Raw genomic sequence first — 143,038 nt, forward strand, 5'->3', positions numbered from 1 at the left:
TCTCCTGTAGCTGCTGGATAGAGAGAGATCCCATGAATGCCGTTGATTGGTCTAGCTTCAGCTTCTCTTCAACTTTCTCCACTGGTGGCTCCTCTTCTTCGTCGTCTTCTTTCTTTAATAGGCCAATATTTGGGTCGACTTTCACGTCGGGCAGCGCATCTAGTTGGTTGACAAGTGCGGCAATCTGCAAGTCCTTCTCTTCCACAGTCCGTGTGAGCTTTGCGATTGCTTCATTCATCTGAGCTAGTTGCTCCTCGATTGAAGTTGCTCCAGTGGTCATGACTTGCATGGTTGTACTACCGCTCGAATCAGCGTCGGAGAGTAGGGACTCTGAGTATTTCCTCGGGCTTTCCCCCCTTGATGCCTTTAGCAAGGCCAGGGTGATCACAGGCTCGTACTTCAGGTGCTCTTGTTCCTTTGACAGAGTCAATGCAGGGGCAGAAGCCGCGGCAAAAAGAGCTCTTGCCTTACTTCGGGTTATGATGCCCGAAATATCACCACTTGCGGCGATGATGTTCTTGTTCTTTGCTTTGATTGCAGGAACAGCTTGATCCTTTCTTGATGCCATTTGCGTTTTTCGATGATTTGAGGATAGAGATGAGAGGTAGAGAGGTCCCACCGGGCGTGCCAAATTTGTAAACACGAAAAATTCCTGAAACAAGAAACAAGAATACGTGTACAAAATATATTTTATGTTTAATGATTTTGGGGTTACAATCTCTTTGTAATTTGGTCCTCTGATTCTATCTTCGTAGGGTGTAGGTTTGTGGATGAGTTGTTGATCCAAAGGGCCGTCGGGGCTTGATCTAGGGATGAACAGTTGATGAACGGATCTTCGAGGGCTTTTGAGCTTGATCTTGAAGACTGGGTGTATGGATTTCTTCAAGGGGGCCGTCGAGGCTTGATCTTGAGGGTTGATGGATGAGCGGATCTTCAAGGGCTTTTGGGCCTAATCTTGAAGACTGAGTGTATGGATTTCTTCAAGAGGCTGTCGGGGCTTGATCTTGAGGGTTGATGGACGAGCGGATCTTCAAGGGCTTTTGGGCCTAATCTTGAAGACTGATTGGATGTGTGGATTTGTTGAAGTTGTTGATCCAAAGGGCCGTTGGGGCTTGATCTTAGGACGAACGGATGATGAACACTTTCTTCAAGGGGCCGTCGGGGCTTGATCTTGAGTCGGCGGAAGTTCTTCATGGGCCGTTGGGGCTTGACCTTGAAGGAGGGTTTGACGAAGAACGAAGAGTGTTTTCTTGATCCTTCGGGATTTTGCTTGAGAGCTTTAGAGTTTCAAGGCTTCAAGGTTTTGGTGTGATGTAAATTCCCTTCTTTCTTTCTCTTCTTCTTTTTTTCTTCCTCCCTCAAATGAATGCCTTGGCTTCCTATTTATAGAATTCCAAAACTTGATTTTTGGATTTAAATAATCAGATGAAATAAATCATTTCTGCCAGGTATTGACACGTGTCCTATTTGATGACTTTTCCAATTTATTTCGATTTTTCGTTGAGTCACACGCTACATGTAAAATTTATGTGACACGTGAGTGTTGAAATTTTAATTATTGGTCAGCATTCATTTCACCGAAATTTTGATGTCTACAAGCTCATACTACTTTCTGAATTCTCGTACTATATAATTTCTGGTTATTTCTGTAGACAAGGGTTGCAACTCGTTGGTTGGTGCCGTGTCCATTTTAGCCTCCAGTTTTGTACTTGCTTGCATATAATTGAAGGGTGGGAAAACAAGATATAATGTTCATAAACTACGGGAGGTAATACATCTGTTGTTATGCATTACAATTGTTTCTTTCCATTTTGTATCTAATCTTGTTGTTCTTATTGTAATGTTCATAAACTACGGAAGCACCTTATATATCGCTGGCAAGTGGTTGAAGAGAACGAAAGTACCTTCCCCTAATAGCGTGTGGAACTAGGGAGGGACGCAGTTTCATCTTGGGAGTATGACAAGAAAAAGACGGATTTTTGGGAGAGTTTTGCCCTTCCAAATTCATCTGTCCAAGAAAAGCAGGTTTGCGAGATTATGGGCGTTCGAACTGAAAATGGAGAATTAAAATAAAGAACGAGTACAGGAGGACATTGATGTGCGTCACTAATGTTCAGGGGTGACATTGATCGATATGTTTTGACCCTACATTCTGATTTCATCGCATTGACACCGGGCGTATCTCTGGCCAGCGTGACATTCCTGTTTTAACCCTTTTCGCTAAATTTATTAGCATGTTTGGATTACGAGAAATCGTTAAATCCTTTTCGCTAAAGTTCTAATCCTCTGTTTGTTTACACCCATTTGAAATTGCAGAATCTAAAGTTGAACTGGGTGAACCGGGAATAGGGATAGCAACGGTTCGGTTTGAGGATGGAAATACTGTATTCATCTTCATAACCACGAAACTTAACCATATCAATAACCACAAATTAACCATCGCGTGTTATCCATAACCATACTCATCAGATAACGGATTCTCCATCGGTTAACGGTAATATCCGTCTTTGTCAATACAATTAACGCATGATAATTTAGTAAATATTAATTTCGTCATTAAATATTTGATGTATAAAATAATTTAATGAATGGATCTTGTGGAACATAAAAATTAAAGTTAAACATTGATAATGTTGGCTGATTTTTTATATCTCCCAATAGTACCATTGAATTCTCAAAGATTTTGATTCTTATCAAAACTTATTAACTTTCCCATAAAATGCAACTCATGTAATGCAATTTTTGTATTTACACTCAAAGTAAAGGATTTGGCGAATAATGAATATACATATGTGTGTGTCTATTTTAATACTTTAATATTATGAATAATTATATTATATATTATTCGATTCGGATTCGGAGACGGATCGGATACGGATTGGGGACCCTATAACCATATATAAAACCATAACCGAATAATATTAACGGTTTTTCCCCATACCCAAAATATACCTAAATTTTCATATCGAGCGGTTATCCACGGTTATCGAGTTTAACGATTAAAATTGTCATCCCTACCCCGGAAATAACTTCATGGGTATGTTTAAATTTTGATTTGGTGAAATTGGTATGTTTTGAATTGTTATTTTCGTGTTTGATTGCTGTTTTTTTTTCAGTGTTTTATGCATTTTGCTTGTTGGATTTTTGGTAGTTGATGAATTGGGTGTTGGGAAATCGAAACCGAAATGTGTTTGCCAATCTCTCCGAGAATTGCTTATATTTAGCTTTGCATCTCGATTTTTCGATTGAATTCTACGAAGATTGTCAATTTTGTGTAGAATTTTAGTTTTCTTGAATTCTATGGTTTTGGGTGCTTTTGATTTGGGTTGAGTTCTTTGGCATCTAATTATATACGTATTTTAACCGAGTGTCTATTTTTGTAAATTAGTAGTGGCTAAGTGGTACGAACGAGTGGCGGGTGATTTAGCGTCGTTGAAATTGTTTGTCTATGAATCTGCAATGTCAATAGTCCGGTGCACTGGGCTGCACAGTTTGTTTAATATCAATAATAATTAGGTGTCCTACGAGAAAAGTAAAATGATAATTGAGGTGGAAATTTTGATTAGAAAAGTAGCATAAGGGCAAAGAATTGTGTGCCCAGCATGTGATGCTCTGTCTATTTCCTATCAAGTCTACTTCCTAATGTTATTACTTTGTGAAATGATCGAAAGAGGTTACTTCCTAATCTTATTACTTTTAATACACTTATAAGTGGTCTTTGCAAAGAAGGAAAATTAGAGGCTTGCTACATCCATGAAACTACTTCAAAAATGAGTTACCCCAAATCAAATTTCATACAAAATAATTATTCAGGGCCTGTGTATTGAAGGAGATGGTTTCAGAGCCAACAAGTTTCTTCTCCGTATGTTAGAGAAGTCAATGGTGCCTGAGCCTCTGCTTTGGAATTGTATTATCCATTGTTATGGAAGATATGGGGATCTTAGTACTGCACTCTCTGTAAAAGGATCATATGTTCGCTTCTGGTGTTCATCCAAATGTGTATACTTACAGTGAGTTGATCCACGCACAAGTAAAAGGAGGAAACATTGATCTTGCTCTTGCTCTCAAAAAGAAAAGGGAATTGTTATTGGCACTCCAAATTTCTCATTCTACACTCCAAACTTTCTATATTTAGAAAGAAAAATACACTTGTGAGGAGTGTAGAATGTGATTTTTGAAGTGCCAATAACACTTCCAAAGAAAATGGTTGTCTGATCTTTGTCCTGATGTGATCACGTATAATTTGTTCATAGGTGCTGCTTTTACGTTATGGCTCCGGTTATATGATGAAATGCAGAGAATCGGGTTCATAGGTGCTGCTTTTAAGTTATGGCTCCGGTTATATGCTTTGAAGTTATGCTTTTAAGTATGTTGCAGATTATTGTAACTAACATATATTGTAGTTATTTATGTTACAAAATATTGCATTTTCTGTTATTACGCTACTCTTGATCACGATATATTCTTTTGTGCCAAGAAATTTGGTCTGTCTTTTTATTGAGTTTCACTTTATCCAATAATATTAATTTTGATTGCATCTGTAATAGAAGAAATTACAATTGAACATGAATTTAGTCTATGTCCAAGCAAAAACCAAATTGAGTACAACACTATTTTCATTATCCTGCTTTTTAGTCCGACATTGCACTTCACTAAGTTAGTCCAGCTTAGTCTATTCTAAGCCGGTCCAGCTTAATCCTCGAAGCTAGTCCAGTCCGAGATAGTCCAGTACAACAAACGCACCCTTAAGGATTTCACTAATGGTTCTCTGCCTGTGTTAACACAGGCAAACATATACATGTACAATCCATTTAAACCAAATGATGGGAAAAAATGGTAAAGAGAATATTATAACTTCATCACATAGCATACAAATATTTGCTTACCCCAGCTATAATGGTCACAAAGTCAAAGCAGAAACCGTTGTTGGCACTCGAAGTACTTGTTGCAGCAACCGTGCTGCAAGACGTTGGGTGATTCCGCCTACAACACGCCCCCCCAGGTTCCGTGCCTCAGGTTGTTGAAGGACCTGGTCGAGTGAGATATCATTCAAAACATGTTTATAAATAAGTTGAGTCTTTTAGGTCTACTTCAATGACAATGTGCAATGTGAATGCATTTGAAAGAGTGCAAAAGGCTAATTCATGAAGGCAGAAAATGACATGGTGTGAAGTGTGATGACAAATATAATCAAGGATCAAACAGAGAATCTGAATGGCAAAAAAGAATGGAACATATCGTGTGAATTATTTGAGGTTTCTTCGTTTGTTATATTGGACAAACAAATGCACTAATGATAGAATAAACTCTAAGATGATGAAGCAATATAAACCAACACAACAGCCTTTCGACCCAGAACTAGAAAGAACGTATACAATGCACTAGTGCAGAAAACAAACATGGTTCTTACTTGTAAAATGGGCTGCAAAAGCGCTGGATCAAAATTTTCTGAGGACTGTAGAAGTCCCCAAATCCGGAGCACTTGATCTCGGAGCTCAATCATGCTTTCTTGTTCAGCAATGCTCATTACAAGTGGTCCATTAGCATTGCCATTAGCAATTGCAGCTCTCATAAAATTGGGCATATAATTGTAGGTATCAATAAACGTACCCCAAACAAAAGCTTCAGTGACACGAACAGCCTCCTTAATAACTAAAGTTCGGAGTTCTTCACCATCTGACCCCAATATTAACTTCAATACAGGTTGTAAAGCATCTTTTGCAGAGAAATCTTTATCTTTTCTTCCCTGAACCAGCAGGTTTTCAAGTCGGTTCCACCTGCAGTCAACAGAAGTAACAAATTGTCAAGTAGTTCAGTACACCAAATCATATCAATTACCATCCAATATAAGTATAAAGATGGCAACAGAATCCATGCCTAAGCTTCCCATCCTTAAAAAGCAACTCAATCAGAGCATCTCTGAGATATGGGTTTGGATCCGTGAGAAGTCTTTTAGCGAAATACGGGTATGAAGCAGCCAGCACCTTGAAATTAGGATCAGCATTAAGGGCTAGACCTTCTAGTACAGTAAGTGACCTTAATATCAATGCATAATAAGCTGGGACTGCAAGAATAATAGAAAAGCAAAATCATCAGACTCAATCAGAGAATAAGGTAGAAAACTATATCATTTTTACGTTTATATGAATACACAGTTTGTATATTGACAATAATGAAAAGTGAGAAATTTAGAAGGGCTCAACCTCTTTCTATTTCTCTTTACAGTTAAAATATATGTAAAATTTATAATGAGGAAGTTTGTTAATAATTAAACTAAATACGCTAACCCAAAAGGCAAATTTGAAAACAGGCCAATGAGCTTTCTTGGATAAGAAGAAAAATGGATAAATCAAATACACCAGAAGCATAAGTCCTAACCCATGACACTCCTTTAGAACTTCGAAATAAAATAAACAAATTCCCAGCCCATCAGGTCAGCTTGCTTTAATTATAATGTGTAGTGCCAAAATTCAAGAGTTGGGCTTGAAGGTCACAAAACAAGGTTAAAGCATCAACTCACCATTGAATGGATATTGATACAAGACAGCACCTAAACCATCCACCAGTGTCTTGAAATTAAGTTCACTCACAGTTAAATTAAGCACATCATCAAAGAAGTTACGAAGTGCCGGTACAATTGGAGAAACGTCTACATCAGGTGACAAGAAATCTAGAGCATAGTAGTCACGGGCCATAGCTTCATAATCCCGATTAACCAAGTGAACAACATGACCGATGATAGCAAATCTAGCTTCTTCTGGCGTCTCACTCATCATTCCAAAATCAAGAAATGCAAGCTTTCCATCAGTTGTTGCCAACAGATTACCAGGATGAGGATCTGCATGAAAATATCCATACTCAAGTAGTTGTCTGAGGCTGCACTGTATGCCAGTGTTCACGAGATCCAATACTTTCAACCCTTGTCTCTCAATTGCAGCCTGCTCGTTTAATTTAACTCCATCTACCCACTCCATTGTCAACACTTTTTTGCTGGTATAATCCCAGAAAATGTCTGGGACCAGAACCTCTGCCTTGTCAGCATACAATTTCTTAAACCTCCTCGCATTTTGTCCCTCCTGCAGGCACCTGTTAAAATTAACATGGAAACCCAAAAGAATCTTATACAAACTATGAAGCTGCAGAAAATGTGTGCAGTTACATCATGCATTGTCGAGTCAGGATAAAAACATTCACACTCTCATAGCAGTTAATGACCGGTAACAAAGGCAAGCATGCCAGCGATTGTCGAGGATGGGAAGACTGACCTGAACATAGTTCAGCTCTTGATAGACTCTGCGTGCAAATTCATCAATAAGTGCTATAACATCAGTGGTTATGACGTCAACATATTTATTTATGAAAAATCCTAGACCTCTTATGAGATAGAAGTCAAGTCCTATCGCTTCTTCAATGCCCGGACGTTGCACCTTTACAGCAACAACCTGCCCAGAGTACTTGAGATGAGCTTTGTAGACTTGACCTAAACTAGCTGCCGCAATTGGGGATGGAGATATGCATGAGAAAACGGAGTCGAGTGGCAATTCCAATTCCCTTTCGATGCAGGAAAATGCTTCTGCATCTGGAAATGTGGGCAAAGCATCCTGAAGCTCAGAGAGCTCCTCCAGATACTCAGGTGGGCAAATGTCAGGCCTGGTGGACAAGGCCTGACCTAATTTGACAAACGTAGGTCCCAAACGAGTGAAAATTGTCCTGAGCTCGGCAGCACGCAGTCGTTTGTTCTGATCGATCACGCCATTCCTTTGGTCCACCAACAGCTTTAACCCAAATGAACCCAGCGATATCAAAATTTCAAGAGTCCTCCGAATTACCTGATTTGATTTACCACCAAACGACCCAAACAACATAACGTTATACACTAATTCAATCAAAAGACCAAACAAACAATAACAACACAACGTTATACTAATTCAATAAAAAACCAGCAACCAAGGAATAACAACATAATAATTCAATCTTTAACAGAAAAAACCATAATAATTTAATGAAAAAAAAAAAAAGCAAGAAAAATGAAAAGCCAGCAGAAGAAGAAAGCGAAATTGAATAAAAACCTTGACTGGGCGAGAGCCGTACTTGCCGACAAGCAGTTCGGGGCTGTAAATGGAGGCATTTGCAGCACGTGCAAGGGCCCTTGCCTCCGCCTGAAGGTCGTCCATTCGATCCCCGCCTCCCCGATAGATCTGCACTTTCAGCGCAGGTGTTGCTGGTCTCGCCTCAGCCTCTGCCAGAACTGACCGCGCTGATCTTACTCTAACTCTCATGCTACTTCTCCTTTGGTAAACAGATGCGCTATCCTTTTCCCTTGACGCCGCTCTACAGCCACAAGACCGCCACAAAGTTAACGGCTGACCAACGGCGACGGAGACAATCATAGCTCCTCCTTTGCTCTGCTCTACTGTACTAGCGCAACCACCAGTCTAGATTCCCTCAGCTCAGATTAACCGCGCCTTGCAATTAATATTGTTTCGGTTCGTGGCTGGCCAAATATCTATCATTTGTCTGGTGTAGAAATAGCAGCCACACTCGTCGTGGACTGGCGTGGCGTGTTCTACTGTTGTATAAAATAGTAGCCCAACTCTGACCCAAACATCCTACCACACAATTCACCGTGCAATTAGCGCATCAGTATCACTGGCCTTTTGCGTGTGCCAATTTTTATTTATTCATTTAAAAAGAAAAATAACAGTTAACTAAAGATTAGATTACTACTAGTATTACGGTTGAGTGTTGTGATTTTCTATTTGCAAGAGTATTGTAGAAAACGTATTTGACCAGAATAATTATTTCATTGATACAATACAAAATATATACAAAAGTTTTCCTTGTACAACAAGAAGACCTCTACAATCTAGGAATACATCAATGGAAAGTATAAAAAACAAATCAATCATATAATTCCTTCCTATCTAATTACATTGACTTTCTAACACTCCCCCTCAAGTTAGAGAGCGAATGTCAAGAACTCCCAACTTGCGCAACATTGATGAGGATTTTTCCTTGCCTTAGGCCTTTGTAAATTTGTCAGCCAATTGTTGAGAAGAACTGACATATCCAGCATTTATAGACAATGCTGATTGGTAGCGAAGAACTGTCTCTCATGAAAGACAGGGTTGGCAGCAATGTACAATGCTGATTGGTTATCACAAAACATAACGACAAGCCTTGAAATGGGTATATGCAAATCTGTTAGTAAATACCGCAACCAAATGAGCTCGCAACATGTCCCAGCCATGGCCCTATACTCGGCTTCAACTCTAGAGAGCAAAACAAATTTCTGCCTCTTAGTCTTCCATGAAATCAACGAATTTCCCAAGAATACATAATACCCAATTGTAGAACGATGAGTTATTGGACAACCGGCCCAATCCGAATCACAAAAAGCTGTCACAGTTGACTTATTATCTAGACTAGAAAAATAAACCCTGAATTGTGTGGACTTCAAGTATCTCACAATCCGAAGTGCTGCATCCATATGTGGCTAATGCGGTTGATGCATAAAATAGTTGAGTACATGCACGGAGTATGTGACGTTCAGTCTAGTAATGGTAAGATAAATCAAGCGTCCCACCAATCTTCGAAACGGAGATGGTTCTTTTGTTGGCTATCCTACACTGGTAGGGGAAAGAAAAAATAATGGGTTTAAATATGATTATCTCACTCTAACTAATATTGGGGCCTTTTGTGATAAAACTCATACCTGACGGATTAGGCAGGTGGAAATTACCAAGTTGGGGATAGTATCGGTATCATTAGAGTGGGGCCCCATGGGCCCGTCGATCTAAAATTTCAACATGGTAACAGAGCCAAGTTACGGGCCTGTGCAAGTCAAAGTGCTTGTCACCAGGAAGTGTGGAATAGGAAACAAGTCTGGACTCTTAACATAGAGTGGCCTCCATTTCCTAAAAGGGTTGAAAACAAGTCTGGACTCCATTGGAGTCGACCTCTAAGTTTCAATTGCTGATGTGTGGATCTCCATTTGTGAACCACTAAATGGGGTTCCACGTGTGGGGGTGTGTTGGCTATCGCACATCGATGGGGGAAAAGAAAAAAAATAAGGGTTTAAATATGATTACCCCACTCTAACTAATACCGAGACCTTTTATGATAAAATTTCACACCTGACGGATTTAACAGGTAGTAATTTCAAGTTGAGGACAATATCATTGTCTTTAGAGTGGACCCCCTAGCTCGTCAATCTAAAATTCCAACATCTTTGAGTAGTTTGCCTTTATCGGAAAGTTTGCTTTCCTCCATTGAAAATTCCACAGGTTTTGCACCCAAAAGGCCGCAATCCTTGATTATTTCAAGGGCATACTTCCTTTGTGAAATATACAATCCTTTCTTTAATGAGAAACTTCAATACCCAGAAAATATTTCAAATTGCCAAGGTACTTAATACGAAAGTGGGTATGAAGAATCCTTTTTAGGGCATTAATGGCATCTAAATTGTTCCCTGTAATAATAATATCATCAACATAAATCAACAAAGTTGTGAAGGATGTACCGTTCTTTTGGGTGAAGAGTGAATAATCCGCTTTGGACTGAATAAAGCCAACGGCAAGTATAGCTTCTGTAAATTTCACAAACCATTGTCAGGAGACTTGCTTAAGGTCATCTAAGGATTTGTTAAGGCAACATATAAGGTTCTCCTCCTGGCACCGAAGACCAGAAGGAGACATGTAAGTTTCTTCTTAAAGATTGCCATGAAGAAATGCATTATGAACATCTAATTGTTGGAGAGACCACCCTTGGCCACTGGCAATGGCAAGAGGACAATGGATGGTGATCATTTGGGCAGTGGGAGAGAAAGTGTCATGATAATCAATCCCCTTTGCCTGGGTGAATCTTTTGGCCATTAAACAAGCTTAGTAACGCTCGATAGAACCGTCAGTATTATGCTTGATTTCGTAGACCCACTTGCAATCAATTGGACTTTTTCCGGGAGGAAGCGGAGTAAGGTTCCATGTATTGTTTGAAGAGAGTGCTTCAAGTTTTGAATCCTTGGCTTTGCGCTAGTTAAGGTCTTGAACAGCCTCTTGAAAAAATGAAGGTTCTTTACACTTCGACTAAGGTGAACATCAAAAGAAAGATGCAATGGTGAATATCTGTGATATGAAATAAAATTACAAATGGGATAACGAGTACCTCTGGTGGAATCAGATGACGAAGGCGATAAAGATTGGAGTAGAGGCAGCATCATATGTGAATGTAGTCCCGGAGACGGACATTGGGCTCCTTGTGGCATGTGGAAAAACAAGTTCGTTACAGCAATGAGTGGAGTTTCAGGTATGGGTTCCGTGAAAGGGTATGATGCTGAAGGTGTGTGGCTGCTAAAGGTAGTGTCATGGGATGATGATGTGTCGGTAGGGTGTGAAATATTTGTGGAAGGTGAAGTGCTATGAGATGGAAGATTAGGCGGTATGGGTAAGATGCTGGTGGATAGTGAAGTATGAATTTGGGAGGACATTGTTTGTTAGTGTGGTGAAATCAGATGGTGGGATATCAACGGTTGTTGTGGCAAATGAAAAGGGTAAAGGTATTGAGTAATTCTGATCATGTAAGGTGGGAGATGATGTAGCAGTAGTAGATGGATCAAAAGGAAAATTGTGTGTTTCAATATCATAAAGTTTATAAGCTTTTTGACCATGGGGGATAACCAAGAAAAACACATCAATAAGCCCAGGGAGAGCTTAAAAGGAGGGTGGACTAAGGTGGCATAGGCAAGACAACCAAATACACGCATAAGGAATAAGAGGATGGTTTGTTGTGTATTATCTCAAAAGGTGATTTTTTTGAAAGCAATGGTGTAGGGAGATGGTTGATGAGATAAGCGGTGGTGAGAACACACTCCCCCCAAAATTTATTATGTAAATGAGATTGAAAACATAAAGCTTAGGCAATTTCTAATATATGGCAATGCTTTTTTTCTACAATGCCATTTTGTTGTGGTGTATAAACACAAGACTGTTGATAAATGATCCCATTTTCAAAGAAGAAATCCCACAAGGAATAAAATTCGCCCCCATTATCTACACTAATTTGTTGGATTTTGGTGTGAAATTGAGTTTCAACATAAGCAAAAATGGTTTTGAAGGTATTTTAGGCTTCGTATTTGTGCCTCATTAAGAAAACCCATGTGAAACGAGAATCAACTATAATTAAGCAATAGTGAGGACCAGTAAGGGAGGCGGTATTATGAGGACCCCAAATGTCAAATGCAAAAGACCAAAACACGTGGAAGTTGAAATGGAACTACAACTAAAAGGTTAGCGAGTTTGTTTCGCCAATGGACAAACATTGCAACTATGACTTGAATTAAAATGGAAATTTAAGGTTTTATTAGCTAAATATTGCAAACCCCAGAAGAAAGGTGCCCAGACAGCTGTGCCAAATATCAGCAAAAATGGTGATAAGGTGGCATGAGGGTCTGGTTTGCGGAGAAGAAGTGGAAGCCAACGCCATAAGGCAATATAGATCACCCCCATTGCTTACCAACATCAATCATCACCTTTGAAATCAGGTCTTATAAAATGCACCAAGAGGGAAAAAAAGTTACAGAACAGTGTAACCCATATGTATTTTTTTCCAACAAATAACAAATCAACTTTGAAAGAAATCACCTAATTGAATATTTCCAATCAAAGTAATATAAGCCTTCTTTCCGCTAGGCAGTGAGACAAGTGGCAAAGATGCATCTTTGATTGAATTTGTCAATAAATTAGGCGAGCAAGTGATGTGATCTATTGCTCCACTATCGATTTTCCATGACGGGGAACAAGCGGTGACAAACCTGAAGGTGGTTGAGAGGTAAAAGTGGCATGTGTTTGTGGTCCATCATTCTTAGGATCCCATACATAAAAAATTTCTTGATATTGTTTTTTGGACAAGTTAGGCATAAAAGCTTGGAGGTCCTTGATGGTAGGTGTAGAATTAACGTGATTAGCAGAAGAATTGCCATGAGAGGAGCCGTTACCACCACCACTTTGAAATTATGAGTCTTGTTAAGATTGTGACAAGGATGACCTGGTGGGTAACCATTTTCCTTCCAACAAGTCTCAACTGTGTGATGTTAGTATTGCAATAGAAGCAGTGAAGAGGAGGTTGACTCTTGCTACTATTTTGCGATAACTGTTGTTGTTGCTTGTCGCTACTGCGATGGGAGATTGCCATGGCTGCTGGTTTAGTCAGGTTGCGGGTAGTGCCTAACTCCCGCTGTTTTTCTTCTTGAATGATTGAGGAGTACACTTGTCTGATAGAATGAAGCGGATTCATCAGCAAGATACATCCACGAACAGCGCTGTAAGACTTATTCAATCCCATGAGGAATTGCATAAGTCTGTTGGTTTCGTTTTATGCTCCACAAGTGTAGATTGTTGAAAACAGTGGCATAACTAGGATTTTCAAATAATAAGGTCGTAATATTAGTGAAAAAAAGTTTCATTGGGCTATTTCGTCGAGCACCTAATACGCACCTGCCAATTCCTATTAATATATGTCAAAATTCCAGCATACATCGACAACTACTATTATTTGTAGAGGCTTGTCAAGGGTTGATGCAAGATATTATCGAGTAATGTTGAAAGGCTTTTCAACTAAAGTATTTCATCGAGTAAATGATGCGTACAATAGAGTCGCACACAAGAAAAGAGAAAATGAAGACAAATATGATAAAAGAAAATAAAAGAAGTAGAAGAATGAGGTTGTAATTTAATTTGCCTTAGTTGTTTATAAGGGCTAAATACAATACATAAACAAATATACATGGACAACGAAATGAAAATGAAGATCACTTTGACACACTGGTTGATAGTCAGAGTACCTTTGGCATGCAAATTCTAAATGAGCAAGTCCAAGATGACCAAAATGTTGCACATGATTCTCCCTGTCCAACTATTGAAAATGAAGAAAGAAATGCGAACATCATAGACATGGATGCGACTGAAATTGATAGGGTGATTAGTAATGTGATTAATTTCCAAATAGAATAGGCAATACAAAAAGAGGCTCCAACCACATCAATTGAATAATCAATTCCTCTAGTGCAAGAAGTGGCAGTGCAAAAAGAGCCTCCAAGTACTCCAATCCAGCTTGGATCATAAGTATAATTGTGTATTTTGATTGTTTTAATTGAATTACTGTTCTTGGTTACTTATTTAAGCTTCAACTAGTTTTTGCAATGAATAAGATAGTAAAATGATTCTGACTAAGTATTAATGTTATTGAAATTCTTAAAATTTGTTGATTATGAATAAATATTCAATGATAAAATGATTGTACACCAATCATTAGATTCCCATATAAAATACTGATTCTGCATACTGAATAAGTCTACTATAACTGATGTTGCATACTGAAGATGTATACTTAGTATACTTTAACTGATGTTGCATGCTAATTCTATTATTCAATAACTGATTCTGTATCAATGTGCTTTAACTAACACCGCATCAATCTACTTTAACTGATGCTGAATAATAATTATGCAAACTTATTTTACAGAGATGATTGTGGTGTATTTGTGCTATACTACATCTACACAATAGCAAACAACAGAAAAATGAAAAAGTCCTTAACCAAGCCGGAAGTCAACTATGTGCGCTGTGATATTGCATATCAAATAATACATCATAAATTGAGCTGGAGCATGAAGTTTGAGGAGCAAAAACAAGCAGTTGAAGTAAAGGACAAACAAAAACCATCTTGAACCAAAAAAATAAAAAATAAATAAAAATAAATAAAAATAAATAAATAAATAAAAATTAAAAAAAAAGCTAGATTTCTAACATTTCAATTGAACTTTCATTTCTTTTTTGATCCATTCATTTTAAATGTTACATAGCTTTTTCAATCTGTTTATTAGTTTTCTCCATGATAGAAACTTTGCAAAATTGGGAACAGCAAGCTTCTTCCAATAACTGCTTGTTATAAAAACATGAACTCAGTAGCTAAAAATTGATTCTTCATAAATTGGGGAACTAAAAATTGCAAAATACAAAAAACTGATGCTGCAAACAAACGTATAACCAGATTCTGCATAAAAACAAAAACTTATTCTAAATGAAAAATAACAAAAAATTGATCTGATAACAAACTTCCATAATACAAAAATATCCAACACTCACGAAAAAATAAAAATAAAAAATCAAATGAAAGCCTGACTTGTGTGAAATCTGATGCCAACGACTACATCATACACCTCTTGTCTCATTTTTAGACTTGTAACGATGAGTACGTGGTCTACCACCTTGTCTCCTTGTAAGAAGGGGCTTGACAGGAGCATTTAGTAGATCAAAAGTGGGCTTGTTCAAGTTAGAAACTGATAGCTTAGCTTATAAGAAGAAACTCTCTAGTAGTCATCCACAATATCCTCAATATCACGATAATCACGCAAAATAACATGCAAAGCATGAGCACAAGGAAATCCTTTATGCTTCCATTGAACACATGAACACTGGTGTTGATCCAACATAATAACAAAAGAGTTCATATCCCCCTGAACCTCAAACACATCATCAGATGACTTAGTAACAATCCAATGACTATCTTCTTCAACAAAACCTGTAAGATCATGACTTAGTAACAATCCAATGACTATCTTCTTCAACAAAACCTGTAAGATCATCTTTTTTTTTTTTGACATAACAAAGAAAACCACTTTTCTGAAACACGTCTCCTGTTGAACATCATGACCATCAACCTCCCCCTAATTAATTCAATCAAATCTATAATAGGCATTTGACGCTCTTCAAAAATCATTTCGTTAAATGATTCTGCAGTTGCACTACTCATTTCGCCCCACCGATTTCCTCGAAAATGTATAATAGAATAATGCTCTTTTGGAAGATCATCTAAAAATGAATCGGAAATATCTCAACCAACACTTCTCATTTTCTCAATATTCCTATCAAAATCTTCAACACTACATGCATATACACAATTTTTTAAATACTCACACAACTAATCCTTCAAAAACTTATTACTTGCGCATCGCCTCTCTAAATTTTCCCTCAAATGTATAATGCAAAAATCATGAGAAGCAGTAGTGAAGTACTTTCAAATAGCATTCAAAAGCCCATGATGTCGGTCGGTAATAAATGTGATCTTCCTTCTTTGGTAATTTAATATTCGAGCGAAATGTTTAACAAACCACGTCCAATTGTCTTCATTTTCTATGTCAACAATATCATAACACACAGGAAAAATCTCTATATAGAAAAAAAAATTAATAATTATATCAACAAACAGGTTACATAACATTACTGATGCTGCACATTAATAACTGATGTTGAACAGTTTTGTAAAAACTGATGCTGCATAGAAAAGAATAAACTCAGTCATTAATCAGTTTTGTAAAAGCTAATGTTGCCCGTACTAATCAAAGTTCAAATCCTTAGATGTATATTTGGGGGGTTGGGGGGGGGGGGGGGGGAAGGGCAACCACCCATCCCATAACTTGATTCATAAACCATTTACTGCTTCCTAATCCATTCCACATTAATAAACATATTTTGCACATTATTAAACTAATGCTGCACTTTAATAAAAAATCTACACAAAAAAGAATAACCTGATTCTCCAAAATATATAAATATTGAAGTTCAATATGATATCACAAATTTGTAATTTATAACAATTAAAAAAACTTACCATTTTTTGCATTTTTAGCACAACAACCAAAGAAGAGTACCGGTTTATCTTCCCTTCAAAAACGTACCATCAAGGAACAACGTTGGTCTACACCATCAAAATCCTTTAACACAAGCTCCAAAGGATATGAATAACCTTTCAAACTAATTACTATCATTATCAAGTTCTAGCACACAAAAGGATCCATCATTGGCACGCACAAACTCATCAAGGTACCAAGGCAAATATCCAAAGGAGAGAGCCTCATCACCATTAACCTCATTATATGCAATCTCTTTGCTAAGCCAAGCTGCATGGTATTTAACATCAAGACCATAACTCTCCTTCATTTCTCTCATAACATCATTTGCCTTAATAAATGGATTCGAACGAACCTTGGCAGCCAACAACGAGGACAAAACAGAAGTGTCAAACCTTTTATTCTCCTTTTGACGAGTACGTCCAGTGAAAGTATGAATATTATTTAATTTTTAATGATAAAACAACCACTAGGCTCTTGCATAACAGCATGAACACGCCATTGACACCCCTTCGATAGTTTCTTTGAACAAACAGCAATAACACACTTCCAATCATTCCTAGTGAACTTGAAATCAAAACCAACCTCAATAGAGTATTGTATAAGTTTTCTATGAAACTCAACTGCATCATCTTCATAACTTAGACCCTCATAAGAAATATAACTCTACCACTCATTTGTTACATAATGGTGAGGTCCATAAGAGCCATACTTACCCAAATATTGATTTTCATCTCCTATACTATTAGCTTCACTTAGGCAACAAGATGACAAACTACTAGTAGGAACAATAGATATCTCCTTCTTAGCATGAACATAAACATCAACAGCTGGAGTTGAAATCAAATTATTCACCAATAGAAGGGTCTGAATATCCTCATTGCATTCTAATAAACAGTTTGGTTCGCCTCCGTATAATGAGTATTTCAACAAAAAGCCTCCTGATGACAAATTTGGAAACCTAAAAGTTAATTACACACACAAATCCTCATAACTAGTATGCGGATAAAGCAGCACAACTACTGCACAATTTTCATATACACATTTTAACAACGGACATGATCTAATCCCCAAAAAAAAAAAAAAAAAAAAACATAAAGTTAAATTGATTGTGCACATAAATAATTAGATATATGTATATATGCATTTTAAAATGTAAACCTAATAATCAATAAAAACTGATGTTGCATAAAATACTTTCAAAAAATGATGAAGCTCTTACAATATTATGTAAAATTGATGCTGCACAAATGACAATAAAAAAAATGTATAAACACGGATGCTGCATAAATATCTGTAACACAAATGCTACACAAAATGCCAAAAATGATTAAATAACCCATTAACTGGTTGCTAATCCATTGTCCTTTAAATAAACCAATCCCAAAGGATTCTTTGTGATTATATAAAACTGTTGCTGCACAAGTATTAAGTTGAAAATTATTAAATATTTATAGGGGTTCTCCCACCCCCCCTTCACACCAAAACTTATGCCAACTAATTCTGCAAGATTACATGAGTTGATGATGCACAAGTATTATGTTGAAAAACAAAAACAATCCAAAAAAACTCAATGCGACCAATAAAAAACTGAAAAATCAGAGACTCTTTCAAAATCTAAACTGAAATAAATTCAAAAACACACAACACTTCAAAAATTCTAAATTGGAACACATAAAATTCAGAGAGATAAACATGAGAGAAACACTTACCTTTGAAGAAAAATGGAATGATTCAAGTAGAAATTATGGCGAGAGATAATTGAGGGAGATGACGAGAGATAAATCGGAACAGATAAACTTTAGAGAGAAAGAAAAACAGAAAAGAAACGAAAATATAATTTGAATGATTTGAATCACCGCCGATCTTGTTTAACATAATACGTAACTCCGTTTCTAATGGAAAAATAGGACATGATGTCATCTTATTAGAGATAGCACTCCCCGAGACGAAACCACTCTGATGTTGAGAAATAATCTGAACCATCAGAGGCTTGAGTCTATTGGTTAAGACATTTGAAACCAATTTGTAAACCACATTGAAAAGGCTTATGGTACGTAACTGGTTCATTTCACGAGGCTGAGACTTTTTTGGGGTAAGTGCCACATACATGTAATTTATCTTCTTAACATGTGGCATGAAGTTAGAATAGATAACACCGTGTTGGCCACATCGGTTCTGACAATGTGCCAGTACTACTGAAAGAATAAAAAAGGCATGTCATCAGGTCTGGGGACTTCGACGAATATATTTGAAATAATGCCACTCTGACTTCCTCAGCAATGAAGGCCATATTGAGGAGATAATACATATCATTAGTAACCTTGCAATCAATAGCCCCAATCAGATTATTGTCGAGGCTTGGTGGACGATATTGAGACCGGAAGATGGAATTGAAATAATTTCTACATTTTCAATGCCCAAATCGTTAAACTTCCAATCTTCATTTTGGTCAACAAGACCCCAATTTGATTTTTTTTCGTTGTCAGACATTTGCTCTTTGATGGAAAAAGTGAATACTACAGTCTCCCAACTTCATCCATTAAACCTTCGAGCGCTGTTTCCAGTAAGGTTCATCTACAAGGAGAAGGGAGTCCAGTTTTTGCATCAATCATTATGTTCCCTCACAAAAGTATCAGAGTAATGATGAGCATCAATCAAGGAAATTTGATCCTTAACAATTTCAATTTCAGCCTGCCTAGCCTTGAAAGTCACCTACTGCCATTTAAGAAGGGCTAATCTAGTAGCCTTAATTTTGCTAGAAACTTGGAACATAGGATAACTGTCAACTCGGGTACCCCGAGCCTCCTTAATTACCTCCTCACAACCATCATATTAAGACCACAATTCTTCAAAGTAGAATAGTCGATGATTAAGTTTCAGTGGAGCATGGTACAAATAAAAAAAAGATTGGAACGTGGTCAAATTTGCTAGACTTAAGATGAATGACTTTAAAGGTACAAAATAGTTCCTTCCATGATGACGTCGCACAAGGGCGATTGAGTCGTTCTTTAATACCTACAACCTGGGTGGTTTTCCAAGTAAAAGCATTGCCCACAATCCCTAAGTCTATTAATCAGCAGTGAGCAATGGCCTTTTGGAAGGCGAACATTTGCCCCTAAGAACAAGCAGGACCACCATCATTTTTTGAAGAATGAAGGATCTCATTATAGTCTCTGGCACCAACCTAAGGTAGGGAGCTAACAACGGCCAAACTTCGAAGTAAAGACCACGATTGCCCACGATTTGTTGTGACAAGTGAGCCGTAAAACTCTGTAAAACGTCAATGATTCTGGCCGCCGATGCCACCAATCTTCGCATCAATATGGTGCCTTGACAAAGACATAATCCTCATACTAACTTCATCATTCCATAGTAAGTTCAATCCTCTAGACTTGCCGCATGCATCCACACCCCAACAATTCAAAAAACCTCGTCTCAATTGCACCATCTTGAGATTATTCATGTCACATTTGGTTTCACAGAGAAAAACCATAGTGGGAGCTTGCTACTTAATAAAATTAAACAGATCCTGAACTTTCTGAGGGTTCCCAAGTCTTCGAAAAATCCAACCTATTATTTTCATTGCTTTCAATAGGGCTAGTACTCGTCAGCCTCCACCGATTGAAACTGATTCATATCACTGACATTTTTCCTTCCAAGTCAACCTTGAACTTCTGACTCCCGGAGTTCCTCGGAGGGGCTCACAGGTACATCACTGAGATTATCATTGACTCCCTTAGTAGTGCATCTCCTAAAGCTCTGGGATTTTGCTTCTCGTGTTGTACATTAAAACACTGCATGCATAGAATCACATACATCTAATGACATACATACATAAACATGATGGACTTACTTGAAGAAGAAGAGCTCGACATTGCTGCAATGAATGACAAAAGGTCTTCTACACTTAGCAGCCAATAATCCAGCTAGAATAGGGTTCACTTAAAAAGGGTAGCGCTGTGAGTGCAAGGACCTCCCTATATATATCTATACTCCCTTGATATCAGGCCTATTAACTGATACCTCGGATATTCCAAACAGATTAGTGTTTCAATATAGTCTTAGTAAGTATTGAACTCTTGTCAAGTCTTGATAAGGTTACGAGAATATGATTGCATGTTATTAGGACTCTTAATCTTAACCGAGTAGGATCAGAATTTCCTCAACATGATAACTCATACACTGAGCTATCAGTTTGTCGAGAACAAGAACTCATTCTCCTTGACACTCACATCTTACATTCTCCCACTTGAGTGTCCAAGAAGAATGAGATTACATAGGCCAGGACTAAGGTGATCACAAGTCCTCTAAAGCTACAATTAAACCTTTAACAACTTGTCACTTATAGCTTCGAATACTAAATAAAAAATGCAGTATGTAATCTCTTCTACATGTGCACTTTATGATTACAATTAAACCTTTAACAACATGTCACTTATAGCATCCTATGTTTTTTTTTTTTTTTAATGAAAACAACAAATAGTAACTTGATGCTAGTTGTCTAAACATGATTGGACGAAATTAAAAAATAAATCAAATGGGAAAGTTTGAGGGTGGTCACATGGGAATGAAAAGATGAGAGAGAAACTCATTTTCTCATCTTCTTCCTCCTTTCGTCTTCGCAAGAACATAACCACAAACCCATAAATTACAGAACACACTGCACAGACCTCGTGTTCAAGTACAAGGGGTCCTCGAAAAAATTCTAGCAATGATTTAGGGTCGCCGAAAAGTCTTGGGACCTCCCAGGTCCCTATGTAGATCCACTACTGGTTGAGAAAAAGGAAAAAGAAGACAATAATAATTCAACCAATTGTTCAGCTGATCGGATATATTTTTGACAAGCAACGATAGATTGGTATTTCATTAATCATTTTAAACAATACATAGGTGTCAATTGCGTACAATATTCCAGAGACCAAGAAAATGATCTGGATGTGAATTTGCTCAAACAAGACAACAATAGTAAACCCTCAACTGCTGCCACATGTACGAAAACTTCACATGCCACCCATACAAAAATGTCACAAAACAATAGATATAATAGACTTGTATCGACAACTACAAAATGTCACCGCCGAATAGAAAAGGCACATAAAGTCATCGTAAAAGCGAGAACACATAAAATCATCGAAGGTAGATGAGTCGCTCAATGTGAAAACCATATACAACCATTGTTGCAGCACGGCCACAACACTCGCTAGGCGAGATAACATAACTAAATTGAGCCAAACTAAATTAAACTAAGCTAAACCAAACTAAACCAAACCAAGGTTCTAAAAGACACTAAGTGCTAGTCAGGCGACAGGTTAAGGCCTAGCGTCTAAGCGGATTAGGTAAAAGACACTAAGTGCTAGTCAGGCAACAGGTTAAGGCCTAGCGTCTAAGCGGATTAGGTAGACTTAAGTAAATTTATTATATATCATATAAATAAGTGTCTGCTTATACTTAAAAAATACATAATTGCATTGAGCTATATAAATTGAAAAATAGGATGACATATAGATTATAAAATATTAGAACATAATGAAAACATGGGGAACAAGCATATAATATGTGTACATCTAAGTATTCAACAAGTCTCTTACAATTTATTGAAAAAATAAATGCAAGCAAAATGAGAGTTATTAATTTTCTGTCAAAGTGAGAGTTGTGACCTAGGCGGATGCCTAAGCGAGTCTAGTGAGCTAGGTGGGTGCTTAGGCTATCTAAGCAAGCGCTTAAGTAGGTCTAGGCGCCCTTTTTTAATTTTCAAATGCCTAGGGATTAATTGGGGACGGTGGCCAATTGCCAATTGCCTAATGCCTAGGCAAGGATTTTTAAAACAATGAACCAAACTACTTTGAGAAGGAAACCACATGTCGGCTAATTCCGATTAAGGGTTAGGACATTCCATAAAAAAAATTAAAAAATTAAAATAAAAAAAAAAAAAAAAAAAAAAAAAACCACCTGCAATGACACTACACAAATTAGGATATGCATCATCAATAAGGCAGCGGAGCTGCAAACTTTCAAACTCAGGCCAGAGTTTCCAAAAAGATTGCCAAAATAAGTCGGCCTAGGCAGTGCAACCCCCAAATTAGCAGGCCCAAGGTTATGCAACACAACGTTTGCTCGGCGCAGGTGGCTGTGCAACAAATTTGGGTGCAAAAGGTGGCACCTAGTCGATGAGTATATCATTATTCTAAATCAGAAAGACCAAAATGGCTCTAACCCACCAACAGACCCAATCCAAACCTAATCCTGAATTAATCCCAAATCAAGAAAAAGGCCCTGAGAATCTGGATAAGAGACGTGAAGCCATGGGACAACTATACACAAAATGGTGGGAAAGAAGAATGGGGGAAGAGAAATGAAAACGCATTGAATGCTGAAAGATGGGGAAATGGGGCCATAGAGTGAATACTAGGAGAAGGAAGGCTGAAGGAAGAAGGAAAGAGAAGCTAGGGGGAGATAAGATGGATTGCCACCAACCCCAAGCCATGGCAAGAAGCTGGTAGCTATGGCGATTGCAATTTAGGGTTTTCTGGGAAGGGAAATAGGCAAAATGTTTCGTTGTTCTCAGGCCATGTCACATCTCGGCCCTGGGTCTACCATATCTCGGGCCTGCTCCACCACCGTAGCACGATATTGTCCGCTTTAGACCCCGACCACGCCCTCGCGGTTTTGTTTCTGGGAATTCACGCTAGAACTTCCTAGTGGGTCACCCATCATGGGAGGGCTCTCATGGGTCACCCATCATGGGAGTGCTCTCACCCCTTTCTTTCTTAACTTCAGAGTTCCTACGAAACCCGAAACTAGTGAGCTCCTAAAAGGCCTCGTGCTAGGTAGGGATGGGAATATACATATAAAGATCACTCCCTTGGGCGATGTGGGATCTAACAATCCACTCCCCTTAGGGGCCCAACGTCTTCGTCGGCACACACGCGGCCAGGGTTAGGCTCTGATACCAAATTGTCACATTCCGGCTTGGGCCCCCACCACATCCCAGGCTTGACTCCACCATAGCACGATATTGTATCAATATGAAATGGTATGCCAGCTGGATCCACCTATTATGGCTTGGGTTACTTATTCTTGTTGAGATATTTAACACGGCATAGTTGTGAGACTGTTATTTTGGTTATGGTTTTGAGTTATAGTCAAGCATGTTATTTTCTAGGAAATTATACAGGTATTACAACGAGGGGTTACTGCTTTTGGTAATTGAAATTGATTTGAAAAGTTTTGTTTCGCTCACTCACATTTTTGATTTTTGCACCCCTCTAGGTTCTAGTAGCAAAGTTCCGTATCGACGAGGATTTGTGGCACTTTTCAGTACATATGTCTTCTTATGATGGTATAATCATTATCTTACCTTATTGTACTATATCTATGCTCTGTATCACTCATGAAATGGATCCAAACCCGCTCATCGCGCAGTCATGTACTTAAGTAATTTTAGGTTTTAATTTATTCACATTTTATACACTATCACACTTTATGGCTTTGTCACCTTCCTAGTGTCGGCTAGCACAACTCGATTCGGGGTCCTAGTGGACATTCCAGGTTGGGGTGTGTCATGTCATCTCCAACCAAAGGCTCCAGAGGAATAGAGAGCCGAAAAATGCCCGAAAATCGTCTCCAACAAAGGGCTAAGCTAAAGGGCTCATGGCCCCACTAGACAAAAAAAAAGCCAAAGGGTCAACCAGCTGGCCCAAATGAGCCAGCCAGTCAGCCCTGGGCTGGGCCAGAAATTTGAGTATTCATGTCAGATATAACCGACAGCAATATAAATATATTCTTGTCGGTTATATCTGACATGAATGCTAGGCCAAATTTTCAAATGCAACGGCTAGTTACCGTTAGATTCATTTTTTTTTTTTTTCGGCCAAATTTTTTTTTTTTTTATGAATTTAAAAAATTTAAGTTAATGTTGTTTTTAAATTTAATTTGTAGTTTTTAAATATAAGTTGAAGTTTTTAAATTTAAGTTGTTGTTGTTTTTAAATTTAAGCTGTTTGTCACATCCTGACACGAGCTACACCACATCCCGGGCTTGACTCCGTCGTAACATGACATTGTTCGCTTTGGGCCCCGACTACACCCTTATGGTTTTGTTTCTGGGTACTCACACAGGAACTTCCCAGTGGGTCACCCATCTTAGGATTGCTATCGCGCGAACTCACTTAACTTCGGAGTTCCGATGGAACCTAAAGCTAGTGAGCTCCCAAAATGCCTCGTGCTAGGTAGAGATGGGAATATACATATAAGGCTTACAGGATCCACTCCCCTGGGTGATGCGGGATCTAACAATCCACCCCCCTTAAGAACAAGCCCAGCGTAGGCAGTTGCTCGGGGGACGAGGGAGAGAAAAGGGGCCGGAGGCCTAGTGGACTGGCTCCAACATTAGAGAGCCCGAGTGATGGTGAAGGCCCGAGCTTCAGGCCCATGGAGAATTGCCAGCCCGAGAGCCTGAGGCCCTGTGACGCTAGCGCTGACGTCAGCCTGGCATCAGGCCTTTTTTCATTTTTTCTGTTAGGCGCGTGCACCCCACTCGCAAGCGGGGGTGCGTCGCTGATAAGAAATCAGGAAAAAAAAAATTGCTTTTTTAGTGACCGTTGGGAAGCCACATGGCTTCCCGCGGTCCGTTCGATCTCAACGGATCTTTAATTTGGATCGTTCGATCTCAACGGTCAAAAAAAAAAGTCTTATTTAATATCCACCATTCGATCTGAGATCAACGGTAGATATTAATATGCTTTATAAATAAAAAAATAAAAGAAAAAATAGTTTTAAAATTACGAAAAGTTACCATTATGACACGTGGCAGAATCTGGATGTTGGAATTCAAATTTTTTTTATATCCAACAGCAGAGATTAATTAGTTGAATAAAAATTTAAAAAAAAATTGTAAAAAATTGTAAAAAATTCAAAAAAAAATATGAAATTTAAAAAAAAAAATTGTTTTTACTTTTCTATAAATACATTCTCATTATCATCTACCTTACACAATAATTTCATATTTTCTCAACTACTTTCAATCACATTCCTTTCTTTGTCTCAAAGTTTCAATCCATTTTTTTTCAACAAAATGACTACTGGTGCAGGTACGAATTGGTCGCTTCTTGAAGATATTGCGTTGTGTACTAGCTGGTGCAGATTATGACACGTGGCGTGACGTGATTGGTTAATAATGTTATCAGAAATCCATCACCAATAATTGTATTTTCGGATAATGACACGTGGCATAACAAGTACGATTAAAAAATTTATCGGAAATCCATCCCCAATAATTGTCTTTTCAGATTTTATGACAAGTGGCGCAACGACAATGATTAAAATTCTTATCCGAAATTACAAATAAAATTATTTTGTATTATTTAATAATACTTCGGATAATGATACGTGGCGCAACGAGAACGATTAAAAATCTTATCCGATATTACAATTAAAATTATTTTGTATTATTTTATAAATAAATAAAATACTAATATTTTATTGTCTATTGCCAGGGCTATTGAAGTGTAACGGTGGAGATGCAAATGCTATTGCTAAGGCTATTACTGTTCATTAAGGGCAGTTACTGTTCATAAGGTGGATTGAATAGTGCATAGCCTGGGGGAAGGGCTCCAATGCTGGAGTTGCTCTAAGGGCCCAACGCCCTCATTGGCACACTTCCTGCCAGGGATTGGCTATGATACCAAATTGTCACATCTTGACCTGGGCTCGACTCCGCTGTAGCACAATATTGTCCGCTTTGGGCCCTAGCAACGTCCTCACGGTTTTGTTTCTGGGAACTCACACGAGAACTTCCCAGTGGGTCACCCATCTTGGGGTTGCTATCGTGCGAACTCGCTTAACTTCAGAGTTTCGATGGAACCTGATGCCAGTGAGCTCCCAAAAGACCTCGTGATAGGTAGAGATGGGAATCTACATATAAGGCTTACAAGATCCACCCCCCTGGGCGATGTGGGATCTAACATTGTTGTAGTTTTTAAATTTAAATAATAAATTATGTTTGGCCCTATGACCCTCAGTTGGAGACAATTTTTTGTGACAGGGCTAAAACGAGCCCTATGGCCCTTTGGCCCTCGGTTGGAGATGGAAGCAAATATGGCCCTGTATTGTTTATTAAAATATTAATATCTTGGAGGTCCAAAGGGTTAAACGAGTCATCTGACCAACCTTCGGTTGGAGATGGTATCATAGACTTGAAACAGTGTTCTTATATTTTTGAAGGAATAAATGGTAAGTTTTTTAATTGTTATTCTTTTTCATAAGAATTTAATTAAATGCATTAAGTCATGGCCAGTTATATAGACACGTGACACATTTTTAAAGGTAAAATAATGGTTATCTTGGGTTAGGGGAGTGAGCAAAAACAGTCTCATACCACCAGTCCACCATCTAGACCTTGTATATTGTTTACAAAACTGTATTCTCTTCCGAGCAAATTAATGAATTAAATTTAAAAATCTGATTAATTCAAATGATGTGGTTGTCTATATCAAATGCCACCTAAGGTGGTATGAAAATGTGGTACAAAAATATGGTATGAATAGCATTACTTTTCTCTTCCCCACCCTCCAGCAACTACTATTTACTTTGGAAAACAATTTTCACAATATTTCTTACCTTATACCCACTCTTCTAGTTTCCAAAGCATTAAATTAAAAAATTAAAGTAATTAATAAAGTGTGCACAAGATAAAAAATGGTATATTGAAATCACTATCCTTTATTTTTCAGAAGATGTACCATGCATATTTCTAAAAGAAAGAGGCCAAGTTTTTAATGCATAACAACTACTAATGAGATAGTAAAATCTTACCTTTGTTTTCTAGGTCAGGAAACAAACTTCATCAGAGATAAAGGGAAAATTACAAATGTTATAGATCGTCCAAATCCAAAAAAAAACACAAAACCCATTAAAAACAAAGTGAGATAAAAGAGTAAAAATGCCTAAGCAAATGAAGAGCTACAAGCCAAGATACAACGGGAGGCCCACAAAAACTTAAGCTCGTAGGCAACAAAGACAAACAACAACAAAAAAAACCTAAACTGAAGCTGCAAAAACTAATTCACAACCTCAGTCACCTTATCCCTGAAGGAAGCTATCACCACAGACAAAAAACTAGATCCGAGAGTGTTCAACAAGATCAATCTACCAAGAACCACATCTACAACCACCCTGCAAAAAAAGTCACCAAACGTAACAAAATGAGGGGGAGGGCAAAGGGGTGATGTAAAACACCTTTTTTCCGACATGAATCTTTCCACACTTCGTCCAAAGTTTCCTGCATGCAGGTTCGGCAATGGGCTATGAGTGTATGCATGGAAAGTACTATTTAAATACAAGTTCTCCACTGGGTTGGTGGACTCATTTTTTTTTTTTTAGTATGGTGTGCTAAGTTTTTAGACGATGTTCATTTCAGCATCCACATATAGTTTGTAATTGTTTTAGGTTGGTTAATATAAAGTTGCCATTTTCCCCAACCCGTCTCTAAGACTGCCAAAACCCACTAAGTTTTAGGTGTAGGCCTTTTTGCATTGCCATAGCCATAATAACCATCGCCAGACCCGCGGGTACGATTAAATTCAAGACGAAGATACCCAACCTCTGCAGCACTCATTGCTTTTTGAGAGGCTAAGGCTTATGCACCTCAAAAGCTCTACGAAAGCCCAAAACAAGACATGCACCAATTTAACTGGGGGCAGCCCAGAGGCAAAGCGATGAGGGGTTGAGCAAGTTGGAGAATAGGAAAAATGAGTTTTGGGGAGTGGGGTGTGAGTGAGGAAATCATGGCGGAGGTGAGAGAGATGGGGATTGAGGTTCCCACTAAAATCCAGTTCATTGGAATCCTGGTGGTGGTGGTGACTGGTGAGCCATGGCGACTGATGTGATGAGGAAGAAAGTGGTAGAGACGGGTTGGGGAAGACGGTAAGACCATCTTCAACTCTTGGGTTAAAGTTCAAAATTTTTAGAGTAAATTACACAAAATTACCAACTTTGGGTCTAACAACAATCTCATACCTCATCTTTTAAAGATTACAATGTCATACCTCATCTTACAGATTTGTTGCAATGTCAGACCTCCGTCACTTTTTCTGTTAATTTCTCTGTTAGTGCTGACGTGGCTTGAGGCAGGGTCCACTCCCTAGCCCAACTGAATTAAAAAATAATTAAATATCAAAAAATTAAAAATGAAAACTTTTAAATATTTTTATATAAAACTGTAGGATCCACCCCTACAAACCTTCCCCACCAGTCTCCCTAACCTTCATTCACCACCCTCTCTCTCCTCCAGGCATCGTAAAATGATAGAACAAAAAGCCTGTGGATATTTCTCCTCCTACCACCATTTCTTCCCTCATCTCCCTTTCTGCCTAAAATCTCTCTCTACAACCCGCAATATGTCATGTCTTCCCAGAACGCTACTCTCCATCGACGACGACCACTTCAATCGCCTCTCTGGCTCCCTCCTCATCCTCATTTCAACGAGATCAGTGACGTCAAGGACTTCTCCGTCAATGACCCAGAATCCTCCGTCGCCGACAACAACATCCTCAACCAATCCTGCGCCACCCACCACTCGTCGAACCAAGTCTTGAAGAATTGCAACGAGATTCAATTCCTCCAAATCGACTTTCCCATCGACGATGGAATTCTACTCAATGGAGGGCTAATTTCGACTCCACCTTATACAACTATGTCATCATTAGCGTCTCCTCCATCATCCACCAGGGACCCATTAAAGCATTGCTCTTTCCAAAACTGGGTCTAATGCCTTGTGTGCGACCAACAACACCGTCGTGGTCGACCACGTTGCACATGAACAGGGACCAGCTTGGTTCTGAAGAATGTTGACGGGCATGGGTGTTGTACATGAACAGAGACTAGCTCTAGGAGCTACAGGTAAAGCCATTGTCGGCCTCTTTGGCATCGAAGAGGGTGATTGTCAGGTGAGGGCGACAATGGGGAAATGGGTTTTGGTTTTGGTGGTGAAAGAAGGGAATGGGAGATAGGTTGGGATAGAAGGGTGAGGAAGAAAAGTAAAATATTTAAATGATTTTATTTTTATTTTTTAATATATAATTATTTATAATTCAGTTAGGCTAGGGAGTAGGCCCCACCTCAAGCTACGTTAGCATTTAATAGAGAATTAACAGAAAAACTGACGGATGTCGGACACTGTAACAAATTTGTAAGATGAGGTATGAGATTGTGGTTCAATTCATAGTTAAGGCAGTTTTGTGTAATTTACCCAAATTTTTAACTCACAAAATTTAGGTTTTAACTTAGAAACAGCTTTTCCTGTTTGAAATATGCCCTAAAGCCAATCATATGATGATACCTTACGGACATTTCACATGTTAAACTAATCTAGTTTAATATAAAGGGCAAATTATTGTTTAAAGTCGTCTCATATAAATGTTATATGTTTAAACGATAAGTCCAAGGAACATGTAATTGGGAGAATGTGATCTAAAGAAGTTAGATTCATGAGACCATTCTCTTTCGTATACATATTCTAAACGTTCCTAATCATAAGATTGCCAATTGACATTGACAGTCCGTTAAGATCAATACGTGCTATGTCTTCTCTTAGAAAGAGTGACTGATCTCGAGTCATTGGTGTGACTGACACCAAGACAAGCATGTAGGTGCTCAATAGAGAATAAGTCCACTAAACGTGATCAACAAGGAGTTCTCATACTCATGTCACATGAAAACTAATGGTTAGGATAATGCAAAGTAGTCCTTTGACCTGAGGCATCATAGTTGTATTAGGTCCTTGATCTTTGACTATGTCAAAGTCACTCTGTCAAATGGTGTCCATAGCATAGTTGGAGTTAAGCCACTTAGCCATGGAGGCAAGTGAATACACAATAAGGGATCTCTAACCTTCAAACCATTTGAGGAAGAATACTCTATGATATGATTAAGAATCTCTGGTTAGAGTATGAATGAGATTTAGGAATTCGTTCCAAATCACATTCAAGGTAATCATATAAGTAAGAGAATCACATTGGATAGTAGACATGAATAAACTATCAAATCAAACAATGTGGTTAGGAGTATTGTATTAGATAAATACCTTATTGCATTGTAATCCCAAACTGAATAGGTTCTCCACCTCTTCTGATTAGCTTGGGTAGCCATGACATACTGCTACTTGTCACTCTTGGTTTGTGGAAACCCTAAAGGTGTATAACAACGGAAATGAGTATGGATAATTAAATAGTTTAATTATTTATGGCTAGGATTAATTAATATGTTAATTAATCAAACGAATAAGTTCGTTTTAGACCTTGGGTTAGTTTTAGGCCTCAAGGCCCAGTGGGCTTCGAAAGTCAAGTCTAATAACTCAAGTTATATGATAACTTGAAAACGCAAAAGGCATGAAAGCCCAATGAACCCAAATGGCCAGCCAAAGAGAGTGCGGGGGAGAATTGGTTTTAATTTCAATTATGCCACTCAATGTAAGTGGCTATAGAAAGAAAATTATAACCCATTCCCTTATAAGGGTTTTCTAGAGAGAAAAAAGAAAAACACAAAAGCTCTCTCTTCTCTTAGGAGGCCGGCCACCCTAGGAAGAATGGACTAGCATCCATTTCTTCCTAGGTCACTCATCTCTTCCTCAATGCTTTTCTTGGTGTGGAAACTTAGAGGTTCCCTTTCTTGAGAACTTGGAGAATCCATTCCTTCATCCATATCCAAGAAGTCATGGAGCCAAGAAGCAAAGTTCCTCCATCTACATCCATGGAGCCAAGGAGCAAGGTGACTAAGGAAAAAAGGCCCTCACATGGGTGAATATCATTTGCTAAGCAAAGAGGTGCTTCAAAGGTATAAAAGTTTCTCAACTCTTTTCTTTAAGATTTGTGTTGAGTCTTGGTTCACCACAACTACTGGGCCTTGAATTTCATGGGTAAAGTTTTGTTTTTGATTGCATACAAGCATGATTCCGCCTTTAATTAATTTCATGCATAGATGTTGCTCAAATGAACTTGTTTTTCACAAATTTATCCTTCAAGTGGTATCAGAGCCTAGGTCTAGTAGTTGGAGAATCCTTTTGGGTTTTTATTTTTATAGTTTATGATTTGAATGTTGTAATTGTTACAAGCTTTATTCTTGCTTCTTTGAATGTAAATTTTGTTTGAAAATTTGCCGTCTCAAAAGTTGTAGATGTAGTTCATTTAAACATGAATTTTGGAGCTAAAATTTGGTGTCATGTTTATGGGGAAATTCAGCCAAATCCAAGGGGTGGATTTGTTGGTTCTTGTTTATCTTGTTAAAAGTGTTTTGACGTGACATTAGGAACCCCTAAGTACCCTAGGATGTTAACCCTTTTTTGAGTAGTGAAAAATTGAGTTTTATTGAGTGAAAACATTCATGGAGCTCTTATGGGTTTTCATGGATGTTCTTCAATGTTCTTGCTTTGTTCTTGTTGCTCATACCAAGAACAAAAAGTTTGTTGTTTTGATTCAAAAAGGTGTTTGGCTGTTTATTTGTTTTTGTTAGTGACGGATGGTATGATTTTTCAAACAACACCCATACCTTTTTTACTATTCACACCATACCAATCACTTACAACTTTCAATCACCTTTCAAACACACAAATCAACTCACATGCACCATCACTACTCACCATGGCCCACCACCCCTATAAAGGGGGTACTATTGGGGCTGTTATGCAATTACATAAAGTTTTGATACTTTTATGTATTTGCACTTTGACCCGTAAAGGCTCAAAATCACTAAATGACAAATTGTTTTGCTCCTTTAATGAAGTTTTTGTATTTGTTGAAATTTTTGGGTTCTAGTTGTAATTACATGAAGTAGTGAACTTTTGTGCTTTTACAAAGTGACCTCAACAAGTTTGTATTTTGTAATATAGCCCAAAAGTTAAGGTTATTTCATTTTGGCCCAAATTAGTTGAGAACAAAATAGTTTTGTCTCTTTAAATGAGAATTGGATTTTCATTTCATTTAACTCCATTTACATCTATTCTATGGATACAAAAACCAAATGACAATGTTGCATTCACATTTAATTAGTTAAAGCGTTAATTAATTAAAGAAAGGTTGATTATGAACCTAAGCCTACGATAATTGAGCTATGTGAAAGGCCGTCTCTCAAATTTGTTTGAACCATGGGAATGTGTAGATTAGTTTTTGGTTGTAATTTGATATGATCAAATGTTGTAAAAGAGCATAAGCTCTTCTTTACTTTGAAGTACTCATCTCTTGTTTTATTTGATATGCATGAAATTGGAGTAGTTGGGTCTAACGCCCAATAAGAAAACACGCCTTAATGTGATTAAATGCGTAAGTAAAATCAATCACCATCCCTAAACCGAGATCCAACACTAGGCTCGTGTTAGATCGAATCCAAGGTTCATAGTCATCCTTAGACCCGGCAGTTTCTGACATGACATGGTGACACAATACGAAAATAGCGGGTTTTGGGTCAGCACGATAACTAATCGGGACATTATCAGGTGACTCGTTAATAACGGGTTCTTAATGGGTACACACGTGAGTAACCCGTTTCGACTCATTAAGAAAAAAATTATTTTGATAATTTTAAAGTTTAATTACTAAAAGATTTATTATAAAATACAATAACCATATTAATATATACAATATATTCTATATTAAATATATAGTTTTGTATTATTATTCTCTATAATATAAGTTAAAAAAAAAGTTTTACTCATTATTTATTTTTATTATGAGAGTTCCTTATTAGGATTACTAGGATAACTTTTACTTAAAATGTTGTTGTCCAAAATTAAAATAAAATAGTATAGTATTTGTATAGGCAAGAACTAAGAAGACATACATACAACTATACAAGTATGAAAAATGTGAAAGAATATATAAACACTTGTGATTCATCATTATTCCTCCACGAGTAAATAATGGTTAAACTTACATTATCGTTTAGATTTTTAAAATCCTCCAAACCCTCATGAATAATGTTTTTTATTTGAGGGTAAAATTAATAATAATTATCGTAGAAGTGTAAAAAATGTAAAATATATATATGTACACACATACATATACAATCACTCATAGTGACAAGTTTATAACTTTCATGAAGGGGTCAACTTAGAAATCCAACAATATAATCCATAAACCTTCAATTTATATTTAACCGTCGATTGTCATTTACACTTTATTCTTCTTACTGAATTTCATTTTTAAAATTTTCTTTTTTAAAAACATGATCATATGATGGATGTAAGAAGATGAACGATTCAGATCTTTGATATCACGTTTCGATATTTACGGTTAATTGAAATATGAGTCAATGTCATATAGTTGTAGAAACTTTATAAACATCAAGCAATATTTTCACTAACCATAAAACTCTAAACATAATATCAACGATTCAAACCGTTCATCTTCCTGCTTCCCCTAATAGATCATGTTTTCAAAAAAAAAAACAAATTTTGATGAGAAAAATAAAGCGTAAATGTAAAGAACAATCAACGGTTAAATTTTGATCTATGATTTACATGATTATAGTGGTGAAATTTCGAAGTTAAGCTCTTCACGAAAGTTGTAAAGCTTGTCATTATGAGCGTTTATATATTTTTTCTATATTTTTTACACTTCTACATTAATTATAAAACTATTAACGACTTTACTTAACTAACAGTCGTAAGATCAATGAGAGTAAATCTGGACTGTTGGATTATATTTCACTTATATTATTAGAACTTTTTTGGAACAAAAAAACCCCCTTATATTTTCCAATATTTTCCAATTTACCATCTAATCAAAACAAAAACCATAATCCCTTTCTCTCTCCCCATTCCCGTAACCCTTTCTCCCGACCTGCCATCTGTTCTTCCTAGCCCTTCTCTCCCGCGGTCCCACCGTATGTTCTTTCGGTAGTCTCTCTCAATATCTCTTTTCTCCTCCCTCGTGCAGTGGACGCCTGGATGAAATCATTCTTGTCATCTTTGCTCTGGTCGTCTCTACATCTCTGCATTCTCCAGATTCCACTCTAGGTTCGATTTTGCCTCTTAATTTGGCTATTTACTTTGATTAAAAATATGTAAGACTTTGGCTATTTCGTGAATAAGTTCCGTTACTGCTTCCATAGAAACTATTGATGATGATTCAAATTACAATACAGCATGCAAATGAGTATGCAACTATTAATCTGAGTTTAGGATTAGATTTCCATCCTTCAATGTCACTCCTCGACGTCGGCAACTTGGGAGAAGAAATATGAATGCAATAATTCATTCAAACAAAATTAGTGAATGAATTTGTATGATTCATATAAATACATTATACAGAGATAACTGATAGTTTCTTTTCGTCTCCTTCCGTCTAAATGTTATCATAGCCCAAAGATAACTCTTGTACCAATGGCCTTTGGCCTGGCAAGACCAGCTTAATTCTCAAGAATGGGATTTGGGTATGTAAATATATACTTAAAAGAAAAATGCATTTTTATGTTTTGGATGTGACAATATGGTATGTATTATCTATCATTATAGACTATATCACAATTTAACCTGTTGGTAGAAGATCAAATTTAAGGAATGGTTTAGGGTTATTAGTTATAAGTCGGATGAGTTTCTCCGTCCACTTCCACTTCTAGGCAAGCCACCGTGATTTCAAGATGGCTTTTGCTATGCTGCATATGGATATATACTTTGTTTTCTTCCTCACTGATCACCCATCTAAAACAAGGGTAATGGATACAAAAGATCACACTACCTCTTATTTATCATCTACGCAGATCAAAATTAACAATAGTACAAGAACGCTTTGAAAGATAAAGCAACATATATGTATATATAGAATTTTATAGATATGCTTATGATAGCTAGCTAGCTGGATCAGATCAAAGTTCATCGATCGTGTCTGTTGGGGACATAAAAATAAATATAGTACCAATCTAATGAATGATCAGCATTTCTAATTAGAAGACGTAGCCTCCTCTGTTATAGAATTGTGTTTGAATGTCCTCTTCCCCAAAATAAAGCAGGACTATAGGCATGGCACATAGCAAGCAAGACACCATTCTTGCACGGCTAGAAGACTGATTTGTGTTTTGGTTCTAAACAAGCGATTGTGGGTTCGAGTCCTACTGGGCGTGCAACCTGTTTTTCACTCAAAATAAGTATTATGTTTTTCATTTGATTATTTATTGATTTAAAATATATTTTCCTTAACGGGTAACGGGTCAGGTCATATTACCTGTTAATATTATCGGGTCAGGTCATTTTACCCAATTGTTTTAACGGGGTGTTACACAACACGACCCAACCCATTAAGATATCGGGTATGACATGAAAATGACACGAACACGGAAAACATGACACGAATGCCAAGTCTAGTCATCCTAAGGCCCTAAGGCAACTATATAGTCCATCAATGAATGCAAGGCTTATGTTAGTAGTACCATATACTCTTGCTTTAAAAATCGTTTTACAAGCATAGTGGAAGTATCATATACTACTAAATCAATCACATGGACCAATAGTTGTAATAGGACCAAATTGTTTTAATGAGATTAAAATGCATGTTTATATGCGATGAGACCTAAAACCCCTCAACTAAACCATTATTAAGTTGACAAGCGTGAGAGTGCTTTGAACACTCTTTCATGGCCTTCTACTGTGGTAAGCTCCGATCGTTTGTAACTCATACACCGACTTTACCCTATCATAGTGGACTACAAAGTATGTGCTTACACTCAAGAGGAGTTCTATGCGCATACATGATGTTGTGAAGGTAGGCAATAAGAATGATCAACATCATATCATTGTGAGGTTGTTCTTGAACCCCTACCTAAACTTGCATGGTGGGAATGAATTAACTAAGTGCAATGGAGCCAACATCATATCATTGTGAAGCATCATTCTCTAGAGGCCAAATAAGATGGGTACTTACATGAGATGTACATGAGTAAGCATACCCTCTCATTATTATTGATGCTAGCCAACATCATATCATTATGAGGTGGGCTTGGTAATAGTGAGCCTCCCATACCCTACTAAGAGTTTCCTCCAAAACTCTCGAATTCCAATGAGGGATATGGAATTTGCAAAAAATAGTGGGTGGTGCTATTTAATTTAAAGACCCAAATCAAATAGCTTAAAATCAATCAATTTATATTCATTATGTATTTATTTACCAATATATTTGCAAACGCTATCCAAAACTTGACAAAGAAAAGCCAAAGGCTTTAGTTTCTGGACTTGGTACTACAATCCCATAGATTGGCTTGAATGGATTGTATATGTACCTAAGTAGTCTCATCCTCACAATCTTCCTATTGATAATGTATCATTGGAAGAACATGTTAGATAAGTCTATCATAAAGAGGACAACACAAACAACAAATGCGTATTCCTTTGTTGTATGAACAAAGGAAATTGAGAAGATTAGCACAAAGACATGACACTTTATGTGCCATGATTCTTCACTTACAAATTGTTGTATGAAGAAATGAGAGTTGCTTTGAACAACTCCTGAAAGTTTGTAATCATGTTTAGAACATAATGGTTGATTGACAAAAATAGCCCATCAACATGGACTTATGATGATTTTGAATCATTGAGTGTTGAAGTGTTAAACCACTTCAGGAGATGGAAACTAGGCAAGGACTTCACCTTTGAGTCCCTATCCAAATGGTTCACTAAGTTTATTGTAAACTATATAGTGAACAATAACTACACACTCTCCAAATCGTTTGATGTGTATAACACAATTGAAATAAGTTTCAAGAGAGATAGTGGGAGTTTAAGGGACCATGACTATTGTAGTCAATGGAAAAGTCAAATGAAGAAGGCGAAATAACTCCAAGGGAACAAACTTTCTTTATGAAATGATGGACATTAGAAGGGGTATTTGCAAGAAATGTCTTGCAAGTGTCAAGAACACACCATTCGAAGGTGTTGTAAATTGTCCTTGAATAGTTCAAAACAGTTGGTTCTTCTACTTGAATGTTTGATTCTGTATTAGTAACTATGTTTTACAATCGTTGAAGTGTGACTAATAAGAAGTAGAAGATTAATGAGAGAAGAGAAAGTACTTCACATTCGGAATGTGAATAAAATATAGATCTCTGCGAAAGCAGATATTACTTACTTCCTCATATGAACTACCAAAGAAATTGGAAAAATAAAGGTTATCTTTACATTCCAATTTAAATAAGGAACTTAATTCCGTCACTATATTTTTAAGAGATGGATGAATGTTTTGTTTGACAAAACATTGTTCTTTATTAATGAATGATTGGATTATTGTAATCTGATTGATTGTCTCTATAGTAGAGATTATGTGGTAGTGTTAACTATTTAGAATATAACGATGATTAAAACCCAAAAGGTTGCAAGGTAGTGACTAATCCCACTGAGTTGCGACACCTTTAAAACATAAATTATAAGTTGGTCATATATAGATGCTTTGGATCATTAGTTCCGGATCCAATGCCTTCTTGTTAAAATTGTATAGAAGTGAAATGTTCGAATCTTTATTCTTTTGAAACGAAGAAAGAATCACAAAGTTGTTGAGGTTAATTCACTTAGTGTTAGTGGCACTTGTCCACAACATAATACTACTCATGTTGTAAGACATTCACCGAAGATCGCTCTCGGTTGGACTATCGTTTATTTGAATAAACACAAGTTTGAATACTTTGCAAAAGGTTTCAAAGAATTCAAGAATGTAAGTTGATGAGTAAGACATCTAAAGTATTTAACTCCTTAGATTTGATCCAAGGAAAAATAACACTTTAGAAGAGTTTCCTTGAAAGATATCAAGGAAAGTAGCATCATAAGATAATGGATTTTTCCATTGGGAGAAGAACGAACTCGAATAAGATGTAGTTCGTTGGATGTTATCAATTACCCATATATAGCATATATACTTCTAAGACAATATGATTGCCAATTAGAAGATCTTCCAAAATTTTCATGACTCCATATGATGTAGTTGGAATGAAAGACAAGTCTTAATCGTGTTAGGATTTGGGGTTGCGTGCTAATAAGCAATATTTGTTTGAGAACAATCTTGTGGGATGTCCTTAAATTAACCTTTGGATATCACTTTTATAAACCAACTAACAAATGTTATTTGTTGGGTAGTTCATTGTAATCCTACAATAGGATTTGCCTAAGATAGAGCAAATGAACAAGATGATAATCAACAAATATAACAACCTAGTTCCTACACCACTAGCTCCAAGATAGTCGAGAAGGATCTATAAACCGTCTCAGTTGAATGGTTTGAACTTTATGACTATGTCATAGAGTTACACCTCTTAATTCAAAGGAAATAAGAATGAAAATCCTTACAAGTACATTGAGTGTATATACGGCATATACTCAAGGAAATGGTATAGCACCATTTGACCCGAAATAGTAAAACCTTAATAGCTAATTGGTAGCTTAAGGTGACTACAATCAATGAGATTGGTTGACTTAGAAGAAACCATCTTTGACATAGTCTTGGTTTTTGTTAATTCGAAGATTGCTAGTTACAACTGAACGGTGATTCAATGTTTGGACATAATATGGGTTTCCGAAACCATTATCAAGATAGTCTTGATAATATATATCTAAGACTAGGAATCACAAGATGTGTAAGTTGTAGAGATCAATCCATCATGAATCTTAGCAAGCTAGTGGGAGCTATAAGCGTCTTATGAGAGAAAGATCAAATTGTTTGATTTCCATAAAGATGTAAATGAATCTTTTGTTTACTAGGTTTACAAAAGATTAGTGGGAGTTAATCATAATCCTAAATTTGAACATATATGATATATTAATTTTGGAAATGAAAGGAATTCTTCTTCGTTAAAGTTATGACTTTAAACATTCTATAATGATAGAATGTATATAAGAGACATAGTCTATATACATGGGATGAAAATCTATAATGATAGATTTCAAGATATAATTAGATTATCTCAATCCCTATTGATAGACGATAGATGTAGGAAGTTTCTCGAATGATAAACTTCAAATGAAAGGACAATTCCAATCAGATTGGGAAATTGCTTTTCTAAAAAGGAATGCACCCTTTTGACTCCCAAAGAAGCATAATGCGTAAATAAAATCTTTTATGCATACGCAGAAAGGTGATTTATGTATTTCATATTGTATGAAAAAACGTTGATATGAGTTGTACTAAGATCAGTACAAGACGATATCAAAGCAAGCCCAGGATCAAAACCATGGGAACTGTCAAATGAGTCCTTAAGTATTTAAGAAATTCTAAAGGATAGATCCCTCAAGAATGAGGAAGAATTAGAGTAACGTCATGGAAGCGTAAATGTATTAGATTATGAATCTAATATCGTATCTATCATTGGATGTCTCTTCATTATGAATGAAGAGATAATTGGATATATCTTTATTATGACTAAAGAGATATTTGGGTGGAAACGTTATAAGTAAGGACTTTAGTGTGTTCCATCATGCAAGCAAAATATATCGCCATATAGAAGCTTACAACAATGTTGTTTGGATGAGAAAGTTCATTTATGAACTCTTCATTCGACTCCAACCAGAAAGTGTCTCTAGTGTACCCAAGCCAGGGAATTAAGGTCTCGTCAAGATCCAAACTTAAATGAGAGACTGAACCACATGATTGAGAATCATGTATAATGGTGACGTCGTTATTCTTAAGGTTGCTTCTATGGATAACATATAGATATCCATTGTCTAGGTCTACTACTCAGCCATTTTTGAAATGAATTCAGAACAGGTATCATCAATGATGACCAAGCTGATTGGCTCTAGTGCAAATGTGAGATTGTTGGAAATGTGCCCTAAAGCCAATCATATGATAATACTTTACGAACATTTCACATGTTAAACTAATCTAGTTTAATATAAAGGGCAAAGATTATTGTTTAAAGTTATCTGATATAAATGTTATATGTTTAAACGATAAGTCCAAGGAATATGTAATTAGGAGAATATGATCTAAAGAAGTTAGATTCATGAGACCATTCTCTTTTGTATACAGATCCTAAACATTCCTGATCATATGATTGCCAATTGGGCATTGACAGTCCATTAAGATCAGTACGTGATATGTCTTCTCTTAGAGAGAGTGATTGGTCTCGAGTCATTGGTGCGACTGACACCAAGACAAGTATGTAGGTGCTCAATAGAGAATAAGTCCACTAAACGCAATCAACAAAGAGATCTCCTACTCATGTCACATGAAAACTCATGGTTGGGATAATGCAAAGTCGTCTTTTGACCTGAGGCATCATAGTTGTCTTATGGTTAGGTCCTTGATCTTTAACTATGTCAAAGTCACTCCGTCAAAGGGTGTCCATGGCATAGTTGAGGTTAAGCCATTTAGCCATGGATGCAAGTGAATGCACAACAAGGGATCTTTAACCTTCAAATCGTTTGAGGGAGAATATTCTATGATATGATTAAGAATCTATGGCCAGAGTATGAATGAGATTTAGGAATTCGTTCCAAATCACATTCAAGGTCATCATATAAGTAAGAGAATCACATTGGATAGTAGACATGAATAAACTATCAAATCAAACAATGTGGTTAAGAGTATTGTATTAGAGAAAGACAGTATTGCATTGTAATCCCAAACTCAATAGGTTCTCCACCTCTTCTGATTAGCTTGGGTAGCCATGACATACTGCTAGGTGTCACTCATGGTTTATGGAAGCCCTAAAGGTACATAATCACTAAAAGGAGAATTGAAAAGTAAGTTTCAATTCACAATCGATTTGAAGAGTTCTAATCGTCCACTGCCTTGCTAAAAGGAACCTAATGGATTGTACATTGTGTAACACTACTACAAAACCGGCTTATTGTGTCGGTGGTTGGTGTTGGTTTAACATAACATACTGGCGGATAGGACATTTCCGACACCTTGTTACTATTGTGTCGAAATTACTGTCAACTATAACCGACATAAACACTTTAATGACTGTTTTTAAATATTTTCCAAGATGGTGTCGGTTGTAACCAACATAAATTTTAAATTTTTTAAATATTAAAACCAAGTGTCAGTTGTAACTGACATAGACTTTAAAGTTTTTAAATATTAAACCCAAATTTAAAATCGGTGTCAGTTGTAGTCGACAAAGATTTTGAAAATTTTAAATATTAAAACCCATACTCCAACGTAGGTTTTAAAGTTTTTAATATTAAAACTCCGTGTCGGTTGAATTCGACATAGAGTTTAAATTTTTTTATATATTAAAATCTGGTGTCGGTTGTAGCCGACATAGATTTTAAATTATTTAATATTAAAACTTGGTGTCAGTTAAAAAGAAATTGGTGTCGCTTCTACCCTACAAGTTGGTGTTTTTATTTTTTTTAAATACGTATCTCCATGACAAAATTTTGGGCGGCAATATTGGGTGGGATATTCCCCCCCCTCCCCCCATTCTTTGAAATTCACTGTACTCCCGCAATTCTCAAAATTTAAGTGAAATCCTTCATTTCCTATTACTTTATATCTCTCTCATTTTTCTATCTTCTCTCCACTCATCGCCTCTCTCCATCCATTACTCCTCACCTCACCACCACCACAAATTTCTTCCCCTCATGATGCGCACTCAAAAACCTCCCACTCTCCTTATGCAATAGCATCAGCAACCCAACAAATCAACCCCAACACAACCTCCATGCGCTCTCCTCCTCAGCCTCACTGCAGCGGCGGCGACCATCCCTTCACCGTGTCGCTCTAGTTCTTCTCCCCTTCTCTCCCTTTATCTCTCCCAAAATTGATCAATGGAGCAGCAGTGGGGCAGATTCTCAACCCAGCTTTCCTCAATGTTTTTGGGCTCACTTTAATAGCAAAGCTTCAGGCAGAGAATTATATCAATAAGTCTGGTATCAACTACAAGATTATAAGACCAGTGAGTTGAGAAACGAACCTCCAACCATAAATCTTGTAACGGAGCCAGAGGTAACACGATTTTTGTCACACTTTGAGAACTCTCCCCATTTAATCTTGTTAAGTACGAAAGCCCGAGCTGCTTTAACTTAATGTTGTTTATGATCCCACTTGATAGGACACTCTTTCGGAAGGCAGCATCTCTAGAGACATGGTTGTAGAAGTGGCTATAGAGGAGGAAGAACTCATGTTGTCTATGATCCTTCTTGATCAGCGGGCAGCACGAAATGGAGGAGGGGGAACTAAGTAGTGGCCAAGAACAGTAATGGAGGTCGTCGACGGAGGAATTGAAAGCCGACTGAGGAATCAAGACAGACTTTTATTTTCTTTTTATTATTGGCTTGTGGCATTGGTTAAGGCCGATAGTAAGTTTTTATTTTAATAGTTTAGTTGTTAGTTGATGTCGGTTAGAATCGACATCATGTCAAAATTTAATGTCGCTTCTAACCGACGTAAGGTTTGATCACTTTTAAGCGACTCTGTTATTTTATTTTATTTTATATTACTTTGCTTCTTGGTGGCAGATTAAGGGGACTAACCGACATCAATACCTTTTTCGTGACGCTAGCAATGGTGTCGGTTTCCCTATCCGACATTGCATGATTTTATGTCAGATTTTTGGTAAAAATCCGACAATAATTGGGGTTTCTTGTCGATTTTTACACCGCCAATGATAGCTTCTTTTGTAGTAGTGTAAGGTAGAGATTGAAGAAACAATGGACATGAGTAAGGATAATTAAATGGTTTAATTATTTATGGCTAGGATTAATTAATATGTTAATTAATCAAACGAATAAGTTCATTTTAGACCTCGAGTTAGTTTTGGGCCTCAAGGCCCAATGGGCTTCGAATGTCAAGTCCAATAACTCAAATTGCATGACAACTTGAAAATACAAAGGGCATGAAAGCCTAATAAACCCACATGGCTGGCCACAGAGAGTGCAAGAAAGAATTGATTTTAATTTCAATTATGCCACTCAATGTAAGTGGCTATAAAAAGAAAATTATAACCCATTCCCTCATAAAGGTTTTCTAGAGAGAAAAGAGAAAAACACAAAAGCTCTCTCTTCTCTTAGGAGGCCTGCCACCCTAGGAAGAATGGACTTGTATCCATTTCTTCCTAGGTCACTCATCTCTTCCTCAATGCTCTCCTTGGTGTGGAAACTTAGAGGTTCCCTTTCTTGGGAACTTGGAGAATCCATTCCTTCATCCATATCCACTAAGTCATGGAGCCAAGAAGCAAAGTTCCTCCATCCATATCCATGGAACCAAGGAGCAAGGAGACTAAGGAAAGAAGGCCCTCATATGGGTGAATATCATTTGCTAAGCAAAGAGGTGCTTCAAAGGTATAAAAGTTTCTCAACTCTTTTCTTTAAGATTTGAGTTGAGTCTTGGTTCACCACAACTACTAGGCCTTGAATTTCGTGGGTAAAATTTTGTTTTTGAGTGCATACAAGCATGATTCCATCTTTAATTGTTAATTGCATGCATAGATATTACTCAAATGAACTTGTTTTTCACAAATTTATCCTTCATTTCCTCCAACCTTTTTTGGGTTAAATTTTTTGTAACATCCCACATCGCCCAAGGGAGTGGATTATGTAAGTCTTATATGTATATTCTCATCTCTACCTAGCACGAGACCTTTTGGGAGCTCACTGACTTCAGGTTCCGTAGGAACTCTGAAGTTAAACGAGTTCGCACAAGAGCAATCCCATGATGAGTGACCCACTAAGAAGTTCTCGTGTGAGTTCCCAGAAACAAAACCATGAAAGCATGGTCGAGGTCCAAAGCGGACAATATAATGCTACGGTGAAGTCGAGCCCGGGATGTGGTGGAGGCCTGGGGCGGGATGTGACATTTTTAGTCTGTGATTATTAAATAATAAATTTATTTCTTAAAGTAACTTGAAAAAAAAAATTATGTAGACTATCTTAATTTAATTTTATGAATATTTTAACCTAAAAATATTTAGATTCCGATAAATATTGAAAAATCACTAAACCAACTCCATGAAACTCGTGAAATACTATGAAAGAATATGAAATACATAAGATAATACTTTTAAATTACTTTAGCCGTTAGATTTAAATTTGGACCATTAGATCTTTTTTTTTATTGTTGGATTTGATCATATTACATTTTAACCTAGGGAATCTTGGTCTAAATTTGCACTAAAAATGAGTTTCGGGTTAAAACTCATATTTACCCCAAGAGTTAGAGCAAGTTGAGATAAATTTAGAACCTAAAATTTTAGTTTTACACTAAAAATTTGAGTAGATCTAAGAGAGAAAGGTGGCCGAGCCCAATTTTAATTATTCATTATTTTTTAAGAAGATTATTTTACGTTTGTTAGATTTATTATAAGGGTAAAAAGGGAAAGAATGATTTGTATTTTCAAAATATTAAAATTTTAGTTTCAAATATAAGTGAAGTTCACATATCAACAGCTGAGTGGGAAAGACATAAAAGAAAAGGTAAATGGAATAAGTATCTAGCTTTCCTCAAAATAAAAACGGGACAACAACTTTGGTTTTGTACTGTTTCCGTTTCCGGAGAGAGCAAAATGATCACATAGCCGATCAAGAAATATATATACATATATAAAGAGCATATATAATTGTAATAGAATAAAGCAAGAATAATGTTACACTTATAACATATAATACAAATATGTAGGAAGAGTAAAATGATACGGTTATAAATTTAGGGGGCGTTTGTTGCGCCGGACTATCTCGGACTGGATTAGCTTCAAGGACTAAGCTGGATTGGCTTAGACTAGACTAAACTGGACTAACTTAGTGAAGCGTTTGGTGCAGTATTGGACTAAGAAGCTGGATAATAACAAATTCTAATATTATATTATTTAATATATAAATTATTAATATTTTATTATGATTTTATCTTTTTCTTCATCTTTTCCTACCATTTCCGTCCCACTCTTTTCCTCTTCTCTCATCGTCCCACCCTCTCCCTCTTTTTTTCCTCTTAGACCTCTCAATTCATGTCTCTTTCTCATTCCTGGTCAAACTCTTTATTGATTACAGTCTCTATTTCTCTATCCTCCCTCCCTCTCTAGCTATGCGTTGTTCGAATAAAACCTCACGGCTCCAATTTTCCTGATGAGTTGCAGGTTTCCCGATGTGTTTTCCGACCAACCCTTGTTAAATTGGATGAAGTTAGCACCGCCAAAAAATTCATCACCATCCCTAGACTAAGATCTTAGCTTTGAATGCTCGAATCTGTCATGGATTTGAAGAAGCCCAAATAGGCCGAGACTTCCAGGCCATTTTCCGGCCACATTCGACCACATTTTGGCCTCAATTCAGGTAAAATCGTAATCTTGTCACTCCCAGCTTCAATTTGGTATATTTTATATGAAAGTTGGTTGTGAAATGGATTTGAAAGAGAGTCGGAAAGTTAATGATTGATCCAGGTGACCGGAGATGATGAGGAGTTTGTCGGGAGTGGTCGTTGAACATGACGAAGATGAGAAAGAGAGGATAGTCTTAGCTAGTCCTATGGTTATTCGGGGGTCTCGCTAAGACCTCTTAGTGAAGGGTTTTGTCCATGCTAGTCCCCTTTAGTCTCATTAATGTTAGTCCCAGCATGGAACAAACACAGTATTGGACTAATAGCTAGTCCAGTCCAGTCCAACCTAGTGAGGGCAAACAAACGCCCCCTTACAAAACCAAAAGAAATTGGCGATGGTGAAACTTAATCGTAGAGAATTGATCAGAGGACGGAGCCTTCGTGAATGGTTAACAATCTGAGCCTAAAAGAACGAGCGGCCAACTTTGCCTTTCTCGATGTGTATCTCTGCAATTTCCTTGCCGACGATGACCCACCGCCGCGGGCGCTACTACTCATCTTTTGGCCTTTATACGCTGATGACCCTCCACCTCCAATCGTTAATTCATTCATGCTCAAATAACCTCCGTCGTCCTCGGCCAACGAGTTTTCATATTTATCATTAGTCATCTCAATTACCGGAGAAATGCGGGCCTTGTTGTAATTACGGCGTCCACCTCCCTTATTTCCCTTTTCCTTCTTGGAGGAGGAGGAGGAAGAAGGAGAAGCATTGATATTAATTTTCTGGAGGGCGAGGGTGGCTCTGACTGCCAAGGCCGCCATATCGGTGGCACTGAGGCGGCGTTGAAGATTGGATCTGGGGAGTACGAAATAGATCTGATTGGCCTCCAGCTCATCTTCGGAATCTAAAGCCGGGATGTAATTGTCGTAGTACAAACGGTCGGAATGGCATATAAACGAAGACGAAGACGAAGACGATGATCGGTCGGCCTCAAGGACTTTGGAGACTTTAAGGGGAACTGGATAGTCGCGGATAAATCCGTTCATGTAGATTACTTTGGCAGTGGACGAGGAATCATCATCATCTCTTCCACTAGAACTACTCCTCGTGACGACGACTATGGACAAACATCCACCCATTATATTATCTTATGTTTTCCACAATGCTAAGCGAAGACAAGGCACTGAGCCAGATGAGAGAGAGAGAGAAAGAGATAAAACGATGTGAGGAGAACTAGTGGAGGATAAAGGATGGCCTACAATAAATAGAGAGGAAATTAGGAAAGAAAAGAGAGGAAATTGTGTGGCAAGTGCAAGTGGCTGCAAAGCGGCAAAGCCTATGCGAATGCGTAAGCGAGGTCGGAAAGAGAGGGAATGGCAATGGGAATGCGTAAGCGAGGTCGTAAAGCAGAAAAGGACAAGCAGCAGTTTTCAATTTTGAGAGGGATGGCTGACTCTTTTCATTTTTTCTTGAGAAATGATAGCGGGGCTCGCCTAAAATGTGAGTCTCTTCAGACTTGCTTCCATTTGGAAAGACTAAGAACATAATGATTTGTTTCCTATTTTACCCTTCTCCACAGTAACCAAGCAGTTGCCGGTTCATCCTTTCTTGTGTAGAAACCATCCCCAATCATTCATCCACCACCATGGATCCCCAAAATCCACCATTTTTTACGGCCCAAAGTTTTTTTTTAGATGAAGCTATCATTGAAGACGACCCAGAAGTCTTCTTTCCTTCAATTTCAAGTTTAAATTTTTACCCCTTGCTCCTTGGGATTTGTGCATATGTTGAAGCACAAGAACTCTTTAGCTCAGAGCTCTTCTCTCATGGTCTTGAATTTCATGGTAGTCATTATCCATGAAATTGTGTTCATCAGGAAGATTCAGGACCTTTCAAAACAACTTTTCTTTTGTTTTCTTTTTGCATGTTTTCTTCATTCAATATTGGAGATTAGAAATAAAAATTCAGATTTTCAAACAATGAGAGTTCACCTTCGGCCACCATAAAAATGGTGGGCTTCAATTCTACGGTGGACTGTTTGAGGCGATTTCCAGATGACGGATAAGGATGGGAAGTGTGACTTTTGGATTCTCTTTCGGTGGCGTTAATGCACGGAACAGAGGGGGTAAACTAGGAAACAAAATCCTTGATTTTATTGTTTCGAAATGGACCCAAGTTTTAATGCATTTACAGTGTCAATTGACACGTCGAAGCAAGTTTAGGCGAGCCCCGTTAGCATTTCTCTTTTTTTCTTTCTACAAATTAGAAAATGCAGATGTCGCCAATTATTCCTCCGTCTTTCTAAGCCTATCTCAAACCGAAGGTTGGCTAGAAAGCTTGTTTTAATCATCCGGTCCTTCAAGATATTAATATTTTAATGAATAGTATGGAGCCATATTTATCTCCATTTCCAATCGAGGGCCAAAGGGTCATAAGGCTCGTTTTAGTTCTATCACAAAAAACCATCTCCAACAGAAGGTCAACGGGTCATAGGGCCAAGTATAATTTATTATTTAAAAACTAAAACTTAAATAAAAAAAAAAATTGTAAAATTGAAGTTATATGTTGGTCAATGTTATTTAATGTTGTTTCATATTGTTTAATGTTGTTTCATGTTACTTAATTTAATTTAATATTGTATAATAGCTTAAGAAGTTATAGGGAAAAAAAATAGAATTTAAAAAATATATGCAACAAATTTTGTAAAATAGAAGTTATAGGAAAAAATATATATAATTTAGAAAAAAATATAAAATGAATTTAGTAAAATAGAAGTTATAGGGGGAAAAAAAGTTATAGGAAAAAAATTGTGTAAAAAAAAAATTAAATAAATAAAACTGTAAAAAAAATATATTTCAAAAATAACGGCTAGCTGACGTCAGCTAGCCGTTGCATTTGAAATTTGGCTTAGAATTCATGTCAGATATAACTGACAGGAATATATTTATTCATGTTGGTTATATCCGACAGGAATGCTAGATTTTCTGGCCCAGCCCGAGGGTTGGCTGGCTGGTTGGATTAGGCCAGCTGGTTGGCCCTTTGGCCCTTTCAGATTTCGTGGGGCCTACGAACCCTTTAGCCTAACCTTCGGTTGGAGACGGTTTTCGGACTATTTTCGGATATCTGGCCCTCTGTATCCTTCGGTTGAAGATGGCCTAAGAAATGACGTCAAGACGTGGTTTAATTTCTCTCTCTCGAGTCAAACTTGTGATGCGCGATGTATTAAGTACGTGCTTGGCTTGGCAATGGCATGCATAAAAAAGAATCCGTATCTTTGTTGGATTCTCTATCTAAGAATTCAAAGATTTGTGAATTGTGTTCATTTATCGTACATTGTACAGTCAATAATTATTTAAAAAAAATTTATTTAAAATTAAACACTAATAATATCTGATAAAAATTAATTGTATAATATAGGATAAACGGATACGATTTACAAATTTTTAAATTTCTTCCAAGGAATATCCGAAAAGAGACCTGCTGGCATGAAAAAGTAACCTTGGTACAGGGAGACAAGGGAGCATTTAAATACACATATAAAAAGCCAAAGAATTGAACAAGGTCTGAAGCCCCCCAGCCAAGACATGGGACCATGATCATATCCCATGGAAAAGGATCCTTTCCTGGGGATCCGAATATCCCGTAATCATATTCATTTATCGTACATTGTACGATCAGAAATTATTTAAAATTAAATATAAATAATACCTAATAAAAATTGACTGCACGATGTACGATAAACGGACATGATTACGGAATCCCCTGGATCCTCAGGAAAATGATCTGGCAAGGATCCTTTTCCATGGGAAGAGATCTCATCGGGATCTCTCCCACCAAGTCCTAGGGATCCAAAGATCCGGACTCTCAAAATTTGATTCAATGGCTACAATTATTATAACTTTTAAAGTGATCCCCTATTTGTAACCGTTGGATCAAATTTCAAGAGTCCGAATCTCCAGATTCCTAAAATTTAGTAAGAGAGATCCGGACATAAAGCTTCTTCATTGATTAACAATCCAATATATAACATATTTTCAAATTATTCAATTTTTAGTAACACACAGAGGCTCATATGATAAATAAATATATTTATTCTTCATAGTTTCTTTGGATTTGAACTTTGACCTTAGTCGCCAAAATTTACTAATTTACAGAGGATGTTAACCATGACAATCATAAACATACAACTAAAAACAATTAAATCTAAAGCATATTCATGCCAAGGACCTGGAGTAGCCATAAAAGTCAAGGAGTGTCTAGATATCAAGAGGCATTTACTGACCCTAGATGCAACAACTGATCATGAATAGGGTAGAATACCTTGTTGGTTTGTTAGCATTTGCAGGGGACCCTTCTATTTGTACTGGCTTAAGTCCTAAGGTTCCCCCTCTCTCTTCGACACCCACTACAATCCCATCCCACCGTCCTTTGTTTCTGACCCTCTTCAAAGATATTAAGGAGTTTAACGACCGCAAGCAATCGATCATTAAGTCCTCACAAACTCTATCGCATTGTATAGTTGAGCTCCCTAGCATCCAGTTTATATCAAACTTGAGTGTTCAACATCTCCAATCAGTTAATCTCACTCGTCAAACCATCCATTTGATTATGCTTTCTTAATCCGTGATTGTCTGGCCAATTCGCGATTTCACAACATCTTTTTCCTGTTTTTTTTTTTTACGTTCACCAAGGTGGACCAATTTGGATTGCTGTGAACCCAAAATTTCCATGTTCCCAAATCAGATCAGATAGAAGTGGATTTCAAGAAACCCTAGAAACCTCAATTAAAAAATGCCCAAAAATGGAAATCAGATGTAGAAACAAAACAAAGATTTAGTTACTTGTCTCCTTATCTCTTTAAATCTTTGGCTCTTTGAGGCATCAATGTCACAATACACTTTCTGCTAGGAAAACAAAAACACTTCCACTTAATTTGATTTGCCTATACTTTCTTGGTCAAGAATTCCCCTTTCATTTTTTTTTTTTTTTTTTTTTTTTTTTTTTTTTGGGTAAACATCCCGGATCTAGGTCACAGACCCGGATGAAAACTTTATTACTAACAAACAAGAGTTGAGCCCAGACTAAACAGAAACGAAGAGAAACCCGAGACATCTGCTATTGCTGCAACCACCTCCACGTCAACGCATCTTGACCCACTGGATCTCACACTCCCAACCTAGCATCTCCTCGCCAATTGCAACTTCCAACCAAGAACAGCTCTTCGATCACATCCACAAACTGGAAAAAACCAACCATGAAGCCCGTGGAAGTCCACAAGTAACGTTGCCAATAAGGGCAGATAGACAGAAGATGATGGTGTTGTGAACACCCGAGCCAGTGAGAACACCGGACCTCTACACACCAACTCAAAGAATCGCAACGAATAGTGATTAGCAGTGGCTACAGATCAAGGTGAAGATGATACAGGAAAAGGGACACCGATGGATCGTGAAGAACAAACAAGATCGGGATTGAGAGAAGGGGAAAAAAGCAGCAGAAAGACAGAAAGGAGAAAGCAACCAGAAAAAGAAAGAAACTGCCACCGACCCCAGCTATGGCTAGGGTCGACGACTCCGAAAATGGACGAAAAAGAAAACTACTCACACAGTCGGTGAGAACATCTCCTAAGCAGAGAGAAAGTCTCTCATAGCATGTGAATGCATAATGCTCATCTTTACTTGTTATAGTCGGCAACAATTTTAGCAAAACTTAACTTTGTTCTTATAGTTGGAGCAATAACAGAAAATGTACATAATAGGAAATTTTGAAATTTCATATGAACTTGTACCTATTTTTCAATTTGTCATACCAACTAAAATTTTAAGCAATTTGTCATCTCACCTTAACTCCGTTGAGTATTCCATCCAAAATAAGTCATGTGTGAGGCACGTGACTTGTGTTCAGGGTTATTTCTATCATTTTAACACCTCACTTCCTTCTATTAAGTTGCATTCAATCAAAACAATTCAATTGTGTTCAGTTTAGCATGTCATGAAATCATATTTTATATGGGCCCTGTAATATGAGAAACGAGTTGAGGTTTGGTGCTAAAAATGGAGTTGTAGATGCATATACGCTGCTCGAACACAACGATCCATATGAATACCCTCGAACACAAAATTTAAGGGTTTTACTAAAGAAAACTAAAGAACTTGTAAAAAGATCTTAAATGACAGAAATAACCTTGAACACAAGTCATATGCCTTGCACATGACTTATTTTGGATGGAAAACTTAACAAAGTTAGGGTGAGATGATAAATTGATGATTTCGGAAAGTTCGTATGACAAATTGCTTAAAGTTTTAGTTTATATGACAAATTCAAAAAGGTGTACAAGTTCATATGACATTTCAAAAATTTTCCCTTAAGTAATACCATTTAACAAACACACGACTAAAGGGGATGCCTCCCATTACCCTTTGATAAGTATTCACACTACTTCACCAATAAATCTAATAAGTATTCACTAGGGTGTATATATTATAAAGATTTCAATAATTGAATGAAAAATAAAATCTTGTTGTATAACAGTGGATGTCCACTCAAAGAATTAAATAATGGGCCCTTCCATTGTTTGCCGAAGCTTGGATCATACGACTCCTATTTTCTATATAAATACAAACTCCACACAACATCAAAGTAATAAGTTCATGGAAGAGCAAGAGAGAAAAAAGAGGAAAAGGAGAGGAGATAACAGAGAGAGTTATTTTGTACTCCTATTATTCTAAATTATAATGAAAGCACCACTGATACTTCGACGACGTACTCCAGTCACACTGATTGTAGAGGAACCTCGTAAATTTTGTGTATTGTTTTATTTATTCCACTGCACACACCGTCAATTTTACAACACGTTATCAGCACGAGAAGCTCTCATGTCAGTAGAAAGCACAACGCCATAAATCCGGTGAAGCACTATCTACCCCTCACCTCCGTTAGCTAAAAAATCTCACAGAATAAAAGGTATGTCCATTTTCTATCTCTCCAACCGTGTGACATCCCACATCGCCCAGGGGAGTGATCCTTAAATGTATATTCCCATCCTTACCTAGCACGAGGCCTTTTGGGAGCTCACTGGCTTCGGGTTCCATAGGAACTCCGAAGTTAAGCGAGAAGAGGGCTAGAGCACTCCCATGATGGGTGACCCACTGGGAAGTTGCTCGTGAGTTCCCAAAAACAAAACCGTGAGAGAATGGTAAGCCCAAAGCGGACAATATCGTGCTACGGTGGTGGAGTCGGGCCCGGGAAGTGGTGCCGCCCGGGCCGGGATGTGACAAACCGTGCCAGAAGCGCCCCACCAAATTCCAGTGAGAATTAAAATTTACAACGACCTGCAGTTGTCACGAGATGAGAAAACTTGTACTTGACAACTGGTTTCTAGAGATCCAGAAGAATCTCATCAAACTTAGAAACCCAGATCGCATTGTTTTCAACAAATCTCGAGGACTTCCATGAATCCTCAGTTGTCTAAGATGGTGATGGAAAGACTAACTCCACACATACCTCCCTCTCTTGTGCCTCCATCAACCCCGCTGTCATCCATGTCTTTGTATGGAGGTTCTTGCTTCGCGATGCCATGTTCTCTAGGTCATGCAAGAACAACGCCAGTCTTTGGTAGCCTTTTGATTAAATTGAATTTGGGCGACCTCCACAACAACCCAGCTAGCCCTTGGATCAAGATTGGCAGAGACAGAGAATGAAGGAAAATAATAAAAAAAAAATTAGGGGGATTATGGAATAGTGAGGCACCATGTGAAAAAAAAAAAAAAAAAAGTTTGGAAATGTGTGGTTTTGGTTGCACCCTAAGAAAAAAAAATAAAAAGAAAATATAAAGGGATTTGAATGGTGCACGGCACCATTTGGTAAAAATAATAAAAAAATTGCAAAAGGGTGCCGACAAAAGAAGAAAAATAAAAACAAATATAAAGGCTTCTGAAGATGCACGGCACCATGTGGAAAGAAATATATATATTTTTGATGTTATTATTATTTATGTAAATGGTGTTGGTTTTAAATCATTTCACAAGTTCTATTTACTTTAAAGCAATTTATTTATCATGGACGGTTTTACCGCTTACTGCTTTAAGTTTTGATTTATGTGAATGGTGCTGAATTAAAGCCCTTGTCACAAGCTTTATTTACTTAAATGCAATTTATTTACTATGGCTGGAATTACCGCCTATTACCGCCTATTGCTTTAATTTATTTATTGTACTTATCTTTTGTTATGATGAGCATATACAGGACCTGAAGTTCCTTGATCACATCAGAACCTGCAGTTTCTTGATCCTCATCATATAAATATGATTGGACCTGAAGTTCCATCATGCAAAAAGATCGGGCAAAAGTCTTTTGATCCTCAAGATCAAGACATGAAGTTCCTTGATGAGTACCGTAAGTTTGAAGTGTCGCAGTGCCTCAACTTAACTATGATAAAGACCAGAAGAGTCTCAGTCCACACCAGAAGTTCCTTATATCCATACTCAAAATGGTTTAGCATAAGTATATATTAAGCGGATGAAATTGATTACCCACGCTCTGCTCATGAAAATGAAATTGCCAAGTTTCTACATGGGGACATGTCATTTTACATGATGCAATATTAATTCGGTTGAGACCTGTTACCAATCATCAATATTTTTCAGTACAACTCGTGTTTGGGCACAAGCCAAACATTACACATTTACGAGTTTTTGGTTGTGTTATCTATGTGCCTATTGCACTGCCACAATATACTAAAATGAGGCATCATCACATACTAGGAATTTATGTTGGATTTGATTCATTATCTATCATTCAATATTTTGAACCCTTGACTAGGGATATGTTTACCGCGTGGTTTACGGACTATCATTTTGATAAGACAATTTTCTCAACGTTAGGGGGAGAAATTCCAGAAGAACGATGAGAAAATATCATTCCAGAATAATGATGAGAAAAGACCATTCCAAGAGCGAATGGAATTTGTCTTAATTTGATTCACAAAGCAATCAATATGAAAATGAAGTAAGAATAATTGAATGATGTGTCAATCAAATGCCAGATGCATTTAATGATGCAAGGAAAGTGATGAAATCACATATACTTGCTTCAAATGTGCCTACAAGAATTGATGTCCCTGTTGGACAATATAATGAGGCAATAAATGATTTATCTGTTGCATGCCTGAAGCATGGCAGACCCTTAGACTCAAAAGGTTCAATCATTCGAAAGAAGAAGAATATAACACTACTGAACTATTGCATTCCCAAAGCATAATTGTTGCATGCCAGAAGCATGATAGTCGTCGCATGGATAAACGTCCCAGAAAGGACAATTCGCAGACATGGGCGTGTTTGTGTCTCATGCATGAAGCATAGTAGAAATATAGATTCCAATGACTCAACTCCCGGAAATGGAGATTACAATCCAAGCTCTATAACGCTCAAGAAGAGGTTATGATCCGCATTCTCTAAAATTATGACTATCCTGGATGAGATAGTGTAATGCCCTTGAAGAGACAATGGGTATCCAAAAGAAATGAAAAGTTTTTATGCATGCGCATGCACTTGAGAATATGGGATCACAAATTGATGATAACCAATGTAATATTGGTTTTTACAAGTAGCTACTAAATTCATCAATGAGCTATGTTGATATTGAGTCCCGTTCTTTTCCGTCGACGAAAGGAAAGATTATTGACCAAAAAAATGTAGAAAGGCAATTACATTACAATTTTGTAAGAACGTGAAAAAATGAACCTATATATGTGTATATAATACAAATAGCCAAAAGATGCTGAACCAAGGAGATTACATATAGGCATTTGTAATACAGTGAAATACAGTCGCATGATATGACACAAGGTTACTCAGTGAAACCTGAAATTATACTCTTGTAAACAAGTTCATATGAATGGAGAATTATATATGAAGGGTTATAAGTCGCCCACATCATATCTCAACAAGTAAATCCCTTAAGTATACATGGAAGCAAGTTGCTCTGTATAAATTTCAAAGGAAAATGTGTCATAAAGTGTAGAAAATCCTTGAAGGATTCAAATTGCATGAAGAAAGCCCCGGAATGGTAAAGCATAAAATATGTACTCGATACCAATGGATGGTATAAATTGTCTTGGTGAGTATTATCACTACGATATTGTTGCAACAAACTAAAATCTCTTACAAGAGTCGATGACATTAGATTGGGACTCCTGAAGAGTCTAGAAAGATTATAAAGTGTTGAAAGGAATATTGTCTCGAACTGCAGATCGAACAATACGCCAACACGAATATTATCCATGATGTTTATGATATTAAAGAATCATATGGATTGAAGATTATGAGTTGAATACTCAAATAATGTAGACACTAAGAATGATCATTTATCTTCGTGAGGGTAAAGATAAATTGATATTTGGTCCAGAAGTACCACATCTTAATGAAGTATATGCTTTATTGTATTTGGCACAATACATTGAATGAAATAAAGCTTATCTATTGATATCTCCAAGAAATTACATGTATGTGCATGCACATGAGTTAAAACAAACAAACAAGATGGAGCCTTCATAAAGGTTGCTCATGTGAAACCTCAATACTCGGCAGTATCCCAGAAGAAGAAGGCATTGGAGATTGATCATACGACGCCTCAGTACTTGGCAAAAGATCAAGAGGGGAAGGCATTAGTTGCCTTCGGAATCTAGCAACGAACCTCTAGTGATCACTTTGAATCCGACTTTCGGATTCCTGCAGCTGGTCGAGTTTTCTTTTCATACTCGTCGAGTAATTATTTGCAAGCACGTGTAACACTCTATTCTCATACTTAAGCCCTCTGATCTCTTGTTTAAGACTTGCCATCTCAGCCATCAATGATTCAACTTGGTGAGTTTGAGCAAGTAGGCGTTGGCCCATATTGGAAACAAAGCCAGCACACTGAACGCTGAGAGCCAATGAGTCTTGAATGGCCGACTCATCAAACCGTTTTGAAAGGATTCTGTTATCCTTTGGAGTGAGAAGATTCCTAGCTACCACTGCAGCGGTTATGTTATTCCTCATCACAGAGTCTCCAACTATAAGAGGGCCATTAGAAGATGAGAATGACGGGTGCCATATATTATCCTGACGTGACTCGTCAGTATCCCTCCCAAGACTCAAATCTAAACAAAGGTTAGATGGGCAAGCCATTTTTAGAAATGATGAAGGAAAAATGAGGTCAGATAAAATCTTAAAGGTGCAAGAAGGGGAAAATTCTACATGCAGCAGTTTTCCGAGCATACATTTTGAGCACAATTGATGTCTCTATAAAAAGAAGAGGCAACAGAGCCACTTGTTCAGAGATCGAAAAGGCACCGCTCTCCGAATTTCAAAAGCCGGATTTCCTAGATCAAAGTTCATCAACATTTCTCAGACACAATCTCAGCTTTTTGGATATCACGTGCAACTTTGTCAAAGATTTCTAACAAAGTTGAAAACACGTAAATCTTACTATTCTAATTAGACCACAGTTGCTAACAAGGGTAAAGGCACAACACCACTACTTGTTGTTGGAAAATCTCTATATATGTAGACATCCGTTCTCCATAACAAGGCAGACTTGCAAGAATAGCTAACTTTTCCTCATCTCCGAGAATGCATCTTCAACAAAGCATCTTGAAATACTCAGTTTTCTTCCTCTCCGAGAATACCTCTTCAAACAAGTCACACCATAGTAAGAGTATCTCATATCATCAAGGACGAGAGCAAGAGTATCTCATATCATGCAATCTCCATGTCCTTTCCTTTGTCTTTGTTCTCACCTGCAGGATAAGGAGAAAGAGAGCAATCAGTCGCCACATGGAATCAAGCTCCTGATCTGGAACTGATTGCCTGAAACCTTTGCCTAGTTGCTTACCTTGCATTGCTCTCAAGTACTCATTTTCAACTGTTGATATGATGTTGGTTATTTACACTGAAGCTGCCAAGCATGATGAGTTGCTGAGAAGTGATGTTCTGAAGGACCATTTAAATGCAAGGGTTGCATTCCACTCCTGCATCAGGGAACAAATACTGCAAGAGAAGATGTCACACCTGCATATAGGAAAACTAGGGAAAATACCACTTCTGCAAGGGGAATAGATAAGACAAGTGAAAATGATACATTGAAGCATGTGGAGACAAGCACAATAAAACACGTGCCGATTCATCCCCGACGGAGCCGAAGATCACTTGTTACGTGGAGCTGCTCATGGTCCCATTTCATTTGAGAACAAGTCCCAAGGCCTTTAAAGAAATCACAAGTCTGATTCAAGATCAAGTGTCCACCACCCTTAAATCGAATTTAGCTCCAAATAAATGAAGTAAATTTAGACCTTTGGAGGAAGTCTAACAGAAGGCCCTCCAGCCCAGTTCAAGAACAAGCATGTGGAAAGTCAACAAGCACAACAGATATAGTAATACTCATCAAGGGGAGCACCCAAAACATATCAAGATTTTAACGAGTCAATCGAAAACTTGTGGCAATCTAAGGGGGAGTGTTGTAGAACAGTGGATGTCCACTCAAAGAATTAAATAATGGGCCCTTCCACTGTTTGTCGAAGTTTGCCTCATACGGCTCCTATTTTCTATATAAATACAAACTCCACACAACATCAAAGTAATAAGTTCACGGAAGAGGAAAAGGAAGAGAGAAAAGAGAGGAAGAGGAGATAAGATAACAGAGAGTTATTTTACTCCTATTATTCTAAATTATAATGAAAGCACCACTGCTACTCCGAGGACGCACTTCAGTCACACTGACTGTAGATGTCACATCCCGACCCGGGGCGGATCACTTCTCGGGCCCGCTCCACCACTATAGCACGATATTGTCCACTTTAGGCTTACCATTCCCTCACGGTTTTGTTTTTGGAAACTCACGAGCAACTTCCCAATGGGTCACCCATCATGGGATTGCTCTAACCCCCTTCTCGCTTAACTTCGGAGTTCCAATGGAACCCGAAGCCAGTGAGCTCCCAAAAGGCCTCGTGCTAGGTAGAGATGAGAATATACATTTAAGGATGACTCCCTTGGGCGATGTGGGATGTCACAATCCACCCCCCTTAGGGGCCCGACGTCCTCGTCGACACACCACGGCCAGGGTTAGGCTCTGATACCAAATTGTCACATCCCGGCCCGGGACAGATTACTTCCCGGGCCCGTTCCACTACCATAGCACGATATTGTCCGCTTTGGGCCCCGACCACGCCCTCACGGTTTTGTTTCTGGGAACTCACGAGCAACTTCCCAGTGGGTCACCCATCATGGGATTGCTCAAGCCCTCTTCTCGCTTAACTTCGAAGTTCCTACGGAACCCGAAGCTAGTGAGCTCCCAAAAGGCCTCATGCTAGGTAGAAATGGGAATATACATTTAAGGATCACTCCCCTGGGCAATGTGGGATGTCACAGTAGATGAACTTGGTAAATTTTGTGTCTTATTTTATTTATTCCACTGCATACACAGTCATTTTTACAATAAATCTCACTTGTCTAAATGAGGGTCATGTGTTTGTGCATTTGAACTGCTAATAGGTAGTTATTTTTGAAATTTGAGTCAAATGATTCATTCAGATGATACATATTTTTATTAGATGTTGCCGTGCCTTTTGCAAAGGTTCAATATATTTTTGTTGTTGAGATACAAAGTTACATATGTTTTTAAAACAAGATGTTGAGTTCTATATAAATTCATAGCCATTGCTTCTCGGTAAAGAGTTTATTCCGAGACTTTATTATTTCTTTTATTGTTAAATATGTTTCGAGTTGTGTCATGAGGGTACAAAATATATAACAGAGTCCGAAAATTGCAGTACTTCGACTTTAAGTTATAAATTATTGAATTTTAGGAGACAAATGTTTACTAAACTATAAGCACGAGGACAGGGGCAAAAATCTGTATTTAAGATTTCATTTATGCAAGCCTCAATCTTCAAGTTTGTCTTTTTTTTTATTTTATTTTTTTTAACTTTCTCTTTAATTGTTTATTTTAATCTTGTACCATTGATGTTGTGATTGTGATTGTCTTTATGATTATTATCATTTCACTATTTTCATATTTTCTATTATTACTCCAACTATGTACATCCACAAGCATGGCTATAAAACGGTCTTCGGTGTCGTAAAACTGAAGTTATAAAGTCCGAAAGATGCCTGAGAGATTGTGGTTTTGTCTCGGTGTGTTTTGAAGACGGCTGGGAGAGAGTTGGAGGAGGAAGAGAGTAAGATAGAGAGGAGTTGAGGAAGACGGAAGAGAGAAGAATTTGAAAAAATTGCAATTGTGTGTGAGTTTTAGGCCATGTTTTGGGGATTGAGGTCAGGTTAGTATAAAATGGATTACAAAATGTTAAATAAGGACATTAAAAATGCACAATATAAACATAGCAAAGACATGTAAGGCAAATTTTCAAGTTTTTATTTAAGAGTCGTTTACAAATCTCTCCTTCATACTTTTATAACTTATTGATCAATTTTACTGAGACCTGAAAATCTCTAACCAAGCATAACTTTACTTTAGGGTCGCGAAAGAGTAATTTGTATTTAAAAAATAAATAAAAATGTAAGGAAAAAAAAAAAAAAGCAAAGTTGGGCCTTTTTGAATCATTATAAATGGGCCTATGGAATTGGGTAGCTGTTATAACAAACAAGACTGGTCCGGATCAGTTTTGTAAGTTGAAGGTTTTGCATTCGATCCAGGCTTTGAAATATTTATCAGATTTATTTTTTAATTGGGTTCGTCCTGATTACCGATCCACCAGTTTTTATGCTTCCCCCTACATATGAGATATGTTGAACTAAGACAAAAATGGAGTTTCGGAATATGAGGCGACACAGATTTAATTTCGGAGGACAAATAAATTAAGACGAAATAGAGTTTTTAGAGCATTATTAAAAACAATTGAATATTTTGTTTTTGGATAATTGAAGAAAACTTTGGAACGAGAAGGGCAAGGTAAAGGTGCTTTGAATATTCAAATGTAATGAAAGAAGTAAAGTAAAGAAAAGGAAGAAATGACCCCCCATTATCCACAGTTAGACGCACTCGCATAAACTCCACCCCACTATACTATCTAAGTTCACACACCCTCATTAGTACTGTATGTAGATGCGCCCAGGGCGAGAAGCTGCATGCTTATTATGATCATCCGCATCTTGAGGATAGGCTACACTAGAATGCTGCTTTGGTGCTATCTCCAAGTCAAATAATCTCTTAAAAATATAATGTTTAGATGATTTACTCAATTGGAAAATCGTAAGAAAACCATGTTATTATTGGAATAAAATAATAATAATAATAGCAATAACAAAACACGCGGTTGAATTTGTCCCAAGGGCCAAGAGGCAAGAGTCGTACACCCACACGGAAGGAGCAGGTGTGTGTGAGACTAGTGTACAACAAGAGGATAGAAACGGGCCCACACAACTCCAAAGTTATGGATGGGATGCTACGCGTCCACTCGGCAGCAGTGATGAATCAAACGTGGCCGTCCTTTATCACCACGACCACTGACTCGCTCCAAACGCCTCCTATTGAGTATTCAATTCTAAAATTTAACAAACCGACAGAACAGCAGCAGCGTCTCATCTCAATCTCTTCTCCTGAGCTGCCACCATTTCACATATGTTTTTGTCTTCGCTTCCTCATATATTTTCTTTCTTTCTTTCCTTCTTTATATTTTCCAGTTTATGAAATAAATAAATTAAGGATTTGTGGAATATATTGATAAGAGATAAAAAGGGGAGGACATGGATGGAATGGAAGGCCCAAGAAACGAGTGGATGAGACATGAGAGGTCAGATTCTTCACGGCAATCGCTAATCCACTTGTTTCTACATTATTTTATTTTTTTTAATTATTCACATTCCTATTCATTTCCCCATATTATTCAATTATTAATTATTCAATCAATGAAAGTGCAATGAGGGAGTTTTCAGTGGGATCGTAATATGGGATAGTACAACATATGTTATTATATAAATTGTAGAATATATATGTTAAAAAGTTAATAGCTTAAAAAATAAAAATTTTCCTACTCATATAAAAACACGTGATATACCATCCGTATTCTAATCACAATAAAAAAATTTCTCAAGCGCGAGGGGAGAGAGAGTACTTGTGTGTAGCAAATTAGCAATCCTTTTCTTTATCCTTGTCCTCGTCCTTATGGATGGTGGTGTGGGGTTTACGTGTCCACCAAGCTTTTCGCTTTCTTTTGTTTTCCATGATAGCAAATTAGCATTAGCAACTTCCCTCATCTCATCTTCCCAATGTCCAAAACTCCATCATTGTCATCCCAATTAACTATTCATTTCCACTTAAACAATCTATCAGACCTAATTACCATTTTAGATTGATGAATGAGCTGCATCCAGTATAAATATAATTACATTTTATCTTTATTATGATATCTCATTTTTTAAATGACAACTTGTTAAATCAGACGTGATATAAGATGCACAAAAAATAAAATAAAAAAGAGACATCGATGATCCGTTATATTTGCACACAAATTCATCTCCATCCAGCATCAAATCATCAAAAAATACTTCGTCTGCAAATCCTACCATGCATGATCTCTTATTTTCGTCATCCGTCAAGATTCTAAATTGAAAATTAATTTAGTTAAACATCTTTAATTTCAATTTTTAAAAAAGACATCTGTGGGCAATTCAGAAGGAGCATCTTAATCAAGTAACACAACGTTAATTTTACGTACTTGTAGACGCAAAATGGCATAACTCATCATCTAATCACCCTATCGTTTGACATTAAAATAATGTAAAATCACCCTATGCGTTTGTTAATTAGGTGAAGATAAAATTAAACCCAGAATCTCGAGTCTACAAAATACTAGTCTTTAGAATATAGAGACCAAGGGCAAGACAATTCGTTTGGCTAAAACGTGACTATTTTCCAAGGAATATCGAATTGTAACCCTAGAAAATAGTTTTTATTTTTTCAAAAATAGAAGTAGTCAATTTTATAACGAGAATATGTATGTAAGGTGCCATACTTGTTGGCACATTCGCACTTGCCGTCATATTCCATATTCACCATTAATCCACCATGAAATGAATTAAATATCTCAACCGTCTGTCCTAGTGCAATGATATATATATATTTTTCTCTCTAATTTCTTTCTAGGAGAATAAACAAAAAATGGCATGACATATTGGTTTAACATAAAAGCACCACCTATATGCACAAAATATGTTCCGTTACTGTACATGTCATAAATACCTACAAACATAAACACACACAAATATACAATGCCACTCAAACTCGACCATGATTTTGTTTTTCCAACTAGGAAGGAACCCACAATATTCTGTACAGGCCTAAGAGGGTTGTAGCTAGCAGCTGTTGTATGTATCCTACGGTTTCTTCTGATCCATTTACAAACTCGAATCCCGGACAGAGACTGATGGATTACGGGACCATCAACCTTTTCCGTTCCGTTCCGTTCCTTCCCCCGGAGCTAATAATTAAAAAGCCATGCTACTTCTCCATCACCTACTATTTCTATACTTGATTCTTGATATGTTCCCTCTATTTGATCTCACTTTCATACTAAAACTACCTGTATGTTGATGACGATGATTCACTATATAAACATATGTGTATGTATCCATATATATATTTATGTACTTTAATCACGTAGTGGGAATGGGAATCTGATCAAAAGGGTGCGCGATGAGGTATACCCTTACGTCTTCTGGCATTGTGGTGGTTGTAAAGGGGAGAAGTGGATGGAGAAAGATTGGCAGTGCCCTCCTCATCACCCGAACTTGAGGTAGTCCTCTCCCCCCCACGACTCCCACGCTCGTAATTAAGTGCATTGCCATTCATGAGACGGTTGAACATATGCATTGTCTTCGTTATCTTCTTTGGAGTTGTTGATTCATCTGATTCTGACCCGCCATAGAAACCATCCCTGCCGTGCTTTGTCCTCATCACTGCAAATGTGAGCTCTCGGTCACCCCGCATTATTCCTCCAAGCTACAAATACCAAACGAAAATTAATAGCGATTTTACTCAAATAAAAATCACAGAAATTGTTCAACCCCAATGCTTAGCACTAAGCCGGTCAAGTATCTATACCCTGTAGAGAAATGATAACAGGGGAAGAAAGCAGGGGGTTCAAACTAGTTCTCGATCCAATGTGATTCCAAAGAAATTAACCATTCAACAAGCAAATGAAGAACGAGAACGCTGAGCAATGCACTTATGCAAATGAAAAGATAATAAATTTTACAAAGAGATGCCGCATTGATGACGAAAAGATAAAAGGATACCTTGCAACCCAAAGAGCAGAACCTAAAGGAGTCGAGGAGGCTTCTGCAGCAAATCTCACAAGTGTTGGTGACTCCCTTTCCGGGCCTTGGCTGCGGCCTCTCATTCAAAAACACAATCTTTGCGCTGTTGATGATGTACGTCTGCACGCACGATATGTCTATGTACTTCTGAATCTCATTCACTCTCACCACATCATGGTAGGACGACCGTCTTATCTACAGACATGAACCCAAACAAAAACCACCCACGCCACACATGAAATCACAATCTACAATCAACTCTTAACACTCTACGGTAATCAACAACAACGAAAACGGGGAAATTAACAAGAAATTAAGGCAACGAAGGAAGGAACCTGGACAACGCGATGATCTTTGTGATGGATCAAACAGTAAGGGCAGATAGCATCTCCCATGCAATCCAAGCAGAACATGTTGCATTCACTCTTGTTGGAATCGCCGTGAATCTCACAATGGACGAAGTAGTGTGCTCTCAGCATTGGTTTTAACCACGCCGGACAAATCGAATCATCTTCGTCCCTCCCAATTCGCCCTATCGGTACAATTGAACTCACCTGATTCATATGAACCAACGACCCAATGAGGACTTGATTAACTGAAACTACTAAGCAAATTGAGCAATGCCGTGTAATTGTAATTAATCAAATAAATGATAAGTTCAGATATTGAATTAGTACCATGTCTCTCTTCTCTTGTGTTTTTGCTCTCTATCTTCTTCTTCTTCTTCTTTCTCTTGCTGATTGTCGATAGGCACTCTGAATCTGAAAATCTTAGATTAAGATTGAATCCTTCCGAAAAACACAAATTAAGAAAACAAAAACCAAACAAAAACAAACAAATTAAATTGAATTAAATACACATTAACCGCACAGAAACAAAAAGCTCTGAAAAAAGAAAACGATTAACATAGAATATGCAGAGAGACGATTACGATAGAGAAATGAGACCTTAGAACTTGAAGGCAGGTAGGCAGGCGTTCTGAAATCGGTAGTGGGTAGAGAGAGCTTGAACAAAGGAGAAGTAGGACTAGCACTGCAAGGCTTCCGGGACTGGTACTTCTTCTTGGGTAAGACACGAGGCGACCGCTCTTACACAAGTACGCCAAACTAGACTATATATATATATATATATATATATATATATATATATATATATCCATCTATATGTATATATCTACATATAGTTATATCTTAAAAATATAAATCACCAGACAATGGGAAACAAACCAGGTGCTTTATTAGTCTAATTAGAAAGAGTAGTATTATTTATACCATATTTTCATACCATTTTAGATGGTATTTAATGTAGACAACTATTTGAATTAATCATATTTTTAAATTTAGTTCATTATTTAATAAACTAATAATTAAGAAAAACTAGTTAGTTAAATAATGATTGTGGTATACAAGAAGTATTTCTCCATTCTTTCCTTAGTTCAAATGATGTGGATGTCCACATCAGATACCACTAAAGTAGTATAGAAATACGATATAAAAATATAATATTTTTTAGACTTTTAATATTAATTTTTTTGTCAATATTATAAAATTTTAAATACTATTGCTGTTTACCGTCTTTTCATATATATTATTAAAGTTCAGATATTTAATTATGTCTCCCGTTCTGAGATAGTTTCTCTAGCATTTCACTTATTCTAATTGCTATCAAATTAATAAGACGGTCGCTCAAAATCCTGCTTTTATAAATTAATTAATTTTATTTCAAAAAATAAAAAAATAATAAGGAAAGTTAAAATTGAAAAGGAGGAGCTGGACAGAGGAAAGGAAAACGTGCCCACATTTGGTTAACAAACGAATGTATCGACGTTCAGTGGATTTGAAGGCATACATGCATGATCCATCGCAACATATTCCTCTTTTACTACCCGTCCGATCACTCCATCTGTTTGTGCATTAACCGTTCGATTGACTGGTAAAAGTGGGCCCTCGTTATACGGATGTTTGATTTCAACGCCGCCACGCAACAACTGCATGACGTTCGGCTGTATCCGGCCCGGTCCCAACTCCAAACTTTCTTCTGTGGGGTAGTCAAAGTAAGTAGAATTTTTAACACAAGTATATTATGTGTCATCCTTTAAATGAAATGAAATTTGAGAGAAACCCTCTTTTCATAATACCATAACACTTAAAATAATTAATCACGTTCACAGCACACTGAAACAAATCTTCAAAACATGAACCTAGACTACAAGATTTAAGATTCTCTTTCCTTCTTTTATTTTAATTTAAAGCATGTGCAATTTACGATTTTACATGTTATTTATTTTACTTGTAATTTACTTTTCTACATCTTTTTCTTTTCTTTTTCTTTTTTTTTGTTTAAATATTTTTATTTAAACAATTAAAGAAATAGAGAAATAAACTGCCAGTAAGTAGGTTTTTTTTTTTTTGTCAAACGAAATATTTGTTAAATTAGATATTAAATTAAAAAGTCAACGGGATTTGAATTCATGCCGTAATATAAGGACGATGCTCCTTTCCACCACTGTGGTAAATGGTCACTTCCAATTTCAATTTTTCTTTAAATTAAATGATTTATTGTAGGGGGTCTAATTATAGGAGTAGGATTCTCTCCTCTCTTTTTTTCCCTCTCCTTCTATTTGAATAGTCATGGTTAAGCCACGTCAATATCTTATATTAATTTTTTATAGAAAGAAAAAAGATAAAATAGAGAATGTGAGAGAAGGGGATGAAAGGGGATGGAAAGAGGAAGAGAGAATTATAGTCCCTAATTATAAAGAATGTTTAGAATAATGAATGATTGTATCTTTTTCTTGTAGATATGTATATATATATACAGACACGCGCGCAAATGAACGGCTGCGAGCCTGCGAGCCTGCGAGCCTGCGAGCTAAAGTCATAGAAAAGAAGAGTAATGAGGTAACCGCCATTACTCGTGGCTCCAGTAGCATCTAGGGACATTATTTGTGATTGTGATACACGACCATTAATCTTTCTTTGCAAACCTTATCTATACTTTATATATAATTGACACACAGAAAGATTCCAATCAATTTAGGTGGGCTAACTCTTCTAGCTTAGGAGGGCTAGCCAAACAAACTAAAACCCAACAAAATAAATGGTTTTATTTGGTTTGATTTTGTTATGTCCGTTCGATTTATCAAACCAATCCAAATTGGAAGAGTTGGTCAATTTTGATTTTACAACAGTGAATTAACCAGATCAACCCCTTATTTATATATATAATTATTATTGACATTTCAAATATCTAAGTTTGCACTCCTCATAAGAGTATATATTCTTTCTAATTACAAAATGTTTGAAATACACAATCAGATTTAAAAAAAAAAAAAAAAACTTATGCTAATTTTTTTATTGCCCTTTTGATGGTACTTTAAGTTTTGAGTAATGAGATTAAAGTTATGAGATTGTAAATTTATGTTATGAAGTTATTAGGAAAAAAATAAATGAAATCTCAAATTTACATTTCATCTGAAGTAGAATTCATATTCACATCTCCTAGAGATGTAAATGTGGTTTTTCCAACTCAAATCAGTATGTCTTCACTAAAGATGCTTTGAGCAAATCTCTTTAAATGAGTAAGAGATATTCTTATTTTATTAATGAGTAATTAAAATATTGATAAAAAAATTAAAAAAAAAAAGTTAGACTAACTAAATAAAAAGAGTATCTCATTTCGAGATGTTATTTATAAAATGCCTTGACGAATTGGTATCACACACACATTAAAAGATTAAGACCATGACGCATTTTGTTTCATCCGCTCATGTAGAATTTGAAAGAGTTTTAATTTGTTTGATTGTTTGTATTGCTCAAACCTCCTCAATATTCAATATGGATTTCTTTCAATCCAAATAACATTTTTTAGGTTTCCTTACTCAATTCTAAGAATAAACCTTTCAGAAGACTAATTACAAATTTACAAAATGAGACTCAAATAACACACAAAGGCCCAAACACCCAAGTTACTATCATCTACAAATCAGGCCCAAAATCAAGTCCAAATACCTAGCCATTTGTCGCTGACCAAGTAAAAGTAAAATAGTTGGGCTTATTTAATTTAACCCAAATAAAACAAAAGAATTGTTATTAGCACTTTAAAATTTTCATTCTACACTTTTCACAAGTGTAATTTTCTTATCAATTATAGAAAGTTTGAAGCGCAAAATGAGATTTTTGAAGTGCGAATAATAATTCTCATAATACAACAGACAATTAAACTTATAACTATTCTAACCATACAATTTAGAATTGAGCAAACTGTAATTCCTCGATTAGTTTTATCTCAGGCAAGTCTAGACTACATGACATGAGTGCATGTACATAACAAATTTATTTAAGCAGGTCCCTAATTGTGAGTGACATTCTTTTCTATCAAATGCGCAAAATACAAGCTTAAACTCAACAATTGCATCCAAAAATTTATACAAATGTAAGAATTGCCAATTTTACCCTAACAATATCGTTACATGGCAATTTCTTCTACTCAAATTATAACACATGTATTTGGTTTTACCTAATTAATATACTCCAGAAATAAAATAATATCAATGTTGTCGTCCACTTATATTATAACAAGTAAAATGATAACACCTTGTAGCGTTATGCCTGATACGCACAAAACTTTCTCCTAAGAATGTTACTTGTAAGGATGATTAAGCTTCAGTTCTTAGTTTTTTCCCGTGTTGGATAAGGATCAAAAGAATTGTGATCGATCTGTTGGGAGAGTGGGCAAGTACTAACAAATAGTGACTACTGTAACTCAAGAGAAACATACTGGCTGCTGCCTGCTGGAATAAAGTTGTGATATATGGCTTAAAGTCTTATAGATACAACGTATCAAGGAATATCGTGTTTTTCTTAATTAATTTGTAGTTTCGTTTGTGTATTTCTTGGTGTAAAGGGTAGATGGAAAGGGAGTACTATCAATGGCCCAATGGGAATCACTTGAAAAACAGAGACTAATAATTGGGGCATCACCCACTCCACCAAGAAATTGAAAAAACGAAGCATCCTTTTTTAATATTTGTCGTAAGATGCTCTACAAACCAACAAGCAAAATACATAAGAGATGCGAATAATTAAAGAAAGGTATTAGGGAGATCACATTTATGTACTATATTGTTCATTATATGATATAGCAAGTTAGTTAACGAGTTGATTTCATTGGATGTTTATTCTATACATTATTTACTAAATCATATGATATACTAATGTGGTAAAAAAAAATGTAGTTTCGCTAGCATTACTGCTAATTAAAAGGAGATCAAGAAACAAAATTTTCCTTGATTTCCCCTTGTATCGAATATTACAACTCTACTTTTATTGGGTCGATGGGGATCATATTTCTAGTTGGTTGGGACAAGAAAGTCGAAGATCCCCGCGGAAAAGCTAACTAATCACATGCAAATTGCCCGCGACTAAAGTTTATAAAGACACACCTTGACTTTGGTGCGGCGGTATCTTCTTTTTCCATAGCTAAGTGCACAACTGTTTTTTGCCCTGCATCACTTTACTCATTTTTCATTTCTTGGTGACCTTGAGACTTAAATAGTGCCATCTTCAACTACACAATTTTTTTTAATTTTAATTATTTGATTAAGGTTACGTTAGTTTCATGTACAACATGTTTCATGTAGGGCAAATGGAGTGGCTCACAGGATTGCCCAACAGAGCCTTCGAAATCGGGGGCTCTCATTTTGGATGGATGAATGTCATTGCTCATGGATTAAATTGTATTCAAAACGAGCTCGTTGTTGCAGATGTTATCCCTTGATTTTAAGTTTTGCCTTCTTTCCGACATCAATGGTCTTTGTTTAAAAAGTACGTGGATCTCTTTTCTTTTCTCTAGGCTTTTTTACCATATAATTTTACTTAGATAAGATTTTTTTCGAGATCCTTTCTTATGCCACATGCTCTGCTATATACGCTTTGATTAATTTATGAAAGAAATACCATTTTCTCTATATAAAATATATAAAAAAAATCCATTAAAAGGTAATAAAATTAATATGTAATAAAATTAATTAATTAAACGATTTCTCGATTTTATGGCTTTTATGCCCAGATGACTCTTGAACAAGAGCTAAAAACTATAATTCACGTTGCAAGGTGAACCCCAAACAATGCAGCCTTAATCCTCAATCTTGGTCCCCCATCGTTAAATTACTTTATGAGTGTAAATAGATGTATATTTGAAAAAGATGACAAACGTTTCTTTTATTTAGTAGCAAAATTCTTTCAATGTGTCTAAGTACGTGGCATCTTCTTTCAACATGGTTCGCCAAAATAGTGTTAACTTTTTTAGCATAAATACTCTCCTTGTGTTTTGTAATTTGCACCACCAAATAACAAGCTAGCTAGCCAGAGACCATTGGTCGACCAGCTGCAGAGGGGAGAGAAAAGAAACCAACCATGATGATAAGCAATAAACCCCCGAGGAAGACAACTTTTCTCCTCAAGAGGTCAGAATCAACTCCCCCCCAATCCCAACCCACAAATTTAGATAATATTGTCCCTAGAAATAACAAGTCTCCTTTGCTCGAATTCCCCACATCTCAGCTGATATTTGGGGAAGAGAGACTTCATTTCGGTCATCCACAACACCCCCTGTCCCCAGTGATCCTGCCCGACCTCTTCACCTGCGCAGGCTGCAAGGAGGACGGCGCCGGCAAGAGGTTCATTTGTCAACTATGTCAATTTCAGCTGCATGATTTTTGTGCCTTGGCTCCTCCAGCTCTAAAGAACCATCCCTTCCACATCCAACACCAACTTGTTTTCTATTCTAAAGCAGGTAATTCATTCATAACCTACGTCACTCTCACAATCAATTGTCATGCATATACATATATATATTTTTTCAAAAAAAATGAAGACATTCTCTTAACCATTAGATTTGACTTTAATGAAATCCTGTGGTTGAGATTACATGGCCTGTGATTTAATCTCAGCCACAAAATTTCATTAAAGTCAAATATAATGGTCAAAAGGGTGTTCTCATTTTTTTTGAAAAATGGGGATCCCTTCCCGGGCCTGTATATATATATATATGATAGGGAATTTACTACACATGCAAACGGGCTAAAAACTCTTATAATACTTGCAAGAATGATAAGGTTATTGTAGTATAAACGGATCTTGCAAGGTCGTTCTCCACAGAGATTATTAAATAATTCAAAGCAAACCACATTCCAATTAATTATTGTAAAACAGAAATTTGAGATGATTGATTTTTATGACCTAATTTAATAAAACGAATTTAATTAGTAAAAATAAAACAATGTACAATATTAAAGCTGAAAGGAACAGAAAACAGTTTTGGAAAAATCAAATTAAAAAAGCACTAGGGATTCGCCGTCACCATAACAATCCTATATAGTTCTCTCAATTACTTATACATGCATATTTTGAAGGTTAGGTTTTCCTAATATATGCCTACTTGGACCCCCAACATAGAGCGTATATCAAACATGCAATCCGTCTGTGGTATTCAGATCAAATCTAAACATGCATGACTCATTAAGTTTTGTGAAACCTTTTGAAAAACCGTACAACCCTTAAGATGTGGTATTCATCCTAAGTGAACTTGCACATATCAATCACAAGAAGCCTTCGTCAATTTCAGGGACCGACCTCCGACCATAATTGCATCAAATTACTTTTCTAAACATCCTAATGGTGATCAAGCATCAAGACAATTAGATAGTTTAAACCAGTGATTAATAATTCGAAAACCTGCATGCATATAATCATAAGCAAATCGAAGAGAAACTACATATTCTTGCTAAGGCTCATGGCCTCACCCTAGCAAAAAGAGAATTAGTTACACATATTCATAATTAAAATCATAGAAAATATTATTAAGAATGAAAGGAACGAAAACACCTTAAAGTAGAAAATCTCCAAGAACCCTAGCAATTCTCTCCAACTCCAAAGTTGCATAAAAGAAAGCCTAGTCAAAACTAAGAACGGCAAAGCAATATATTTGCTAAGCCATCGCACAAACCCTAAAACATAGGTCCTTTATTCCAACTAGGAAACTAAATAATAATAAAATATCTTAGAAAATAAAGCCCTAATTAAACTAGGAAAATCTGCATAGAAACTGTCCAGCCACGCTGTAGCCTCAAATCTCCTCCAAATCCGGCCTATAATAGATTGTTTTGAAGATCAGGGCCTTCTGAACACATCTCCAGAAGTCCATGAACTCATCTGAGGTCATATTGGGCTCCAAAAACGCAAGTGAAACCCCAAACGTCATTATTCCAGCACTGCGCATTGCTCCTTTATTTTATTGCCAGAAAATCATCACTTGGTACAAAAATCTGATATTTTGATACGACCAAGCTAAGTGACTCACGATCGTCCTTCAATTGGAATTACTCCAAAATTCGTCCATTTGACTATGTTTTACTCTAGAAGAAGTCGAAAGTCCTATATTGAAAATATAATTCAAAGTATCAAAATTATTCTAAAATATTAACCAAAATATACTAAGAATAGGGTAAAATATATAATATGAAATTGACTCATCAATATACATACATATATATATACATACATATATATATACATACATATATATATATACATACATATATATATACATACATATATATATACACATACATATATATATACATACATATATATATATACATACATATATATACACACACATATATATATATATATATATATATATCAAAATTCTCTTGAAACAAATCCAAACTACTGGCTACTCGTACGTTACACGGATGCGACAAGTGTTATCTTACCAAACTATATATTTTGCTTAGCAATATATAGAAGACTCTGAATTGTTTACGGGTTAGATGCTGACATTCTAATTAATACATACACATACGTATTTAATACATTCACATACTATTTCCTTTTATGCAATACCGCACTGAAGAAAAATGTCATTTAGTTAAGGGAGGAATTGCACAATGCAAGTGCGATATTTGTCACAAGCCAAGCAAAGGTTATGCTTTCAGATGCAGCGCATGCAGCTTCCAGATGCATCCTTGCTGTGCGATGCTGTCATCAGAAATAAACCTCCAGACTCACCCACATACCCTAAGACTTTTACCAGCAGCAGCAGCAAGTGGTACTGGTAGTAGTGGCGGAGATTTTTCTACTAGGAGTTTTGTTTGTGGGGAGTGCAGGAGGAGGAGGTCGGGCAGGGTTTACCACTGCACGGTGTGCGATTACCATCTGCATGCAGTGTGCGCTAAGAACATGATAAATGGGTTGCAAGAGAACGGCCTCAAGGGACGTGAAAAGCCGAGTGTGTTAGGGACTGCTGCTCGCCTCGCGTCTCAAGTTGTCACTGAATTCGTCGGCGGCATCATTGAGGGGCTTGGGGAAAGTGTTGCTGAAGTCTTGGTTCAAGATATTGCCAGGTCAGGAAGACCAAATGCCCGCCGATCATCCAATTCTCCTGACTGATTAACAATATGTTTGTTCTTGGGCATATGCGCATATTCATGAAGTTCTCCACTTTAAGACTCTATATTTATGAATTACCAAATGTATTTATGATATATATATGTACATACATATATATATATATATATATGATGGGTTAATTATTATATATCACCGTAAGTAGCTGATCTGCTCAAACATATAATGATATACATATATACAGGAAACCTTTAAGGTAAGGGATTCTTATTTTTTTTAATAAAAATAGGGATTAGTTGTGGAGTTCACACCACATCAAACTTTAACAATTTGAACCATCTATTTTTCAAGTTGCACCTCTTAGATCACCCTTGCAAAATATTACCCAAATCGGAAATGTTTAAGACATCTAATTGAGTTCGAAGAAATTAACGAATATTTTGTTATATAAAAAACAATGAAATTTTATCTTGATAATTAAATAGATAAATGGTTTCGGATTGAATTGAATTTTTGTAAGGATGATCTATAAAATGAAACTTACAAAATAGACGGTTTGGATCGTTGAAATTCGATGTGGAGTGGGTCCCACACCTAATCCCCATTTTTTGAAAAAAAATGGGGATCCCCTTGCATAAAGGACCTGCATATATACATATACAGACACTTTAGGAAAAAAAAAAAAAGGGATTAGTGCAAGTGGCCATTTACCACAGTGGTGGAAAGATGTTGAGCCCTTGCATGACGACATGTGACACACCCCGATCCAAAAATTGGGGCGTGCTGACCGTCACTTGAAGGTGACATAGCCAAGTGCACAATGCGGAAGTAAAAGAGTGAAAATACGAGAAAAATAAAGTCAACAAGATAATTTACAATAAAAAAAATCAGTGAGTGATAGTGACAAACATGGAAGGAGAAATGTAAAGTAAAAGTTCAAGTGTCCTAGGTGCAGTCCAGAATAAACAAACAGTACACAAGTGATAACTAGAAAATCCTACATGAAGGGTGCTCTGTCAGAAATGCCTCGATGCCTCTTTCGTCACCCACGTCCTCCCTACCTAAAACCTGGAGGGGCGCAAAACAAAAAACGTGAGTGGGAAAAAACAACGTTTGTTTTTCAAACCATTTCAATATCAAGTAATAACCCCTCTTTATAAAACCTGTATACTTTCCAGAAAATATTATACGTTCTCGTATATCAAATCATGCTAAAACGATAAAGCTCAATATGCCATGCCAGAATATGCCGCGTCAGAATATCCAAACAAATAGTATAAGCATCAAGCAGGTGAGATAATACAAATCATAATATGCCAGTAATATCAGTACGTCAGCCGGAGTCACCTAAAGTGACTTGTACGGTTGAAACTATAGCTCCTCAACCATTATCCTACACACGAGTCGGAACCACTTATATTGGTTTGTACGACAGGCTGGTGTATATAAATACACTCAATGCTACGATCATGTGAAGGTTGTGCGATGTATCGCGGGTCACCTACGAGTCGGAACCACCTATAGTGGTATGTACAACAAGCTGGCACCTGCCTTGGATCCAAGGTGAGCGTATGGTGCAAGAGGTGAACGATCACGTGAAGGTTAGGCCCTACTCTGGCGGAGCACAATCACCGAGGTGCAAGAATATATGTTATAACTCAATCTCATCAACACCACATCTATCACTAACAACGTATTCACTTGACTTGCCTGAGCGTCTGCGGCACCAAAACACAACCAACACAATCACAATAAGAATATCGACGATATTCGACATGGCATTTCAATTATTAAACCATTAAAACGTAATTTCTGGAAAGATATCAATTAATATATATATATATATACTGAAAACAAAAGCCCACTCACTGATACGTAGACGGGTCGTAAGCCCCAAGCCTCGCGTGGCTGCGCTCGTCCTCTAGGTAGTCCTCACCTATATGCGAAACAACTATAAAACCATCAAATTAACGCACATAACCAACCTTAGATAATAACTTCTCATACATTGCTCAAATGAGGTGTTTGAATATACCAACAGACTCTACTCAACCTCACGAACATCCCCATATTTTTAAAATAATTTTCTAACCTCCCACGCGCCGCCATGCGCCGGCCAAAGCACAGCCACACGCGTCAGCCACACGCGGGCACGTGTCTGGCACGCATGTGAAACCCTAACGGCATTAGGAAATATTCCGTTAAAACCCTAACAGACGTTAACGGCCGTTACCTGACACCATTAGAATATTCCGTTAACTCTGACGGAATATTCACCTCCTTCTCCGGTGAGCCTCGCAGATCGTCGTCGTCTGCAACTTGAATTTTCATCAGAAACTAGAAAAACTTCAAACCTTAATATCTTCTTCATTTCTCAACCAAATTCCATGAAATTTGTACCAAAATGAAGCTTACAACGAGTACAACAAAACCTTACCACTTTGGGGACCTTAAACCAACGAAATCTCGCCGGAGAAACCTCGATATTCCGACCAAACCTGCAACTGGATGAACTTAAGCTTCCTAACGTCCAAAACACTTCAAAATTACTCTCCAAACTTCGTGAAGATGTCCTAAAGCTCCCTATAACCTTAGAAACTTCTAAAAACCTCACAATCACGTGTGCATGAACAATGCACCAAAACTGGGCTCTCGGGTTTTCGAAGGTCTCACGTCCTAAAAATGGTATGGATGAGTTCCTGGGCTTGCAAGGAGTCCAAAACTAACCTTCAAACCTTCGATCCGTTCGTGGAAAGTTAGTTTGAAGTTCGTCCGTACACTTGCAAAGGAAATGGAAGGAAAATGGAAGAAAGTCCAAGGGAGAAGGAAGTCACGGGTGTGTGTGCGTGGGTGTGTGGGTGTGTGGTCCAGATGGCAGCCCACCATCCAAAAACAAAACAGACCAAACACCCTACAACACAAATTAACATCCAGGGGCGAAATCGTCATTTCACACCTACGGTACAAATAATTCGGGACGGGATGTCACAATATGGGTTCGAACTCCGTCAGTGATTGATCTAAAAAAAAAAAACAAAAACAAAAAAAGAATTAGTTGTGGGCCCACACCACATTAAACTTCAACACTCCGAACCATTTATTTTTCAAGTTGCACTTCATAGATCATCTTTACAAAATAGCCAAATCGGAAATATTTTAGGCATCTAATTGAGTCCAAAGAAATTGATGAATTGAGTTTAAAGAAACATTGAAATTTCATCGTGACAATTAAATGACAAATGGTTTTGAATTGAATTAAATTTTTTATATGGAGGAACAACTTCATGAGAGGCCGGAACTCGCACTATTGTACCTAAAACAGAATATGATACGGTATTTGACAATACAAAACTTATTTATTTCAATGTTTTTTCCAATCCTTTTTGGCCCTAGAATGTAAAGATCCTCAATCACGTGATTTTCTACAATTGCTCTAGAATATGAAGAATATTATTGGTGACACGCCATTTAGTTTAAAAATTGATCTCCTAACATTATCCATCATATAAATAGGGTTTAGGGATGCACGTATATATAACTAAGTAGTTATTTAATTGTTACAGATGTGAAAACATAAACATTTTCTTCTCCCGCTCAAATTCATATCCAAGTTTAAAAATGTCTCACCGTAATTTAGATATATTTAGCTTAAAGAATCCTACCATTCTCTTAGTTGAACTAAATTGCAGCAATTTTGGATGCAAAATACGGAATACGGGTGAAGGCAACAAAGAAATGTTTATTGGGGTTTCACGGAATATGGAAAATCATGCATCAACACAACAGCTGGTTTTCACAAATCAATTATGGATGCACTTGCTGCTTGCTAGGAGGACGGGAGGATGCTCGATCGTGTAGCAAATAGCAATGCAAAACCCTTCACAAGACCATAAACAATGTTACAGGAGTCCCATGTGAAATGCCAAACCGCAAACCCTTGGAGCTCACATTTCCTCAGCCACTGACACACACCATCACCATCGTCTACATATTTTTCTCTCTCAAATCTTCAACTTGGGAGATCCCTTCCCACCGTGAATTTAGCAATTAGCACATGATTTAGAAACCAATAAATCCCATGTATACGCTGAGCTCCAACACAAAAGAGACAACATCTTTATCGTCTGTTAAATAATATCCATCTCCGAAATTTACACCCGAAAAATAAAATTATATAAAATCTCCAAAGCTAAAAATACACCACCTGGGAGCTGCCTCTTTATCTTAAATAAACTCCAATCAAATTTTCTAATGTCTGTCATTCAATGAAATTGATCTTCCCGTGATTGATCCTTCACCAATACATCAACTCTCCGGTGAACGAACTTGGGCAGGCTTATATCTCTCTATACTAGATAGAAATCCGGAAGGGGAGACCCACATCCACATATATCATTAACATCTAATTTTGGTATAACTGCTTTTTTTTTTCATCCACTTTCACTTCTTCCTTCTTTATGGGTCTCCGACATTTTCCCTTCATCCTACTTTCCATGAATATTTTTACAATCTGCCCATCTCCATGGATCATCGATTCATCTTATCCAACATTATACACGGGTGGGGGTCTCACGGGCGGAAGAGTTTCTACGTTCAAAGGGGAGAAAGACAGAAAATTCACCTATTTCACAACGCAAATGAGCAAAAGGAAGAGCATAACCCAAGACTATACACATCTCGGGTCAGTTGGAGATAAACATGCAGTATCTGAATCATCAAATACCTGAGCCTGATTCAGAATCACTTCCTTATGAGGTCCGCCATCACCCCCTAGGCTTCCTCTTGAATGCCGCTAAAGCAAAAATCCTCCCTTCTTCCAGAATTGCATCATCCCAATCAAGCTAATCTGGAAAGTGCACGTTGACCTGCAGTTTGTTCCTATTTCTTAATCACTACTTATCCTATAAAGATTAAATTGTGCCGTAACCCAAATTCTCCCACTTGAAAGGAGCAACTAAGCCAATATCAGGTAAGCCCCTCAAGAACAAGCAGACACATACACAAACAGCAGCTATGGCAAGCATAGAATGAATGAAGGGACGCTGAAGCAAGCCTTGAGCACCGGGAACCCTCCTAGTGTACTTTGTTGCTGCAATTGCACACTTGGTACACGATCTACTACCTTGTCTGAATTGGGTACTTGTCCTGTGCTCCAGTTCCATACTCATCTGATGTTGATCTCTCTCATCTCCAATTGTGACAGTAATCTGACTATTTCTTCTGTCAGCAAGCTTTCGAGCCACCAAGTTGTTATAAGAGTAATTATTCCTCATCAAAGCATAAGCATACGGAGACTGCCCATTAGCATCCAAAAGAGACTTCCAGCAGTTCAATCCAATCTAGAGGGAAAGAGTGAAACAAAAGGTTCAAAAAAAATATGTCAAAGGTTAAAAAAAAATCTGTCAGCATACTTGTAAGACTGGTACCAAGTTTTATAGCAACCATTAGAAAAGCACACCAATATCTATAAATTGGAATAAGCACAAAGTCCAAACTCCAAAAAATTTTATAGACGAGTCACGAGCATGCCAACAATTATTTTTACCTCCAGCGGGTCATTTGTCAAAGCATCAATCATGTCATCTGTACTTGACATACAAGCAGCCAAATGAAGAGGGGTCATGCCACCAGGTCCAGCAAGATTAGGTGGAAAAATATAACGCTTGTCACTGTCACTGTTGACCGTAGAATAATTAATGAGCAAGTCAACCATCTTCCTGCACCTCCTTTTTACTGCCCGGTTCAGAAGCTGCATGTCTGACAGCATAACCAATCCTCCCGACAGCGCATCACTGTCGAAATTTCTTTCAAATAGTATGTCTAGAAGTGTTTCAACCAAAGCACAAAAGTCTTTCTCGACAGTGAATGTGAGTAAAAATTTGAAACGGCTGAGTGCATAATGAGGCTCTTGAAGCATGGAACATATCCTTTTTCTTTGGAAGAGCCATCCAAGCTCATTCAAAAAGTGTAGGACTTCATCCCTTGATGTCGGCCGCCCATAATCATTACTTCCAGCTACTGATATTACATCACATACTTTCGCCTCAGCATCAAACACTGACTCAAGGACCTTCAATTCTCTGCAGATTGTAGCATCAGCTATTATCACTGGAAAACTGTTGCCCTTAAAACCATTTTCCACCTGTTCATATTAGCAAACATCAATACAACACAAACTTTTCTACATCAATTTCCAAAACAAACCAACTGTTCCTTAAAGAGTTTTACCTCTATGAAACAGCGACCAAGAACACCAGGAGATGCATCATGAATTTGGAAACTACCTAAGTCTATCTCATCATACGTCATTCCACGATATGCTGAACCAGTAGCTTCCTTTGACATGTAACCACCCATATATGTGCAATGAATCCTGCATGACCGGAAACTTTAGAAACAGAGACAAGGAATTTACAGAAGAATCTTCACACAAAAGCAAATTGTACTAACCTGGTGCCAAGATTATTCAAATTTCTACCCCTTAACAGAAGAGAGGTTTCTTGCCCACCCACGACAGCCAAAGGGGACAAAGAGATCAACTCTGGAGAACTACATGATCTCCAAGCTTTGCATGTACGAATTTTTCCTGAAAAATTATGCCACGCAAACAAAATTCAAGAGAAAATTACAAGGCAATATGCCAATGACACACAAGTCATACTTAGAAGCAGCTGAAGAAAAACTTGTTGAAGAAGTGTTATTATCGCATAAGAGCTACTAGAAATAAGTAGAAATCACACTTCAAGAGCTCCAAAAACGTAACAGTTGAAATGATATGGAATTAAAGAATATCACAATACGAGGATAAGTTAAAGATGACCAAAAGAATTCTTTCGGCCTAATAAATTGAGAATGAAACGCAAAAAGGTAAAAGAAACTTTCAGAAATTATCTCCTGATATCCTTTTCAAAACCACAAGTGGAAGCACTGGCAAAAAAAAAATTGAAAATATAAAGTGGAAGCACACTGGTAAATTAACAGACAGTAGGGTGCTTTTTAAAACAAAAAACACAAGCACCTTATTGAAAATCAATCACAAAGAATATCAGTAACCAAAAGCCACCACTACTGATCAGTACTTACCATCTTTGTGTGATGCTAATTGCCTGCCTGTATTAACCAAAAACCTCCCACTTCTCCAAAAATCAGAATCTGAACTCTCAACCAAAGAACTGACACGCTGAACCAGGTTTTCTTCAAGCTGAAAAAAATACGCACACCTTACAAGTGGTCAGCAAAAATACAATGAAAAGATTGCTGATCAGCACTAAAAAAATTCACTCACTTGCTCCCACGAAGCAGATGGCATTGATACATAAATTGATAGAACGACACAACCAGGCCTTATGTAGCTCTCCATTTCAGATGGACTGCTGGAAAGCCAATTGAATATCTAGAACAGAGCAATAAACATTGTAAGAATTCCTCTCCCCCCCCCAAGTAAAGCTGTACAAACTACAATGTTGTCTTGACAATTCATACGAAAGGGAGCGATTAAAACAAGAACCATAAACTCCTAACCTGTGTCCGCAATGTCCCTGGTAAATGACTTGGATCTTTATCAAAGAGCTTAAATAATATCCTTCCGGTGTGATCCTGTCAGAGAACAAAACAATCAATTCAATCCCGCAATCAATATAGACTAATAACATCCAACAGATGCGTACAGACGTGAAATAATCAAAGAACAGAATAAAACAATAGGTAGTAAGTCAACAGTACCTGCACATCAGAATTCAAACTAGAAGGTGAATGGTCCGAACCAGAAGAAGTATAGCCAGGTTGGTTAGGAAAGTTTTGAATGGAGCTCGCTTCAGCTCCCCTATTTGATCCTCTAAAAAGATCAAAAGGCATGTTACTGCCACAAGTCCAGCTAGTGTCAGGGTTTCCACTGCCCTCTTTGCTTACCGGCAACTTGTCAGACTTAACAATTTCTGCCAAACTCTTCAGTGGAAACAGTGTTTGCACAACAGGAGGGGAAGATGAAGGAGACCTATCCTCAGTGGGATTACTACTGTCAGAAGAGAAATACTTTCTAGAAGAAGCCAGTTTTGGCGGGCTGTCATTCTCAGGTGAGGAGCTAAATAGCTGTAAGGGTAAATTAACTCGAGCTTCTTGAACTTGGCAGTCTGAATCTTCCATGGGAGACTGGTAACTAGTGCTACTTCTCTCTCCCCCGGCTGAATGAATCTCTTGTGGAGGTATCTTGTGCAAATTGGGTTCAGCTGCCTGGTCAGAGCAGGTCAACTTAGTTTTCTCACTGTCACTGCTCTGGCTGCACTTTTGAGATAACATTGCGTGAGCTTCAGGAGCAGATGTTGCTAGAGTAGCTGATAGTACAGTAAGCAAGTCCATGGTTGATACAGATGCCCTTCCATTCAATTTGTTTTGAAGATCTAAAGAAAGCAGTTCAGAAGCTTTCCTAGTCAAACTTCCAAGATTAGGCAACTTGGCAGCAAGGTCTGCTGACAAAGGTAACGAATTTATCTTACTAAGAACCCGAAGGAGCTGCTCTCTGTCCAACACTGATGAGCCATTGATATTTCTGACATCATTTTTCCCTACAAATTTTAATGCAGAAATTTAGTACCTGATCAAAGGAAATACAAGATCGTGAACTCAAGAATAATCTTGTTACCTTGAGGACGAGCTATAGCAGCTAGCAAGTTGACGATATCGCTATTTCCAATGATTTTGTTATCCCCATCTCCTGGGAGAGTGAGCCGTGAAGTAACATCCTCTGGTTGGGTTTTCCTTCTTCTCCGGTTATGCCCCGCAAGTCTCCGTCTACAACTCCTCTTCCCCTCATCAAACTCTGAAAGGTGGTGAAACCTGCAACAACAAACAATGATTTTGATATGATTTCAGAGCTAGGACAATCACTAAAAAGGGAGGGAAATGAAGATGAGAAACCAAAAAACTAATAATTTGTTAAACAAAATGACCTGCTGCACTGCTGGCAGAATCTCTGCATCTGCTTGGCAACAAGGGCTCTGGTGGATTTACTGTGAACCTCACAGACTTTATGTCGGCGATGGTAGTCCTTGGCATTTGACAGATCTTCCTTACAGTTATCAACTTGGCACATAGGGTAGTTGCCATTCCCATTCCCTGGAGATCCAGACCGGACCCTTTTATTGGGCCTGGGCACAGGCTCCTCCACAGAGGTGAAACCACCGGCGAGATTCAGCTGAAGGCTCTCGTCATCTTCATCTTCTGCCGTGTCCTTCACAGGCCCAGAAGCTTCCTCTTTGTTCCTCTGCTCTGTTGTGGAAGTAGTGCCCAGATGCATCATCCTGGAGTCCAGCGGCTTGGCAACAAATCTGACAGTGTCCCAGTCCCAAACGTGAGGATTCCAGTCGTTGCCGGGGTTTGTGAAGCGCGGCTGCTGCGAGTAGGGGTGTTGATAATTGGGGCCCTGGTAAGGGAAATCGCGCTTCCTCCCCATGACCGGCGAATCACAAAACCGGCCCGAAAGCGTCTGGTGAATGTAAATTGGAGCAGCAACTTGGCCGCCGGCGTTTTCCATCATAGATTCAAGACAAACCAAAACACACACAAAATCTAAGCAAGCACAAAAATTGGATAAAGTCAATTATTTACTGCTTTACAACAAATCGATCAAAACTCAAAAAATAAAAAATAAAAAGATGCAAAAAGCATGAACCTTATTCAAAAGAACAAATCATTTCAAGTCATGTAAGCAAGTTTCACACAAAGCTTGAGTACTGCGCAAATAATCATTTTCGAGTTAATTTTATTTTTAATTTTGTGAATTTGGTTCCAGTTGAAAAAGAAATACATGTGCGGGTCGGCGAATAAAAAGCGAAAAGATTGCTCGATACACAACCGGAAAAAATTAAAAAAAAAATAGTAAAAAGAATTGCGTACCTTCACAGAAATCTAGAATCCATCCACATCCACATCCGTTTCACCCAAAAGTCTTCACTTTGTCCGGGGATTAATCCAACCCAAACCAAGCCGGAGTATACTCCGACGTCCGATCTGAATACTTGAGACTCCGGTCGCCGATGGTCAGAGACAAATCTCACATGTCATCGAATTGACTTACATCAACAGCGAAGAAGGTCTTCTCCCGTAAATCCCAGTTGAAATGAAACGACAGACAGACAGACTGATTCTGCGTCTTCGTCGGCGTCGGCGGCTGCTTCCAATAACAAAACCGCATCTAAAACCAAACCGTTATCAGCAGTTCTGAAACAACGTTTGCAGATCCAACTGATGAAAGCAAACCCTCTCTTCTCTTTCTCTCTCTTAATTTTTCTTTTACTTTTCCTCTCTAGAGACTCCAAGTCGTCCCCACCAGCTTAAGCTTGTAAGTTGTAACAACACCTTTTTTCTTTCTTTCTGTGAATGGCAACAATCGTAAATTCGAGTGAGATTGGGGTGGTATTGGAGGCCGCTCAAAGCAGCAAACGAAGAATCCAAGACCTTTCCTTGCTTGCTTCCACCTATACAATACCACTATATAATATTATATTATACTATAATATATGTACAAAATAAATGTACTAATGTACTATCACACTGTTATATTACTATTTTTCTCAATAAATTTAATATAACTGTTAGAGGTAAAGACTCCAAGCGTCAGAGCGTAAAAAGCGAAGACGAATTTTTCACCAGCAGATGAGGATTGAAGATGATGCTATTTTACCAAACTACCCTTGAATTTGGGTTTTGCAATTTGCGATTTAGGGGGACGTACAGGAAGAGGAATGTGTGAACATCAGATTATAATAATTAGGATTAATATGAACACCTGACAACGTTCACATTTTTTGGAAGGAAAAAAAGGACAACGATTGCATTTCTTAATTTAATTCGCCTTTCCCGCATACGATTTTTAATCCTCGTTCCTATTGTCACCTATTTGATTAATTAATCGTTTCATTTAATTCTACATTTTCAACCATAACAGAGTTAAAAATAAGGAATTTTAACGAAAAGTTTGTAGTACTGTTCATTTTAACGAAAAATCATATTTTTACACTAAAAGGTCAAACTTGATACTATTCACTTTACTTTTTATTTTGCCATTATCGTTAAAACGCAAAGTTTTTAAACCATTTTTATTAGTTTTCCTTTAAAAATAGACATTCTATGTACTTTTGAATATAATTCACATGCTAAAAACATTACCTACTTACTTTTTAACATAAAAAATATCTTAATGTACCTCATTTAATGACCGGAACTATCTTTACGCCCCTTCACAAAATTTGCCAGCCTTCAACCGAGGCCACGTTAATTTTCAACAAAGCCCGGCCCCTACTTGATCTCTTGATGCTTTCGGTAAGCATCTACCCAATTTGTCATATTTTCCGTAGGTTGTTATAAAAATTGTGCAATATTTCATCATGAAATTGCTGAAAATGCATAAACTTTGAGCATCCACCTACCAAAATTGAAATGAAGAATCTTGGTCTTGTTAAAGTATTTTCTCAAAATTGAAGTTTGTAAATCACTGCAAGATAGTTTGTTATCTCAATGAACACATGTGATGAATTTGTTAATTGAGAGGCTGACACTTTGATTGAGATGAATCACAAACTATGCGACTAGGAGGATCGAACACTGATTGAGAAGGACTAGTATGAACGTCTTGTTCAAACATTGGTATATAGTTAGGAACCACTAGGCCAACTATTGCATATGTTGAGAGTTGTTGGCCAATTTAATCCATGCTCCTAGTATTGGACATAGAATAGAATGACGCGGAGATATCTCAAATGCTTGTTAATTTCAAAACACAAGCACATTCGTGTTCAAGAATATACAACTTGAGTTGGGGTACCAAACGATTTCTTAAAAGTGAAAAGACTCTACCCTATCATGATCAAGTATGTAGGCTCACGTGAGTGACATAATTACTCATTAAATCAAAATTCACACAAAAGATGGGACACCCAAATTAAAACCAAATGAAATTGAGTATTGATGAGTCATTATGATACTATATATTTTACCCTTAATATTAATTTATTAGTTATTTTGGTAAAACTTTATTACTTTGAATTATATTTCTAATGTAGGACATCCGACTTCCTCTTAAGTAAAAAGTGATCGAACAGATGAATTTTGAAATGATTCTAATTGAAGAATGTTCATGAGTGTTTCAAGATGTTCGTGTCAAAATTCCAAATTTTTCTACCAAATATCAATGTGTGACAAATTGAGATGGCAATTATGGCACTGTAGCTGCTAATGTGCTAGCCAGTTGGGCAGTACGCATTCTTTGTATTGGAATTTAGTTGTTGAATTGAATGGTTCAAAGATTCTGTAGCCGGCCCTTTGCACAGTGACGCGTGGGAGGGAACCAGCTGTATCCTCTACTCTGTCTATGTACTATGCATCTGGTCCGGTCTGCTTGGGTTGGGGAGCCGTCCGTTACAACCACATCACTAATTATTTTTGGTTTTCCTTTCTATAACTTTACATTCATACATCGAGAGAGGGAAACAGCTGTTTTCCTTTTCTATAGCCTGAGCCTCATCACATGGTGACTCGATTCATTCAACACGTAAAGTGTACAATTGCAACTCAGCCAGCACCAACTTGACAACAACTTGTATGTAACATGTATATATTGTCATGGTATCCCATGCCACTAATACAACAATCACATCTAAAAGATTCTCTCATGCAATCAAGAATTAGTTTTAGTAAGATCCATTACCATCCAATAGATGTTTACATAATAAATTTGATGATATGAGAAAAATATTACACGATGTAAAGAGAAACTTACAAATGTTATATTATTCGCACATGATACCACAGGGATGCCACGACTGCGGTGGCGTAAGCTCTCAGGTGGTTGAGAATCTCTCGCCATGTAAAGAGACTTGCACTGTTATGTCAAAGAAAAGAAAACTTGTATTCTATTGAATCACTTCCCTTCTGTTTTAAACTGGACTCGAAAAGAGTCGAGCTAATAAACTGAATCGAGTACACAAAACACCAGACCCACATTAACATCATTTTCACGTAACCAATACACATTACACGATTCAAATTAAATGCAATTCGAGCTCGGGCAGCTCAAATGGAGGGACAGAAACTAACTAAAAAAAAATTAATCTTTATTAACATAACATAACTCACCACAAGCAAAGCAAGCAACAAGCAACATACACAATGGTAGAAAAGCATCAGAAAAAGCAGCAGCAGCAGCAGCGTCTTTGGTTCCTTTTTTTTTTTTTTTTTCCTTCATCTTTTGTTCTTCACGCTTATAATAATAATAATAATTAATGAAACCAATCTGTAACTGGTGTGAAAGAAAACTGCAAACTAAAAGGAAAATAATAAATCCCTATACGCGCACAAAAGAATTGCCTATATATATAACATATATGTATATAATAATAATATTATTATGGGAATGCCCTTGCAAACTCTGTTAATTTACCTAGTTTTAATAACTGCATGTATTCAGAAAAACTTTTCCAGCGTAGCTTTAAAATAGGAACTGCCCCCATTGCCCAGCAAAAACAAGGCAACGACGAGCACAATTGCCACTACAGCCCACATCCAAGGCTGCATCCTTCTCTTACTGCGGTTGCGAAGAGGCAGAGGCATGGATTTTACCTTGGTTTGCTTTGTCAACTGCGAGGATTTCTGAGACCTCTTTGTTACTGTCACCGGTTTCTCCCTGGTTTCAGGCTCCTTAAGAATTTCAGTTGGTGCCTCTGAGCTTGGTTCTAGAGCACAGTCTACTTCACTAATATCATTTGTAGCCTTTGTTGTAGTCGCCATCTTTCTTTCCTTCTTCCTTATCCTCTTCTCCCTTTCCTGCACAAGATACAAGCCATCGCACGATTGATATACAGAAGAAAAGAATATTGCATCACATGGGAACTCTCTATATCTAGAATGCCTACTAGACTTTCATGGAATTGTAAAGTTAAAGGTGATGAAATTTTACCTTCTCTTTCTCCTCCGCTTCCTTCTGCGCTCTTATGGCAGCTCTGGCTTGGGCCTTCTCCGCTATTCTTTTTTTCCTCTCCTGTGCTTCCTTAGCTTTGGCCTTCTCCTCCAGTCTACGCTGCTCTCTCAACCTAGCTTCTGCTTCTTCCTTTCTCAATTCTTCTGTCTTTCTGGCCAACTCTTCTTCCTCTTTTGTTAATTTAGGGACTTCTACCTTTTCCTCTTCAAAATTGTTTCTTTCAGAAGCAGTTTCTGGGATAATTTCTGAGGAAGCGGATTTCACAGGCTTCTTCATTTTAGCTATCTCATTTTTCTGTTGAACAACCTTCATTGAAGATATGTCATCTGGTTGTTCAGCCTCCTCAGGGGCAACTTGCTTTGGTTGTTCAGGAGTGGAAACCACTGTTGCCAAATTATTCTTGGTTGCTCTTACGATATCAGGTATTACAGGGGGCTCCTCATCAGGACCAAGAGAGCGCCCATCTGAGGTTCTCAACCTCCTTAATGTGCTCCTGTTGTTGCATCTCAAGTATTCTTTCCGGAAATCATCATTATTATTCCAGAGTTCCATAACTGTTTCCACCTAAACAATTGAATTTCAGCCAATTCACACATAAGCTATTGTTCCAGATTCTTCAACAAAAAAAGGTAGGGGGAAACACGCACGCAACAACAATAGGGCTTCATAAGCTAACCTGATTGATACACAAATGTTGTAGTTGTTCCCTATCTCCGCTCAGTGCCAGATTATTAGCAGCCTTCGCATCATCCTTGTACCTCCAAAAGTATTTGTTCTGCAGGAATAAGAGGGTTAATATCGCTCTTCTAAATTTGCAACAACATATCACAAGATAAAAGCATGTACAACAAAACGAAAAACACAAAAGCATAAACCTTCAAAGTATTTGATTTATCAATGGGAGAACATAGACCTTCAAAGTGTTTGATTTATCATTGGGAGAAACATGTTATGAGCAAACTTAAACGTAAGAAGGCTGAAAACCTTAAACACACATCTTTTTAATGGTGACATAATTAGCATCAGAACACGCTCAATAGCGTATTTGTATGTGCATGTGTGCACTGTAAAGAGAGGATAATTCTAACAGTTATAACGTTTTTTATCGAGGGAATGCAAACACCTTTTCATATTGTTTTTTCCTCAGACCCTGTAAATGTGCATATGCTTCTTGACGAATGTCATCTGCAGCTCTAAACTGAGAAAGTATTTCGTTCAGCATATTATTTTCTTCATTAAATTTCTTCTTAGCAACTTGAGTGACTGCCTCTGCTTTGAGAAGATTTTCTCTGAGTAGATCCATTTCCTTCCTCAGAACCTGTAATAATGGAAGATCATATAAATACCTTAATAGCTCACTAATGCTACCAGTTAATAACAAGGGGTCGTCTAACTCTGACAGTATTAAACACTCACTAATCTCGATTCTGGGCAAAAGAAAAGTATACTACAACTTGAGTATGATTTAGGTGTTTATATTTGAAATAGATCTCAGCATAAGACTTCCATATGAACTATATAACATAGCACATCTTCCATAGGACCCAGACCGGTTAACTAATAAATAGAAAATGACAAGTACAATTGAAATATACTACCTTTGAGCTCTGTTCAACATGGTCTTTCTGGTCTAAAGCTTCTTGAACTTCATCCTGCTTACCCAGGCTAGAAGAGAGCTGTTCACGAAGTTGCTTCAGTTGCTTAATTTCTCGAATAAATTGCTTTTCTTCCTTCAAAGGCAAGGTCTCATGCTCCATACTGTGTTCCATATTGCGTATCTACTCATGAAACAAAATTGAAGGACGCAGACATTCATGAATATACAAACATATTCAAATAGTAACATAAATATATGGTAGTGATTGATAGTACTGAGGGGAAGATAAGAGATAACTTACTTTATAATCCAAATCCTCAATAGAGATTGCATTCTTCACTTTGTTAATCATTAATTGAACAGAATCCATTTCCTTGCGCTTGGCCTTAAACAGGTCTCGTGCAGCTCTCTCTTCAGATCTGGCAGCTTCAAATTTATCGAAATACTCCTTACAAGTAGCCTAGCCATAAAAGAACCCCAACGGTTAACGTGGCAAGATATAAAATACTACAAACAAAATATAGTCGAAGCCATTTGCAAAAGATTTCTTACCCTTTTCATTTGGATTTTGGAACGAATAGCATCCCGGCTTTTAGTTTTTTCTTCAACATGTAACTGAGCCTGTTTAATCTCTTCTTTTAAATTTTCATCATCATATCTTGGAATCTTTATCAAGAAGTAGAACGGCCTTTTTTCTACCTCAGCACCCTTATTCTGCCCTTCCACAGCATCAGCAGTGGAAACTTCCCCAGAAGAAGCTGGGGGTTCAGATCCAAGTATTCCGCCAGTGCGCTCCACTTCTTGATGTGTTGAATTAACATCACTTTCAATTTGAACATCATCCAGGTTGCAAGTTAGCGGCCTTCCATTCTCCACAAAAGTGCCATTCTCAACAAAAGAGTCATTCAGAATCGTGGATTCGGATGTGTTGAATTCATCATCGGGGATAGCTCTGCTTCTCAGAGCAGATGTACTCTGAACTTCAGACGCTAGCTTTTCATCAATATCTGGCTTAGCAGGATAGCTAGCTTCATTTGCACTGTTGTCAGAAACAGATATAGGAGGGCTGGCAACACATTCAACCTCCAAATTTGACAAACCAGCATCTACACCAACAGAATCATGGCTGGTCTTGGGATCTGATATTGCACCATTTGCTGTGAAACTCGACAGAGTATCATCTTCATTGGGAACACCCTCCAATTCAATTTCTGATTTTGAATTGTGTTCTGATATTGTGTCATTAGGTGTGAAACTTGACAGGGTTTCATCAATAATGAGTACACTTTCAGATTCAACTTCTGATTTTGAATTGGGTTCTTCTGATATTGCATCATTTGGTGGGAAATTTGACAAAGTATCATCTGCAACGAGCGGACACTCAGATTCAACTTCTGAGTTTAATTTGGGTTCTTCCGATATTGCACCATTCGATGGGAAACTTGAGGTATCATCCACAGCTGGCTGACTCTCAGATTCAACTTCTGCTCTTGAAATGGGTTCTTCTGATATTGCATCATTGGTTGGGAAACTTGGCAGATTATCATCTACAACGGGCGCACTTTCAGATTCAACTTCAGATTTTGAATTTGGTTCTTCTGATACTGCATCATTCGGTGGGAAACTTGGCAGAGTATCATCCACAAGAGGCGCACTTCCATATTCAACTTCTGCTTTTGAATTGGATTCTTCTGACATTTCATCATTGGGTGGGAAACTTGGCAGAGTATCATCTACAACAGGCGCACTTTCTGATTCAACTTCTGATTTTGAAGTGGGTTCCTCTGATCTTGCATCATTTGGTGGGGAACTTGACAGAGTATCATCGACAACTAGGGCTCTCTCAGATTCAACTTCTGATTTTGGATGGGGTTCTTTTGATATAGTATCATTAGGTGGGAAACTTGACAGAGTATCATCGACAACTAGGGCTCTCTGAGGTTCAACTTCTGATTTTGGATGGGGTTCTTTTGATATAGTATCATTAGGTGGGAAACTTGACAGAGTATCATCGACAACTAAGGCTCTCTGAGGTTCAACTTCTGATTTTGGATGGGGTTCTTTTGATATAGTATCATTAGGTGGGAAACTTGACAGAGTATCATCGACAACTAGGGCTCTCTGAGGTTCAACTTCTGATTTTGGATGGGGTTCTTTTGATATAGTATCATTAGGTGGGAAACTTGACAGAGTATCATCTACAACGAGCCCAATCTCCAATTCAATTTCTGATTTTGAATTGGGTTCTGATATTGCATCATTAGGTGGGGAACTTGACTGTGTATCATCTATAACCGGTCCCTTCTCAGCTTCAATTTCTGAGTCTGAATGCACAAGGGGGCAAGGATTGGGGACTTCACTACTCTTCTCAGTTAACTTTACAGCATCAAGCTCTGGCCTCACGTCATCAACAGCGCAAGTTGAAACATCTTCCGTAGGTGGAGAAACCCCATTCTCAGCCTTTTGATCTCCTATTATATCATTATCAGCAACAGTTGAAAAGCTTTCACCATTTTCGACAGCTACTTTCTCCAAACTATCAGCATTTTCACACAATCCATCATTCTCTTCAGGTGCATCAACCGAGTCATTTGTAACTAGAGGCACATGAGCATTCGGCAAGCCATCTCCAGTACTTTGATCAGAGACACAGCCGTTGACAACTTGAGTAGCTGGCTTTGTCGCATCTTGGAGAGAGGCATCTTCAAAAATTACTGTGGCAGACGAGGCGTGGCCATATTCAGAAGATCCATTCAGTTCATGAGCATGACAAGCAGGCAAGCCGTCTGCAGTAGCTTCCTTGGACTCGGGATCACCCACAACTTGGTCAGCCAACGACAGGGTTGGGGTTGGCATTGAATCATGCCCCGTCTCTTGGCCTAGATCCCTCGAAGCATCTTTCAAGGGAACCTCCTCGGCTACTTCTGGATCCTTATCAGTCTCTGCTCCGTCAGACACCACCACCTCCCCGTCATTGAGATGTGAGGCTTCTGCGGCAGCCTTGTTGAGTAAATGAGATTGGGAATTGTCCTTTTGAGCCTCCGAGTGAAGAACAACACTGCCATTGTTCTGAACAACGCTACTGTTTGGATCAGACTCGACAGGGTATTGGGAAACAATGGCATCACTCCCGGTCACAAAGACATAAGAGCTGTCAGTGTCGGTGTCGTGCTTAGAAAAACCATTGTCACTCTGATTCCCATTGCCATTCCCAACACTGACATTGACATTGACATTGACAACCTCGCCTTTGGACACCTCTGATTCACAGGCATCAAGGTGCACATCCACGCCGGCCGTCATTGCAATCCGACTCAAAATCCAACAACAACTACTACAGCAATACCGATCTAATTCACATACAAAGTTGGAAAAATTAAAAGTTAGAAGCGAATGAATTCAGTGTTTGGAGTGAATTAACAATAGAAAAAGAAAGTTTAAGCAGTGCGAGATCTAACGTTAGGAGATGAGAAATTGGACTTACCGGTGCAGATCGAACAAGCGGGTGTGAACGCAGCAGTCGAACGGAGCAGAGGAGAGCAGATCGAGAGGTAGATCAGCCAACCGACATCAAATGCAGTGGATTATGCAATGTATAAGGGCGTGTTTGTGTATAAGGGCCTGTTTGTGTACAAGTAAAATAAATCTACAGCCTATATATATAGGTAGAGACGAGAGAGAGAGAGAGAGAGAGAGAGGAAGGAAGCGGCAGAACACAGCTGGCGAAGGAAGAAGAGGAGAGAGTTTGTGTTCTGTTACAACTTGTGGTAGAGGTACAGGAGACTCGACTCTCCCCCTCTCGACTAATACACTCTTCACTAATACAAATATTAATATAATTCATTTTCCCTACGCGCTTCTTTGTCTTTGTATCCGATTTAGACTTTTTCTTAATTATTATTTATAATTAATTTAAAGATAAATATCTCCATCTCGTTTTCCCTTTTTTCTTCATATACGTCTGTATATCACTGTCTGCTTTTTTGATGTTGATTCAATTAATTCTTCCATTCATTTATCAGCAAATTTCATTACAAACATCTAAAAATAAAATTAATCACTTTTTTTTATAAATATAATTAGGTTGGGTTATAAAAAAATAAAGAAATTACAACTATTTTTTTTTAAATATTATGCATTTCATAATCTTTTGGTAGATGATAACTCTTAAATTTAAGATATATATATCTTTCTTTTTTTTTTCTTTTTTAATAAACAATATTATCTATACTAAGACATACTCTAATCTTTAGAGTAAAACTCAAATTTTAGGTTTTACTAAACATCTCCCAACTTGCTCCAAACCTTAGGCCAAGTATAAATTTTAATCCAAAACTTATTTATGGGGCAAATTTAGCTCAGAAGTCCCCAGGTTAGTGGACTGGCCCACCATGTAACATCCCATGTGACATCCCACATCGCCTAGGGGAGTGATCCTTAAATGTATATTCTCATCCCTACTTAGCACGAGGCTTTTTGGGAGCTCACTGGCTTCGGGTTCCATAGGAACTCCGAAGTTAAGCGAGAAGGGGGCTACAGCAATCCCATGATGGGTGATCCACTGGGAAGTTGCTCGTGAGTTCCCAAAAACAAAATCGTGAGGAAATCGTAAGCCCAAAGCGGACAATATCGTGTTACGGTGGTGGAGTGGGCCCGGGAAGTGATCCGTCCCGGGCCAGGATGTGACAATTTGGTATCATAGCCTAACCCTGGCCGCGTGTGTGCCAACAAGGACGTCGGGTCCCTAAGGGGGGTGGATTGTGACATCCCACATCGCCCAGGGGAGTGATCCTTAAATGTATATTCTCATCCCTACTTAGCACGAGGTCTTTTAGGAGCTCACTGGCTTCGGGTTCCGTAGGAACTTCGAAGTTAAGCGAGAAGGGGGCTAGAGCAATCCCATGATGGGTGACCCACTGGGAAGTTGCTCGTGAGTTCCCAAAAACAAAACCGTGAGGGAATGGTAAGCCCAAAGCGGACAATATCGTGCTACAGTGGTGGAGCGGGCCCCGGAAGTGGTCTAGCCCAGGCCGGGATGTGACATCCCACATCACCCAAGAGAGTGGATCCTATAAGCTTTAGATGTATATTCTCATCTCTACCTAGCACGAAACTTTTTGGGAGCTCACTGGCTTTGGAGCTCATTGGAACTCCAAAGTTAAGCGAGTTCGTGCGAGAGCAATCTAAGGATGGGTGACCTACTAGGAAGTTCTCATGTAAATTCCTATAAACAAAAACGTGAGGGCGTGGTCGGGGCCCAAAAAGGACAATATCGTGCTACGGTGGAGTCGAGCCCAAGATGTGGCAAGGGCCTAGGCCGGGATGTGACACACTATATATTTGTATTTTTTTTTAGTTTTATATTTATAAATTCATTGAATCCAACAGTTAAGATCTAATGTTGTCAAATCTAATGGTTAAAAAAAATTTAACAATCCAAATTTAAATCTAACGGCTAAAATAATAATAAAAAAAAATCTTATGTGTTTCATATTCGTTCATAGTGTTTCACAAGTTTCATAATGTCGGTTTAGTAATTTTTCAATATTTATCGAAATCTAAATATTTTTAGATTAAAATGTGCATAAAATTAAATTATGATGGTCTACATAATTTTATTTTTTTCTAAAAGTTATTGTAAGAAAAAAAATTATTCTAAATTCATTCTTTAATAATATGGGACTAAAAATTTAACCTGCAAGGGTTTGAGATGGTCAGGAGGAGAGGGTAGGCTTAGCCTTGGCTAGCAATAATGTGGTTCAAACTTGCATTTGGCGAGAACCGAACCTAGGACCTCTCGTTTATAAGTGAAGTGAAATACCACTAGGTCATAGTATTAAGTGGCGAAATTTAAGATATATTGGATATGGAAGTTGGTGGAGATTAAAACATAAATAGCTATGAAGGAAATTCATTTCTTCTAATTCCATTATTTTAAAAAGGATTTGAATGGGTAAAATTTCTTCATGAATAATATTTCTTCTTATTATCTACTAAGAAGGCCATAATTTTATAATTTCTCCCATCAACATACCATTTTAATCAAATCGTGTGTACCAAACGAGCATGCATACTACTAGTTTGTAAGCTCTATATCTACCAAGACACGTTTTATTTGCTACATTTGGAGTATCAATTCTCGAATCTTGACCTAATAGTATTTTTTTTTAAAACTATGTAAATGAGCTCCTAATTAAATTTTTGAGAGAGAATAAAAAAGTTCATGTCTAATCACACCCCTTTTTCCTCCTCTATCATTCTTTAATCATAAAAAAAATTCGAGCTTCTAGATACGAGGGAAAAAAAATCTCATCTCAACATGTTTAAAGGGACGTTGTTTATCGGTTAGCGAGGTTGGGACTGAAAGTTGGTATGAGGAATCTCCTAATTTGATTATCATTAGTTATTTGAGGATAGTTACAATTATTTTTGGTGCATGGTACCTTTTTCTCTTCGACCGAGTTAAGTATGTGGCAAGATTTAATGAGGCTTCCATCTCATCTTTTGATGAATTTCATACTTCTTCTCAACCAAAAAAAGAAAAAGAAAACTCATTTGTTCTCGTGTTGGGTTATATGAACATCTCTAACGAATATGTCAACTGCAAAACGTAAAATTTAAATTTGATGACTCATACAATAGTCGTCGTTTTTTTTACAGTCGCTTGGAGTTGCAGATAAGATGTACATTGGCAACGTAGGTGCAAATATAGTGTACAATCCAAACAAGATTTACATTGATTTGAGTAGTGTAAACACATTATTGTGTAAGGGGTCTGAAATGTGTTCAAGCAAGTTGTGAACAGGACCTTTACCTGTCAAAGCAGCTTGACTGTAGAAGCCTAACCAGGCCACCATAGCTAGGCGCCCATTTTTTATCTCCTTCACCTTCAGCTCCTCAAAGGCTACGGGGTCTTTGGCGAGGTTCAAGGGATCAAAAAGCTCTCCTCCCGGGTAATTAACATCGCCTGGCAGGTATATTCCCAAAGGCTCTAATGCTTCAATCCCACAATACCTTGCATATTCAGGTCCAACCTAGTTACCAATCAAATGTTTACAATAAATTACATGTTTGCATTCACAAGTTGGGAAATTCATGCTACAATCAGAATATGAGAAGAACCAAATCTCTAAGGCAGAGCTGTATCTTTTCACCAACTTAGTAACATGAATGATTTAACTAGAAATAGTGTGGAGTGGTTGTCATAAAGCATAATTTAGAAATGCGGACACAATGTCTACATGTCCATGCGATGAAAGAAACAGCGAAATGAACCCCTTTGTGACAAGGAATTATTCCGTATTATGCCATAAAGACTTTCCTTTTGGGGACAGTGAGTTCTTCTAGACTATGCCAAGAAAACAATTTTTGATCCCAAAGTTTTAAGTGCTAAATGCATCACAGGAATGAATGAGCAATAGATATCCGGAAGAGTAAATTTTTTTTTCAGGTTCCCAATGAACAACATGAGCCCCAGTTCAGACAACATGCACCAAGCATAATCTCAATCACTGGGTTAAAACCATTGAATTTCATCACTTAGTCCATTCTACTTTCTAGGGTACCAATCATATGTTACAATTTTATGAATATTGAAAGTAAAAGATCGGAGCTTTAAAAATTCATTACCATCAGGAGAACTTGGCATATGGCTATGACAATCACTCCTTGGCTTCCTGCTACATGGAGCCCCGGGATACCAAGGTAGTCTAGTGTGTCTCCCTGGTGAACATTGATGATAAGTCAGAAGGAAAAGAAAGTTAAAAATAACAATTCACCTAATATGTTGCTCACACCAAACTATATAAGATGTTTATTTAAATTGAAGGAGACGGATATAACGGGTGACTCTGAGGTAATGCAACTGAAATAGTTGAAAATTCCTCAGCTGGTATTCACTATTCACTTCAGGGAGAAACTTAACCGACCATGGTATTTTAGCAAATTATGGCAAGATATAAGAACTTATCCTTATCATTTCTATTCCCACCTTGACCTATCCTTGCACGGGAGCGTTGCAACAATTATATCACGATATTTTGTAGGTAGATTAGCTTGCATAAGAGAGGCTCGCAGAAGCCAAAAACATGGTTTGAACCAAAAGCATCAGTATTTGAATCATAAATAACTTAAACAGTTAGTGGCTGGCAAACCTACAAACTTTGTAACGTCATGTCTCAGTGACAGGATGCTATGTCAATTAGTTTAGTCATCTTGATGAGTAAGCATCTTATTTGTCAATTAGCTAACTAACAGTTAATTATGTGATTAGCAATTAGTTAATTCATGGGTCTTTAGGTGAACTTGCAGCCAGCTATATATAGCTGAGGTTGTGTAATTGTAAGTCAGTTAAGTGAATGATATGCGAGAGTTCTTAAATGTGATTCTGTTTCTCTTTCAGTGTCAAGGTTTAAACAGGGTTCTATTACTCTAAATAGCAGGCTATAATGGAATCAGGAAAGCTGATCATCTAAAACATTATGACTCAACTAACAATATCGTTAGCAGTTAAAACTTAAAACCATTTGAAAACTTCAAAGCAGAATCTACCAACCAAAAAAAAGACGCTACAACTGACTATCTGTTTACTAATCCATGATATCATGACAAAATTCATCATAACTCACTCGTCTCTCATAAGTTTCTCCTTCTATTTCACATCCCTATCGTTTCAGCTAGATTAATATATTCATCATCCCTTTAGAACGCAAGGTCCAGTAGGCTGGTCTCCATTTTCTTCAGCAAATCTAAGACATGGTTTAATTGCACAAGAAAAGGTCCAACAAAATTGATCAATAAAAGAAGATTGATTCCAGCACAGAAATAATAACCTTAAGTTTTGAATAGCCAACTCGCCACCATACTGGTTCAACAAAATGAAAGGCTCCTAACAGATCTAATATTTCAGGAACCAAAGCACCAAGGGCAGCTAGCATAGCCCAACGAGCATGGAGTATTTCAAAGCTGCAGGGTAACAAAGAAGAATACACAGATTATTGACAACTTAAAGCCATGCACAAGCAAATATCACACTGCACATAGTATAACAAAATGAAAGATCCTGAGAGGTTTAATATTCAGGAACCATGGCACGATGACACTGGAGTATTTGGAACCCGTGGGTCACAACCTAACCCTAGTTGTGATGCCCAAGGCCTCTTCGAGAGATTCCTAGAACCCTACCAGCATGATGCTATTCTTTTTTATTATAATTTTGTCTCCTCGTTCCATTGATTTCCTATTATTCTTGCTCGACACAATGACAGCAATTAAAGACTTCATTCAGTCAAACATTAATCTTTTTCTTTTGATCCTGCATCAAAATTCTTTCCAAATTTAGTCAAGCATCAATCTTTTTCTGCAAATTAAACTTTGGAATCTCTGTAGAAGTGGACAATTAGCCATGGAGAGTACTACAAAATTACTTAGAACAAGATCTGTATGAAAGCAGTAACAATATTGTGATAAATCACAAAGAAAGTTGAAAGGCTGTAGGTTACAACTAGTGTGGTTAACAACGCCTAACCTACCAATTTCTATTCCAAAGTTGAAAATTGTGAAAATTACCATCTCAGTTAAAATTGTGTAGGATTCTGCGGTCAAATTTTAACAACTAGCAATGTGAAGATTATATTGAAGATCATCCCCAATATCGATATCAGAAATGGAACCAAAAAAAAGGGACTTACTTAAAATACTTTTGGAAAGCAACAGGATCCTTGCTCAGACCTATAACATCAAAACCATAATCCCCAGGTAGTTCTCCAGTAAGATATGCAGGATAATCATATGGAATTGGGCCAAGCCAACGGGGACGCCCTTCTCCGTACCACAAGCTGTGAAGTAGGAGAGTTTACCATGCAGTGAATACATATTTATAAGAAATTAGGAATTCTATACAGGTATTCATGGTCAACATATCTTTAGTGACAGAAGCTAAAAAACCAATGAATTAAGATTTCCATACAAAGTAATGCGAAAAGCACTATGTTTGCTCTTCGGTCAATATATGGTTAGTAGTTAGTCGATTTGGTACTCCACAGAAAACATGATCCTCAAGAACATGGCATACATATGCAGCAAATGGTTAGTTTGTACCAGACCTGAGAAACTGAGAAACTGCGATTAGGCAGTGGTTATGAACTTATGACCATGTTATAGATGGAAATATCCACCAAAAGTAGGCACAATTAGCTGCTGATGCTGCCATTAATCATCATTAATGGGTTGGATTGTATAATAGTCTAGTACAGACCAGTCACCAGAGAGCATAAAAACGACCATTGGGTACTGAAAACACTCTTCTATATGGCTACATGGATGGATGGATGACATGTCCTAACATTGCAAACTGGAAGACAGATAGAACAAAAACGATCCACAAGCTTTTTAGTTGGTAGGCCTTCCACAGTAGTTTGAGTGAGTGTGATACCTATATATAGGAATCAGGCAACCTGAATTTGATACTTACAAGTTTATAACACTACTTCTACACTAGTATGAGTTCAATATATTGATATCACACTCATGAGTTTAATATAACACACTCATGAGTTCATATATTGGTATTACACTTCAATTTTCAGGCCCACTGTAGGAGTGTGATTCCTATATGAGTTCAATATATTGGTATCACAGCCACTTTAAGCACCAGCACCAGTTGAGTAGAGTCGGCACTGAAATTTTTTGCTAGAGATATATTTTACTCTTACACACTAGCTGGTGAGCTGTGTTTATCATATATTAATCGTTGCCTTATTCATTGCAGGTGTGCTAGTTAGACATAAGATTACAAACTAACAGAAATGCCTATATACGAGCGAATGGAAATGAGCTTTACCTGCGTTTTCGTGCGATTTGGGCGGAGGCCCTAAAGGTGGAAGAATTCTCCGCAGCAAGTTTCTTCCTTTCCTCCAACCGCTTCTGCAGAGACTGTCCGAGTGCGCTATTGGCTATGGCTTTCACGGCCGTGAATGGAATGGCAGAGAATACCACAACTCCCACAAGCTGAAGGAACGGTGAACCAAAACCAACAACAACGCATAATACATATAAATCCATCATCAATTAGCTAATTATTAATTAAAATTTGAATATATGAAATGGAGAGGAAGAGAGACAGAGGTGACCTCTTGCCATGAAGCTTTGCATACACCAAAACGAGGAGGAGGAGGAGACTTTTGGTTGTTTGGGGATTTGAGGTTGAGGTTTAGGGGGGGAAGAGACGGAGGATGCCCAAAGAAAGAGGAGTAAGCTAAACAAGAAGGCGGCCAAGCTCCTCCGAGTCCTCCTCCCAGAACAGCCATTCCCATGCTGCTGCTCTTAATCATATTCTAGCCGTTAATCAGTTACTTGGTTGCAAGGTCCACAGTTTCTCTCCAAATGCTTACTCTACGCCTCTCTATCAAAACTTGCTAGAATCTGATACCAAATTAAACTGTTTATTGTGCGTTCTAGCAGAACTTTTTATTCTTTAGTGTAAAAATATCAATGTTATTAGAAATTAAAATCTTGCTAAAATCTGTTTTGGGTTTCATTATTTACTCCTTTTTTTTATTTTAAGTTTGGCCTTTATACCTGTAAAATGGAAAATCAGTTTTTTTTTTTTTTTAATAAGATTATCTAAACTACCTTGGAAAAGGCCTTGAACCTGTGTTGCAGCAAATTAAAGAGAAATATCTTATCCATTAAGGTAATTCATCACTTGCAATTTTGACACACGATAAAATAATCGATCTGTTGTGTGAAAGTGGGCGGTATACATGGTCTTGGATGCTCTATCCGCTATTGATACAATTTTGACAAACTTAATTTAATCTTTTCTGGTTTTCATTTCTGCACAAATAATGTTCAAGCATGAATATCAATGCCCAAAATTTAGAGTTTGTTTTTCTCATTCCTGTTAATTTTAATATAGCGTTACCCCCTCTAAAATAGGGTCACATGTGAAAAAAAAAAGACATATTTAGTGTTAGTCAATGCATATGGATTTTATTTATTTTTTTTTTTTCTGAAGAGAAAAACAATCCAACACATAACATTTCAATGAATGACATCTAAACTGAAGCAAAAAAATCATTTTCCCATCGCGATCTACACCAGCAAAATAGAAAAGATTTAACTTTTTCCTGGTCTCTATGGTTACACCGCACTCGGCACATAGAGGGGTACTACTGTTGAGTTGATATGGATCCGCTTATCCATTTGATCAAAGCCTCTAGTGATGAGTGAGAAGTTAGCTCAGCATTTGTTTTGCTCAATGTTTGTGAGTAGCCCATGCCAACTGCCATGGTAAAAACCATGTTTGTAAGTAGGTATATATGCGTTGATCAAGGGCTATCCTAGCTGCCACCTTAATTGGATCCCATTGAAATTGGACTGCCAGTCTAGTGCCAAATAAAGTAGTGCAGGATATTCCAAACAACATATTGCAATCAAGCAAACCCAATCAGAAGGACACCGCGATCAATTCAACACCACAGTAAACAATAATAATAATACTTTCAATATTACACACATTATTTGGGCAACCAGTTAACTGATGCTTTTACACTAACAAGATATTACAGATGCAGCAATAACCAGGATCCATGCATCACTCGATGACGGGGAAGGAAGCAAGCAAGTTTTGGTGGATTTCAATTCTGAAATCTGGAATCTGGAGTCTGGAATCTGGAATAATTAATCCTCGTAGATTCGGCACTCGTCCGTCTCCGGATTCTCCCGACAAAATGACTCGAGGGGATCTTTGTGCTTTTCCAATTTGAGCCTAAGATCGGCCTTGGCTTGGCTCACCTCCTCCACCTCGTCCCACGCCACCTTGCACTCGTCCGTCTTCGGATCTCCCTCGCAAACCTCCCTTGCTTCCATCACCTTCTTCTCAATCATCTCCGTCAGCTGCTTCTCCCTCATCTGCGTCCCTTTGAACTTACCCTGCACCGCCATCGCCACCATCACGCCTCTCATCCTCCTCCTCCCCCTACCTCCTCCTAAATCCAATGATCTCAAACTCAAAGATGCCGTCGCTGATAAATCCTTCATCTTCGTCAAGTATCCTCTTCCTGTTCCCACTCCTGACGGTACACACGCCATCTGCGGTTGCTTTCCAAAACAAACGATCGATCCAAGTCTCCGCTCCCCTTCTCTTCTGTTCAAGGGACTTCTTCACACATCAGACTCTCGCTTTCTAGATGCATACAAATCAAACCATACTTATTGGTGAGGTCCCTACTTCCCATCATAAAATTACCTAAATGCCCTCAAGTGCTAATTCTTTTTGGACAATTTGTTTCTTGCCCTTTGTGACATTATCGCAATTGCAACGGGGACAGTCATCCTTATCCACAACATGAGCAATCTTTTGCCATCTCGAATAAGGCATCGTTTGGTTGTCGACTGTAAGAGTGGGAAATAAGAAAATAATTCTTTCTTTTTGTCAATTCTAGGATCGAATAGTTTTATGGAATTTTTTTTAAAACAAACAATATTATTTACATTAATATATACAGATAAGTTTAGTTTCACAATAAGTTAGTAATAACATAGTTTAAATTCGCCTCTAGTAAGAATCAAACCTAAAATCTCTCACTTACAAATGAAAAAAATACCACTAGACCGTATTCTAAGTTGCAATTTAGAAAGAAAAATAGTTAAATTAAAATAAGCAAATTGATTTTTTTACTCTTTGAAGTAGGGTGGCAGAGGTTGACGAAAATTTCAGAAACTTAACAACAGGAAGAAATTGACTAATTATAAGATTTAAGGATGGTCACCTAAAATTAAAGTTTAGATAAACAAATCGGCAACTCCGGCAAGTTTAAAGGAGAAATTGGCCAATGTCTTTGAGTGTTTTGGTTTTCAATGAGATTCACTTGGATAAAGAATCGTGTTTGGTAGGTGTAAATTGCTTTTGACATGTGGCTTTCCAAGTTCCAAAAGTAAACTAAGTAGCTCATTAAATGAAAACTAATGAAAATATTTGAAAACTTTGAGTTTTAACGATAAGGACAAAATAAAAGGTAAAATGAATAGTATCAGAATTGATTTTTTAGTGTAAAAATATGATTTTTCGTTAAAGTGAACAATACCGAGAGTTTTTCATTGAAGTTCTCTTAGTAAAATAAGATAAGACTGCTTAATTGTAATAGTCTATATTATTGTAATTATTTTAGAGTAATTTTCACACACTCTTTTTTATCTCTTACATATTCTTGTTAAATTTTGTTCATTAAGTCTTTTTCAATTCATTCAATCCGATGATCAAAAATTGAAAAGAGTGTATGAGAAATAAAAATAAGTGTGTAAATAACACCATTGTTTTAATTTCTTTAATGACATCCTATTACAGATTTTATGAAATGACATATCATATGCTTTTTAGATTATGTAAATTTGTAAAATTTCATACAAAGAAAAGAGACTACATATTCTGTCAAGTAAGTACTGGTTTGGTAGTGCTTAAATTATTTTAAAAGCCAGTATGAAAAAAAGTTGGAAATTTTTTTTGTTTCTCAAGTACGTCGCCAACCTCAACGAAGGACATCATCGTCAACTCTTTGAAGAGCTAATTGCTTTAAAGCTAAGAGCTTGAATAGGAAACATCAAAATTCTATAACATCATCAATTTTCCAATCATGTTGTTGGCTAATCCCAGCCTCATCTCCTACAACTTCCCATTCCTCCCTTTATAAAACCCAACTCTCATAAACTCACTACTCCAACCCCAAAACTCCAATCCCAGAATTTCACATTCCCATAAAAGCTCAAAAGTTTCAATCTTTTCTGCAACCCAAATTTGCAATACTTCAATCTTTACATCCCATAAGGAAAAGGTCATCTCCATATTTGTTAGTGTACCTTGAATGGTTCTAAGTGAGAAAGAAAATGGTGATACTAAACGGCTAGGATGGATAAGACTGCAAGCGCCATCAGACTCCACAGTGGTGGTGCTGTGCAGCATATGACTCTGCTAAATCATCACCAACATTCGTCTCCTCCTCACAAGCTACTAAACATAAGTGAAAAAGGGGAAAGGTAGAGAAAGAAATAGAGACGGAAATAACGAATTGAAAGGCGAAAGGAAGATAAAGAGGAAGAGAAGGGCATGAAGGGGAACAATACTTTACTTCAAAGGATGAGCAAGAGTTACTACTCAAAATTGTTCATTGCAGATTCATAGAACTTCGTATTATGATCAGAACCGAACATACATTTGTCTTGCCACGCCGTTAATAGGAGGTGCCTTCGATTGATAAGTCGAGATGCCCATTGTTCGGGCAAAGATTTCTCTAGAGAATGTCTCTGAACCTCAGTACAGCTCCCCAAGGGATTGGCACTTTGATATTTGGTAGTCGGGCTATTGCTTGTTGGTGTGCTACAAGAAGAGTATAAAGTTAATTTTAAAAGGTGCCTTTATAAGGCCTTAGGTATAGGCATTGAGGCTCACAATCAAAATTAATAAAGTGTTAGGCATGCCATTGCTACCTCAATATAGCAGATGTAGAACAAGTGTGTTTTAAGTTGATTATTTGTGCCCCAAGTTACTCAAACTTCTTGTTATAAAAGGATTGTTGCATATAGGTTAAGTCAACATTAAGTTTTTTTTTTATTGCCTTGTAAACAAGGACTTTTAGTTTCATGATCTTGTATGTTCGAATTGAGGGAGTCCAGGGCCCTTTAAAACATTTGCTTGATTCCATGTTGCTCTTAATGAAAGCAAATATATTAAGTTAACTAGATCCATATGAAAATGGGTTTCTTAAATAGAAAATAACTGAAGATAACTTGAATACATGATGAACAATACATTTAGATGACATATTTACTATTTTAAAGGACAAACAGAGAGATTCAGGCAAGATTTCACCTTGTCTGGCAAGGTTGAACCTCTTGCGGCCACTTTTCTTTCAGTTCACAAAGGGTGTCCCCTAAAAATGATGGATGGTAAACAGGTTTTACACGTGGGAATCGATACTACAACACTAGGGAAGGTAGCAGAGTTTTTACACTAGACAAAAGATAACTTTTCTAAGGAAACTATTTCTAAAATGATAGAATCTGGATTGATTTAAGCTTTTTGGATGCAAATATGGCTTGAGAGTAGAGTTTGTATGCTTGTTTGTTTGATTGGTTGAGTGTCTCTATCCCAGATGCTTGCTTCCCCTTTTATAGGCAGTTTGGCCTAATTGCTATAGCTTTTACTCTTGCCTGAAAGCTCTTGGAGGGTAGTGAGTCATCATCTTTTTACTGATAGTGCCACTAGGAAGTGTTTTTTGGCTAATAGTAAGTTGGTCTTCATCACTTGTCACTTTCATCATAGATATGTGACTTTTGTTTTGGCTTGAGAAGGCTTTAGTTTGCTTCAGATTTCGTGGCTAGGCTTCGGGCAGATTCACTCTGTTTTGACATCTTTAGACCTTCCTTCAGTCTAGTCCAATATTCAAATATTAACCCAAACACCCACCACGTTCTACAAGGCTCGGTGTGTGCAGGTTGTTCAAGCTAAATATTAAGATATAAATTGTGGCTAATCAAAGGAAAAAAAGGAATGGTGATATCGATGAAAAAAAGGGATGTCGTTCCATAAGGTACTGTTTAGTACACAGAAGGGACGGGATAGGATAGAACGGAATAGAACAGAGGTTCCGTGTTATGTTTGGTACGCGCTGGACGGAACAGAACCAAAAGATTAAATGACTAACTTACCCATGTTTTGTCTGTTGTTTGGTACAATGTTTATGCGTGAGACGTGTTTTTTTTTGTTGAACTTGTTCATATTTTGAACACATATATGCTTATCTATGATATATTTTTTTACACTAGCACATGGCTGATGATATGTTATGCCATGAATTCTATCTTTTATATCAATATGATGCTTAACTTCAATATGGTTGAAGCTTACCGGACAATGATGTGAAGAGGCAACTTTCAAACAATATGAGAGTATAAGTGTAAAATTATGAGTCTGTATTTTCCAGAAGTAGGCTTTCCATACATGTCTACATCTCAGTAGTCTTCAAACAATAAAAAACAATGACAACAATCATTTCAGCAAAATGTCATCAAACTATCATCAAACAATGAATTGGTAAAGTACCAGAATAAGAATGGAAACATATTTATCAAAGGTTATTTGCATTAACTTATGCCATTATCCATTATGACTATTATAAAACAAAAACTAAATCCAACAGTTGTTAATTATACATCAGTAAGATCTAAACCAATAATTATGTTGCAATTTTAGCTAACAAATGTCCCACTCAATCAACAGACATTTGAAATTAAAGTTGATGGTATGATCTTTCTTAGTGTGATCCTGCTGCATTTCTATGTCAAAACCTGAACTTGAAATCTCGAAAACTAAAAAAAGTGAGCCAAAAAGCTCATACCCAGTTGAGATCAAGCAAAAATAGAAAGAACACAAGTCCTCAAATTCCACAAGGACTCAACCACATTTGGCCCATTTCCCCTGATCCTTATCACAAGCCCACAATCCCACCTTATTCTCAATCCCAACTTCATCCAGCATAGAACCCACAAGACCAAATCTCTCATGCACTTCAATTCCGATTGCAATCCTACCAAAACCTCACTCACTAAACAACAATACCAACAAGGCAGTTGTATACAAGTACATAAGGTAAAAACAATGCAATTCACCACCTCATAATCATCCTGCTCCCTGTAAAATTATAAGGGGGAATTCTGATACAAGAAATAGCATGCTAACTTGTAGGCATGAAAGTTAACAAATTCAATTATCTGCACCAATATATAGATAACAGATAGATTAACATATATCACAAGCTTCACTGTTATCCAAATTATATGTACACCAAGCAATCCCTCATTTGTATATATCATACTGTTGACCCTAAAAATTACAAAACCTACGTGGCGCGCAGGCAGAGTAACTAGTAAGCTAACTACGTCATTCGGTTGAATGCGGGGCGTGCCAACTCGTCGGCCGAGCTCGGCCGAGGAGTAAAATTTGTTGATGTAGCTTTGAGCGCGTCGGTGACTTCTCTATCTTGCGATTGCGGCCAAGGAAGGAACAAATCTCGGCCTTTGGATTCTCGAGCCTGAAGACAAGGCTGCTAGTTCTACGAAGTTCAATATCAAATTCGGCTCTCAAGATGCCGAATGTAGTAACCTGGTAACACCTCACTTCGCCGGGAAGGCTAATGAGATGACCTCTGCCGATAAGGATTCGAAAATCCTTCTCGACCGAGACTTGGATAAATAACCAGTCGGCCTCGGCGCAGTGCTGTTTATCCAAACTGAAGGTGCTTCGGGAACGGCTGATTCTACGGCAACAGTGCTGTTTATCCAAACTGAAGATGTTCGCCGGTTGCCTTCACAGTGCTGTTTATCCAAACTGAAGATGTGTCGGCGGAAAAAAGAAAATAAAAAAATCTCAAGATGTTTGAGAGGTTTTGCGCAGGGCAGTTGGGTGTTGAATTGGATCCCTTGAATGGTGTTCGCAGCCTTGTATTTATAGAGATCTGCAAGCCAAAGTCGCGAAAATCAATCCTAATTGTACTGTGACTCTAAGTCTTTATTGCTCTCATCTTATCAAAATTTTGTTGTCATCCTGCAACCTTATGCAATCCTGCTTTGACTAATAACCTTTATCCCTCATTATCATAACCTTCTGCCAAAGACCACATGCATGCATGACTCCTTCACCAATTCCTAGATAAGACCACGTGCACCAATCTCATCCATGAATTCCAAGTCACTTTGTTCCGAAACAACCACCTGGATATATCAAAAATTAGGTTTTAACTATCCTAGTTATTATTAAGATATAATATTACGATAAAAATCAAAATATTACTTCTCAATAATAACTAAAAATTATTTCAACCACTTTATCATCCAACGGTCTAAAATTCGCCTATTCAACGGTCTCGATTGCTCAGGCCGATGGTGTAATTTTGGGTCCAAACACATACGAAGTGAATTCCAATTCTATGTCGTCATTTTTACTCCAGCCTTTCTTTGGCCAAATTCTCCAACTCCTATATATAAATAGACAATAAATAGAATAGGCTTTGATAAGCCACAGGCTCGCAACCACAGAAAGATCAGTTTATACCACTCATTTTTCTTATGTTCTTCTTCCTCATCTTCTCCTTATTTTCTTCCATTTTTCATTTTCTCTACCCCTCCTAACAGACCCAAAAAATCCCCAACCATCAGATATCAGTAAGAAATTAAGAAATCTCAAATTGGAACTACAACAGCATCCGAATATCACTAGTGGGGTCTTACATTTGTTTGCTCCATTCTTCACTTCTAATTCAGAAATCTCAAATTGGCATGTTAAATCTATGCACTCGCACTCCTAGTTGCACAAATCTTAACAAAACCCAGTAATTAACAAATCAAATCTGATAATTAACAAAACCCAGTAATTAACACAACCCAATAATTAACAAATCAGCAACAAAAGATAAAAAAGAAAACCTATTAATTAAAACCTAGAATAACTTTCAACCGGAACGCAAAACAATGAAACAAAAATTGAGATTCATCAAGCTGTCAATACCTGGGTCAATTTGCAGCACGACAGTAGTGGCTCCATGTTGTTGCGTGCTGGCTAGGTGTAGTCGATGGCTACGGGACAAGATGAGGAGCAAGCCCACGGGAAGAGAAAGGCAGCGATAGAATGAATGTAGGGTTTGTTTTAAGATTTGGATGGTGTAATCATTGAAAAAGATAAGGGGAATTTTTGTCTTAAAATGTTATAAATTTGTGTTCCACGAAGGTGGAATAAGTCGTTCTAGGGGGGAGGCAGAACGAAAAATCTGGCAAAATACGTCCCGTGGAACAGTGCGTTCCATTCGTTTTAGGCGCACTAAACATGAGACAGAACGCCTCGTCCCATTGCGTTCTGTCCCGTCCCACGTACCAAATGGTACCTAAATCTTCATCTTTTCTTATCCGTTTTTTAATTTCTTTTAGGGTAAACTACACTTTACCACCTCAGGTTTGAAGTCTATTGCAATTTCATACAACATCTTCAAAAAATTTCACTTTCATACCTCAAGTACTATTTTATTTCAATATAATACATCATTTACATTTTTCATCCATTATTCCGTTTAGAGTTGACGTGGCTGCCACATTTGTGTCAGGTGGCTAAAAAATAATTTTTTTTAATGAATTTAAAAATAATTAATTTAAAAAAAAAAATAAAAGAAAAAAAAAATCATCCCTTCCATTTCCCCGCAACCCCCTACCCATTTCTTTGACAATCTCCAGCTTCTCGTCTCTGGCCCCCCTCATATCCGTCTCTGTCTGTCCGGTTTTCCATCGACCACCACTCGATCTCTCCTAACCATCATTCAAATCGATCCATCATCATTTCGAAGATAACCAGACCGATTTCAATGTTGAAGAAGACTTGTATGTGCTCGCCGACGTCGCATCCGGGATCGTTTCGTTGTGACCCTCCATAAAAACCAGGGAAAGAGTTAAACCACCGGATCTTTCCCGTTGTATAGGTTGAATATACGCATATCCGCTATAACAAACTTGCTGGTTCGAATCAGTGGAGTCGAAGCAAGTAGGTGAAGCGAGCCTTGACCGCCCTGATTCGGCCTTGCGCTCATTAGCAACGGCGGAGAGCTAGGTTTCAATTGAACTTCCTTGGCGACCCGCTCTACTCGAAAACCGTTGAAGTGGTAGATGTGGTTCCGAGAACTCGGGGAGAAATTGGACCTTGGGGAACCAGCTAGACAGCGGCGGTGGGTTTGGGTTGGGCCTTCTAGGCCCGAGAGTGGTGGCGGAAGGTGAAGTAGAGAGAGAGGAGAAAGAGGGTGATTGCCCAGATCCCCTTTTCAAATTTTCGTTTGTTTGTTTTTGTTTTGCTGAGTTGGCATGACATACCAGATGGATATCCACCTGTGCAAGTTTTGAAGGGAGTGGGCTGACATGTAATGGGGTCCATTGCTGCCACGTTAGCTCTTAACGAACCAATGAATGGAAAACGTAACAGACGTATTATATTGAAAAAAAAAACGGTAGATGAGATATGAAAGTGATTTTTTTTGAACATGTTTTATGAGGTTGCAATAGACCTCAAACCTGAGGTGGTAAACTGTAATTTACCCTTTCTTTTAATATTTTATTTTTGGCAAAAATGATGTTATTTTTTATATCCTAATTTTGAATTTATAATTAGCCAAGATTTCTAAATAATACAAATTTTTATTATTTTTTTGTCCACTTGGCTAAAATTTGGCCTCCACTTAACAAGAAGTGGGCTCCGTCGCTGCCACATCAGCATTTAATAGAATAATTAACAAAAAAGTTGACGAAGGTTTGACATTGCAACAAATTCATAAATTAAGGTATGACATTGCAATGTTTTAAATATGAGGTATGACATTGTGATTCGACTAATAGTTGAAGTAGTTTTGTGTAATTACCCAAAAATTAACACAAAACGTTGACGTGGCTTAATCATAACCGTTCAAATAAGAGGAGAGGGAAGGGGAGAGAATCCTACTCCTTAGTATGTCACCACGTATTCACACTAGAATAAAAAAGAGTAAATTGTAGCAATGGTCCTTCAACTTTTATCAAATTAAGGTAATGATCCCTCAACTAAAAATTCATTACCATTGGTTCCTCAACTCATCAAAACGTGTAGTTATGATCATTTTCGTCAACTCCATCAAAATTCTGTCAAAATGAGTTATGTTGAAAGGATCACTGCTACAATGGGTTAAAGTTGAAGGATCATTGCTCTAATTAAGTTAAAGTTGAGGGACCATTTCTCCAGTTGGATTAAAGCTGAGAGACCATTAATACAATTTTTCTTATTTGCTTTTCCATATTTACCCCTTGATCCAGCCTCACATGCATGGCAGTGACTCATTTTGATGGAAGTTTTAACGAAGTTGACGAAAATGATAGCTGCAGGTTTTGATGAGTCGAGGGACCAATGGTTAGGGGTGGGCACTTGAAACCGAAAACCGAAATCAAAACAAGAACCAAATCAAACCGTACCAAACGATTTGGTTTTGAGGTTTTGAAACGGTTTCAGTTTGAAATCGAACCGCAGTGTAGGAAAACGATTTGGTTTCGATTTTGGCTTTTGAAAACTGCACCAAAACCAAACCGCACCACAAATATAAAAAGAACCTTTAATTGAATAACCATATTAGATGTTATGTTTTAATTAGATATTTGTTACACTCCATACATTTAATTAGTTGTTTCATGCTTAATGCTGCACTCGATCTCATTTGGCATTGGGGACAAAGCATTTTTCATAATAATGGTTCCTGTGTATGCATGTAAATCAGATTCAAATATATATGTTTTTTGTCCTCAATTGCTCTGTTTGGGCAATTATTACTTTTCTTAGGCGCCGATGGCAGCTTCTGGGTAAAGTACTGAAGGCTATAAAATGATAGAAGTGTATCAATTTGTTTCGTTGTTATTTACTCCAACACTATCTGATTTGGTTAGGCCTTTTCTAATACTTGCTATTTGATTTGGTTAGATGTGTAATCAAGGGGCAGAGGAATCCTTATGACCCCTTGTTGTTAGGGGGGGCGGAGGGAGAGTGACGAGGGTCTAATGAGTATTTAGCAGTAACACCTCTCTCTTAGGATGTGTATTATTTGTTTAATATTTTTTGTGAGATGGGAGAGAGAGAGAGAGAGAGGAGGATAAAGAGATTTTTTTTTTCATTTTGTATGTAAATGGTTTGAAAATCGAACCGAAACCGTTTGAAATTGCACCGAATCAAATTAAACGGTTTGGTTTCATTTCGGTTTTGACTTCAAAATTGCACTGAACTGAACCGTGCCCATCCCTACCAATGGTAATAGATTTTTAATTGGTTGACCATTGCTCCAATTGGGTTAAATTTAAGGAACAATTGCTACAATTTACTGAATAAAAAAACATGTTTTGTACAAAAAGGCTTTGGGCAGCGTGCCTGGAGCGGGAGACTACAAGTTTCAATTTGAACTTCACTTCAACGGCCAAAAAGTACTTTAAAGTTCAAATAAACGAAAAAAAAATTGCACGCAAGGCTTCGGCTACCATCTACTCCCTTACCGTTGGAAACCGTATATCTCTTCAAGGCAGCGGCAGTCATCCACTCCCCGGCTGTTGGATTTTTTACTCCTCTCATCTCTCAGATCATTCACTCCCGAGTTCCTCCATTGCCGATCCGCAGGTAAGCTTGACGTTTAACCCAAATTTCCGCGACTGTCGAAATTTGTGATATTAGGGATCTGGGGGTTTTAAGTTTTAACTTTCAATTTGAAGGCTTTTTTTATATTTGTTTTGGTTTTTGTAGTAATTTTAAATTTTGGAGTACTGGTGAGTTGGTGAGTGAGTGAGGATGGCGGATAGTGGAATAGAGATAGAGAAAGTAGAGTGGTTGGATCCAGAGATGGAATTTCTGGCATCGAAGCGAGAGACGGGGAATGAGTGGGAGCTCTTTAAGGAGAATGTTAGGCCCTTGAAGAGAGGCCGCAAAGTCTCCATCTTAAACGAAGCTCTCAAGGTTCACAACGACAATCAACTCAAGATATCCCTCCTTGACCAAAGAAGGTTTTTTTTTTTTTTTTTCTTTCCTCCAAACCTTCATCTGCATTCGCCTTGTTGATTTTTGTGTAATGTGCCTTTTTTTATCTTTAATTCTTTGAATTTCTTTTGGATTTAACTCTCACAAGGCTGTTGATTCAAGCGATTGACGAGTGTAAAGGCGAGGATCCTCTCCACCCATGGCTTGAGTGAGTACTGATTACTTTCTTCTCTCTGATTTCAGTTTTACCACTGTTTTCATTTCGATCTTTCCATGAATGGGTTTCTTGTCAATTGTTGCAGAGAATAGATATAAAAAATGCATGATTTTTGTTATTGTTGGAGACCTAGTTACTATCCTTTATATACCCTTCAATTTTCTCCGTCTATCTCTTAAAGGTGTATCAAGTGGGTTCAGGAAGCATTTCCACCTGGTGGAGATTCCTCGGGGTTGGTGGTGATATATGAGCAATGCGTACGTACATTTTGGCATTCAGACCGTTACAAGGATGATCTCCGCTATCTCAAAGTCTGGTTGGAATATGTGGGTTCTTTTTCTTTCCCATCATTCATATCTAAGATTAGTTTGATTTTAGCGCTGGACGTCTATTTCTAAGTGCCAGTTTCAGATCCTCAATTGTCTGATACTGTAATGTGTGAATGAATTGGTTCCGCAGGCTGAAAATTGTGTAGATGCTCAAGTCATATACAGTTTTCTTGATGCAAATGAAATCGGGAAGACACATGCGGTTTTCTACATCTCATATGCTTTGCTCTTGGAATCCAAGAACAAAATGAAAGCTGCCAATGAAACATTTAATCTTGGGATATCTAGGTTACCTTATGCTGATTTTGGCATCTCAATTTTTATTGTCTCCTATACGTTCTAGACCTGAATTAACTATTCCATTTTACAGGAATGCTCAGCCCGTAGAAAAATTGAAGGATGCATATAGGAAATTTATTGCTCGCTCTATGAGAAAATCAAAAGCTGCAGAGGTGTGCCCATTTACTCATAATACAGGACATGTTATTGCATTATTTTTGCAAGCGATTTACTATTCAATCTTCTTCAACTTTTAGGAGGATCCAATGGAGAAACATTTACCCACCCGAAGCTTTGGAACTGTCCTTTCCAAGGGAGAGAATCGTAAGTTTCATTGCTATTCTCTGGATTATTTTTGTACTCCAGCATTAGTTATATCCCACGATGTTGCAGGAAAGCTGGGGAGCTCTGATCTGCTGAGAAATAATTTGAAGCCAGATAGGTTAGATATGAAGTTCTTATCTGCTTTATTTTCTCTGTGTTAGTTGACTATTCTATTCAAATACAATTATTTGACTTAACTGTAATCAACTGCGGTAACTTGTTAACATATCACGTAAACCAACTAAGAATGTCCATTACCAGTTCATTTCCGCCAAAAAGCAGAAACTGATAGTAATGTGCTGAGTTTAAACTCAGTGTTCTTTGTAAGGTTTCTCTAAAATGCAGTGAAACTGGTTTTGAACACTTTTTTATTCCATCGGTTAATCATCACATTATTTTACTTTTCCAATAATATTTTGGAAAACAATGTGGTTTGATTTGAATTTTTCTTTTGCTTACTTGTGCTTCTTTATTCTTGACTGTATAAATTCCACAGTTATATCTCTTTCTTATGCACATAAGCTGAGCGTTCTTTGTAAAGTTTCTGTAATATGCAGTGAAATGGTTTTGAACACTTCTTGATTTCATCAACTAATCTTCACGTGATTTTACTTTTCAAAGTAATATTTCCAAAAATAACGTGGCTTGATGTGAATTTTTCGTTTGCTTATTTGTGGTTCTTTATTCTCAAATATTGACAGTATAAGTTCCATAGCTCTTTCTCATGCTTCTTTTAATTTCAATTTTGCCAATCTTCTTCCCTTAAGTTTGATGATGTTCATTCAATGTGTACTCTCTGTTTTTGCCTGTGACCATGCTATTGTGTTGGTGGCCTGTTTGCAAACTGGTACATGAGATCTTGTGTTGGCTTGACTTTATAGGGATCGTGTCCTGGCTCCAATCAACATTTATAAAGAGTCAAATTCTGTTGATGTTGGCTCTCGTTACCATCCAGACGTGCCAAAGACAGACCTGAATTCTTGGCACACCCTTGGACCTAGAGCTGAGAGAAATAAAGAAAACAATGCTATCCCTACCAAGTGGACGACATACAAGGTTTCCTCCCTCTTCCTTCCCCAATATACAATTGATAAAGATTGACACTTTGATATATTCACCGAGCCAACCATAACCTTGGTTTATCTCTTTCAGATTCCACAGAGACCTGGATCTAGAACTAGAGGAGCAGGTGCTAGTAGCACCTGTATTGAAGTTTTTGTTGATGAAGAATGTGAAGAGTGAGTGCAATGACAAGTTTCATTAAGTTTAGCCGCCAGTTTTCTTTGAAATTTTGTTATCTTTGAAAATTTGTTATCCCATCTTGGTACAGTTTTCCAAAATACCTAAAGTCACATGACAAATTGTTGCGATAATCTATAGCAGCTTCTGTTACGATGCATTATAACTCTCAACTCAATGTTTCAGAAGTATAAAAAGTATGTAGGGCAGCGGCTCTGTTTGCAAGTCAATCTGTTGTGGAAACTGCTGTCAGTTTTCTGACTTGTTATGGTTTTGTTACCAGGAAACATAGAATGAATGTTGAGGAGGGTGCCAAGTCTTCAACCGTGCAACTTAGACTGGACGAGGAGAGAGATCTCAAAAGGTAAGCTAACTAAATTTGTTGAAACTTTTGGATTGAAGATCTGATAAGCTGTTTGTTTCAAATTTGAATTGCTAAGATTTCTTTGTGATGCTTTGTGCAGGGAAACAGAATTGCTGCGGGAGGACCCCTTGCGCAATTTCCCTCCCAACAGTCTTCCTAGGTGATGGCCAAAATTTATGCTTGTTCGAGTGTTAGATGATGATACATTCGCGGATCAACGCTTTATCTCTCTAAAGCGTTGCACATGCTTATGAATTCAAATTTCAAGTTGGATATGCTAAAACGTTATCCTAGGGGATGTATGTTTGCAATTCTGGATATGCTAAAGCGTGACACATGATTGTGAAATTCTGGATTTTTCATTTCAGTTGGCTAAAGTGTTGGTAGTGCTTAACCCAAATGTTCTCTTGTCCGTTTATTAACAAATAAAATCTCACTTGATTCCTATTTGTATTAGAGGGTGTGTTAGTGACAGGTTAGTCCTGTGGTTGATAAAAGAGACCTGCAATGAAGCGAGCGGTTGCAGATGTATTCATTAGCGGGGGCTTTTTCAATATTAAAAAGAGAAATATGACTAGAATAAAGGATAGATTGTCATATTACCTAAAACATGTAGAGAGTTTCTTGTTTTGTGAAAGTTTAGTGAGCGTTGTGACAAGTAGGTGAGGATCATCCTACAAAAGCTTGCACTGACATAGAATTAGGTTGTTCGAGTAAGATAGATCTCCCAAATAAAATTATCTGAGAGGTCTATTTGCTTCGGCTACATGAATCATGATATGACATTTGGGCTTGCTGGTTTTCAAAAGGATTAGAGCATTCCCACCGTAGCAAATTGCTCGGGGGACAGTGTGCAAAACAAAGGCCCGAGGGCCGGTGGCAGGCCTCCAGCGTGAGGAAGCCCGGCGGAAGGGGGAGGCCCGAGCAAAGGGCCCGTGAGGGATTGCCAGCCCTTGAGCCCGAGGTGGGGATGACGTCATGCTGACGCCAGGGTGGCGTCAGCCTAATATTTTATTTTTTTGTGTCAGGCGCGTGCACCCCACCCGCGCGTGGGGGCGCGTCCCGACAGAAAAATCAGAAAAAAAAAAGGGTTTTGTCAGTGACCGTTGGGAAGCCACGTGGCTTCCCACGGTGCGTTAGATCTTAACTGTCACTTAATGTGGACCGTTAGATCTCAACGGTAAAAAAAAAAAATTAAGTCAGATTTAATATCCACCGTTCGATCTGAGATCAACGGTGGATATTAAAATGCTTTATAAATAAAAAAATAAATGAAAAAATAGTTTTAAAAATCTGAAAAGTTACCGTTGTGCCACGTGGCACAATCTGGAGCGTTGGAATTCAAATTTTTTTATATCCAACGGCAGAGATTAATTAATTGAATAAAAAATTCAAAAAAATTGTAAAAAATTCAAAAAAATATCTGAAAAAAATTGTAAAAAAAATTGTTTTTACTTTTCTATAAATACCTTCTCATTATCATCTACCTTACACAACAATTTCATATTTTCTCAACTACTTTCAATCACATTCCTTTCTTTGTCTCAAAGTTTGAATCCATTTTTTTTCAACAAAATGACCACTGGTGTAGGTACGAATTGGTCGCTTATTGAAGATGTTGCGTTGTGTACTAGCTGGGTTGAAGTTACTCATAGTTCGCTTACGGGTAATGAGATGCAGTTGCGAGAAATGTGGAGTCTTATTCATACCAATTTTCTTGGGAAAATTGGTGGGAAAAGAATCAAAGAATCGATGTCCAGTCGTTGGAAATTACTTAGCCAATCGTTTAGTACGTGGAGAGACGCTTTGGCACAAGCTAGTAGTAATATTCAAAGTGGAGAAAATTACTCGGATCAGGTAACAATATAATTATTTGTTTGTATTATTTATTTGTTATCTACATAATTTATTATTTATTGTTTGTATTATTTATTTGTTACGTACAAAATTTATTATTTATTGTTACTTATTTGTTACATTATAATTATGTTGTTTGTATTATTTATTTTTTGTTTGTTTGTATTATTTATTTACTAAACTTGGAACTCTAGCCCCATGTTATGATTAACATGACATATATATATATATATATATATATTTGCTAGTTACTTATTTTCATTAATATTATTTATTTGTTACTTATTTTCATTATTTACTAAACTTGAAGCCTTCTTACTTATTTTCATTATATTTGTTACTTATATATATATATGTATATATTTGCTAGTTACTTATTTTCATTATAATTATTTATTTGTTACTTATTTTCATTATTTACTAAATTTGAAGCCTTCTTACTTATTTGTATTATTTATTTGTTACTTATTTTTATTGTGTAGGAACTTCAAGCACAAGCTTGGTACGCTGCCAAAACCAAAAGCAAAAATAAATCATTCAACCGGTGGGAATGTTGGAATATTGTCAAAGATTGTCCTAAATTTAGAATTGTGCACGTCGGTCGAGAAGTGCACATGAACAACACCCCTCTACACTCTACACCCGATCATGTTAATGAAGATGATGCAGAACAAGTGCCCGAAATGCCCCTCCCTGAACAAGCATCGGGTTCGACCCGTTTTCCAATTAGGCCTGAAGGTAAGAAGGCTTCAAAGAGAAAAGGGAGTGCTTCGAAGAACGATTATGCAAAGTTCATGGAAGAACTTACTCGCCAAGGTGAATTGACTTTGGCGAGGGACCTGGCGAAAGATGAGGCTGATAAGGCTAGAGAGGCATCAAAACAAGCAGCTGTTGAGAGAGAATTTTATGCTAATGAGAGAGAAAGAGAGCTACTTAGGCAAGAAATGGAACATGTTAGAGAAGAAAGACGGGCTCAACAAGATCGTGAGATTATGAACATGTCTTTAGAAGGGAAGTCTCCAAATTCAAAATATTTTTGGAAGTCAGAGAAAGCGGACGTGGTGTGAAGGAGGCGTGCAAGAGAAACGATAGCAAGCCAAGGTGGTTCTAGCACCACAAGAGAAGATCATCCTAGCACCACAAATTGGTTAAGTGATGATGAATAGAGTACTTTTTGTAATCGGAGCCCATAATTTTCCAATCACTTTGGGTTGTAATTTATTATTTATTGTTTGTATTATTTATGTTGTTTCCAATTTCTTGAATATTTATTCAAATTAATTTGGTAAGTTATTTATTAAAAGTCCATCGTTCTAATTAAAAGTCCTTGTATAAAATAATTAAAAGTCCATCGTTCTAATTAAAAGTCCTTTACATAAACATAAACATACTAAGAATTACATATACTAAGAATTACATAAACATAAACATAAAAAAATTACATAAACATAAACATAAACATAAACATACTAAGAATTACATAAACATAAACATAAAAAAAATTACATAAACATACCAAATAATAAAACACACCAAATAAAATAACATAAACATACCAAATTAAAAAAAACACACTAAATGAACTTAATTATCTTCAGCTTGTTTCAATGCCCACTGGTGCTCTATCAAGTCAATTTGTCGGGCATTGTGCATGTCTGGCATTTGAAATGCAGTATATCGTTGAATGAGCATTTCATTGTAACGTCCATCCCTTTGTAATGGCTCATGTTGCACGGGTTCATCGGTGGCGTCATGAGCACAATATATACGTGTTCTTGAATTGTTCATCGGGTCTGGCTCATATTCATCAACATCTTCATAATCGTATTCATCTTCCACAATCATGTTGTGAAGAATGATGCACGTCATCATGATGGAGCGAAGCGACTCTAGGCAGCACCCCTGACGATCGTCCAGCGAGCTTGGAGGATACTGAAACAACGCTCCACATCCTTCCTGCACCCCTCTTGACAGCTTGCAAAGTGTTTTTCCTTTGCACTCCGTGGACGTGGCACTGTTTTGACAAATGTTGACCAGCGGGGGTAGATGCCGTCAGCTAGGTAGTATGGCCCGTCGTACATACGTCCGTTGACCTCATACGTAATTTTTGGTGCCTTTCCTTGCAGGACATCGTTGAACACTGGGGATTGGGCAAGGACGTTGATGTCATTTTGAGCTCCCGGGACCCCGAAAAAGGCGTGCCAAATCCATGTATCAAAAGATGCCACCGCTTCCAGAATGATACTTTTTGCTCCTTTTCTGTCCCCGTAAGCGCCTTGCCATGCACTTGGACAGTTTTTCCACGTCCAGTGCATACAATCAATGCTTCCAATCATCCCAGGAAAGCCATGCATCTCCGCCTTCTTCAACAGCCGCTCCAAGTCCATGTGTGTAGGTTTGCGGAGGTACTCAGCGGTGTAGATAGATTCGATTGCTCCGCAAAACCTCATCAGGGACTCAAGAATGGTTGATTGCCCCATCCTCGTTATCTCATCCACTTGGTCTGCAGATGCTCCATATGCAAGCATCCGCAAGGCAGCAATAATTTTTTGCTCAGGCAGTAGACTCATAGGACCAAAAGCATTTTTTTTTTGCACAAAATAAGAATCATGGTTGCAAACAGCAATCATGATTTTGTTGAACAAATGTCGTTCCATTTTAAAACGACGTCTAAAGTACATATCAGGGAATGCACTATTAGGAACAAAATAATCATCCAATAGTTCCATACCTCGTCGTTGCCTGCTTCTATCAAGGTTTCTGGAACGGCTGGGCCTGCAGATCTGAGCCGCAGCTTGGATGACTCGACGGGAATGTGAGGCTCTGCCCCTTCTTACTTTGTCATCTCTCATTTGACGCTCCTCATCCTCTTCCCTCTCATTTCTTACCCCCTGGTGATTGAATGTTGCTTCTGATTCGTTAAACAATTCTTCCTCTTCCTGATTGAATTCCCACATCATCCTTGAGGAAGAAGAAGAAGACATTGAAAGAAAGAAACAGAAACTATGAAATAATGATACAGATTTTTGTGAATAAGGAAGCAAAAACTATGAATAATGATAGAGAGCTTGAGAATTTTGGTGTGAGATTTGTGAGGATGGATGGTGGATTATATACAGGATTCAGAAAGGATTAGGTTGTGCATAATGCCACGTGGCATCCCGTCATTCGTTACAAATCTGATGGAAATCTATCCTCAAAGATTGTATACAGATTATGACACGTGGCATGCCGTCATTCGTTAAAAATCTGATGGAAATCTATCCTCAAAGATTGTGAACCGATTATGACACGTGGCGCGACGTGATTGGTTAATAATCTTATCAGAAATCCATCACCAATAATTGAATTATTTTGTAATATTTTGTATTATTTAATAATACTTCGGATAATGACACGTGACGCAACGAGAACGATTAAAAATCTTATCCGATATTACAATTAAAATTATTTTGTATTATTTTATAAATAAAAAAAATACTAATATTTTATTGCCTATTGCCAGGGCTATTGAAGTGTAACGGTGGAGATGCAAATTCTATTGCCAGGGCTACTTACTGTTCATTAAGAGCAGTTACTGTTCATTAGGTGGATTGAATAGTGTATTGCCAGGGGGGAGGGCTCCAACGCTGGAGTTGCTCTTAGGACTCGTGCCAGTCCTTTAGGGGGCAGTAGTAAAATGGACCTTTTCTGTTCTGAGGTAAAATGGACAAAAACTAGAAAATTATTACACTGTTTTTACTTATTCAAACTACCATCACGCTTTTACATTCATCGCATAAGGTTTGAGCATGGCACAAATCGAAGTTGTGCAATTTTTCAGTGGCCTCTAACTTAGAAGTACCTGAAAAATGGAACGGCGCACATATACACCACACTTTTTCCATTAGAAATCTACCGAAAATATCACACTTTTTTGGTAGGGATTAACAAAAATCTGTTAATCGGGAATTAGGGTTTTACGTTCCAGTTGTTGTTTTCGTAGATTTTATTCATTTTTGGGCACTCTGTGTAGATGACGTGCCATCGATCCAACCCTATTTGGTCAAGATGTGAGCGGTCGTGATGCATTGACCAAAAAGGAGCGAACGGCGGTCATTGCAGCACAGGATTTATCCTTTTAGCATCAGATGATCAGATCAGATGCCGAAATCGTAAGCGGCTGTCAAGCGAAGCAGTAGACAAGGGTCCGAAGCGTCGAATCGAAGCTTCCGGAATTCAATCATCCAATTGGCAGTTAGGGCCCGTCGACATCTGTTACCTGGAACCCCTGTACCATTTACTATGGCGGAGCACTTGGCTTCCATCTTCGGCACAGAGAAGGACCGCGTCAACTGCCCCTTCTATTTCAAGATCGGCGCTTGCCGCCACGGTGACCGCTGCTCTCGCCTGCACAACCGCCCGACCATCAGTCCCACGCTGCTGCTGTCCAACATGTACCAGCGGCCCGACATGATCACCCCCGGCGTCGACTCCCAGGGCCAGCCCCTCGACCCGCGCAAGATCCAAGAGCATTTCGAGGACTTCTACGAGGACATCTTCGAGGAGCTCACCAAGTTCGGCGAGATCGAGAGCCTCAACGTCTGCGACAACCTCGCCGATCACATGATCGGCAACGTATATGTCCAGTTCAAGGAGGAGGATCAGGCCGCCGCCGCTCTTCAGGCGCTGCAGGGCCGCTTCTACAATGGTCGCCCCATAATCGCTGACTTCTCGCCGGTGACCGACTTTCGCGAAGCCACGTGCCGCCAGTTCGAGGAGAACAGCTGCAACCGAGGGGGATATTGTAATTTCATGCACGTCAAGCTGATTGGGAGGGAGCTCAGGAGGAGGCTCTTCGGGAGATACCGGGGCTACAGAATAAGCCGGAGCCGGAGCCGGAGTTTGAGCCCAAGGCATCGGAGCAGGGACTACGATAAGTACGATAAGAGAGAGAGGGACTATCGGGACCGTGATTATCGCGGGAATGGGCGACGGAGCAAGGACAGGTACGACAGGGACCGTGACAGAGACGGTGGTAGGAGAAGACACGGCAGCAGTCCGAGGCGGAGCAGAAGCAGGAGCCCCGTGGCGGTGAGGGAAGGCAGCGAGGAACGGCGAGCGAGGATTGAGCAGTGGAATCGAGAAAGGGAGGAGAAGCAGTGAGTGATATGAAAGCGCATTGGCATTGGGATTTTTCATTTGGATTGGTTGATTTGATGGGTAAATCTTTCTGTATCTGTGTCAATTAAAACTCAAATGTATTACTGTCAGTTCTCTTGTTTGGTTGTTTAGATTGATTAGTATTTACTATTTAGTAGGGGCTAAGTGTGATTAATGACTGTATGTTTGTTTGATTACTTGACTAGGTTGCAGACGAGCGCAGATGCTTATTATTTCATTCGCTCGCAATCTCTTATCGTATTTCATGCATCACTTTTCAATATACATGATATTAGATTTGCATAAATCTGCTGAAAATTTGATCTTGTCTTGTTTTGATTGGAAGATCGATCAAGATGTAATAAAAATATGTGTTTATTTAAAGATTTAGAAAGTATTTTTTAGTACTGCCCATGCCTGATCTTCCCAATATGAGGCCCCTTTTTTTGTCCCTAGCTCAATTAGAATCAGGCATTACGAGTAAGGTTGGCTTTAAAGGTGTCAATGTGAAATTGCAATTGTCAAGAGCTTGTAGGAGTTTTCTTGTATAGAGTTTGGTAGGTTTTAATTTGGAATTTTCTGTTCTGGAAAACATTTGAGGTGATCATTCTGGATTCTTTGAAAGCTTAATGTGCAAACGGTGGGCAATTTTACTTGTTTGCATTGAGTAACAAAAATTTGTTCCGTCTCCCGCTCCCCCTGTCCCCTTCTTTCTGCATGCTCTCTTGTAATTTTGGTAATCATATAAGTCGTTCTAGACTTATGCATGTGTTTCCTTTCTGGCTTGGATTGTATACTATGTTCTGCAACCTTTATGTCTGTTTTAGTTCCATGAAGATATGACAAACTGAAAGTGGCATAATAATCGTTGCCCATCAAATATTTCTATTTTAGATTGTTTTGATATCAAAAGTCGTTGGTTTCTGAAACATATTCAAGTAATCCAGTCAATTTGATTATAATATAGCTTCCTTTGTTGTCTTTACAGCTAGTAGTGGTGCGTAAAACACTTGTTTGTGGAGACACTAGTTTTGATGAATTCCACTGCGAATGCAGTACGTATATCACACAGCTAGGTGGTTATTTTGTTGTTTTTTTTTTCCCTTTCTAATTTTACAGGACATTGCTATTTAGTTTATAGCATCCCGTTCGTTATAGATTCGTAGGTTGGGGGTTTGTTCTATGATCTACCAATCATAAGTTGAGAAGAAGCTGGGTTCAGTGATGAATCTAAATTGGATTCTCAGCACACCGATGATATGGTGGGATAGGTTAGCATTTGTATTCTTTCTTTGTTAGAGTATCATTTGTGTATCACTTTCTGGCTAGAAAGCATTGGTCCTGCTATTTTTAATGCCGTGTGGATGTGTAGGTGTCCAGGTACATGGATTTCAGTACTTAACAGACTGAGAGCATCGTTCAGATTTCCTCTCCTGATGTTATGCTCAAGTCAGATTTTTCAGTTTCTTTGCCCACTCTTTTATCTAATAATCTTTCCGCTTATGATTTAGGGTCTGATACAGTGTCTCTGAGAATGGTGTAGGTGAACAGGAAAACTGCTCAGAAACAGGTCAAATGGCGAGTTGATGGATTGATCTAACTAGCTATGGCGTAGGCTAGACCTGTAAACGGGTCGGATTTATTGGGTTTGGGTCGGGTTCACCCGTTAGCGACCTGACCTGTTAAGCATCCACCTAAATACTAATATTAACGGGTCGGGTCGGGTCCAAAATGCTAGGTCTAGCGTAGGCCAACTCTAGGGGCTCCTTTGGTTTATGGGCAATAGATGGTTGTCACATAAATATACATATCAGATTAATCGGTCTAGCAAACAGTGATCACTAGTTACATATGCTTAGTTTCATATTTGACTTAACGGTTTCTAGGTAGTAGTTTTTTGGCCACAGGAGAAAAAAACTATAATATTACTGCATTAAAGCTCTAATGAAGGATGAGCAATTTATTTGATTATTCAACAGTGCGCCGATGAGGAAGCTGAAAAGAATGAGTGAGAGGTTTGCAGGGTTGACAGATGCCTTGGTGTTTGGTGTAGATTCTCCTTTGAATTTTTCTGCAAGTGTTTTGAATGATGATATTTGATATTTGACTGAGTTTTCCTCTCTTAGGTGAAGGTGTTGTCGATAGCATTTCTGAAGCTCGAGCGCAAATTTAGGCTATTCAAGTAATCTGTGTGTCGTGGACAAGCAGATAGCAATTACAGGTTGAAATTAGAAAGGCCGGGCTTAGGATAATGAGTATTATAGGGCAGGATTTGATTTGTCTGGGATGATTGATCGTTCGAACTTCGATCGATCATGTGCAAGTGCAATTGCAAATGCAATGCTGTTTGTTGATGGCTTTATAATGATGTTGGTAGTGAGTGTATTAGAGTTTATACATATATATACACACACGCACACACAACTTACATGAAGACGATAAAACGATTTCCTCATTTGAATCTCCAATATACTTTTGTGTATAGGCTGGCTGAGATTTGTTGTGATTTCGCCCTTCTTCCACTTACTTTCGGGATTGAACGGTTAACAAATCGTGGTTTGTTTCTTTGAGGGAAGTCCGATAAAATTGAAACGATCCGGATCCATGGAAGATTAGCATGACCCTTGTGCAAAGATTTGACATGAATAAATCAATAAACGAACGTTTAAAATTTAAACAGGTCGGTCCAGCCGAACGTGGTAGAGTTGAATTATGAAGATTTTGAGTGTGTTCATATTATCAAATTTAGCTTCTCAACATCCCATGGGCATGATATTTATAATTTCATTGTATCTTCTACTTTTGTGATTCGGGACGCGTGTAAAATCTGAAATGTCAAGTATTTTTGCAGTGCAGTAAGATCAAAGTACCCTAGCACCACAAGTCATATAGAGTTTGTTTGGAATTACTTTTAAAATAGTTGAAACATTTTTTGTGAAAATATTTTTTTAACCAATTTTTAGTACAAATGCAAGTAAAATCTGAAAAAAAAACACATGAAATGCTTTCTATAAAAAACAAATAACTAGTGTTTTTTTGCATGAAACACTCTTTTAGAACCCAAAATTTTTTTCTTCAGAAAGTAGTTACAGTCATTTTAAAAGTACATACAAACGAACCCATATACTTCCCTATATTATCACCTAACTGTCAATTTACTCCTTTTTATAGTCAATTTACCCACTGACCTATAAAAACATTTGTAATGTATTTTGTCTCATAAATTTATTTTGTAAGCATCGGGAAGTTCGCATTGAAATTTAGGTCCTAACATCATGCTGGCTTTAGACACGAGTGTCTTCATGAGTCCTTTATCTCTTTACAAACAATTGATTTCAGCACTACAATTAGATTTGAAGCTATTTTATCTTTTTTTTTTTTTTTTTTTTGTCAATTTAAATCGTGAGGCTTGCATGTGATATGCTTTGAAGAGTACATTTTGTAGTATTTAATAAGCTTAATGATAGTTAAAATTACAACGGTGTTATCTTTTAAATTTATCACGCAAAAGTCTAGTGCTTGACGAAAAATTGAATTAAATAACTTCTAATATATTAGTAGAGATGAAATTGTTAATTTTATTAGAAGAAAACTTAAATTTTACTCAAATAATAATTTTGAGACACTTTAAATTTCGATTTGTTAGTCGTCCTTGTTCTAGAGGATTTCACTTGCATAAAGAGAAGCACCTTCCAGGTAAGAGCGGGAGGCCACCAAATACTAGTTGATCGAAATCCTATATGGCGTGATCCTATTGGTGTGGTGATTTCATCGCCTTAAATCCTACGTGGCTTCCTTACTCGCGAAGATTAGTCCGAATTAGAACGCGTTTCCAACAGTTGTCTGTGTCGCTTGCTACCCTTTATAATTATCCCCTACGCTTTTACGTTTAGGAGTCGGCCTTTAGGATTATCATTAGATTAGATATCAACTGCTTCCTTGTTTATGGAATTGGAAGCTGATGTTGGATTTCTGGATGAAATCGATTGGGATCTTTGGTTAGAGGACGCCTCTATTTCCAATGGATTGGATCATGTCTTTCAGTTGCCAAATCCACCCGTCACGGCGACCGGTTCAACGCCGCTGCCGCCATCATCATCCTCTTCGCCATCTTCAACGGTGGAGGAGCCTGACCCTCCCTCCAACCCATCCCCGGATTTGCTCGGCGCGATCGAGACCATTTTGATGAAAGACGACGATTTCGACGCCAACAAGGTTCCTTTGGCGGAATCGGGACCCGCTAACAACGAGTACTACGACCAATTTTTGGCAGATATACTCGTCAACTCGCCTTCCACTGACCGCGATTCTAACGCTTTCCCCGATTCCGACAAGGACAAATTCGACCGCTCGCCGCTCTCAGATGACGCCGACGACGATCCTATCTCCAAGAAAAGGAGAAGGTACCTTTAATTTACTATGCCTGTTGTTATTGTTTATATCGGTAAATCTGATCTTTAGGGTTTTCTTAACTTGTGTCGAAGTAAAAATGGGAGAATTCCGTTTAAATTATAGAATGTGTGGTGTAATGCCGATAAAATTTACGGATTGACTTATTCTTAATTTGTTGTTATTAAATTACTGTGTTTGTGTTAATTTATTGCATCTTTTCTGTTTTGTATGCTAAGTAAGTGAATCCTTTCAAGAGGATTAGGAGATAAGCAAGATTACTGGGTTGGAAAAAGAATAGGTTATTGGTTGAATTATAACTATGTGTAGGTTAATTATGATAATAGCGTTGATAGTAGCGAATGTGGTTTGAAATTCCAGGCAGTTGAGAAACAAGGATGCGGCCGTGAGATCAAGGGAGAGGAGAAAGATGTATGTGAAGGATCTGGAGATTAAGAGCAAGTATTTTGAAGCTGAATGCAGGAGACTGGGGAATCTGCTCCAGTGCTGCTACGCGGAGAATCATGCTTTACGGTTGAGTTTGCAGATGAACAACACATATCGACATGGTCATGGTGGTTTGGCCTCAAAGCAGGAGTCTGCTGTGCTCTTTTTGGAACTCCTGCTGTTGGGTTCCCTGCTTTGGTGCCTGGACATCATGTGCCTCCTTGCTCTGCCTCGAACTCTAATGACCCTGCTGCGACATCTACATCCACTGAAAAACGTGGACGTGGACGTGGACGGAAACAAAGCTCTAGGAAGTGTGGGTCAAAGGCCAAGAGGGGGGTCGAGTAAGATGTTTCAACTCCGATCTTTTTCTAAAAGTAGGAGATGCAAATCGTCAAGGACAAAGATGAAACAGAGTGGGTTGCCTTGGTTCCTGAGTGTTTACGTGAACTCTACTCTCCCTCCTCTAATGTTAATAACTTAAGGTTGCTGGTTCGTTGGTTGGTTTATTTTATTTTGGTGTTATGGTCTTGTTTTGGTTGTAGTTATTACTATTTGAGATGCAGAGGGCCTTTTATCGAGTAGACTGTAAAACTAGCATCTATAATTAACGGGTTAAACTTTTGATATGGGAATCCTTCAACTATGCTTTCTTCGTTTCTTGGTGATTGTATACAATGGTCATCGTAGCATCTATGATCTTTTTTTCTTTGCGGCTCCAGGCTAGTTTGTGATTTCGGAGGCAGATCTTGAGGAATTCCGCCAGAGGATTCCAGCCTGCGCTATGATTAATGGGTTATATTTTTAACGTGGAACTCCTTCAACTGTTGCGTTATAAAGAGCTCAATGGGTATCACGAAAGGCGCACAAACTTGGACACGATTGCTTACTCGCATCATAATTATAATAAACAGAATTAGTTCAAATGACTGCTTATATACGCAAAGATTTTCAACTCGTATGACAACACGAGCAAATCAACACTTATTTTTCGATTAGACAAACAACATGATCAACAAGAACGTGGTCAGATTAGAGCCAAGTCAAGTAAGAGACATGATATATCAGCAACTAAAGCCGCTTACAAAAAATCTCAATCACCGCCCATCATAGTGGTTAGATTTGGAGTTTCAGAAAATATCAATCTCAATTGTCCTGTATACTATTTCCAATTGACAAAGGCACCTCGCTCTCTAATTGTCTCCTTTTTCACTAGAACTTCCACCCTTTTGATCCGTATTTTCCAGAGTAGCATTTTTCTCCGAGCTCTCAGAATCCTTTTCTTTCTCCAATTCTTTGGCAACCTCCTTCTCAGCTGCCTCCTCAGCCTTCAAAATGGGCAGATAGTAATCTGAATGAGCCTGCATACACTTCTTCAATGTTGCGGTGACCTCAAAGCACTTTTCAACAACATCCTCCTTTGTCTTCTCAGACTCCCTAACGCACTCTTCCCAAGCTATGAAACTCTCCTTGCACCCTCCCCCTTTCATGAACAAGCAAAAGCCACACTCTCCCTCCTCCTCTTCCTCTTCTTCCTCCATAACATTCTCTGATTGCCCTTCATCTTCCTCACGCTTCTCTTCTTCTAGGGTTTTGTTATCCAATTGGGGGTCTAAGGAATGTTTTCGATTTTGGTCGTCTGGGGTTTTAGAATCTGAATCGGCCATGTGGGGATTTGATGAGTTTGGTGGTGAGCCAGCCTTATGAGAATCAGTGGGAATCATTGAGTTGGGCGAGGGCGGGTCAGGATTTTCTGTAGTGGACGACAAAACACTCCCCATGGCTCCTCAAAACCTCCTGAATGTAACGTCAACGGGATGATCAAAATTTGATGTCAACTATATACCTTAGTTAATAGAGCTAGAGTAATTGCATATTAGAAGCACAACAAAATAAAATCATGTTGAGAATTGATTATATTGTATTTGATTAAAGAAAAATAGCAGTGATTAAGGTGATACATGCATTCGACTTACAAGCAATACTATGTCAATAAAAAAAAAAAATACAATCAACCCAGACAGGTACCATAAAAAGAATTTATTAGTCATTCCAAGAGTTTTCTCATTTACCTTCCCCTCAAACAAAGGAACCAAATTACAAAAAGAATGCTATGTAAAGGAATTTAAAATGGCGATAAGAATGTAGTATCATGTAGGGTTTACATTAACAGAACATTAAAAACCTCATAGAGGACTCAGACTACTGAAACTACTTGAGACTGAAATATATCTCTCTTCACAAAGCATTACTAGATAAAAGTTAAGAATAAAAAAATATCAACCCTCCAAGCAAGTTTTTTTATTTTCCGCCTGAGAACTAGCATTGCTTCTTCCTGAAGTACTTACAAGAGACATCAAAAATTCATTTACATTTTCCATTTCATTCTTTAAACACAAATATATCTTGGTGCGAAAAAGCAGCCATAATCCACTTTTATTTTCCAAGTTTTTGCATTTAGAGAAATATCAGTGCCCAGTTTTCTATTATTTTGTATGTTCCGTATGTAGAAAATCATTGTGGCTTTCTGCTCAAACCTTTTGGCCAAGCTTCCACTAAACAACAAAGACCAGCTACATATTGATTATGGCCAAGAAAATGACCAACCTTACATACTTTTATTTTCAAGTAACAATACATGAATACTCTTTCAGGCTTATTGTACAGATACGGCTCTCTTTTGTGAATCCACACAAATGCATGAGTGCAAAAAAGGGCTGTTTAATGAAGATTCAAATTGAGGAGTTGCATTTCAGCTGTTAGATGAGCTGTTTATACAGAGGCTATTATGCATGTACATGATCCATATTGTATATGGACTTGCAAATTCTAGTCGCTAGTTCATATACAATATGGATCATGTAGATGCATAATAGCCTCTGTATAAACAGCCCATCTAACAGCTGAAATGCAACTCCTCTACATGATCCATATTGTATATGAACTAGCGACTAAAATTTGCAAGTCCTCAACATAAATCTTCATCAGAATGCCACCTTGTAAGTATAAGATTTAAGGACACACAGTTCAAGAATGTATTGTATAATATGATACCACATTAAACATACCTCAGCAAGGCTATGTATTGTTTAATCCAAAAACACAATTAAAATGAATCAATGTAAAACACAACCTGTCCGACCTGAGCTTTATACAATTACTTTTTTTCTTGGCTTAGATTGCGAGAATCACAAATACCGTTAACTGTTATTTCAATCGGTTCATGCCTTCCTAAAATTACATTTTCCTTGGCTTCATAGAACTTTCTATTTCTTAGAATAAAAATTGAACTTTCAAGTATTTGATCTGTGGAGTTCCATAAAATTCTACAAAGTTAAATTCTGCATAGCAATTATTAAGTATGTTGAATGACCGACTGCATAATGCAAGTACGCAATTAACATGAACGGATGAATGAGATTGAGAATAATAAGCCTTCAATCACAGAGATAAATTCAATGACAATTTCAATTTCAGACATATAACGAAAACAACAACATCAACAACACTACTAGGCGATCAAATAGAAGAAATAAAAAGCAGAAGAGGAACTTACAGCAGTAAGCTCTCTGATTCGGTGGTCTTTGGGCAGCCACGCTTCGCGACGACGGACTTTGGCGGCACGGAACGGCAGCTAAGGAAAAGGCGGTGATGGGTCTGATGAATAATACACGGAAAGAGAGAGGGTTTAAAGGCGGAGTCGCTGAAGGCAGTTAAAGCCCAAAGCGTGAGCGACACTCCAACGCTTTTTTTCTGAGGAAATCAATCTTCCAAAACTATTAGCATTTTCACATTTTGTTTGTTTGTTAGAACTGGGCCTAAAGGCTTAACAACCCATTCTGAGTAATGAGGCCCAAAAACTTAAACCGGGCATTAAGGCCCACTCTACCTACTAGCGATTTTTATTGTTTATGGTGATTAACTATTGTTTACACTAAACAAAATCATTTATATCCTAAAATGAAATGTCAAGAAAGGACAGCTACAACATAAAGGAGTAAAAAAACCCAAAAGACAAAACAGAAAAAGGAAAATACATCAATGTTGTTGTTGCTGCAACTAGGGTTGTAAGTCAACTCGAAACAGTTTAAACTCGTACCGGGTTCAGCTCAATTAAGAAACAAACCCATATATTCGGCTTGAACAACTCAAAAAATTTTACGAGACAACTAGAGATAAACTTGAGTTCGGCTCGGGCATTCATTATATTTGAAGGCCCAAGTCCAACTAACGTTATCGTTCTTAGGCGTGCGTGAGGGGGTGTTAGGTGGGAGATCCAGTGCGAGCGCGCACAGCATTGTTTTTCAGTTACAGGCGGTTTGGTAAGACAGGGGGCAGACTTGAATTTACTGGAATAGCCTTGACAGGATATTCATATCGAATGTGCGCATAAAGATGCTTCCATTTTCTATCCTCCGGTCAATGTCCGGTCTGACCAAGATCTGTCATTTATCAAATTAGCCTCTCACCTTTCTCATATCGTATGTTTGCCCCCACAACTCCTCATCTTAATCTTCAAATATTTTCTTCTTTCAATTTCGATCATTATATAACTAGTGCTGCAACACAACACGTGTTGGGACTTGGGGGGTCATCATAATAATATTGTTATATAAAATCATGCAAATCATGATAAAATTATATAAAAATCGTAAGTTATTCATATCCTCTGTTTGCTTTATGTTTTTTTTTTTTTTTTAAGTACATCCATATTTTTTAACACTAATGGGAGGAAGAGTTTGGTAAAACCACATAATGAGTAGTTTAATTTTGTACCGAATTCATCATTTATGAGATTCGAACCTAAGATATCTCACTTTTAAGTAAAAAATAATATACCGTAATACTTTATATATTTTTAATTATATTCTAGAGTTTCCAACCCTAAAAATCATCCGACAATACCAATTTTACCACTTGGATAACCACAACGGCTCCTTGTTACTTTCTCTATAATAATAAAGTATTGTTGCGTTGTGTTTGTAATACAATTCCTTATAACAAAAACCGTTGTGCCGCCTTTTGTATTAGAAAAGTAGATGAGGATTATGTCACCAGTATGCTTTTGTATTAGGAAAACAGATAGGATTATGTCACCAATAAAAACAACATCGATTGAGGGTATAAACTTGAATGTCATGCGAGAAATTGACAACCTAATTATTTAGGGAGATTAGTATATATAAAAACACATGACAAAAGATCTACGTATAATGTGATCTATGTACATGATGATAGAAAAGTTTTTCTCTCGTTTTTATATCTCTATAAATTATATATTTTTGAATTTATTGGTTTGGGCAAAACCTTGTGCAATAGGGGGAAGGGTTGTTTTAGACAAAAATTTATGCATGTTTTTATATAATTGACACAAAACTCTTTAGGTCGCGTTTGGTATGTGGGATGAGGCGTTCCCGTCCCATGTTTGGTACGCTTAAAACGAGTGGAATGCACTGTTCCACGAGACAAGTTTTGGATGATTTTTCGTTCCGCCTCCCCCCTGGAACGACTTGTTCCACGTCCGTGGGACACAAATTTTTAACATTTTAAGACAAAAATACCCCTTATCTTTTTCAAAATTTACATCATCAATACAACAAACCCCAAACACTACTTTAATGATACTCTATCTGACTCATGCAAGTTGCTTACGTGTTGGGAGAAGGGATTGCAACGAAAAGTAAAAAAGTATAGGGTATGTGGACATTTTTATCTCTCACATACTCCTCTCAATTTTCGACCACTGGACCGAATGAATTGAAGAAGTTCAACAAACAAAAATTAACAAGACTGTGCGAGAGGTAAAAAGTGGAGGTGGGAAATAGCACAATGCAAAGTATAATTAGAGGTACATTTTAAAACCAAAACTTGACCCTCCAATAAGAAGTCAAAGATTATGAAGAAAGTTCGATTCCACCATAAAACGAATTGACAATATGTAAAGTAATTCACTTACTTATAAGCCTATGCAAGCCCCTCATCCCATCATTGTGGGATTTGTTCTTTGAATATTCAAACATAAGGCATCTTTGAGCATTGAAGAATTGATCAAGTGACAAATTTAATTAAAAAAAATTATATCGATAAAAGACCAAACAAGAAAGAAATTTACTCTTGATTTGATAATAATTATTCCGTGAATCATGCCTTACTATTTTTTCATGGGGAATAAGCTTAAAATATTCAGTTGTTACAAAATCAGAGAAAGGAACGGACGAGAATTATGATAGAAGAAAGTTGGGGCAAATCAGTCAATGAGAAAACATAGCAGTCAATCAGAAAACATAGCTGATGGCAAGGCCGTAATAAAAGAAAAATAGCAGGGGAATTTGGAGTTAAAAACGGGGAGAGCAGATGTGAAAGGTTTCGGGTTGGTAGTATCGCCAATGGCCGGGCCCTTTTTGCGCTCTATAAAAGCCGTCTTTTGAAGACCCGTCATCACCTTCACCGCAGTAGTTTTGCTTTACACCAAACACCACACCCACCAAATTCTCTCTCTCTCTCTCTCTCTCTCTCTCTCTCTCTCTCTCCAAATCGACCGGCGCCATGGATTCCGACTACGGCATTCCCAGAGAGCTCTCTGATCTTCAGAAACACCGATCCCAATACCAACCCGAGCTTCCTCCTTGCCTTCAGGTCCCTCCCCTCTCTCTCTCTCTCTCTATATATATATATTTTTTTTAAATACCTCGATTCTGTCGTTATTACTTTTAATTTTCTAGTTCTGGATCTAGTTACAGTTGGATCTATTTTGGCAGGATTGAATCGAGCTGAATTGATTTGTTTTGGTTATTATTGATTATATTGTGTTTTTGCAGATTTGGTATTTGTTACTTACATTGCCTGCTGAGTAACTATTGCAGATTTGCTACTGTTTCTTTGAATTTTTGGTAGCATGGTTTTTTGATACAGTAGTAGCATGATTTAGTCTTAGAGTTTCTATCCAACATGCAATTACACATAAGAATCATGTCCATGGCGTTACCGTGCTACCTCACTCTAAATATCTGAATGTTTGACTTAAGTTTAATACTGTTTGACTTGATATACTGTAAGAACGGACTTTTTAAGTGTATTTCCTATGCAACTCTGATTGATTAGAGTATTTCCGTTCATAATTGTTTAGATTTCCGCGGTTGATCGACTATGTTTTAATGGGGTGACTGGTGAATCCATCTCTTACTCCCCGACAGTTGAGATTTTTACTAATGGTCATGTTTGTTTGTTATACATTGTCATCTCGCAGGGAGCTACCGTGAGGGTTGAATTTGGTGATACAACCACATCTTTAGATCCCACCGATTCCCACACCATCAGTCGCTACTTTCCCCACACTTACGGTCAGCCTTTGGCTCACTTTCTCAGGGCAACTGCCAAAGTCCCTGGTGCTCAGGTTATCACTGAGCATCCCCCTGTTAGGTATGCACGTATGTTGCAATTATAACCAGTTGTGTAATAATTATACTACTTCCCACCCCATCGGTGGCGGTGTTTGAGTTATTTCAACGATATAAATGGAATTAAATATTTTTAAGTATTGCTAAAGTATTCAATTTCTTCTATTTGAACAGGGTGGGAGTTGTCTTTTGTGGGAGACAATCACCTGGAGGACATAATGTTATATGGGGTCTTCACAACGCTCTAAAAGTTCACAACCCTAACAATACCTTACTTGGGTTTTTGGGTACATACTTCTTTCGTTTTGGTCATTGTATCTAGATTTTCTGTTGTTTGCTTTGGGTTATTGTTTTGTGTATGTGTAAAGTGATTTGATTAGTTGTTGTTGATTTTTCTGGAATCTTGTATTTCTCACTCATTAAGGAAGTTGACATTTACTTATGACACACTTTTATCTGTTAACAGGGGGTTCTGAAGGTTTGTTTGCACAAAAAACTCTTGAGATAACAGATCAAATTCTTGCAACCTACAAAAACCAAGGTAGGTAGTGATAGGAAGATAATTTCCCGTGTGAAGGAATACTTTTTTTATTGTTAAAACTTGTGAGTTGTGATATGATTTCGCTTTACCAGGTGGTTATGATTTGCTGGGAAGGACAAAAGACCAAATTAGAACAGTTGAGCAAGTCAACGCTACACTTACCGCATGCAAGGATTTGAAATTGGATGGCCTTGTCATTATTGGAGGTAATTGATGCTTATGATTTTGGTAGTTTTTTTTCTACGAACGACAGGATATTCTACATTAAACTACGGGGAAGGGGATACGAACACGAGACCTCGAATGCAAGGGCGAATGCTTTTAACCAACTGAGCTACAAGCCACTTGCCTTATGATTTTGGTAGTTGGTTGATGTGCTTTTAATTGCATAAATTAATTCTTAAGTTGGTTTTCTTGAAGGTGTGACATCAAATACCGATGCCGCCCAGCTTGCAGAGACATTTGCGGAAGCAAAATGCTCAACAAAGGTACTTTTCACATGATATTTTGTATCGTTACTTAATTGTTTACTGAGGTTCTTTTTGTATGTTGCAATGTAGTTGTAGTTTATATTTTACTCTTGTATTGTAGCTGTCGACATCGCACCTTATGTAAGTTATAGATATGTGGTACCGCAATATTGATTGAATTTTTTTAATTTTTGCAGGTGGTTGGTGTTCCTGTCACTTTGAATGGAGATCTTAAGAACCAGTTCGTTGAAGCAAATGTTGGTTTTGATACAATATGTAAGGTACGAGTCAAATTATTTTGACCCTTATTATCTGCAAGAGAAAGGGACTTTTTGGGGGATGGGGGAGCTTTATCAGCTTCCTGTTACTATCATGTTTATGTTTTTTTGGTGGGTCTTTTTAAGTTACTTTAAAAGTGAATGTTTGTTATTTATTATTAGACTCCATGTTTTTTCCTCAGTATTTGTGTAACACTGGTCGATTCCTTGCCAATTGAAAAAGAAAGACCGTTTGAATTTTTTTTGCTGGTCATAGAATAACCATGTAGTCTTGTTTGGGTTTTTGTACATTGTTGCACATAGTTATATGAATTGAATTTTATACTCTCTCCTTTACTCAGGTGAATTCCCAATTAATCAGCAATATGTGCACTGATGCTCTTTCTGCAGAGAAGGTAATGTACGTGAATTGATGTAATTTGCTTCTTCTGAGTGAACTTGTCATTCCCTAGTCTCTGTTATGTTCTTTTATTATATTATTTTAGTTCTGTGCACCACAATTTTCTTTATGCTGACCTCCTTTGGCTCTCTTTTTCTAGTATTATTATTTCATTCGACTCATGGGCCGGAAGGCATCACATGTTGCGTTGGAGTGCACCCTCCAGTCCCATCCGAATTTGGTCAGCATTCGTTGTCCACTGCTGATTTAATCTAAATGTCATTAAAATCCTGTACCTTTCCTGAGTTATTTTTTTCAATATTAAATTATATGTTTTTTGCAGGTTATTCTTGGTGAGGAGGTGGCGGCATCAAAGCTAACTCTTTTTGACATTGCAACACAAATTTGTGATGCAGTGGAAGCCCGTGCAGCACAAGGTTTGAAATAAGTTCAGTTGCTTTCTTGTCATTGTGGGGTTTTATGTCTCTGTGCTCCTGTCCTAACTCATTTTCATCTTGTTCAGACAAGAATCATGGTGTCATCCTATTACCTGAAGGACTCATAGAAAGCATTCCTGAGGTGTATGCCCTCTTGAAGGTAACTCGTGCAAATTTTTTTCCTCTCTCCCACACGTGACAACTTTCCAATGACGTTTTTCTTTCTTTGTGTTTTATTCAAGAATCATTATACCATTAGGTGATGCATTTGATTTCCATTCACTGGAAAAGCAATTTTTTTTCCCATGGTTATTCCTTGTAATATTGGCCTTAGTTTATAACTTTATATGCTCATACTGGAGTCTTTTTCCTTGCAGGAAATTCATGGTTTGCACAGGCAAGGAGTATCTGCCGATAAAATTTGTACTCAACTTTCACCTTGGGCATCTGCGTTGTTTGAATTCTTGCCACCATTCATCAAGAAACAGGTTACAACTCCGCTGCTTGTCCTGAGGTTTCCAGAGAAAAAGAAAAGTTGTCTAGACACTTTTATGGCTGTCATTTAGTTGATCTCGGTGAATAATAGGGTCCAATTTTTTATTTTTTTGTTGCAGCTACTACTTTTGCCTGAATCAGATGACTCTGCGCAACTATCCCAGGTAATTGGCTGCATATTTACCCGTATTTTCTTAATGGAATTACTCATCTATGGATACTTGATCTCCTTTTTTTTTTTTCCCTCCTCACGTACAGATTGAGACAGAGAAACTTCTTGCACATCTTGTGGAGGGGGAAATGAATAAGCGTCAGGTATGATCTCTCTCTCTCTCTCTCTCTCTCTCTCTGTGAGAAAACCAACAGGACCTGTATTTCATTTACATTTGTTCCTTATAACAGTTTTTGTATGTGCATGTCCAGATCTCGGTGATGTGACTGATGTCTATTTGTATTTTCTGTCTTTGTTCTCTATATAGGCAGAAAGTTTTTAGTGGATTGAGTTAAGAAAGTTCTATGTGTTTATTCACTAACTTTTATTGCTTATGTGTTTGGTTATTTGAGCAGAAAGAGGGCACATACAAGGGGAAGAAATTTAATGCTATATGCCACTTCTTCGGTTATCAGGCTCGGGGGTCTTTACCATCAAAGTTCGATTGTGACTATGCTTATGTATGTTACTGTCTAGGATGCTTCGTCTCCTCAGCCTTTATTCTATTATTATGCTTCTTTTTAATGTGATTAATGCCCTTGCAGGTTCTAGGGCACATTGGCTACCATATTCTCGCAGCTGGTTTGAATGGTTACATGGCAACTATAACTAACTTGAGGAATCCTGTGAATAAGTGGCGTTGTGGTGCTGCTCCACTTACCGTACGAATTTCTTTTTCTATAATGCGGTTTTTTTTTTTTTATAATTTTCATATTATGGTTCCTTGGGGTGTTTTATTGATTTGGGGCATTTTGATTCACATTGTTAGGCAATGATGACCGTTAAGCGTTGGGCTCAAAATCCTGGGACTGCTTCAATTGGAAAACCAGCTATTCATCCCGCTACTGTAGATTTGAAAGGCAAAGCATATGAGTAAGTCACAATCTGGGTCTTGTTTGTATCAAACTCAAAATGTTAATCTGAGAATGAATAGTCATCTCTGATTCCACTGTGCCTTTTGACTTTGGTTGCAGGTTGTTGAGGCAAAATGCTACAAAATTCCTGCTTGATGATATCTACAGAAACCCAGGGCCTCTGCAGTTTGATGGTCCTGGTGCCGATTCTAAGGCTGTATCACTATGTGTTGAAGACCAGGATTACATGGGGCGTATCAAGAAACTGCAGGAGTATCTTGACAAGGTACTCAAAATGATACACTCTTGTCTCTCGGTGCTGTTTTCTTTGTTTTAACAAGCCGGGAACACGGCCCGGTACACTGTCATAATACAATTGGTTGGAAACTTGACTGGGTCATGTTCCCGACACACTGAAAAATCTCTTGTTTTACACATACACGTTGGGAAATTATAGTGAATCTTGTGAGAATGCTAGTCTCATATAGTTGAAAATCTGCATGAGAGGATGGATAAGCAGACCTTGTGTTACATTTTAAGCATGAATGCTGTTAAATTTGGTCGGCCTGGATTGTATTGCATTCATGACTTTAGTTCTCATGGTTTCCTTGTCTTGTCTTGCTTCAGGTTCGAACCATTGTAAAGCCTGGGTGCTCGCAAGAGGTTCTGAAAGCAGCTTTGAGTGTGATGGCGTCTGTGACAGAAGTCCTCTCGGTTATGTCCTCATCTCCTATCAATGGCCAATCGACCCTTTGATTGTATACTTAGTGTTCAATAGACCTTTACTGGTGCTGATAACTATTGTACGCTGAATTCAAAATTTCTTCGGCATCGTCATGTCTAGTGTTTTTTGGCCAAGTATGCGGAAGTGTAGGTTCCCAACCGTGGAATTACTGGAATAATCAGGTTTTGTTTTTGCTTTCGACGCAACTTTGTTTTCTGTAAAATAAGTACCGAGGATTGTACTTTTGAAATTTTCGAACGGATGAAATGATGTTTGTGAGTCGCTAAGGTTTCTTTTGGGTTCAGCTCTTTCTTAATATTATTGCACTACATTGATGACAGTTAGCTCCACTCCCACTTGGAAAAGTATATTATTTTGTGCTACTGTCACGTTGACACCAGTTTCATGTTCTTTCTTTAGCCTTAGAGACACATACTTCACTTGGTATACTTGGCAGTGCACAAGTTAAGTAGTTGATATTTCGAGACACGCCGGCAAAGGTGGTGGACGTTCCTCCTCCGCCAGCTTAACCTTGTCTGCAACCGGGCCAACAAACCCGCAAATTTACACACAAAAAGCATAAGAAGAAACGCCCAATGTCTTCGTATTCTTCTTAAAAAGAATGTCTTGATTCACATGCCAACAGACTTTTCCCTACTACCATCAAATTCCACACTTTCTAGGTACACTTCACATCAACTTCAATATCCGTTTGTTGTTAGCACCAAATATCATTTAAGCAAAACTATGTCTAATGATGCTTGTTACTAGCGCTATGATGGAGTAGTAGTATGGCCCTTGTTTTAGATTCAACTCTTTTAAATGACGACTTGGGTGCCAAAGAAGAAAAGTTGCAATGCTCATGTTATCAAAACAAAAATAATGAACACTTTCAACATTATATCATACATATTCCTGTTCTCCTCAATTTTACTGTTCAAAGAAACAACGGTCACAACTTACTTGGACCATAAGGCCTAGAAAAAAGGGGACTAATCTCGTATATCCCAAATATTTTTATTCTTTTAATCCAAACATTCTCATATCCAAAATAGGATAAAATTGTGTCAAAAGCAAGAGTGATACATCACGTGTCGTTATATAAGTGGAGAGTATCTCACGAGTTACATAGTGACACTTGGTGTATTGTGTACCACATCTTGTGTTTCAGACACATTTAAAAATCTATTCCAAAATTGGAAGTGAAAGAAAGTTTGGTGGCAGGATGTGCCCTGAGGATTCTTGCCGGATCCTCTTTGTGAGGATCTCGGGGATTTTCAAATCACATCAGTTCATTGTACATCGTGCGGTCAAAAATTATTGTAAATTTTTTTATTTAAAATTTAATATAAACAGTACATGACGAAAATTGATCGCATGATATACAATGAACGGATGTGATTGGAGGACTCTAGATATCCAACGAGGATCCTCTCTCCAAGATGTGGGATTTGGATCCTCTCCTGAGCCCAAGGAGAGGATCCTCTTGACCAAGACACGTGGGCCGTTGGATTTTCATCCGACGATTATAATTATTATAACTTTAAAGGGACATCTTGTTTGTAACCGTTCGATAAAAATTCAACGATTCACGTATCTTGGTCAGGAGGATCCTCTCCTTATGCTCAGGAGAGGATCCAAATCCCAGGATGTGGGCATGTAATGTAATGTAAGGCAGCCAGGTAATCAAGTAGACCGCAGTCCTGCGTATCATTTCGATAATTACCAACCACGGCACAAGAAAAAGAAACTTCCATCTTCCTCTCTAACACCCAAAACTGTCCTCTCCGAACTGAGAAAAACTCGTGTTAAAACCCTCCAACTCAAACCCCCCGAAATTCCCTCTCTCTCAAACTCATCAGACTGTCAGACACTCAACCGAAACTGCAAAGCTCTTTACTTTGTTTCATCTCACATTTCCATCAAAAATGCAAAACCCTAAATTAAGAAACTTGAATATCAGCTGCGGTGTTCTGGTCCTTTGAAGCTCGCCTGCAACTGCGACTTCCCACATCTTCCTCCTGTTGCTTAGTGAAGCTCTCTCTCTCTCTTTCTCTCCGGTCAGTTACTTCGCTTTCTCTCTCTTCCACTACCCCTGTAGGCTGTAGATGTAGACTGCCAGTGGGTTTTAATTTTCACATAGTTAGTTGAAGAAGATATCCAAATTACTGCAGAAATTAGAGACTAGATAAATTGTATTCAGCGATGGACTCTGAGCCTCTCAACATTGACTCTGACAACCAAGTGGCGGAATTTGGCGAAGAAGATGACGCCGCCACTGCCCTCCACTTACAACACACTGATCATAGCTATGATATTTTCGATGATCACTTGGTTCAACCCTCCAATTCTCCTAGGTCTCGTGATGATTTCCCTAATGGGGATGGGGACCCCAGTCTTGAACCCTATGAGGGCATGGAATTCGACTCTGAACAGGCCTCCCGCATTTTCTATAATTCTTATGCCCGTCGAGTTGGTTTCAGCACCCGCGTCAGCGTCTACCAGCGCTCCCGTCGCGATGGCTCCATCATATGCCGCCAAATTGTTTGCTCCCGTGAAGGCTTTCGCCGCAACGGTGGTGAAAATAGGTCCAAGCGCCAGCGTACGGTTACTAGAGTTGGTTGTAAAGCACAGATGACCGTCAAGAAACAGACTTCAGGACGATGGGCTGTTTCAAAGCTGGTAAAGGAACATAACCATGAGCTTGTGCCTCCGGATAGGGTGCATTGTCTCCGTTCGCATAGGCATGTCTCTGGTCCTGCTCGAAGCCTGATTGATACCCTTCAAGCGGCTGGCATGGGTCCTAGTGGAGTGATGTCTGTGCTTATCAAGGAGTCAGGTGGAATTAATAACGTTGGTTTCACAAAAGTTGATTGCCAGAACTATATGAGTAGCAGCAGGCAGAGAACTCTTGGGAGTGGGGGTCAGGTCGTTTTTGACTATTTGAAGCGAATGCAGGTCGAGGATCCTGATTTCTTTTGTGCTGTCCAGGGTGATTTTGAGAACTCGACGGGAAACATTTTCTGGGCTGATGCAAATTCGAGAATGAATTATGACTACTTTGGAGACACTGTAACATTTGACACAACTTATAGGACAAACCGATACCGTGTCCCATTTGCCCCTTTTACCGGGTGGAATCATCACAGACAGCCTGTTTTATTTGGATGTGCATTACTCCTTAATGAGTCAGAGTCCTCATTTGTTTGGCTCTTCCAGACTTGGCTGGCTGCAATGTCTAGCCGCTATCCTGTCTCACTCACAACAGACCAGGATAGAATCATTCGAGCTGCTGTTGTGCGTGTATTCCCCAGAACTCGCCACCGGTTTTGTAAATGGAACGTATTCAGAGAAGCTCAAGAGAAATTGTCCGACATATACCACTCACACCCCACTTTTGAAGCTGAATTGCTGAAGTGCATCAATGTGACAGAGACAATTGAGGAATTTGAGTCATGTTGGGAGTCCCTAGTTCAAAGATATGATCTTGGGGATAATGAGTGGCTTCAGTCAATATACGATGCTCGGCAACAATGGGTGCCAGTTTTTCTCCAGGATACATTTTTTGGTGAGATGTCAGCAACCCAAGGAAGTGATAATATAAACTCCTATTTTGATGGCTATATAAACGCATCAACTAGCATTCAGGTGCTGATAAAGCAGTATGAAAAAGCAATTGCCACTCGCCATGAAAAGGAAGTAAAGGCAGATTATGATACAATGAACAGCTCTCCAATTCTGAGGACGCCATCTCCAATGGAAAAACAAGCTGCCAAACTTTATACAAGGATAATATTCATGAAATTCCAAGAGGAATTAGTTGAGACGCTTGCTTATCCTGCAACTGTGGTTGATGATACAGGATCAGAAACCATGTATCGGGTGGCAAAATTTGGGGAAGACCACAAG

The 143,038-nt window shown here is 37.7% G+C and overlaps 14 protein-coding genes across 20 annotated transcripts in view; 6 read left to right on the plus strand and 8 right to left on the minus strand.

Moving 5' to 3' along the window:
- Positions 1–4,598: 4,598 nt before the first annotated feature.
- Positions 4,599–8,405, minus strand: LOC103961789 (protein ACTIVITY OF BC1 COMPLEX KINASE 3, chloroplastic). Its single transcript, XM_009374397.3, has 6 exons — positions 8,070–8,405; positions 7,266–7,829; positions 6,521–7,076; positions 5,878–6,064; positions 5,411–5,777; positions 4,599–5,029 (listed from the first exon to the last, which is right to left on the minus strand). The coding sequence occupies exons 1-6, from the start codon at positions 8,388–8,390 to the stop codon at positions 4,901–4,903; spliced, it is 2,124 nt and encodes a 707-aa protein (XP_009372672.2). The 5' UTR covers positions 8,391–8,405; the 3' UTR covers positions 4,599–4,900.
- Positions 8,406–45,229: 36,824 nt separating this feature from the next.
- Positions 45,230–47,386, minus strand: LOC103968038. Its single transcript, XM_048574955.1, has 2 exons — positions 46,277–47,386; positions 45,230–45,299 (listed from the first exon to the last, which is right to left on the minus strand). Exon 1 carries the CDS (start codon positions 47,043–47,045, stop codon positions 46,329–46,331), a length of 717 nt encoding a protein of 238 aa, XP_048430912.1. The 5' UTR covers positions 47,046–47,386; the 3' UTR covers positions 45,230–45,299; positions 46,277–46,328.
- Positions 47,387–63,074: 15,688 nt separating this feature from the next.
- Positions 63,075–65,323, minus strand: LOC103961788 (protein RGF1 INDUCIBLE TRANSCRIPTION FACTOR 1). 3 transcript variants are annotated; one of them, XM_048574962.1, is made up of 6 exons: positions 65,162–65,323; positions 64,892–64,975; positions 64,550–64,768; positions 64,194–64,409; positions 63,603–63,897; positions 63,075–63,478 (listed from the first exon to the last, which is right to left on the minus strand). In XM_048574962.1, exons 2-6 carry the CDS (start codon positions 64,892–64,894, stop codon positions 63,408–63,410), a joined length of 804 nt encoding a protein of 267 aa, XP_048430919.1. In that variant the 5' UTR covers positions 64,895–64,975; positions 65,162–65,323; the 3' UTR covers positions 63,075–63,407. The 3 variants fall into 3 exon arrangements, with proteins under 3 accessions (XP_048430919.1, XP_048430920.1, XP_009372671.2); XM_048574963.1 differs by having other exon boundaries at positions 64,892–65,002; positions 65,162–65,320; XM_009374396.3 differs by having other exon boundaries at positions 63,075–63,897.
- Positions 65,324–70,498: 5,175 nt separating this feature from the next.
- Positions 70,499–73,764, plus strand: LOC103961787. 2 transcript variants are annotated; one of them, XM_048574880.1, is made up of 2 exons: positions 70,499–71,009; positions 73,155–73,764. In XM_048574880.1, exons 1-2 carry the CDS (start codon positions 70,631–70,633, stop codon positions 73,667–73,669), a joined length of 894 nt encoding a protein of 297 aa, XP_048430837.1. In that variant the 5' UTR covers positions 70,499–70,630; the 3' UTR covers positions 73,670–73,764. The 2 variants fall into 2 exon arrangements, with proteins under 2 accessions (XP_048430837.1, XP_048430836.1); XM_048574879.1 differs by having other exon boundaries at positions 70,531–71,009; positions 73,149–73,764.
- A 4,645-nt stretch (positions 73,765–78,409) lies between these two features.
- Positions 78,410–84,077, minus strand: LOC103961786 (squamosa promoter-binding-like protein 14). 2 transcript variants are annotated; one of them, XM_009374392.3, is made up of 11 exons: positions 83,519–84,077; positions 82,573–83,191; positions 82,266–82,459; positions 81,350–82,188; positions 81,149–81,223; positions 80,913–81,020; positions 80,711–80,828; positions 80,078–80,213; positions 79,856–80,000; positions 79,173–79,769; positions 78,410–78,966 (listed from the first exon to the last, which is right to left on the minus strand). In XM_009374392.3, exons 2-11 carry the CDS (start codon positions 83,157–83,159, stop codon positions 78,538–78,540), a joined length of 3,228 nt encoding a protein of 1,075 aa, XP_009372667.2. In that variant the 5' UTR covers positions 83,160–83,191; positions 83,519–84,077; the 3' UTR covers positions 78,410–78,537. The 2 variants fall into 2 exon arrangements, with proteins under 2 accessions (XP_009372667.2, XP_048430844.1); XM_048574887.1 differs by lacking the exon at positions 83,519–84,077 and adding an exon at positions 83,295–83,424.
- Positions 84,078–86,718: 2,641 nt separating this feature from the next.
- LOC103961784 (calponin homology domain-containing protein DDB_G0272472) lies at positions 86,719–92,993 on the minus strand. The gene is made up of 9 exons (XM_048574886.1): positions 92,678–92,993; positions 91,334–92,543; positions 89,746–91,147; positions 89,495–89,653; positions 89,195–89,374; positions 88,720–88,914; positions 88,273–88,371; positions 87,576–88,160; positions 86,719–87,442 (listed from the first exon to the last, which is right to left on the minus strand). Exons 2-9 carry the CDS (start codon positions 92,494–92,496, stop codon positions 87,083–87,085), a joined length of 4,143 nt encoding a protein of 1,380 aa, XP_048430843.1. The 5' UTR covers positions 92,497–92,543; positions 92,678–92,993; the 3' UTR covers positions 86,719–87,082.
- A 2,797-nt stretch (positions 92,994–95,790) lies between these two features.
- LOC103961783 (chlorophyll a-b binding protein of LHCII type 1) lies at positions 95,791–100,574 on the minus strand. The gene is given in 6 exon segments (NM_001302316.1): positions 95,791–96,227; positions 96,823–96,915; positions 98,025–98,157; positions 98,883–99,029; positions 100,034–100,200; positions 100,323–100,574. Coding segments are annotated over 6 exon segments (1,044 nt in total). The 5' UTR covers positions 100,524–100,574; the 3' UTR covers positions 95,791–95,924.
- A 1,086-nt stretch (positions 100,575–101,660) lies between these two features.
- On the minus strand, positions 101,661–102,367 carry LOC103961782 (calvin cycle protein CP12-3, chloroplastic). The gene has a single exon (XM_009374389.3). It carries the CDS (start codon positions 102,283–102,285, stop codon positions 101,875–101,877), a length of 411 nt encoding a protein of 136 aa, XP_009372664.2. The 5' UTR covers positions 102,286–102,367; the 3' UTR covers positions 101,661–101,874.
- Positions 102,368–112,223: 9,856 nt separating this feature from the next.
- Positions 112,224–115,953, plus strand: LOC103961778 (mitotic spindle checkpoint protein BUBR1). The gene is made up of 12 exons (XM_009374379.3): positions 112,224–112,402; positions 112,526–112,782; positions 112,905–112,964; positions 113,155–113,299; positions 113,433–113,590; positions 113,673–113,754; positions 113,839–113,905; positions 113,975–114,023; positions 114,787–114,961; positions 115,058–115,143; positions 115,428–115,508; positions 115,609–115,953. The coding sequence occupies exons 2-12, from the start codon at positions 112,571–112,573 to the stop codon at positions 115,670–115,672; spliced, it is 1,179 nt and encodes a 392-aa protein (XP_009372654.2). The 5' UTR covers positions 112,224–112,402; positions 112,526–112,570; the 3' UTR covers positions 115,673–115,953.
- A 5,371-nt stretch (positions 115,954–121,324) lies between these two features.
- On the plus strand, positions 121,325–123,969 carry LOC103961779 (splicing factor U2af small subunit B-like). Of its 2 annotated transcripts, XM_048574858.1 has the most exons (3): positions 121,325–122,567; positions 123,496–123,778; positions 123,880–123,969. In XM_048574858.1, the coding sequence occupies exon 1, from the start codon at positions 121,650–121,652 to the stop codon at positions 122,508–122,510; it is 861 nt and encodes a 286-aa protein (XP_048430815.1). In that variant the 5' UTR covers positions 121,325–121,649; the 3' UTR covers positions 122,511–122,567; positions 123,496–123,778; positions 123,880–123,969. The 2 variants fall into 2 exon arrangements, with proteins under 2 accessions (XP_048430815.1, XP_009372655.1); XM_009374380.3 differs by having other exon boundaries at positions 123,496–123,969.
- Positions 123,970–126,417: 2,448 nt separating this feature from the next.
- LOC103961780 (bZIP transcription factor 50) lies at positions 126,418–127,999 on the plus strand. Its single transcript, XM_009374387.3, has 2 exons — positions 126,418–126,910; positions 127,278–127,999. Exons 1-2 carry the CDS (start codon positions 126,453–126,455, stop codon positions 127,825–127,827), a joined length of 1,008 nt encoding a protein of 335 aa, XP_009372662.2. The 5' UTR covers positions 126,418–126,452; the 3' UTR covers positions 127,828–127,999.
- A 292-nt stretch (positions 128,000–128,291) lies between these two features.
- On the minus strand, positions 128,292–131,105 carry LOC103961781 (cytochrome b-c1 complex subunit 6). Its single transcript, XM_009374388.3, has 2 exons — positions 130,900–131,105; positions 128,292–129,140 (listed from the first exon to the last, which is right to left on the minus strand). The coding sequence occupies exon 2, from the start codon at positions 129,122–129,124 to the stop codon at positions 128,537–128,539; it is 588 nt and encodes a 195-aa protein (XP_009372663.2). The 5' UTR covers positions 129,125–129,140; positions 130,900–131,105; the 3' UTR covers positions 128,292–128,536.
- Positions 131,106–133,805: 2,700 nt separating this feature from the next.
- Positions 133,806–139,411, plus strand: LOC103961777 (pyrophosphate--fructose 6-phosphate 1-phosphotransferase subunit alpha). The gene is made up of 19 exons (XM_009374376.3): positions 133,806–133,979; positions 134,590–134,762; positions 134,915–135,027; positions 135,207–135,281; positions 135,374–135,487; positions 135,702–135,769; positions 135,949–136,032; positions 136,371–136,424; positions 136,569–136,649; positions 136,752–136,845; positions 136,932–137,005; positions 137,223–137,333; positions 137,460–137,504; positions 137,599–137,655; positions 137,908–138,012; positions 138,097–138,213; positions 138,321–138,424; positions 138,526–138,691; positions 139,033–139,411. Exons 1-19 carry the CDS (start codon positions 133,890–133,892, stop codon positions 139,159–139,161), a joined length of 1,854 nt encoding a protein of 617 aa, XP_009372651.2. The 5' UTR covers positions 133,806–133,889; the 3' UTR covers positions 139,162–139,411.
- Positions 139,412–140,867: 1,456 nt separating this feature from the next.
- Positions 140,868–143,038, plus strand: part of LOC103961776 (protein FAR1-RELATED SEQUENCE 5) — a 3,802-nt gene continuing 1,631 nt past the window's right edge. Inside the window, exons 1-2 of one of the 2 annotated variants that reach the window (XM_048574959.1) lie at positions 140,868–141,189; positions 141,304–143,038. The exon at positions 141,304–143,038 is cut by the window's right edge and continues 426 nt beyond it. In XM_048574959.1, the coding sequence (XP_048430916.1) occupies positions 141,335–143,038 (1,704 nt within the window). In that variant the 5' untranslated portion in view covers positions 140,868–141,189; positions 141,304–141,334. The other variant, XM_009374375.3, reaches the window with a different exon arrangement.

The sequence above is a fragment of a genome, unplaced genomic scaffold, assembly GCF_019419815.1.
Source record: "Pyrus x bretschneideri cultivar Hongxiangsu unplaced genomic scaffold, Pyrus_bretschneideri_v1 Contig76, whole genome shotgun sequence".
In the NCBI taxonomy this organism is placed as follows: domain Eukaryota; kingdom Viridiplantae; phylum Streptophyta; class Magnoliopsida; order Rosales; family Rosaceae; genus Pyrus; species Pyrus x bretschneideri.

Coding starts and splice junctions, on each gene's coding strand:
- LOC103968038 (XM_048574955.1), bottom strand. CDS start 47,045: ATGGGTGGATGTTTGTCCATAGTCGTCGTCACGAGGAGTAGTTCTAGT.
- LOC103961778 (XM_009374379.3), top strand. CDS start 112,571: ATGGCGGATAGTGGAATAGAGATAGAGAAAGTAGAGTGGTTGGATCCA. Junction 113,591..113,672: donor TTTAATCTTGGGATATCTAG/GTTACCTTATGC, acceptor TCCATTTTACAG/GAATGCTCAGCCCGTAGAAA. Junction 115,144..115,427: donor GTTGATGAAGAATGTGAAGA/GTGAGTGCAATG, acceptor TTTTGTTACCAG/GAAACATAGAATGAATGTTG.
- LOC103961786 (XM_009374392.3), bottom strand. CDS start 83,159: ATGATGGAAAACGCCGGCGGCCAAGTTGCTGCTCCAATTTACATTCAC. Junction 82,189..82,265: donor TGCTATAGCTCGTCCTCAAG/GTAACAAGATTA, acceptor TAAAATTTGTAG/GGAAAAATGATGTCAGAAAT. Junction 78,967..79,172: donor TGACAAATGACCCGCTGGAG/GTAAAAATAATT, acceptor CTTTCCCTCTAG/ATTGGATTGAACTGCTGGAA.
- LOC103961781 (XM_009374388.3), bottom strand. CDS start 129,124: ATGGGGAGTGTTTTGTCGTCCACTACAGAAAATCCTGACCCGCCCTCG.
- LOC103961784 (XM_048574886.1), bottom strand. CDS start 92,496: ATGACGGCCGGCGTGGATGTGCACCTTGATGCCTGTGAATCAGAGGTG. Junction 88,372..88,719: donor GGAAAAAACAATATGAAAAG/GTGTTTGCATTC, acceptor TTATTCCTGCAG/AACAAATACTTTTGGAGGTA. Junction 87,443..87,575: donor AAGCGGAGGAGAAAGAGAAG/GTAAAATTTCAT, acceptor TATCTTGTGCAG/GAAAGGGAGAAGAGGATAAG.
- LOC103961782 (XM_009374389.3), bottom strand. CDS start 102,285: ATGGCGTGTGTACCGTCAGGAGTGGGAACAGGAAGAGGATACTTGACG.
- LOC103961779 (XM_009374380.3), top strand. CDS start 121,650: ATGGCGGAGCACTTGGCTTCCATCTTCGGCACAGAGAAGGACCGCGTC.
- LOC103961777 (XM_009374376.3), top strand. CDS start 133,890: ATGGATTCCGACTACGGCATTCCCAGAGAGCTCTCTGATCTTCAGAAA. Junction 133,980..134,589: donor AGCTTCCTCCTTGCCTTCAG/GTCCCTCCCCTC, acceptor GTCATCTCGCAG/GGAGCTACCGTGAGGGTTGA. Junction 136,650..136,751: donor TCCAGTCCCATCCGAATTTG/GTCAGCATTCGT, acceptor TGTTTTTTGCAG/GTTATTCTTGGTGAGGAGGT.
- LOC103961788 (XM_048574962.1), bottom strand. Junction 64,410..64,549: donor AAGATCATCGCGTTGTCCAG/GTTCCTTCCTTC, acceptor TCATGTCTGTAG/ATAAGACGGTCGTCCTACCA. Junction 63,898..64,193: donor TCTGCTCTTTGGGTTGCAAG/GTATCCTTTTAT, acceptor TGGTATTTGTAG/CTTGGAGGAATAATGCGGGG.
- LOC103961787 (XM_048574879.1), top strand. CDS start 70,631: ATGATGATAAGCAATAAACCCCCGAGGAAGACAACTTTTCTCCTCAAG. Junction 71,010..73,148: donor TGTTTTCTATTCTAAAGCAG/GTAATTCATTCA, acceptor AATGTCATTTAG/TTAAGGGAGGAATTGCACAA.
- LOC103961780 (XM_009374387.3), top strand. CDS start 126,453: ATGGAATTGGAAGCTGATGTTGGATTTCTGGATGAAATCGATTGGGAT. Junction 126,911..127,277: donor ATCTCCAAGAAAAGGAGAAG/GTACCTTTAATT, acceptor TTGAAATTCCAG/GCAGTTGAGAAACAAGGATG.
- LOC103961789 (XM_009374397.3), bottom strand. CDS start 8,390: ATGATTGTCTCCGTCGCCGTTGGTCAGCCGTTAACTTTGTGGCGGTCT. Junction 7,830..8,069: donor ACGGCTCTCGCCCAGTCAAG/GTTTTTATTCAA, acceptor AAATCAAATCAG/GTAATTCGGAGGACTCTTGA. Junction 5,030..5,410: donor TTTTGCAGCCCATTTTACAA/GTAAGAACCATG, acceptor TCACTCGACCAG/GTCCTTCAACAACCTGAGGC.